General features: G+C 53.5%; 5 protein-coding genes across 9 annotated transcripts; all 5 read right to left on the bottom strand.

The window, feature by feature from the left end:
* Positions 1-7,142: 7,142 nt before the first annotated feature.
* Positions 7,143-11,368, bottom strand: EXOSC2 (exosome component 2). Its single transcript, XM_021551311.2, has 9 exons — positions 11,163-11,368; positions 10,983-11,084; positions 10,778-10,823; positions 10,454-10,543; positions 10,277-10,342; positions 10,074-10,142; positions 9,051-9,227; positions 8,747-8,875; positions 7,143-7,943 (listed from the first exon to the last, which is right to left on the bottom strand). The coding sequence occupies exons 1-9, from the start codon at positions 11,285-11,287 to the stop codon at positions 7,863-7,865; spliced, it is 885 nt and encodes a 294-aa protein (XP_021406986.1). The 5' UTR covers positions 11,288-11,368; the 3' UTR covers positions 7,143-7,862.
* Positions 11,369-13,319: 1,951 nt separating this feature from the next.
* On the bottom strand, positions 13,320-20,326 carry PRDM12 (PR/SET domain 12). Its single transcript, XM_021551414.1, has 5 exons — positions 20,113-20,326; positions 19,107-19,297; positions 17,983-18,138; positions 14,605-14,716; positions 13,320-13,702 (listed from the first exon to the last, which is right to left on the bottom strand). Exons 1-5 carry the CDS (start codon positions 20,324-20,326, stop codon positions 13,320-13,322), a joined length of 1,056 nt encoding a protein of 351 aa, XP_021407089.1.
* Positions 20,327-30,196: 9,870 nt separating this feature from the next.
* Positions 30,197-68,743, bottom strand: FUBP3 (far upstream element binding protein 3). Of its 4 annotated transcripts, none has more exons than XM_021551296.2 (19): positions 68,613-68,743; positions 61,721-61,826; positions 55,576-55,626; positions 55,066-55,099; positions 53,462-53,511; positions 51,892-51,963; positions 51,142-51,199; positions 48,403-48,565; positions 47,450-47,548; positions 45,420-45,524; positions 44,932-45,034; positions 44,190-44,290; positions 43,257-43,398; positions 38,597-38,757; positions 37,835-37,908; positions 37,279-37,355; positions 33,527-33,598; positions 32,706-32,833; positions 30,197-31,563 (listed from the first exon to the last, which is right to left on the bottom strand). In XM_021551296.2, exons 1-19 carry the CDS (start codon positions 68,703-68,705, stop codon positions 31,555-31,557), a joined length of 1,698 nt encoding a protein of 565 aa, XP_021406971.1. In that variant the 5' UTR covers positions 68,706-68,743; the 3' UTR covers positions 30,197-31,554. The 4 variants fall into 4 exon arrangements, with proteins under 4 accessions (XP_021406971.1, XP_021406972.1, XP_021406974.1 ...); XM_021551297.2 differs by having other exon boundaries at positions 55,066-55,096; XM_021551299.2 differs by lacking the exon at positions 33,527-33,598.
* A 13,633-nt stretch (positions 68,744-82,376) lies between these two features.
* Positions 82,377-109,375, bottom strand: ASS1 (argininosuccinate synthase 1). 2 transcript variants are annotated; one of them, XM_021551442.3, is made up of 15 exons: positions 109,337-109,375; positions 106,866-106,977; positions 106,345-106,413; positions 105,920-106,108; positions 104,121-104,177; positions 103,608-103,682; positions 100,649-100,719; positions 100,242-100,272; positions 96,288-96,378; positions 94,373-94,457; positions 93,346-93,410; positions 88,375-88,506; positions 84,711-84,867; positions 83,178-83,243; positions 82,377-82,670 (listed from the first exon to the last, which is right to left on the bottom strand). In XM_021551442.3, the coding sequence occupies exons 2-15, from the start codon at positions 106,971-106,973 to the stop codon at positions 82,616-82,618; spliced, it is 1,251 nt and encodes a 416-aa protein (XP_021407117.1). In that variant the 5' UTR covers positions 106,974-106,977; positions 109,337-109,375; the 3' UTR covers positions 82,377-82,615. The 2 variants fall into 2 exon arrangements, with proteins under 2 accessions (XP_021407117.1, XP_021407118.1); XM_021551443.3 differs by having other exon boundaries at positions 109,341-109,363.
* A 1,410-nt stretch (positions 109,376-110,785) lies between these two features.
* Positions 110,786-125,916, bottom strand: HMCN2 (hemicentin 2; the record flags this gene model as incomplete). Its single annotated transcript, XM_077790693.1, has 45 exons — positions 110,786-111,132; positions 111,253-111,379; positions 111,598-111,717; positions 111,936-112,256; positions 112,358-112,486; positions 112,577-112,639; positions 112,755-112,992; positions 113,088-113,209; positions 113,343-113,480; positions 113,605-113,754; positions 114,440-114,709; positions 114,836-114,917; positions 115,005-115,195; positions 115,275-115,409; positions 115,543-115,756; positions 116,035-116,219; positions 116,331-116,465; positions 116,752-116,886; positions 116,964-117,071; positions 117,158-117,322; positions 117,557-117,678; positions 117,775-117,931; positions 118,059-118,186; positions 118,429-118,570; positions 118,768-118,909; positions 119,003-119,139; positions 119,371-119,452; positions 119,528-119,718; positions 119,816-120,088; positions 120,366-120,463; positions 120,631-120,814; positions 120,898-121,022; positions 121,318-121,477; positions 121,578-121,721; positions 122,206-122,325; positions 122,432-122,545; positions 123,020-123,181; positions 123,441-123,537; positions 123,717-123,904; positions 123,970-124,083; positions 124,293-124,511; positions 124,732-124,882; positions 125,028-125,170; positions 125,270-125,383; positions 125,749-125,916. Coding segments are annotated over 45 exons (7,046 nt in total), but the record flags the coding sequence as incomplete, so codon positions are not given.
* Between the last annotated feature and the right edge of the window lie 112 nt (positions 125,917-126,028).

Here is a 126,028-nt window from a genome sequence, read left to right as displayed (position 1 = left end):
GTGGGGTCCATCCTTCGATATTAGGATTTTTTGCAGTCAGGGCTAGGGGCCCCTGGGCACATCCTTTTTCCATTTTCCCTGGGAAAGAAAACTCAGCAGTCCAGGTTCCTGATGTCAGTTTGTAGGGCTCCCTTGGGTCTATCAGGGCAGCACAAGTTTGAGGTGGGGACAACTTCGGTGTGGGGTCCATCCTTCGATATAAGGATTTTTCGCAGTGAGGTCCCAGCCCAGGGCCAGCGGCCCCTGGGCACATCCTTTTTCCATTTTCCCTGGGAAAGAAAACTCAGCAGTCCAGGTTCCTGATGTCAGTTTGTAGGGCTCCCTTGGGTCTATCAGGGCAGCACAAGTTTGAGGTGGGGACAACTTCGGTGTGGCGTCCATCCTTCTATATATGGATTTTTGTAGTGAGGCCCCAGCCCAGGGCCAGGGGCCCCTGGGCACATCCTTTTTCCATTTTCCCTGGGAAAGAAAACTCAGCAGTCCAGGTTCCTGATGTCAGTTTGTAGGGCTCCCTTGGGTCTATCAGGGCAGCACAAGTTTGAGGTGGGGACAACTTCGGTGTGGGGTCCATCCTTCGATATAAGGATTTTTTGCAGTCAGGGCTAGGGGCCCCTGGGCACATCCTTTGGCCATTTTCCCTGGGAAAGAAAACTCAGCTGTCCAGGTTCCTGATGTCAGTTTGTAGGGCTCCCTTGGGTCTATCAGGGCAGCACAAGTTTGAGGTGGGGACAACTTCGGTGTGGGGCCCATCCTTCGATATAAGGATTTTTCGCAGTGAGGTCCCAGCCCAGGGCCAGCGGCCCCTGGGCACATCCTTTTTCCATTTTCCCTGGGAAAGAAAACTCAGCAGTCCAGGTTCCTGATGTCAGTTTGTAGGGCTCCCTTGGGTCTATCAGGGCAGCACAAGTTTGAGGTGGGGACAACTTCGGTGTGGGGTCCATCCTTCTATATCTGGATTTTTGTAGTGAGGCCCCAGCCCAGGGCCAGGGGCCCCTGGGCACATCCTTTTTCCATTTTCCCTGGGAAAGAAAACTCAGCAGTCCAGGTTCCTGATGTCAATTTGTAGGGCTCCCTTGGGTCTATCAGGGCAGCACAAGTTTGAGGCGGGGACAACTTCGGTGTGGAATCCATCCTTCGATATAAGGATTGTTTGCAACCAGGGCTAGGGGCCCCTGGGCACATCCTTTTTCCATTTTCCCTGGGAAAGAAAACTCAGCAGTCCAGGTTCCTGATGTCAGTTTGTAGGGCTCCCTTGGGTCTATCAGGGCAGCACAAGTTTGAGGTGGGGACAACTTCGGTGTGGGGTCCATCCTTCGATATTAGGATTTTTTGCAGTCAGGGCTAGGGGCCCCTGGGCACATCCTTTTTCCATTTTCCCTGGGAAAGAAAACTCAGCAGTCCAGGTTCCTGATGTCAGTTTGTAGGGCTCCCTTGGGTCTATCAGGGCAGCACAAGTTTGAGGTGGGGACAACTTCGGTGTGGGGTCCATCCTTCGATATAAGGATTTTTCGCAGTGAGGTCCCAGCCCAGGGCCAGCGGCCCCTGGGCACATCCTTTTTCCATTTTCCCTGGGAAAGAAAACTCAGCAGTCCAGGTTCCTGATGTCAGTTTGTAGGGCTCCCTTGGGTCTATCAGGGCAGCACAAGTTTGAGATGGGGACAACTTCGGTGTGGGGTCCATCCTTCGATATAAGGATTCTTTGTAATGAGATCCCAGCCCAGGGCTAGGGGCCCCTGGACACACTCTTTTACCATTTTCCCTGGGAAAGAAAACTCAGCAGTCCAGGTTCCTGATGTCAGTTTGTAGGGCTCCCTTGGGTCTATCAGGGCAGCACAAGTTTGAGGAGGGGACAAATTCGGTGTGGGGTCCATCCTTCGATATATGGATATTTTGCAGTCAGGTCTAGGGGCCCCTGGGCACATCCTTTTTCCATTTTCCCTGGGAAAGAAAACTCAGCAGTCCAGGTTCCTGATGTCAGTTTGTAGGGCTCCCTTGGGTCTATCAGGGCAGCACAAGTTTGAGGTGGGGACAACTTCGGTGTGGGGTCCATCCTTCGATATAAGGATTCTTTGCAGTGAGGTGCCAGCCCAGGGCCAGGGGCCCCTGGGCACATCCTTTGGCCATTTTCCCTGGCAAAATAAAACTCAGCAGTCCAGGTTCCTGATGTCAGTTTGTAGGGCTCCCTTGGGTCTATCAGGGCAGCACAAGTTTGAGGTGGGGACAACTTCGGTGTGCAGTCCATCCTTCGATATAAGGATTTTTTGTATTCAGGGCAAAGGGCCCCTGGACACATCTTTTGGCCATTTTCCCTGGGAAAGAAAACTCAGCAGTCCAGGTTCCTGATGTCAGTTTGTAGGGCTCCCTTGGGTCTATCAGGGCAGCACAAGTTTGAGGTGGGGACAACTTCGGTGTGGGGTCCATCCTTCGATATAAGGATTTTTGTAGTGAGGCCCCAGCCCAGGGCCAGGGGCCCCTGGGCACATCCTTTGGCCATTTTCCCTGGGAAAGAAAACTCAGCAGTCCAGGTTCCTGATGTCAGTTTGTAGGGCTGCCTTGGGTCTATCAGGGCAGCACAAGTTTGAGGTGGAGACAACTTCGGTGTGGGGTCCATCCTTCGATATAAGGATTTTTTGCAATCAGGGCTAGGGGCCCCTGGACACATCTTTTGGCCATTTTCCCTGGGAAAGAAAACTCAGCAGTCCAGGTTCCTGATGTCAGTTTGTAGGGCTCCCTTGGGTCTATCTGGGCAGCACAAGTTTGAGGTGGGGACAACTTCGGTGTGGGGTCCATCCTTCGATATTAGGATTTTTTGCAGTCAGGGCTAGGGGCCCCTGGGCACATCCTTTTTCCATTTTCCCTGGGAAAGAAAACTCAGCAGTCCAGGTTCCTGATGTCAGTTTGTAGGGCTCCCTTGGGTCTATCAGGGCAGCACAAGTTTGAGGTGGGGACAACTTCGGTGTGGGGTCCATCCTTCGATATAAGGATTTTTCGCAGTGAGGTCCCAGCCCAGGGCCAGCGGCCCCTGGGCACATCCTTTTTCCATTTTCCCTGGGAAAGAAAACTCAGCAGTCCAGGTTCCTGATGTCAGTTTGTAGGGCTCCCTTGGGTCTATCAGGGCAGCACAAGTTTGAGGTGGGGACAACTTCGGTGTGGGGTCCATCCTTCTATATATGGATTTTTGTAGTGAGGCCCCAGCCCAGGGCCAGGGGCCCCTGGGCACATCCTTTTTCCATTTTCCCTGGGAAAGAAAACTCAGCAGTCCAGGTTCCTGATGTCAGTTTGTAGGGCTCCCTTGGGTCTATCAGGGCAGCACAAGTTTGAGGTGGGGACAACTTCGGTGTGGGGTCCATCCTTCGATATAAGGAATCTTTGTAGTGAGGTCCCAGCCCAGGGCCAGGGGCCCCTGGGCACATCCTTTTTCCATTTTCTCTGGGAAAGAAAACTCAGCAGTCCAGGTTCCTGATGTCAGTTTGTAGGGCTCCCTTGGGTCTATCAGGGCAGCACAAGTTTGAGATGGGGACAACTTCGGTGTGGGGTCCATCCTTCGATATAAGGATTCTTTGTAATGAGGTCCCAGCCCAGGGCTAGGGGCCCCTGGACACACTCTTTTACCATTTTCCCTGGGAAAGAAAACTCAGCAGTCCAGGTTCCTGATGTCAGTTTGTAGGGCTCCCTTGGGTCTATCAGGGCAGCACAAGTTTGAGGAGGGGACAAATTCGGTGTGGGGTCCATCCTTCGATATATGGATATTTTGCAGTCAGGTCTAGGGGCCCCTGGGCACATCCTTTTTCCATTTTCCCTGGGAAAGAAAACTCAGCAGTCCAGGTTCCTGATGTCAGTTTGTAGGGCTCCCTTGGGTCTATCAGGGCAGCACAAGTTTGAGGTGGGGACAACTTCGGTGTGGGGTCCATCCTTCGATATAAGGATTCTTTGCAGTGAGGTGCCAGCCCAGGGCCAGGGGCCCCTGGGCACATCCTTTGGCCATTTTCCCTGGGAAAGAAAACTCAGCAGTCCAGGTTCCTGATGTCAGTTTGTAGGGCTCATATGGGTCTATCAGGGCAGCACAAGTTTGAGGTGGGGACAACTTCGATGTGGGGTCCATCCTTCGATATAAGGATTTTTTGTATTCAGGGCAAAGGGCCCCTGGACACATCCTTTGGCCATTTTCCCTGGGAAAGAAAACTCAGCAGTCCAGGTTCCTGATGTCAGTTTGTAGGGCTCCCTTGGGTCTATCAGGGCAGCACAAGTTTGAGGTGGGGACAACTTCGGTGTGGGGTCCATCCTTCGATATAAGGATTTTTGTAGTGAGGCCCCAGCCCAGGGCCAGGGGCCCCTGGGCACATCCTTTTTCCATTTTCCCTGGGAAAGAAAACTCAGCAGTCCAGGTTCCTGATGTCAGTTTGTAGGGCTCCCTTGGGTCTATCAGGGCAGCACAAGTTTGAGGTGGGGACAACTTCGGTGTGGGGTCCATCCTTCGATATAAGGATTTTTTGCAGTGAGGCCCCTGCCCAGGGCCAGGGGCCCCTGGGCACATCCTTTTTCCATTTTCCCTGGGAAAGAAAACTCAGCAGTCCAGGTTCCTGATGTCAGTTTGTAGGGCTCCCTTGGGTCTATCAGGGCAGCACAAGTTTGAACATGACTCTCATGTTAAATTTGGAAGCTTCTCAGTAGATTCAGAAATTGTTAGAAAAGACAGAGACAGAAAGTGGTGTGAATACAGAATAAGTTAAAAAAAAAAAAGCTACAGAGTGTTTTTTTTTTTTTTTTTTTTTAATCAAGCCTGTGTACATCTTACCATTTATTTTTTCCAAAGAGATACTTCAGTACTTTTTCTGTTTACCTCCCATTACGTGTGGGTTCTCACCCAGCAGCTGCAGTGACATTTTCTTTATAACATTATCTTTAAAACTCAACTTCTTCACCAAATAATAAAACTTAGCATGTTAATTAACAGTCCTCAGGAACCTGAGAGAACCATTTCAAGATGTCTCTAATCTCAGTGGGATTTCAGTCTCTTCTCAGGTCTGTGCAAAGCTTTTTATTTGTACCACTCTCAGCTGAACAGCAAAACTGCACGGATGGTACAGAAGTAATGCAATAAGCAGCAGTAATTGGATTAATAACCCATTAGCACAAATTTAAAGTCTCAGTGGTTATTCCTAGGAGAATAGGAATTCTTCCTATTAGTACATGAACACTGGCCCCAAGAAACAAGAAAATTCTTTTTGCAGATGAGTGATGTTTTGTTCTCATTCCTACAGGCAACACTCACCAGCAAGGGAACTAGTTACCAACTCCATTTCTGAGCATAACTGCACCATGTATTAACCCTGGAGGAGGCAGCACAGGAGGTGCTACAGCTGCTTTACAAACAGTGTCAGACACTGGTGAACAAAGAAATCAGGTTGGTCTGAGCTGTTTTAATGCCTGCACGGGCCTTTTAGTTCCCCATATAAAAATGAACACTTATTAGGTTTTTACCACCCTGCTTTCAACTACTTTTTTTTTTTCCTTAAACCAGAGAAGCCATAGTTTCTTCCCTTTCACCCTTCCTGCTTAGAAGTTGCCCAGCAAAATCTCACAGACTATTTCAAGAATTTAAGGGGACACTGCTGTTGCTGGCTTGTTTTTACCTGCTGCTGCAGAGCTGTGCTGGTTGGGAACTGCCAGCAATGACCTTGCTGAAGCCTTGTTACAGAATTTAGGTATTGGCACAGCACTGGCTGAATGTGGAGAGATCAGTAATTATCCCTCATGGTCACTGGGGAAAACACAGACCTTTGGTTCCCTCCAATCAGGAAAGATTCACAACCAAACCTCAGCAGCTGGTGTTCTTCTTGGGTCTAAAAACAAAAGTGCCAGGTATTCAGGAGTAAGGGAACTGGTTAAGTCACATGCCTCCCCCATTTAACACATCATAATGCCATAATATCAGGAACCCTACAGCAAGCAGGAGGAATCAGAAAGCTGAGAGCTGAAGCAGTGCAGATCTTGAGTTGTTTTTTATCAGAAATCCTTGAATCTCCCCCTGTGGTAATAAGATAAACAGCTACTAAACTACAGCATTGGGTAAGGGGAGGGGAAAAAGTACTTTTCTAAGTAAAAGATGCAGACTGCTAAAGCTTTTTCAGTAGTTTTGAACCAGTCTTGTCCATAGAGGTGTGTATGTGGCTACCAGCAGCCTCGTGGACACCATCAAGCCTTAGTTTTCAAAGTTCCTCAGTCTTCTTGAGGGTGTGATTGTTGCAACACTTACTAGGAAATCCTCTTAAAACTCAAAAATAACAATTCCCACGTCTTGTGTGGAGCATTCCAGTGATACCCCCAACAAGTTCAGTGCTATTCTCAGAGGCAGCACGGGCAGTTATGCAGCAGCAGAAGGGATTAGCCATGTCCTTGCTTGTCCTCAGCCCCATTGTGCATTAGGATTTGGGCAGCAGCGCTGGTGGCAGCCGTCCAGGCCCTGCTGTTTGGCAGGGCAGCGAGGCGGAGCTGCTGCCCAAGGGAAGTGCCACAAACGCGATCCAAAGGTGCCATCTAGTGCCTGCTCGGGACCACAGGGAAACAGCCCGAGCCGCAGGGACAGCAACAAAGGGAATTTCTTGCAACGTGCAATTGGATTCAGGGACAACTGGTTCAGTTGTTTTATCATCCTTTTTAAGAATTACAGTGCTGTAGTGCAAGGATATATTTGCAATACAAATAGAATACATATATAATAAACCAGCTGTAATGGAGCAGCTGGAGCTGAGAGGATTCTCCAGGGAAAGCATCACATTCTTCACAGAGAACGTGACTGACTGCCTGCCAACACTTGGCTTAACATGTCCACTTCTAACCACCGGCCTGAAGATCTTCACCAGTGCCATACTGGGCTCCTCATCATCCTCCAGTCACCACTTCCAGTCCCTCTCCGAGGGATCCTGCAGGGAGGCAATGCTTGGAAAACACTGTGAGCACCAGGCAATCCTTACAGAGGACCCTGTAAGGGCTGAAGAGGAACGTCAAGTCCTGCTGGCGTGAAGGGCAACAACTAAAAGAGAGATAAGACAGTGTAACCATTCCAAGTGTCCTAGCACAAGGAAACTTGAGCCAACCACAGCTATCAAGCTAGGCTAAAAAAAAGCCAATGTACACACTGCTGAAGGACTAATTTGTTTCCAAAAATTTATTGAAATGTAAAATACTTAATACAAAACCATATTTGGTACCTCCTTGGAAGTGGAGCTCACCTCTCAGGCATAAAAAAAAAGACCAGCAGGATACACACAAACCAGGACATTGCTTGTCCACAGCTCCTGGCTCATATGGACAGAGACAGCCACATTTCATCTCATACCCCTGAGACATTCAAGTCATGAACAGCCAGACCCAAATTGTGGTTAGCAAGGCTGTGGATACTCCTGTTCTCTAAACACATGTACCTGGATCTACATTCTTAAAAACATGGGCTTTCAGACAGGGAACAGACTGGCAGATCTGTATCACAAGTAAATTAAAATTCAAATCGTCTTCTGGGGAAAGAAACATCACAAAACAAATCACTTTCTCTCTGCCATTCTCACAAAGTTCTGGGGCACTAGACAGAGCAACAGGTATTAGGAGACATGTCCCAGTTGCATCTGATCTTTATAAAGGTCAGATATCAATTTTTCAGGCTGTTGCACTAAAAGGCTATTGTACTTTGCACTACTTTGTACTAAAAGGACACAGGAGATATCCTAGGAGTGAGGAATTCTGGTGGTTTCTGAAGTGTGGAATGAATGTTGAGGACTAGAACACTGAAAAAGAACATATAATACTGAGAATCAAAGCTGCCATGCTGGGATTTCAAATGACTGCTTCTGGCCATGTGCCCTATCCTATCCCTCTGAATCCAGCAACCTCTGCCGAGCTTCCAGAACGATCTCCTCTGTCACCTCTGGTTTGAGAATGTCCTTGATCTGCAGTGGAAAGAAAAGCAATATGAGCACCAGGAACCAACAACTACACTTCTGCACTCTGTGGGGAGACAAAGGTCCCTGACACATGACAGCAACCAGCAAGGGAGTTTAGAGGGTTGGTGAAAAAAGACCTAAGGCAGAGGGTCCAAGGCATAATTAATTTTACCAGTTGAGGATTCTGACAGAGACCAGAGGAAATCAAAGGAGAGGCTACTAACCCTCCTTATCTTCCCTGAAGGACACACACTGTATTTGGGAAGGGCAGAGTTATACTTCAAAAGAATACCTCACTAGAATTAAAGCAGAATTCAGATCTCATTTACTTATGGGAAGAGAATTGCCCGTGATTGTGCTGGCAGGAATCACAGTGAAAAGCTGTACAGCCAGAGGTCAAATGGAGGTAGTCTTCCAGAGTGCAGGATGTGGATACAGTCATGAGCCTGCTCTCTGTACAATACATGACATTTACTTTTTCATTGCTTCATAAAATGCACTGTGCCCTCATACAATGCCAAATTTAAAACTGTTTCCACAGGAATTAAAGGGTCCATAATCCCAGCAAGGGATACACAACATCTATCAAAAACGGAACTGATCTCTCTTTAAGAACAGTTAGTCTTTGCCAGAGGCAGAACCTTAAAATTGTGCAATCAACTTATGTTGTGCAGAAGAGGAGAGTTCATACTGTCGCTTACTACAGGGTGCTTTGGTAAGTTGAAAGGAAACTCTGACTTCAGCAGCAACTGATGCAGCCTTTCTGTTCCCTCCCCTCAGTGTGGAATAAACACTACTGGTTCCTGTACCTGATGAGGAAGGGATGCTTCATAGCAATATAGGATGCTGGTGTCAAAGAGCATAATCTTGTGAGTAACCAGAGCCATGATGCAGTTTCGGAGCCGTGAGATCACCTCCCGGTCAGACAAGGGAACTGGCTGAGGAAGGACAGAGGAAAAGGGATGAATGCACAGGGAAATAATGCAAGTAAAAAAGCCTTGCTGTGAACCTAACACAAGATCCTGAAAGTCTCGGGTTCCTCACGTGCCTCTGACTATGTCAGACTAAAAACCATCACTGGCAGAAGAAGGCTCACGTTCCCTGGACGCTCACCTCCAAGTTGGCCGTGTAGCCTCCGGCCTCGTCATCCTTCTGCTCCGGGGTTGGGTAGATCCAGATGAAGCCATTGTTGCCGAGGATCACGGATGCCCCACAGGGCAGGTCATGGAAATGAGTCTTCTGGCGTTTCACAAGGGAGGGAGAGACCTGAACCAGCACACCCTGGGCAAGCTGGAGAGCAGACCACGAGGCTCAGTGTGAGAGATATCATGAACCACCACAGATAACACCAAGTCACTGATACACACTCACTCCATTCCTGGCCTAGGAATAACACTGTTTTAACATCTTTTCCTGTGAAACAGTGAATATAAAACCTGCCTGCCTCTGGCAGCGCTGGGAGGATTAGCTAATTGCCTGCACAGCCCTTTGAAGATGAAGAATACTCTAAGTGCTTAGCACAAATGTTAATAATATCTTGATTGTAACTACACATCAACCATCCCTGCAGAAAAATGAGGAGTCAGAGGCCCAATTTAGCAGAACACTTTCTCTGGTAATCCAATCACTGTCCTTCACCCTTTGTGCAATAAGCACACTTCCCTTTCATCTTTTAAGTGTTAATACCTTTGGTCTGGTAATCCCAAACTGCAACCTACGCTCCAATGGCCCCTTGGCTTATTTCAATGCACAAAACCAGAGATAAATGCCAACTGTGTAAAGCCTAAAATAGAGCCCTGGGGAGAGGAACAAGTCACAGGGGCAACAGCCAGCAGAAAGGAGTGAGGAGATCTCTCCCCAGGATTGAATTCCTAAGTGGCTAGTGGGGGGAAACAGAATAGCAGGCTGAAACTGTGGATGGGGAGAGCAGTGGATCAAAGGGCAACTCAAGGACACCTCCTCTGTTTTGGGGAAACTTTTCTTGGTGGTCCCGTGGAAGAGCTGAGAGTCTTCCTGTCCTGCAGGAATGGGTTATAACAACATCCTGCTCTACTCAGAGCTCTTTTCTTTAAAAAGCCTTGTACAAGTCAGCTGGTGCAGATTTTTCCCAGGATCAAGGGCTTTGGAATAACTCACCTTCCCATACTTCAGGCTCCGGGTGTGCAGCGATACAGCCCCATCAGAAAATATAGACTGGACCTCTGCCTGTCGGTGCCACTTAAGGAAACAGAGTCCCTAAGGCTGCCCAGTGCCACCCCAGCATAGCTCTCACCCCCAGCCAAGCTCTCCCTGTTCTTCCCATGCCCTTGGCTCTTCTGTCAATGGGAGCAGCAGGATACACTGATGAGATCCCCTTCCTGCAGGTAGTCCCTCATTGCAAGCTCATCTTCTGCTGATTTCCTTCTCTGAAACATCACAAGAAAAGTTACACGTATCCCAGAACGAGGAAATATCCATCAGTAGCTCATTGTGGGGGCCCTTAAGATGCCACACAAAACACAACCAGCTACACTCACCAGCTCCCCACCAGGTAAATTTATAGACGACAGCAACAGGACTGAATCCAGCCTGGAATTTATTTCCACTTTCCATCGCTTCTGCTGAACCTAAAGGGGAAAAAGCCACCAAAACTTATGGGTACACAATCAAAAACTGCACTGAGCTGCAGGAGGGAAAGCTCTGCTGGCTTCTTCCAGCCTCATTCCAGTAAAAATCCACACGTTCCCAGCACCCTGTGCACGGACACTGATGCGTGTCAGTGTTTTAGGCTCCCGGGAAGCGCTTAGAGTCGGACTGATCCACGACCACGCTCCTCCTCCTGCACAAACACGGGGCTTTACCTCGGTGATCCTGCCGACCACGACGTCGCCGATCTCGCCGTTGTACCTGGGGCAGAGAGCGGCGGTCACACCCCACACCCCACACCTCACACCCCTCACCTCACACCCCACACCTCACACCCCACACCTCACACCCCTTACCTCACTCCCCACACCTCACACCCCACACCCCTCACCTCACAGCGGGCCTCGCCGCCGCGCTCACCTGCCCTTCAGCGCCCTCACACACACCAGCTTGTTCACCCTCTCCACCACGCCGGCCACCGAGGCGATCAGCTTGTCGTCCTCCACATAAGTACCGTGGCCCCTGCGGAGAGACGGCGGCTACCTAAGGACAGCCCGAAGCCGCGCCGCCCCGCCGCCTCCCCTCCGCCGCTGCCCGCACCTCATGTATCCCGTGTCCGTGGTGATCGTGTCCCCCGGTGCCACCAGGTGCTTCTCGCCGCTCCGGGGCGCGCTGGAATCCAGGGGCGCTCGGGCCGCCGGCAGCCTCATGGTGACCGCCGCCATCTTGGCCCCGCCGTACGCGCCTTCCGCCCGCCATGTTGGCTGCTGGCGAAAGCGCGCCTGAGGGCGCGGGCGCCGCCATCTTGAGTGAGGGCGGCAGGGGCGGTGACTGGGCAGCCATGTTTGTTTCTGGCAGCGAGGGGCCTGTTGGGCTTCGTTCCGGTGGAGCCCAAAGGGAACCGCGGCCATCTTTAGTGAGGGCACCCCGGGCAGTGACCCTCTCCCTCAGAACCCTCCTGGCGAACGCGGGGAACGCCACGGGGCTCTCCCGGGGCTCACCCCCGGTTCGGGTGCCCCTCACACAAGGTGTCCCGCTGAGGGCCATCCTCTGACGCCCTCCCCAGCTGGCCGCTGCTCACTCTGGGCTTAAACATCCCCGTGGATGAGCCCTTCCCCTCGGCCGAGCTGTGCCAGCACGAACTGATACGTCCGTGGAAAAGTTTAATCCATTCAAGCACCGTTAGAGTCTCAGGGCTGCGATGGCCATCAGCAAATAATGTCGCTTCCTTCCAGCAGGGCTTACACCTGTATGCCACACCCATATCCCGCCTGTATCACAGCCGAAATATGGGCGCTAATTCACGGGATGCATCAAACGATGTCCAGTGGCTGTGGCTTCAAAGAGGAGCTGTAAAAGTTCACAAGAATAGGGACTGGCAGGGTAGAATCATACCCACTCTGGAGTGAGCCAGCCCTTACCCCAGCTTCCAGACCTGAAAAAGGGCTTCTTTAGCCAAAACCTGGTTTTTTTCCCCTCCCAGGTGTATTCTTGGTCCAACAGATGACACCGCATCTCCTCACTCACACATTGTTGTGGCAGTTGAGACCTTCATTCATCCCAACACCCACATCCTTCCCCTGGCACATAAAATAAAGCTCTCCATGCAATCCCTCTTCTAAATGATAAATGTTCCAAGTAATTTTTATTTAGAATACAAGAGAGGTACAAATGTATTTACACTGTGTACATATACAATCAAATAATATATAATATCAAAGTCTTGTAAATAATGTTTACATAAATATTTACAAAGTTAAAGTGACAGTTGTTTGGGGGTGGGTTTTTTTTTTTTTCTTTTGTTTTTGTTTATTTTCTTCTGGAAGTGAAACACATTTGTGAGAACTTTATACATCTTAGACTTATAATTAATATTAGAATACCTTCTTTTAAGATTTATGATACACAGCCCTCCTCCGCTGTGTGGGGACTCCAGAGGGCGCTTAGAGTTGTCCTTGGGGACAGAGCTGGCCCGGGGACAGGTTTTCTCTGTCCCCAGAGGGCAGTAGCAATTCCAACCAGAATGTTCCCTCACAGCTGGGAAAGGGATGGGGAGAAGAGCCCGGCAGAGCTCAGGTTCCCCGCAGAACCTGCCTGTGGATGGGCATTCCCAGCTGGCACCGTGTCCCCTCTGCCCACAGCACGGCTTGGAGCGGTGACAGACCCCAGGGCACGGCTCTGGCTGGAGCAGGGCGGGCACGGGGGGCTCAGGTGCAGGAAAATGCGAATGTTCACTAACTCGGGGCTCCCAAAGAGGGAAAGGTGTCCCTTGGAAGGAGCCACCAGGACCAAAGTCACTCCCAGGGCAAATAGGTGTGACTGGGGGGGCCACATCAGGGCCGTGCCAACATTTCAGTGGGGCACGTGTCTGCTAAAGCAGAGGAGGACAGATAACAGGAATTTTTCTTTCTACCAAATTATCTGTAAAATCCAGGCATGGCTCCTCCAGGCCCAGCTTTTCGGCTCTCCCAGTCCTCCCGCAGTGCACTGGCAAACCCACACAGCACATCCCACTGCACCCCTTCTCCTCTGCCAACCCCAGGGAGCACCAGCCACACCTCCTTGGGGATGCTCCTCCACAACTCAGCTGCAGAGCTGGGGGTTCCCTCCTGCCGACCCCCTGCAGTCAGCGATGCCCAAAAACAACCCAACACTCCTCCGAGACAAAGCAGCTCAGCCAAGGGTCACCCCCCCAGTTCATTGCATGTCTCAGCATCAGTCTTTGATGTCCCACATCCTGCTGCCATCCCGGGGGCTTCACAGCACCATGGTGGGGATGTGATGGGCCAGGGAGGCAGGGTGGGGCACGGGCAGGGCGGGCGAGTGGGCCTGCAGGGAGGCGTTGGGGGGCCGGTGGCGGGCGCTTTTCTGGTGGGCCCGCAGCCCTGCGAGCTGGGAATAGGCACTTTGGCAAACCTGGCACTTGTAGGGCCGCTCGCCCGTGTGCAAGCGGACGTGGTTGCGGAGGGTGGAGGACTGGCTGAAGCGGCGGTTGCAGAAGCGGCACACGAAGGGCTTGTCCAGGGTGTGGATGCGCATGTGGGAGCGCAGGTTGCTGCGGGAGTTGAAGCCGCGGTGGCAGATGACGCAGCGCATACGCCCCGTCGTGCTGGCCCCCGTCTCCACTGCGTGGAAATCCTCTGGGGACGACAGGAGATAGTCAGGCGCTGCCCTCCAGCACGGCAGCTCAGCCCACCCCAATTCCCTGGGCTGCTGGGTGCTCTGGAAAACCCCCAGTGCCTTCTTGCTGGCTCCCTGCTGCTGTGGTCACCTATCCTGGGCAGAGCGGCATCTCAGGATTTTGAGATGCAGCTAGTGCTGGGAATGGGCTCAGCCAGATTTAGGTAAGGGGAATGTTCAAGCTGAGCTGAATGAATCCCTTATAAATAGACACAAAACCAATTTTCCCCTCCCTGGGCTGCAGCAGAGCTGGAGGAGGGGGGTGCAAGGACTCTCAGGAACCCCCAACCACACTGTCCAGCCCCTGCCCCAGTCCCAGTTTCTCCCCTCGCTCTGCTGGGCTCAGACATGGCTCTCTCAGAGTGGGGAGCAAAGTCAGGGAGCGCAGAAGTGGCTCCAAACACAGCCTGAGCTCCGCTGTGCCACAGAGAAGCACCTCAGGGAGCCACTGAGACGAGCGGAGAGCAGAAGCTCAAGCAGAGACAGCCCTCCTGTGCTGGTGATTAAGATCCTTTAAATGCAGAGTGCGGGTGTAGAGGCTGCATCCACTTGGTGTTTCACGGAGTGTTGGGGCTGCCTTGCACTCACACCCTGCTCTGCTCCTCCCTGCCTGGCTGGGTCAGGCAGTGACTGCCACCACCCCACCCGCAGCAGCCTTGGGCAAGCTGGCCTGGAGGCTTCGCCCTGAATAACTGAGGATCTGCTCAAGCTGTGTGGATCATTTCACAGTCCCTGTGCTTGTCCACAGAGAACTGGGATATCTGACATACCCCAGGGATGTCCCTGCCTTGTGCCCTCAGAGCTGGGCACGGGGTGAACAGGCAGGGATGCTGCACCCTTGGCTCATTCTGATGTTACCTACCATGTTTGTTCTTCTTCTGCTCCTCTTCCAGCCCTGGCACACCTGGGATGCCCAGGAAGGTGTTGTGGGAGTTCCCATACCAGACCAGCAGCTCTTGGTCTGGAGGAATCATCTAGAAAGAGAGAGAAAGAAAGGGTTGTTGGGAGGGGTGATGAACATCCATCCCTGCACTGATCTACCCTGTTTCTGCCCCATTTCTGTGAGATCCTGATGCCATCTGGGACCTGCCAGCTGACCCCAACACCCACAGGGAGGCACAGAACAGCCCAGGATGTAGCACTGGAGGTGATGGCGCAGCTCAGCACCAGCACAAACCATTCCAGGCTCTCCCCCAAGCTGGGATACAAACATATGGGACATGGAGCCCCACTCAGCACTCCAGCAGAGCATTTTATCTTTGGACAGAGCCATCAGTACCCTTCAGCTGCAGGTCACGGGCAGCACCTCCCACCCACCCTGCCAGGGCTGATTTTAGAAGGTGGAAACGCAGATCTGCCAGCAAAGGGCTCATCAGCCTGCGGGGCAGAGGAGAGCTCAGAGCTGCTCTCAGAGACCGTGGCTCAGGTGTGAAACCTGCTTCTATCCCCCACCAAAGCTGCAGTGCCTGCAACAGCCCAAGGACAGCTAGAGGAGCAGGGCAGGGGTTTTGCATCATCCATGCTCCTGTTTCCCTGCAGTGGTGGCACTTCTCCTGTCCCTGCCGTTCCTGTCATGCTCCCGCATGGCTGGGGCAAGCGGCCAGGAAACGCTGCTCAAGGCTCCCCTCATGCAGCAGCTGTGGCTGGGAAGATGGATCCTCTCAGACCAGTTCAAACAACACTAATAACAACATAATTTATAAAAAAAACCAAACATATTTTCCCTAGCAGTTCCTACTGTTAAGTATCTAATTTAGAAACAGGAATGTCCTGTATATTGGAAAATTGTTTTCTGTACACTGAGCATGTTAGATCCAAATAAAGCATCATCCATGTGAAACATAGATGCTAAGTTCAATCACCTCAACACTGAAAATACGTTGAATTTAAAGCATCTGAAATCAATAGGAATTTTACTTCATATCTTTGTCCCTCTGCATAAAGACCTCCCTGGGCTGCAGAGGAGAAATTTGGGAGGTAAAGGAAGCTGATATCCTTTTGCATCCCAAACTGATGACACTGTTTCTTGGCATTATATACCCTTAACAGAAAATTAGCCATTTTTAATACAAGCAAATAAAATATTGCCGAAAGGATAAAACAATCTGCATGGGTGTGCATACACGGGTGTGTGGGTTTTTTTGCTGAAGCTGCTGCAGCCACACCAGCAGCAGGTGAGCACCCATGTGCATACACCCCAAAGCAAATTCAAATTGCCTCCCAGGAATCTTGTGGCCTTCAGATCAAAGGCCAAAACTTTCTGCCTTCGTTTTATTTTCCAGCAGCAGCAACTTGATATTGCTGAGAAAGAGGATGGGAAAATCAAATCAGCAAATAAGGGCAGGAACGGGCAAAATGCATTAAAATATCTAAAAAATATCTAAGGTAAATAGGAAAAAAAAGCACCAAATCAATCTGGGGTTTTTTGGCACGTAGGTGAGAAAGGCACCCAAAGAGATGAATTCCCTGGCTGGGAATCCATCAGGGCAGGGAGGGGATGGAGGGTGACAATGGCTATGCATAGACATCTCTGGTGCTGAGCAGGGCAGCACCTAAGTTCAGGCTTGGGGAGCAGTGTGACAGCAGGGACCCTTCATAGCCACCTCCTTCCACGCATCACTTGGGGTTCAGCACTCTCAACATCTCAAATTCACTGCTTGTGCCAAGGGAATTAAACTCATCCTGCTCCACCACTCACTGCTTTGGCTCCAGGAGCAAGCCCACAGCTGGATCATGGCTGTACCCAAATATTCGCTCATCCACCCCCTTTTGTGTGCCTGCACAAGGTGTGAAAACCACAGCTGTGCTCCTAATTGCACCGCAGCTACCTGGAATTATTTTACTTATTTGCATAATTTAAGAACAGTAGTAAAAAGTAATTAAGAAGCCATCACAACAGGCACAGCTGCCTAGGGGAATATCAGATCTTAAAACTAGAAACACCTGAAGCCTGTTGTCCAGCATGAGAACAGCAGGGAAGTGCTTGAAGTTCTGGGAAAGGGGCAGAGCCCAAAGGACTCTCCAAAGGGCACACAGGACTCTCCAGCAGGAGCAGAGAATATCTGATCCTCTTCCTACCCACCTATTCTCTTTTGCCACCCCACGGCAGCAATCCCTAACCCAGCCCTGCTGCCTGCTCAGTGCAGGGTTGGGCTGTGCTCCTGTGCCATGGAGCATTTGAGTTTGTGCTCTTCCGTGAGCCGGTGCAGGAGCCTGGACAGACCCGGAGAGCTGCCCGTGCCCACAGAGCCAGCAGGCACTCATGGTCCTTCCCAGCTGAGAGCCTCTCCCAGCTGCAAACGTTCCTCAGGTGAGACTCTGAACCCAGTACTGGAGGGGCACAATCCCACACTGGTGGACTGGCATGGACTGGGACATGTCCCCTCTTGTGACTCTTTAAGCCAAAGCTGCTGCACCATCTCCCCAAGCCACCACATTTCTCTGCCTGCAATAGCGTTGGGTTATGGGGACACTGCCCATAAGCAGGGCTGGTCCCCACCATCACCCCGCTCCGGCACTGTGTGATTTGTATGCACATGTCACCAATAATGCCAGGGAGCCAGACACCCACCTCCATCCCAGAGTCTCCTGCAGGGAGCTGTGGGCACCCTTCAGCCGTCACCCCACTGCACAGCAGCCTGTGCCACGCCAGGACCCTGCCCCTGCTCCTGTGCCCCAGCAGCACTGGGCAGCACAGGGATGAGGGGGCAGGATGAGCCCTTCCCCACAGTGTAAAGCCCAGGGCACGGCTGCACCAGTGCCACTCCCTGTTGTCTCCGTGGCTCCCTGCACAGCCAGAGTAGTGCCCAGGCAAAGCAGTGCAGAGTCAGACAAAGCCTGTGCTCAGCACCTGGGTTTCACAGAATCCCCTCAACTTCACCCTGCTATAAAGAAGCAGGTTCTGCACAAAATCCCACTTTTTCAATACAGCATCCAAGCCCTGTCCATGCCCAAAGCCCCATATGGGCCAGAATTGCAGCTCTTTTCATGCTTTACACCCCAAACAAGGACCTACTCTCACCCTGTATAACACACATCATTCCATGAGCCCACAGAAAGGGGACAGGGAGGAGAAGGGACCTTTACTACTCCCTGAAGCCCATGCAATGGTCCTTCCCTATGATTTCTACCTCTGCTGGTGGATCTGAGTGCCAAGCATGGAAAAGCTGCCGTGTCCTTCCACAGACACCCCACCAACAACCCAAAGAACAAGGTGGGGAGAGTCTTCAGCCCCACTTACCTCAATGGCCTTGTAGAAGATGCTGTTCCCGATCTGGACCACCTCGAGGTTCTGCTCCTGCTCGTTCCGTGCACATTTAATGTAGGTCATCCAGCTGCGGTGATCCTCCTGGCTGGCGTCGATGAAGTACCGCACTGTGCCGTCCTCGTTGAAGACCTGCGAGGGCAGAGAGAGCCTGGTAGCGATGCTGCCCGCGGTGGGCTGAGCCCCTGCACCTCCTGCCCCTGGACAGGGACAAACCCAAAGCCAGCACAGCCTCAGGGCTGAGATCCTGACAGCAGCCGGGAGATGCTGGACCCTTCCTGCTCGTGGTGCTGGACTGCGGCAGGGCTGAGAAACGTGCCCTGCTCTCACTGGCGTGGCTGGTCCTGCCAGCCCCTGTGTCCCTGGATAACCCAACTCCCTTCCTCAATCTCCCTTCTCGTCAGAGCCCCACCAGCAGCTCAGCCCTAGAGGAAGGGGCAGTTCAGCATCCTGCAGGTGCTGTGGGAGCCAGAGAATCCCTGGGTGGAAGGGGAAGGTGCATGCCAGGTCTGGAAAAATGTTTAGCAGGGTGCCAGAAAAGATTAGGCAAGTTTCTGTTAGGCATAAAATTATAATAATAATTAACAGTAGTTAAGAAGTGCAAATCTGAATCAAACAAATCAAAAAATAGGAAAAGCCTCCCTTTTGGCAGTGCATTGGTGCACAATGTCCTGGCATCTCAGGTCCCCCCAGTCTCCAGAGTTTCATTCGGGATTAACCTCAGCAGGGCTGGGGCACAGCCGGGAGCAAGGGACAGGGCAGAGCTGGTTTTGTCCACGGTGGCCAGTGCAGGCAGCAACCAGTCGGGTGTTCCACCAGAACATGATGGGCAGGGCAGGGCAGGGTGTGATCTGCCTGCACAGGACACGAGCAACAGCATTTCAGGTCTCTGTGGGCTGACTGCACCCCGAGGGCTGAGGAAACCTCATCCTTCTCCTGCAAGGGGTTCCTAAACACACCTGCCCAGATATTTGCATGAATGGGGAAACTGAGGCACAAGGATGGTGCTCGATGGTGCCCAAGCACGGCACAGAGCCCCAGCACCCCGTCCCTTCTTCTCCCCAGACCGGTCCGGGCTCGGGGTTCGGGGCATTCTTTACCTCCCACATGAGGTTGTTGTTCTTGCACAGGTCCACATGTTCGGGGGAGATGACCCTGCCCGTGAACGGCCCCATCTCGGTGCCAGCCTTGATCCAAGTCTTGGAGAAGATGCCGAGCCCTTCCCCGGGGATGGAGCTCTGGGCGATGATCACTTCCGACGGCAGCACCAGGCTGGAGAGCTTCTGCACCTCTGCGAGGGGGGACACCAGCTCAGAAAGGGACAGGGGTGGGGGAAAGGGGGAGACCTGGGGCGGCGGGGACCCCGCCCAACCCCGGCCCCAGCCCAGAGCCCGGGGCTGAGCCTTTTAAACGCCCAACCGAGCTCCCACAAAGCGCTACAAGGTTCCCCCGGGGCATTGAGGAGGTACCTGGGAAAAGCATCCCGGGCTGGGCGAGGGAGCGGGGCTGGGAAAGGAGGTTAAATGGTGTCTATTTCGGCCCATCCAGCAATTTGTCATGCTGTTAAAGTGATCTGCATTCATTAAACTCAACTAGAAAGAAATTGCTAATTCTAAATTCATTAGTCCTTTAGGAATGCTGTAGCGGTACATTGTGCCTGAATGGCGCGAGGGCTTGTTTAAAAGGGCCCAGGAATTCCTCTTACAAAATGGGGAGATGAGATGGTTGACATATCGTGAATGGAAATGGAATTAGCCTTCATGGTAAATTAAGAGAGGAACAGAAATCCGAGAGGGGGAAAAGGGAGCTGGGACGCCCCGGCGATGCCGGGGCGAGAGAAAAGATATTGTCCCGGGCGGCTGAATGCGGGACGGCCCCGGCCCCCCCAGCCCGCGGTTTAAGTGGGAACTTTCTCAGGTCAAGCCCAAGTTAACCAAATGAATTTAAAGCCCTTTTTCCCAAGTCCCACGCCTGGGGAGAGCGGGGCGCCGGGACCTCATCCCGCCGCCGGACTCCGGGAGCCGGCCCGGGGCCGGTGGGGGAAACCGAGGGTTGAAGAATGGGGGAAACCGAGGGGATCGGGGAGGGTCCGGGGGGGTCACTCACCTCCGGAGAAGGACTGAGCCAGCACTTCGGCCGTGAAGGCTGTCTTGGGGCTGCTCTTCTCCTCGAAGAGCTGCTCGCCCAGGACGTTTCTCCAGCGGCCGTAGAGGAAGCTGTGCAGGATGTCGGAGGTGATCACCTCGGCCAGCGAGAGCCCCTGCGGCTTCAGCCCGGGCTTGAGGACCAGGGCCTCGGCGGGCAGCACCGAGCCCATCATGGGGGCGAGGCGGCGGGGCCGGGCGCGACGGGGCCGGGCGCGGCGGGCGGCGGGCGGCGGGCTGGGCTCCGTTCGGCTCGGCGGCTCCCGCCCGGCTATATATGAGCTTCATTGACCCTCCTAATTGGTTATTAATGACCTCCCTGACGTTGGCGGAGAGACTGCCGGAGCGAGGCGAGCCGTCGGAGCCCCCCCCTCCCATCTCCTCCTTCCCTCCCCTCCCGGGGGTGGGGTGGCTGGAGGGAGGGAGGGAGGGACACGGCGAGCGCACACACACACACACACACACACACACACAAACACACAAACACGGAGGATACACACATACACATATACACACACCGATACATGCACACACGCACCGGCTCGGCCCCTCGCACCTCCCGGCCCGGGCAAACCCAAACCCGGGCACCTGTCCCCGGGCACTGCAGAACAGCGGCGAAATGGGCAGAAATGTCCCCGCCAGTGCCCCACGGACGGGTTGCACCCTCGGGCACGGTCCCACTCCCCACCTGGGCCCCGCGCTCGTTTTGGGACTGAAACGCCGTGCTTTGGGGCCATTGAACACCACAACGAAATCGGCGGCCCCGAGCCCGACAGCTCCCGGTGCTCTGCGGCGTTTGGCCCTCACAGCTCCGGGGGAACGGGCTGAGGCTCCCGCAGTCGGCCCCGACCGTGCTCGGCTCCCCGCTGCCCCTCGCATCCCCGGCTTTCCCAGCCGGGACCGGCAGCACCGGGAGGCTGCGGCGCTGCTCCCCCAAATGCCGGGAGAGGGTCCCCAAAGCACGGGGAGGGTCCACGGCGCTCACGGGGCTGATCCCCGCTTGACCCTAAGGCAGGGCTCACCCGGCTGCCGCCACCAGCCCGGCCGGTCCCCACTGCCACATCCCCGCGGGAATTGTGCCCAGGTGTGGACTGGGGACCGCTCGTGGATCCCCCGTCTCCCTGCAATAGCAACCACGTCCTGCCGTGTCCCCCCAGGGCCGGACCCGCACGCCGGGGAGGCTGCAGCATCTCCGGGGCTCTGCCGCCGCATCGCCCCTGTCCCCGCACCCGAAGGCAGCCCCGGCCAGCCACGGCGCCCATCCCCGCCCTGCCGAGCCCTGGGGCACCCGCAGCCACCTCTGCTCCCCAGCAAGGTGGCATCAGAGCGGTGCCCCCAAACCCAGCGCTCCCCTCGGGGCCCGAGCTTTGCCGGCTCAGGAAAGGGTTAATCTTTCCCGGATTTAAACCTAGTCCTGCTGTGTCGGAGCTTAGAGCCCTCTCCTTAGCCTTGTTCTTTTGATTTTCCTGGGGACGAGGGGCTGTAAAGGGCTGCGGGAAGAAGGCTGGGCCCCCGAGGTCCTCGGGCGCTCCAAGGCCGGTTCCCGCAGCCCGGAGTCCCGGCAAGCCCCGCCGGGGCTCACCCGGCGCCCGGAGCAGCGGCCGAGCACAGCCCAAACCCCCAGCCCATCCCCTGGGTGGGTGTCTTATAGGCTGGAGCCGTGGAGTGTCTTCTGGCCTGGGTGAAATGATGCTACAAGCCATGTGCAATTATTTCTATTAATCCAATCAAGAAGCAACGCAGATGTCAGGAACCCACCCAGACCTGCGCTTATTTTCGGGTCTTCGCCCGGCGAGAGGCAGCGCGCTCCTGGAAAGGGGAGGTTAACAACGTTTCAGGGATTGGTTTGGGGTTTAATAAGCGTAAAAAAAAGAAAAAAAAGTTTATTTTGTTTTTCTGGACTTTGACTAGAGGAGCCGTCAGAATATTTCAGCCTTGCTAAACATAACGCATCAGGTGGAAAGGTTCCCAACACCGGCTCCCTCCAGCCGCCGAGGCAAGCCAGTCATCGGATTGCTTTATTGCTTTTTTTTTTTTTTTTTTCCGTTTCCCCAGGAAAACCCTTCAACCTTCAAGTTATCCCGGGACAAAATAAATAAATAAATAAATAATAGATGCTCTTGAACCCCCTGCTCTCCGGTGCGGACTGCGCTGAACCCCGCTCCCGGCTGCGGGGGCTCGGCGGCGCGGGGGGGTAGCGGTAGAAAAAGGTGAAAAAATTTTTTTCTTTCATTTTCTGCGTGGTTTTAAATATCCCCAGCTGTTTCCCAAAGCTTCTTCCCGGTCCTAGGAAGGTACTTTGCTGTGTGTTCCCCCCTCCTACCCCCTACTCATTTCTCTTTTTTAATATCGCAGCTATCCCTCCTTTTTAACATTTAAGAGGAAGCAAGTTTAATATTCATGGCTGTTAATAGAGAAGGGCCATTATCGCCGCCCCATTGTTCTGAGCCCCGCACAATACTGCTTGTATTTTCATGTGTATATTCCCAAAGTTCCTTCTGAGCGTTTAGTGAGCACTTTAATATTCATGGGTGTTAATAGAGAAGCCCTCAGTATATTGGCATATTGTTGGGAGGTGTACATATTGGTCTGACTCTGAATAGCCACAGTCCTCTTTTCTTTTGCTCTGTTTTGCAGGGTTGATGGGCCAGGAGTAAATGGGCATTTTTCCCCCCCGTCTCCCCCTTACAGAGAGAACATCTTTATTCCAGTCCCAGACTTTCTGGTTTCCCATTCAGGACCCTCAGAAATAATGTCAGGCAGAAGAAAAGTGGAGCAAATCAATCTTTCATGGTCTTTTTGAGACCAATTTGACATCCATGGACTCTTCTTTTCTTTCACAGCCTACAAGGGGATGGTCAGGATCTGGACAAGGTTGGGGTCTGATGAGGGGAGACATGGGATCATAATGCAGCAAAGAGAGAAAAGAAAAGCAAAACAAGAAAAGATTGCAGGGATGGGGTGATGGAGGAAAAATGAGGGTGAATGACAGTGCAAGAAAGGAGATTAGAGCCCAGCAGCTGCTTTTTGGGGGGCGGGGGGGAGGGGGGAGCTCTCTCCCCTCTTCCAGCCCTTCGCATGAATAGGATTTGAACAGAGCGGAGATTGATTTATAGTTATTGCAGTTGAACATTTATTGCTCTTAAAGAGTGGCGGGGAGAAAAGAGAGAAAAGGGGTTTGAAAAGCTCCTTTCTGTATTAAAGAGGTATCAAATGAAGACTGCTGAGATAATATACAGTGGCCAATGGGAATTTGATTTGCTTTAAAATTTAACTCTTGTGGGGCCGCTGGGCGACGGAGCCGGGATGCGGGGATGGAGCCGCCGCTGCCCCGGGCCGGTGCAGCCGCGATTCTTTCCTCAAACCCCGCATTCACTGCCCGGCTTCGCTGCAAAGATCTGCGGCGGCTCCCGTGCGGAGGGGAAGGAGGATTAGTGCTTCGTTAGTACAATTTTGTATTTTTTTTTTTTTTTTTTTTCCCGTGGAAGGTAGAACGCAGGAGGGATGCAGAGCTACGAAAAGAACCGGCGCAGGGGAGAGCCCTTTTCGAAGCTGAGTTTTTCTTGCCCTAAGACCGGAGGTTTCTCCTCTCCGGCAGCAGAAACGCGATCGCAGCCGAGTCCCCTCGGGCGCAGAAAGGAGCCCATTGTTCAATGGGGAGAAATACATTTTTAGCGGTGATTGAAAGCTCCCCTCTCGTTTGAACTTTAGAAAAAAGTCCCTGGCAGGGAAGAGCATCCCCCTCCCTCTGCCCCAACATCTGTTTGGAGCAATCCAGGCTCTAGGGCAGAGCCGGGCTCTGCCCCCTCCCAAAGTCATTAAAAAGATATTAGTTGAGCTGAGAAAAGTCCAGCGCAGCCCCCGATCCGGGGTGGGGTGGGCTGGTATGTGTCATTAAAAACGATTTTGGATTTGCCAGCGCTAATACGAGGCGAAGGGACCCTGGGGTCTGAGTTCAAAAGCCCCCTGGCCCCGGCCGCCCTGCCGCGCCCTGCCCTCTGCCCGGTGTCCCGGTGTCCCGGTGTCCCGGTGTCCCGGTGTCCCGGTGTCCCGGTGCCCGGTGTTCCCCTGCCCGGTGCCCGGTGTCCCCCTGCCCGGTGCCCGCTGCCCAATGTCCCGGTGCCCGGTGTCCCGGTGTCCCGGTGTCCCGGTGCCCGGTGTCCCGGTGTCCCGATGTCCCGGTGTCCCGATGTCCCGGTGTCCCTGTGTCCCGGTGCCCGTGCCCGGTGCCCGGTGCCGGCGCAGGTTGGCCCGGCCGGCTCCATCACCTGCTCCGTGCGGCCCCGAGCACCGGGGAGGGCGGCGGCGGAGAGCCGGGCTGCGAGCTCAGCTGCTCCGGCCGCAACCTCCGCGCCTCCGCGGGCTGCAAATGCCCCGGGAGCCGGGGGAGCCGGGGCAGGAGGGATCATCGCACCCCTGCGGGAGCCGGGGGAGCCGGGGCAGGAGGGATCATCGCACCCCTGCGGGAGCCGGGGGAGCCGGGGCAGGAGGGATCATCGCACCCCTGCGGGAGCCGGGGGAGCCGGGGCAGGAGGGATCATCGCACCCCTGCGGCTGCCGCAGGAGCCAGGCGCCTCCGAAGTTGCTAAATGTGTCATTTATTAAAGCATTCAGGGGGCTTTTCTTTGGCGTTTGCTTGCAAACTCACAAAGGCCGAGCTGCTGTTTGGGGGTCTTTTCTGATGGAAAAAGGGCTCGGAGACCCCCGGCACAAAAGAAATCCTGGCAGTGCTTTCAATGGCCGGGACTCAATGAGGGGGACCCTGCGCGGAGCGGGCGGGGGCGAGGGGCCGCCCGGTGCTGCCTGAAAGGCAGGCCTGAATGTAATGGGGAGATCTGCGTTTATTTGTTGGGATCACATTTAATTAGCTTAGTACAACCCTTGAAAGACAAAGGGACCTCAATCTGGATCCAATCTGAAGCTCGTTTGGAGAGCGAGGGCTCCTGGAAAAGTCAAAAGAGAGAAAAGAGAAAGAAAAGGGAGGCTGGGAGAGAAAGGGGCTGGGGGCCCAGCCAGGTGACTGGCACGCGTGAAACAAGGGGGCCTTTTGGGCACAAGGCAGGGCTCAAAAGGGAGGGAGGAAAATAGCCTCTTCCTCAGGTTTTACCTACTTAAACCCCCTGAAGGGGCTGGAGCTGAAAAGCCTCAATGGGGGCTAAGGAGGCTGCAAAGCAAACAGCGGCACTGGAGAGGGGCTCCGGCCCTGCCGCCGCAGCAGTTGGTGACACTCGGTTATGGGAATGTGCCCAAATGTTACCTGCGCCCGGGAACGCTCCCACCGGCGGAGCAGGGAGTGCAGGAGGACAAGGCGAGGACAAGGACATGCCCAGGGTGAGCCTGGGCTGAGGGGGGCCGGCGGATCCTTCGCATGTTCCCTCTATAGGGTGGGACTGCCCACCTGGGCCTTCACCCGCCCCGCGCAGCACCCCTGCACCATCACTTGGGGAGCTTCATCGCGGGCCAGAGAGGCCGAGGAGGGGTCCCCATGGGTGCACCCCTTGCTTCAGAGCATCCCCGGCATCCCCCCTCCCAAAGCCAACACAGGGCACACGCAGGTGCGCGGTGAGGAGGATGCGCTGCCACCTGCCCAGGGGCAAAAAGAGAGCGACCGTCCCCAAGGTGCCACATCCGTGGATGGAGCTGAATGGCCCCTTGTTTCCTTCCAAACCGCGCCCTGCTAACCTGTCCCCGCTGCCCTCCGAGGGGCTGGGAGCAGCGGGGACGGGTCCCGAGCAGTGCCGGCCCCTCGGCGGTGCCCAGGGTTTGGTGCGGGGATGCCGCGACCCTCCCGGCAAAGGCTCCGGCGCAGGGCACGGCAGCCCCCGAGCCGCGGGCTGATTGCGCTGCTCGGGGAAGGAGCTTTAGGGCATTATTTGCCTCCATTTCACTCTGCGGGAGGCCGCGGAGCCGAGCAGAGATGCTGAGTGCTCTCCCCTGCGCTCTCGCTCGCTTCCTTGCCTTTCTTTCCCCCCTTCCTTTTTTCAAGTATTATTTCTAGGATCGTTTCGGCGAGGGTGTCACGGCACGCAAGAGGAAGAAAATCACCTTCCCAGCTGCGTCCGAGCTCAAGCTGCCTCGAAAGGGAGCGCGGTTGCGGCGAATCGCGGTGGCGACTCCTCGGCCGCCACCGCGGCTCGGCAGCAGGGGCCGGTGGCACGGAGCGGCCGGAGGGACAGAGCGGGGTGTGGACTGCAAAGACAGGAAAAAATCCCCGAGCGTTTTCTCCCCTCCTGGCAGTGATCCGGGGACGGGACAGTCGCATCCCGCCGATGTCTCCCGCATCCCAGCAGCGTCTGTGCCACATCCCATCCCTCCTGCAGCACCAGCCCCAATCCAGCTGCGGGCTGGGGACCGCGCTGCGACATCAGCCGGGAGAGGTGCCCGAGGGGACAGTGTGTGGGGCTGTGCTCCCCCTGCCCTGCTCTGCTGCCCACAGCCAGGACCGAGCCTCTGCAGCAGCTGCCAAAGCCACGGGCCGGCTGCACCGGGGGAATCGCAGCAGCCGGCTGCGGGAGGTGGCAGCTGAGGCTGGCAGGACCAGGATCGCAGCGCCCAGCCACAGCTTCCCTGCTCCTGGCAGCGCCCCAGGGCCGGGACCGCGGGGCCGGAGGAGCCCTGGCACAGGCGAGGTGGAGAACAGGGGTGGGGGACGGGGACGGGGCTGCCCGGCAGGCGGGTGACCCCGGCGTGGGGCTGAGGATCCTCCGGCAGCTCCTGCCCTTCACCAGCCCTTTCCCCCCCAAAACAAGCAGAGCAGCAGCTCCGGCCTCCCCGTGTAACGACTCCACGGCTGCAAAGTTCAATATTCCCTGGCGAATGGTCCGAACAAGGAGGCCGCGCTGAGTGACGGCTCCCACAAAGGGCAGGGAGCGTCTAATCCCCGGGACCGCGGCACCTGCACCCCGGCCCGGCCGGGATTAAAGGGGAGCAAGCCGGGCTCTGCAAAGATCAGAGGCTTCATTAGAGCGGCCTTGAAATAGGATTTCCTCAAGTGATAAGGGGCAGGGTAGGAAGATAATCTGGGGGGCTGCTGGTACCTGCCCCCACATCACCCCCAGAGATGCTCTTTTGGGTCACCTGCCTTGTAGGTGGTGCCCTAGACCTGGAGGGAAGTGGCAGGGCAGATCTGGCACCCACTGTCCCAAATCCTTCATCCCAGGAGTGGCTGTTTCTCCTCTGCCATCCTCCTCCCTCCCCAGCTCATTTCCACCATTAAAATTCTGGAAAGTTTCTTTAGTGTCTTTTCCAGCCTTACGAGAGCAGAGGAATGCTGCCTGTCATGGGCACCCTGCACTGCTGCTACCCACAGTGAATCCAGTGAAAAAACCTCCAAACCAGCCAAATGAAGGAAAAACTGCTCCCTGCATGGAATAAACACCCACATGCTGCGAGATAGGATACACTGACACTGCAAGATTCCAATTCCTCACCCTGCACCACAATCCTGCAAACACCAACAGCCCTGAAAATCCCCCTGGGAGTGGGAGGAACCAGGTGGGTTTAGGGGAGAAGCGGCAGTGCAGGTGGGACCTTGTGAACATCCACATCCTGTTTGAAAGCTCCGTGTTAAACACCAGGAGCGAGAGCCCTGACCACGCTGCCCATTACTGTAAATACAGCATTCCTTTAATGCAATTAAATATTAAATACTTAGAGAAGGGGGAAAAAAAAGGTCTCACATCTCGTATCTTTCAGCAGTAATTTCAATCTAACTCACAAGGGCCATAATGTAGTTTGTTCTCAAATCATGCAAAATTAAATAAAGTATTTCAGACTATCTCAAAGTCTCCCACTCCTAAAAGAGCCGTTCCTGTTCAGGTTCACCAAATACAGAGCAGGGGAGAGCATCAGGGTCATCCTGGACTCAGTGAGATGCTTTAGTGACAGGCTTTTAGGGCTGCTGCTCAGAAAGGGTTTGCAAAAGGACCACAGTTAATGTCTGCTCAGGATTCAGGCTCTGCCTGCAGAGTGGGGTGGGTGCTGCCAGCTTGGGGGGTCCTGTGGGACACGGTCCTGACACCCACACCCACCCAGCAAAGCTGGGCTGCTGGGCAGAAGTGGGATGGATTCGTTCTGGGGGGAGCAGAGCCATCGTGTGCCTGAGCCCAGGACTCTGGAAAGGGATTGAGGATTTTTGTCAAAGGTAGGAAAGAACAGGGGCTGGGCTCCTCCTGCCAGGGCCATTGACTCCAGTCCCCACAATGCCGTACTCTGGAGGCTGAGCCTTCCCCACACTGGAGTCTTCTCATGGGATCACCTCTCTGCCCCTCAGGATTCTGTCCTGGCATGGCCCCGTGCTGGGCTCTGGCTCCCTGTGAGGAGGAAAAGGCTGCACCATCCCCATCACCATTCATGGACCCCAAAGTCCCAAATGTGTCCCACTTGCCAGCTCCTGCCCAGCCCCCAGGGACTGCTCCAGTTCCATGCAGCATCCAGCTCCTGCCACAGGGATGGACAAACCCTCCCTGCCTCAAAACCCAGGGCAGCCAGGGCTTTATCCACATTAAATTTACCCAGAGCTGAGCAGATTTGGTTCCTCTCCTGGACACCAAGACTTGGCTTTGAAGGCACCACAGCAACTTCTGGGCTTCACCACACACCTGAGGCAGGACATGAGGAGCTGCAGACCCCAGGGTGAAAAGTGAGTGCAATGTCCAGCCCTGGGCTGGGAGTGACCATCAGACCAGTCCCAGAACACCCTGGATGGACAGAGATCAGGAAAGCAGCAGGGCTGGAGGAGCCCAGAGGCCACCAGCTCCTCATGAAGTGCTGAGGCATCTCTGCCTCAAACCCTGCCCCTCTCCAGCCCATCATGGGCTCACAACAGTTCAACATCCGCGGCCTCTCTGCCCAGAGCAGGCAGCAGTAATGGAAAACAAATCGGTGAACTTGGGAACGTTTCAAGCACTTCATCCTTCCAGGACACCAGACTGCTGATGAACCCCCAGCTTTGCAGGCACCATGTTAATGACAGGCCAAATTTCAAAGGCTTGCAAACTATTTCTTGTGCTGCTGCCCCACCCCCTCAATAAAAGGTTGCATCAGAAAGAGATATTTCCATAATTTATAGTACGGGCATTTCACTGGGGAGACTCACTCATCTGTACTTACAGATACATTTAAGAAAATGCATCCTCCCACAATCCTGCGCCATTTACGACTATTGGCACAATCTGTAATCCTCAGTCTTCAATTAAGGGACACCTTAGGGTTCATTATCACACAATTGCTCCCTGTGAACCATGCCAAATGCTGTTTTGGCACAGAGCTTGGAAGATGAATTAGAAGGAAGTCTTCTCGGTAATGCCCACTCCCAATTCCCATCAGCAGCCTTTATGCCCTCCTCTAGCCATTTTTTCCCCCCTCTCCCCTCTTTCCAAGTGGCTTTTACTATCCCATCTTTCAATGTCTCTCTTGATTCTCTGGAGGTATATTTAGAGATGCTACATCTCCTTTTCTTCCGGCTCTCAATGTGCCTCCCGCTCCCGGCTCTGCAGATGGGATCTTCTTTCCTCCCTTCCCCCGTCACAAAGCCCCACGGCTGCGGGGGAGCAGGGGATGGAGCTGCCTTGGGCTGGAGCAGCTTAAAACTCACATTTTGCAAGAAAGGGATCCCTGAAGGAGCTATAGTTATTGCCAAACTTGGCCTGGGCACAACTAATGCCCTTAACATCTGAAAACGAATGGCTGGAGCCACGTCCCTCCCATCCCTCTACTGCTCCAGCAACCCCCTTGCAGGGATGGATCCTGATGGATTCGGCCATGAAGTCGGGGAAGAGCAACAAGTCCAGAGCATTAAAAAAACAAGGGGCTGCCAACTCCTCAGCAGTAAAACCCTTACAGGAGAGGAGAGGAAACCTCCTGGTGTTAACCCAGACCCTTCTGGCCCAAACAGCAGCGATCACAAACTTCCATGGACTCCTCGGGGTCACAGCAGCGGGGATGCGACGGTGGCAGAGTTTCTCCGGAATGAACGCTGCTGCTGCCCTCAGTGCCCACCCCAAACTCCCCGGGACAGGGAACAACAGAGCCCAACAGACGGCAAATACTTGGCCCACAAGACACCTTGTGGAAATTTTATTATATAGAGTGTAAAATGCAACTGTCAGTCAAATAAAAAGAACACTTTGTTGTTTTGTTTTTTTTTAACACCATGCTCAACATTATCCAATCTTTATAGTTAGACATTTCAAGCATAAGGAAAAATAAGGAAAGAACCCAAGGACAGTAAATTCAGTACATTTAAAAACGGAATGTCCCGCAGGGCAATTAAAAATGCAAGAAAAAATAGCTTCAATTCCGTTTTTCCTTTAAAAATACACTGTTATCTGTACAAGAAACACTACAGTAAACATCAGAAATCATATTATCCCTTTTATTAAATCAAAATTATTTAGAGCATACTGTGGTTAATACTAAATTCATTTATTTCTCTAGGTAATTTGACAAATATTAGATAAGAAAATATTTAAGGAAACAAAAAAGCAGAAAACACCTTGGAATTAAAAAATAGTTACTACCTTTTATACGGTTTTATGTTCCACAGTGTTTGTTAAAGGTACTAATAGCAGATTCATTTTAATATTAAAAATAACAGTATTTATATTTCTGAGAGCATAGAAGAAGTTTTTTTTTCTTTTCTTTTTTTTTTGTTTTTCTTTTTTTTAACAAGCTTGGAGGTCTTAGATACATAAATGCAACTAGCAATGGAGACATGAGAACATGTATTGCTAAAAAATTAACACGTTTTTATATTACCCCTTTAGACTCTAGAAATTATACAAACCCTACAAAATGCCCCCCCGAACTTGCAAACAGTAACTGTTTCAAATACAGAAATCATATAATTAATTACAATACATATCATAGTTCAGTTTTTTAAAAATGCAATAAAATCAAAGACAGCCAAGATACAAGAAATTAGAAGTAAAACATTTAATGAATTTACATATTTAAGAATATTTAAATACTGTTTAAATTTTTTTTCTTTTTAAGATTTGTTACATACCACCTAAGACTTCCAAGCCACTCTTTCTGTTCCAACAGAAAAGATCAAAAAATTAAAAGGAAAAAAAAAAACACACAAAAAAACCCACATGTTGAAATGTCAGAGATCTGGGGTACGTTTTGGCGCCTGCAAATTCTCTGGCTTCTCTCCAAAAAGAATCCCGGAGGTTTTTTTTTAATATAAATTTGGAAACAAAATTACCAGCATGTCCATACGTTTAGTACATTACTAATTGTTCCTGATTCTTAGAAAAGTTCAGTATAGATTATCCTACAGCTAGTGTTTCACAAACAGAAAAGTCTTCATCAAAATGTTGCAAATCTAGAAACCTCTGTTACAAAAAGGTTTTCTTCCACAACGATTCCAAGGGAAAAAAATTGCCACGAGGACCTTGTTCTACTGCTCCTGGAGAGAATGAGAGAGGAGAGAAAGGGAAAAGTTACTGAGCAGCAGGAAATTATCCAAGCTGCCGAGCCCTCCTCCCCCAGCACAGGTCTGTCCCCGCTGCAGCGGAGCGGGAAGCGGAGCTCAAAGGATGCTCGGAGCTGCCAGCAGAGCCCTCTGCCCTAGCGCTGTCCCAGAGCTCTCCTGCCCCTCACCAAACAAAATCTCTCTCTCCAGCAGGGCAGGCTCGGGGAGGGATGAAGAGAAGCCCTTTCATCACCGCGTCCAGGTCACCCTTGGCCAGTGCCTGCGGCGAGCGCCGGCACCCGGCTCCACCTCGCTGGGGAGAAGCAGGGGAGAAGCAGGGGAGAAGCAGGGGAGAAGCAGGGGAGAAGCAGGGGAGAAGCAGGGGAGAAGCAGGGGAGAAGCAGGGGAGAAGCAGGGGAGAAGCAGGGGAGAAGCAGGGGAGAAGCAGGGGAGAAGCAGGGGAGAAGCAGGGGAGAAGCAGCTGCTGGGGGCTGGCACCCACAGCAGCCTCTGCTCCCGGGAGCCAGAGCTCAGTGTGCAGCTGTGGGGACAAGTGTCAGACCCCAGCAAGGTGCCCCTGAGCTTTGCACAAACTTTTTGCGGCTTTGTTTACGCCATGAAGCACCGAGTGTGATCAGGATAGATCTCACACAACTCTCTGGTGCACTGAGTGACAGCTGAGGGGAGATTTTACTCAAAAACAGGTTATTATTTTTCAATGGTTTTGGTCTCTTTTGAGGCAGGGAGCTGGTGAGCACACAGCTCCTGTCCCAGCATGAGAAAAGGCAGTGCCTGCACTCAGTTCTGGGATGCATCAGTGCTGTGCTGCCTCACCAGCCTGGTTTCATCATTCCTTTTACTTTAATCCCCCAAAGTCAAACAACTGCCTGGGGACTATACGGAAAGGCTCCCAGGAGAAACAAATAACCTCCCAGTCCTCTCCCAAAAAAACCCTCACCCACCCCTGTGCAGGAAAATAAGACTTCGATGTTGAGGCAACACTTCTGTGATCATTTCCTCAGCCACAAAACATCACTGTTTCACTGTGTGAGCCTGAAGGAGAGTCCCTACACTAGGGCAAGGCAAATACACCCAATTGCCCAAGAGAAGGAGCAGAGGGGTTTGGGGATACAGACCTGGCTGTGGGCCTGAGCCTGCCCTAGTGTCTGCCCGTAGTAGGCAGCCTGCTGTCGGTAATACTCTGCCCAAGCCATCGTGTAGTCCGGCTGGGAACTTGCCTGAGAAGCAGCACTGGCAGCATGACCTGAAGGGAAAGAAGAAAAAAAAGAGAGATAAGCAATTCTTGAAGTCCAAGCCCAGGCTTAGGATCTCCTTTTGCCAAGCTTAAAGAAGAGCCAGCCCCCTTCCAGCTGCTGCAGACACCTGACAGAGCGACACCGGTTCCGCTGCGTGGGATGGCAGGATGGGCTCCAAGCTGGACTGTGAGGGACAAGCCAAGAGCAGGCAGAAAGCACCCAGGCATTCCTGCAGGGACAGGCTGACAGCCTGCACACCCCTCATCCTCAAAGGCAAAGCCTCCAGCAGCTCCATGTCAAAGCAAGTCCAGAGGTCGGGATCATGCACTCTGTAACGTGGTGGAGAGAGCCAGGCCTGTGACTTTCCACGAGCTCTCCTACCCCCTCACAACCCAGCTCCAGCTTTCTGGATTTTGCCAGCAGCAGTTCCTGCGTGCTCTGTGTTTCCCCAGGCAGGCTGGCTGCAAGCAGGGGCACAAGGGGACTGGGGCTCAGTGGGAGCTGCTCTCCTGAGACGTGACAGCACAACCGAGAGCTTTCCGTGGGAGCACTACATGCACCATCACCAACAGGGCAGGAGCAGAGGGATCTGGAAAGGACTGGAAGCTAAAAATGGCAGAGATGGAGATGCAAGTCATTGGATTAGAGTTAACTCCTTGTGATGAGAGCTGATTCATCTCCAGGAAGCCTGTTTCACTCACTCTGTTTTTTGAAATACTCCTCCCATGCTTTGCTGTAATCGGGATGGCTGTTCTGCTGCTGGCTCTGTTGGCCTGTGCAAAGATGACAACAAGGGGCACGTCAGTATGGAACAGGTGACAGTTTCCAGACAGTGACATCCACCTCTCCACTAGACAGGCCCTGGGTCTACCCCAGCTGCCCAGACTTGACACCTCAGCTTCCACTTTTCTACAGTGTTGAGCATCTTCAGTTCAGGGGAAGCTGAGGAAAAACTTAAATTCCTGATCTCACCTCATCTGCTGAAGGGGATGAAGCCAAATGTCACCCTGCTGGGACCTGCTCAAGCCAAACCACGTGGCTGGGAGTGCCCAGTCTGCAATCAGCCACCCTGGGCACCCAGTCTGCTTGCACTCAGTGCAGGAGAGCTGAGACACCTCACACAGCCGAGATCTGTCACCTCCACAGAGCTGCCAAGGGAACAGCCGTGTTTTGAGTCACCTCATTTGTTTCTCAAGGGCTGAATCCTTCACCCCAGCTCTTCTCAGTGGAGCAGGGCTGAGGGACCGCTGTGAGCAGTGCCCCTCCATACACCCTGCACACACATGAGCCTCCACAGCATGACCTGCGCAACGCCGGGGGCAGCCACTCGGCTCCTGACTCCTCAAGGTGCCACAAGCCCTGCCCAGGGGGCACAGCCAGCCCCACTGCCCAGGGGACATGGCCCAGGGGGCACAGCCAGCCCCGCCAGCCAGCCCCACTGCCCAGGGGACATGGCCCAGACATCACTGAAGAGGCAGCCACGACATCCCAAACAGCCACAGCTGGCTCATGGTGTCATCTCCAAGTTCCTACACTGCTCCAAGGGAAGTGGCTGGTGCCAGTGTCTCCTCACAGATCCCAAAACTTGAACTCCTTCCAGCACAGACTCCCCATCTCTGAAGCACTAAGACACCTTCAGCCCTGCACATCCAAGTGCTGCAGCTCAGCCAGCAGGGACAGAGGAAGGATACCTGCCCTTCCCACGCTTCCCTGGATGCCAGCAGGAGCACAGAGCCCTCAATGACACACAGGACAAACAAGCAGCAAACACAGCAACCGGGAGCTGCAGAGAGGCACAGCAGGAGCAGGGAGCACGAGCCACTGGGGACAAAGAGAGGCAGGGACAGGACACGCGTGGAGCAGAGCCCTTCCCATCCCATCCCAGCCCCAAGCGCAGCCCAGCCCCAACGCCAGCCCAAGGGGGGCTTTGAAGTGGGGGGAAGGGGGAAAATAATACACTGCAAGTGTGAAGTGGGTGGAGGGAACAGGGCAGCAGTGTCCTGTCCAGGGGCATAAAAGCGGGTTAAAAGACTTGACCAACGCTACAAGTCAGGACCTTTTCTGGCAGAGGTCAAGGCTGCCTCAACTGTCCACCTGCTAATGCCAACAAAGGACCTCCTTCAATGCCTTTTCTTCTCGGAGAATTACAGTCCACAGCAGGCTGAAAGGACACACAGCTAAATGCATTTCACAGCAAAATGTTTCCCCAGCCAGTTAATTTATTTAAGATGGGGGAAGTAATTAAAATCTAAATACATGTGTAGGGGGTGGGGGTCTGCCCCTCCTCCCACAAGGAGGGCACTCGAGGCTGTCCCCAGGACGCCGGCGCTGTGACAGGGCTGACAGAGCTGTGACACACAGGCTGCAGCACTCGGGCGAGGGACCCTGCACAAGGCTGTTTCAAATTAAAAAGTGCAAAAGCAGGTATCTACCCATTTCCTACAACAATCCTCCTACGCCTTGGTGAGCTCCACCTGGGCACCACTGCAGCAGAGAAGAGTGGTGAAGGTTCTTAAAGCATTACGTGTGTGTCCTCTCTCCTCACCCAGCCTGCCTTCAGTGTGCCTGGCTATGAACAGGAACAGGGAGCATCCTCAGCACACATGGAACTAGGGAGGCAACGTTTTCCATCAGGTTCAACTGCAGAAATAAAACACCTGCCTCCAAACAGCAGCAGCATGGGATTAAACCCACATGGGCAAGGACAATGGCAAGGCACGAAGCTCCAGGGGTTTTGGGAGCCACCTGAAACCTGACAGTGCAAAACTGCAGTGGAGTATGAGCTGCATTATTGGTCATCAGGGGGCTCAAAGGGGGCTGTGCTTCCCACACCAGGCTCCAAAGCCAGGAGGGTGAGCCTGAGACACGATTATCTGCTGCAGGAAGGGAGATTCTTCTTTCCCCAGCAACTGGTGGGCAGCATGAGGGGATGTTTCAGGAAGGTGAGGAAGAAGTTAAGTTACCAGGGAGAGTTTCTAAAGGCGTCTTGCAAGGCAAAGATCAATGCAATTTTGTAAGCATTTATTCCAAGGCTCTATGGAAGATAAAAGTGAAATATTTTTGTGGAGCTTTCCCTGCTGCACTGACTGCTCTGCTTCCCAAAGCTCAGGGAAGTTCAGAATCCTTGGGGGTGCAGAGCAAAGGAGCAGAGTAACAATATTTCCTGTAAAATAAATTAGTGAGAAAATACTCTTCTTCACTACCATACTATTCCACTCCTGTACAGAAGTCCACTGAAGCCCACCACTGCATTTTAATGTGCTGAAACCAGAACAACTGCTGACCTTCTCCAAGACCCTAGAACTCAAAGGGAAAGTCATCATTTCTGGGCTGTAACTGCTAAGAGGGAGGACTCATCCAGAGTTTAACACACACTTTAACGCTAGGGTTCCCATGTGCCACCACAGCACACATTTCAGAAGTGCAGCAAGGTAACAAAGCAGCACTGAGGTTTCCAAATTTCGCATATTCATAATGCTACTGATCACTCAAAGGTGATCAGTGCTACAGGGAATCAGGCACTGCAAAGGGTGGGAATTTATACCAAAGTTCAAAATCTGCTTTGCTGCTAAATCACCTTAGCAGTGAAAAGCATCTGCCATTAAACCCCTTTAAAGTTACCCCCCACACACACCTTTTGGTGCTTAGCTTTAGTTTAATGAGACCAGACCATTAAAAACTCGTATTTCTTAAAAAAATGTGACTGCAAGGGTCCTTTGGCATTACCACCATCACATGAGCTTTGAGATTACCAAGCAGACATGAATCTGCTCTGTTCAGGGCAGACCATTCCTCAGCTCTTGGAGACACAGGATGATGCAGCATCACCACCAGCATTTACTACTTGAATTATTCTGAAAAGGTGACTACCCATTCCAAATTTCTCAATTTTGACTCAGCAGACTTTCAGGAAAAAATGACCAGTACAGGAGCCCTGCCTAACCTTCCTTCCATTGCCTGCATCCCTCTCCTGTCATTCCATCAGTCTGGAATTTGAACAGTGAGAAAAACTTGTAAGGAATAATTAAATAAGAAAATATGCAAGAAATTATAAGGTCAAGAACAAAGAGATGGGAGGGATCAGCACCAGCAGTGTTCCTGTTAGGGGGGAAGTGTGGTTAGCAAGTGCTTGCCTGGAGAATCCTGGCAGAAGAGAGCCACAGGCAGGAATGTTTTTGTTAAGAGAGGAACAGACAGCAAGGACCAAGTTTCTACCCAAAGAGCAGAAAGAGGCAATAAGCAGTTAAGCACATGAAAAGCAAAAGTTTTCCATGGTCTTCAGCTTGTTCTGAGCTCAACCACCACTGTGTGCCTCCACACACCTCTTCTGCTCAGGAAATCCTTCTGCTGTTTTCACACACGTGGTCTCATGGGTGAACCTGCCTTTTGCAGGCACGAAGCAGAGACTGCAAAGGGAACACCAACCCTTCTCCACCCAGGTCCTGGCACTTACTTGGGACTTGCTGTCCAGGCTGCTGCCACGTCTGGTAGGTACTGCCCCAGCCCTGCGTCATGAACGCCTGAGGACCACTGCAGAGGACAAAAAGCCATGCTCAAGTAAACAATAAAATACTTACCAGGCCACAGACATGAAGCTGCCCAGAGAAGAGAAGCTGTCAATTATAGACAGCAGCTGCTGATCAAACAGGCAACATGGGAGCAAAAGGAAAGCTGTGCAGGTATGAACTCCTATGCCCTGCCTTGGTATCAATCTGCTCATGAAGCCAAGGTGAAGATACATCACACTGAACAGCACTCCTTGTGCTCTATGCAGTTCAGGCTCCTTCCCATGCTCTCACTGCACTAGAGATGCCAATACCTACCTGTGTATGATTTAATAGATGAAATCTTTTCTGTAGTCAAGCTTAAAGGACTGAGCTCACTTGCAGCTCAATCTTTAAAAGGCTCCACTCATACCCCATGCCTTCAGGGCCCTCCACCCTTCTCCCAGCACTTTCTAGCTCCCAGCCATTCCCCCAGCCCATGGGTGAGGAGATGCAGCAGCTTACTTTTGATGAGGTGTAGCAGGTGCTTGGCTGAACGGACTTTGACCAAATCCTCCAGGTCCACCCATGCTGGTACCCTGTCACAGAATCCACAAATATTTAATGCCAGCTCCAAGTATGGGGTGGAGGCAGCTACTATGAGTAGTAAGAAAGGAGAGAAGACACTGGGACACATGGATCCTGAGGTTGGTGTCAAGCCTTCTCCTCTCAAACAATTCAGCATGAAGGCAGCTTTTCAGCTTTGCCATGCCCCAGTTCAGTATTTTCCATACTTTTTTACCAAAGTCTCCCCTTTCAGTAGTACTGCAGCCTGACTATATTAAGCTTCAATACACAGCACTGCATTAAGTGTAAGATAAGTCATCCTGAACTTACTGAGCACGAAGTTGAGTGTTTTACTTTCAGGACGATACTGCCAGGACTGTGTCATTCTCACACAGTGACACTATTGTCTTCCTTTCAAAAATCTCCTTTGACAGCTTTTTCATACCTTATTATTGCTGTTCTTCCCTCTCATATAGCTGCATACACTACCCAGGATTATGTCAACAGTCAAATCCTTCTGGGACCACAGCAAAAATTAACGAAATGGATGCTGGAGGGCCATCAAGTTCAAGCCAGCTGCTAAGAGGCAAATGGTTTTGAAGCTGAATAAGGCAAGCACGTGCATTCTGTGCCATCCTGGGAGTCCAGGCCTACACGTACCCTAAGAGTGACAACAGCATGTCTGAAAGGGACAGAGAAGAGAGCAGAGATGGAACTTACACCAACTTTCTCATCTATGAGATGTCTAGCGAGCTCGATTTGCTGGGGGACCCCTCTGATTGTGAATATTCTTACGCCGGGGTCTGTGTTTGGGGGTGGGTTTCTCTGCAGCTCCACGTGTGCTCCTGACTGCTGATTTATGCTCTTGATGTTCTCACCACCTGAAGAGAAAAAAGCCAAGACAAAAGGAGGGATGTCCAGCATCTCTTTCTATAAAATCGTATCAAAGTCAGGTCCTGGGAATGGATTACAGTTTCAGCCACCTTCTGTGTGCCTCAGGAGAGGTGGGCTGAGGATGGCAACAGCAAAAGAAACTGCAGTACCCTGAGCTCATGCTGCTCCTTTAATCTGCTTCACAAGCATAACCTGAAACCTACTGTAACAGTTTTTGGGGTCATGGATGATGCTGCTTAAAGAACACACAAGCCCCACTAAGTGCCCACTGCCAGGCTCCCAGCAAGATGCAGCGTGACTGGGATACACTTTGACAAAACAGATGCAAAACCTTCACTGACTGAATTCCATTGTTTTTGCACAGCTGTTCAAATCCTCTGGGAAATGAAGGTCACCTGCAAACTAAAAATGCTGGTTTTTCTTCTTTTTTCCCATCACTAAAGCAAAAAGCCACCAGCCACATAACAAAGCTTAAGCCTTCTCCCAAACATGAGCTTACAAGGTTTGCTATTCACCCTGCAGCCACACATCCCTCCACAGCCATGGCAGCCCATGATTTCAGGCTGTCTCCTGCTATTTCAGAGCTAGCTGTGCATGCAGGAAACACGTCTGGCTCGTTTGCCATCTGGATGCACAAGAGCACGGGAGTGCTTCCAGCAGGATGCAGCAGGGCCAGTCACAGTGGATCTGATTTCCTCAAGACCTGCTAGGTCCTGGTCTCTTCATGAAATTTGCTTAACAAAAGCCTCAGCCAATGTTACAATGGTTCAATTCTTCTTTTGGAAGCTCACACAACTTACAGACCAGCTCCACTCAACTGGAGAAATTAAAGGGTGTGGGGAAGGAAGGGGTTTTACAACTTTTAAATCACAAACCAAAAAAATCACCAGCTCAAAGGATAGACAGCAAGCAGCACAGAGAGCAAAGGAAACTAACCAGAGATTTTTGTTTGGTTTTCATTAAAAAGAACCTCCAAAAAATTAAACGCCTCAATTTTGCTCACATTTCCATCTCTATACATCCAGCACAATTTCAAAACAAACTGTGGATGTTGCAGACACTTGTTCATTTCATTGTAATGGACTCGTGACCTTTTTAACATTTTAAAGCCTTCTTGGGGAAGGGAGGAGGAAAAGTTGCCAAAGGGCAATTAACTCTTTCTAAATGAATTTTTGAAGATGCATTTAACAAAAGATAATCATGTCACATCCCCGAGCAGACAACAGGGATTGTACTGTGCAGCCAAAAGCCAACCCACTTACTTTCAGTCAAGCATGGGAAAGGAGTAAGATGAAGTTTCAAAACCAAGAGGGTTTTTTTTTTTTTGTGTCATGCTTTTGTCTGATGCAGATTTGTTTGAAGCTCTGTTTTTTATATATCGAGGTGAGATCTGAATCAACAGCCATCTCATCTGCTCAGTGAAAACAGAGGACCCTTTCAGGCAACACAATCTGAAGGAGTGGCACAACTTCTTTACTGGGTGACAGAGGCACAAACCGAGGTTGCTACTTGCACTGCAGACTAGTTTCTCCTTCCAAAAGGGGATTAAAAATTGAAGCATTCTCAAACTGGAAGCAAGGAGAATACAGATTTCAAATCATTGCTCCATTTAGCATTCAGCACCAAGCCTGTGGTCGCTAGGCCTGTTTCTACAGCAGCTCCCTCCTACACCACAAAGCAGAATTAAGTTAGCTGCCTCTCCAGGTTTGGTGGGAGACTCCAAGCTCCTACTCCCACACCAGAGGGACTCGGTGCCCTTGTCCTCTTCACCCTGCAGCCTGGTCCATGTGGAAGTGCTCCCTCCCAGCCAAGCTACCCCAAGCCAGCCCCCAGCGCGCACCGCGGTGACGCAGCCGCCGGTGCCGGAAGATCTCCTCCCCACGGCGAGGTGACCCTCGGCACATGGTGGCTGTCTATAGAGCATTCATCCCCTCCATTCTTCCACCTGATGGGGGGCAGGAGCAATCCAGGAGCGGCCTCCCGGCTGGATGTGAAATCCTAAAGCAATTAATCAAACCTGCTCAAAGGCCGAGCTGACAAGAGCCGGGCCGGCCGCGGTATCTGTCAGGATGGCTGTATTTATCATGGAAATCCAGGGGGGCCCAGGGAGTCAGCGGCTGTTTCCAAGCACCACCAAACACAGACAGACTTTGACATGTGTATGGTGCTTGCCTCCACCCTTCCTCAGGGCCTTTGGGAAAGAAAAGCTGCACCTACCCACCCTCCGGGGGAAAAAAGGCATGAGCAGGATCTGCAGGGAGCCCCGCCAGCTCCTAAAAGCTCACGCTCCCAAGCTGAGATGTCCACAAGAAAAAGGCACCAGATCTGCCATGTATGCTGCAGAAACTGAGAAACTCCCCAGCCTCCCTCTTTTCCCTGCTTCCTGAGTGGTCACACGGAGCTGGGAGCACAGGGGCAGTTACCAGGTCAGATCACACACACCACACCTGGGTGCCCAGGGCACTTGGGTCAGCGCTCTTTGCTCGGGCGCTGATCTTGAGACCAAGCCCAGAGTCCTCATCCAGATTTCACAGAGAAGGCCAACAGCCCCATCCTGTACCATAGCAAGGAAAAACATCCAACAGCTGGAAACTGCTCAGAAACTGTCGGGGAGCACAAAGGTTTTGTATTTGGTCACTGTTAAGAAAACCCCACTAAGATCCTCTCTGCCCTGCGCTGCCCCACAGGCAGCGGGGGTGGAAATAACAAGAATTGCCTGTCTTGCATCAATGTGTGGAGAGTGTAGCACATGCATGCTGGTCCAGCCCCAAAAGGCAATGCTACAGCCATCACTCACTTGACAAAAGTGAAGGCTGCAGCAGCCTAAGAGCACAGGCACTGTGAGAACACCGATTACAAGGTGGTATTACAATGCTTCCAGCACTCAAATCACCATACAACTAGTAATTAGTCACTCCAGAAAGCTTCTGATCTGGCCAAGTAAGAATCCCTATTTTGCTGTTGTGGAAACAAAGGTAAAAAGCCACCCTTCACCCCCCAGTGAGGCTGTGCCAGGCCCTGCACTTGAATGCTGGGACATTCACTCCACTACCTGCATTTATCTTTTCAGCACACAGTGCTCTCTGTAGTTACAAATGCTCCACTTCAGTGCACTGCTGAACAACAAGTGACCTTTTCTGATCCTTTATTAAAGATGACTAATGGATACAGCAATAAAGTTTCATTATAATTTGATTTTTCTGTACATGTAAGTCTCACTCATGGGCTTAAAATTTACTTTGTTTGATCTTTTGGCCAACTGGACTGTTCAGTGAGGACAAGCATAATCACTGCAATTTCTGCATAATGGGGAAAGCAGCTGGTTTTTCATACTGAAAAAAGTTTTCAGGTTTGTGAACGGGCTTGTGGCAAAAAACAACATCTGAAAACAATTGCAGCTACAGGGCTGACCTGCCCTGCTCATCCAACAGGGCAGAAGCTCAGGGTGCTGTGGGGACAGGCCCATGGCAGGGAACAGCAGGAGGGAAAGAGGCCACAAGTCTCACCACAAGCTCCCTGCTGCCAGGAGCACTCTAAGCCACTGAAACCTGGCCCAATGCCCTCAAGTCTCTGCCTCCTTTTCTGCTGTAGCTTATCTACTCCTATTTTCTGCTGAGGCTGAAAGCCAGCTGTGATTATTTAAATACTAGTTCAGGCATATGTCATTCTTTCTGAAATAAGCAGATAGAAAAATGAAACACTGCCTTAGGTAGATCAGCGCATTAGCTCAGACACATCACAGCAGTTCAGAACTCGTTTGTCTGCTCCTGGCTTTACCCTAAGTCCTGCCACTGCCCCACGTGCAGATCCTGCTCTGTGACAAACTGAGTCTGCTGCTGATGCTCAGTTTCATAACCATCACAGGGCTGTCCTGTTTTGAGAGGATGACTCTTCATCCATCTCCTTAGCATGGAGAGACCCACTGCCTAAGCAGCCAAGGGTCCTCCATGGCAGTGAACACGCTCAGCCAAGTGGCACAAGGTGCACCAGGTGCCAGTAGAGGCAGAGAAATCCTCCCATTTAATTCGTCACACACTTCAGGGGCTGGAAGCAGCTCCTGTTATCACCACACTCAGAGACCTTCCATTTCCTCACACAGCAGTCAAAGAAATCCAGCATGATGAAATCACTGCTCTGCTTGTCCCTGATAAACTGTCCTTCAAACGAATTCTCTGTCAAAAGAATCCACAAATGAACCTGCCTTTTCTCAGCCAGCTGCTTGTTATAAAACAAGCTTATTTGACAGCTCTGCATTAAGAGCTTCTTTTATAGCTTGTGAACAAGGGCCTGGAGAACACAATTATAAGTGAGAACACCACAAAGAAAACAACCACAAGCACTTACAGCTTATTCTTATGCTGCATTCACTGGGCACTAAACATTACAATCACAGAAAACCCCAAAGCTTCACTGTCAGGCAGCAAGAACACAACCATCTTGAGAGAGAAGGATTGCAAGCTGTGGTATTTGGAGTCACCAAACTCACCTTTGCCTATAACTAGGCCACACTTGTCAGCTGGAACAGTGTAGGTGATTTCCTGTACGCCCCCAGGTGTTCCAACACTCCAGTCCCCACGGCCACGACCTCTTCCTCGGGCAATAGCCAAGTTTCCAAAGCCATCTCGTTCCTTAGAAGGCAAAACATATGCATCAGTGTTTTTTATGCTGGCACCAATACACATCAAACCCAAAATAAAGCCAGGTCAGTTAAACTGTCTCATAATCAATGGCATTGAATTGAGATATTCCTGGACCCCAGCTTCACATTCAAGGTTTTGAAGCACTTTAGAAAGATGGGGCTTAGAAGAGATATCAAGATGGACAAATTATGGACCTTGCTGAACAAATTGTGTTCAGGTTTCTGAAATGGCCTGAAGTTTTAATTCCTCATAACACAAAGAGAATATTACAGCCTCTTTCAAGAGTTTGCCCTAGTACTTCACCCTTCTTGCTCTTGTGTAATGCAGTATGTTGGTGTGTCTTAGAGCACAGTGACACAATACCTGAGCCCTCAGCACCTTCCTGTGCCTCCACCAGACCAAAGGGCTGGAGTCTGAAGATGAGGCACCACTGAGCAGTGGCATTGCTCTGCTGTCTCAGCAGAGCAATGCCACTGCCTGATGCTGATGGACTCCATTCCACCAGGTCACTGTTCCCAAATTTAACAACTAAACAGGAGATAGATGTAGAGCTATAATGATGCCTCATAGGCCTGGGAATAAAAGACCTTCCCACAGCTCAGTTAGCTCACATTACATTAAAAGAAATTCCATTATAAACAAACAAACTTCAAATCCAGCAGCTCTGGGCAGCAGCATGTGTGCCCTACCAGGGGAAAACTGAACACTGCTGCTTTTCAGAAGATGGCCTCCATCCCTCCATGCAGCCTACCTTCCCAAAAAGCACTTGCAGAACCCACCTGTGCCGTGAGGATGAGCTCACTGATGATGTGTGCTGCGTGCTGACACCGATCGGGGAGCCCCATGACCTGTGCGACTCTCTCAGCGCTAATCCCATCATCTGTGGAGAGAGGTGGCAAAGACTCAATTAAAAGCAGAAAATATCCACTCGCCAACAAAAGCTTCCTTCCAGCACCAACACTGCTGGCAGCATTTTCACACCACAGAACTATCCCAGGAGCTACTGCTTCCCTCCACCTTCAGCCCCTCTTCCCTGGACTGCAAGAAGACAAAACCCAGCCCACACTGCAGAGGGAACAACACTCAAAAGAAAACACTTTCAAATGTCAAAAAGCTATGAAAGAGACTGATATAATTTTAAGAGGAAAAAGGCAGCTTTGATAGGTGATCAGACAGCCAAGGACCCAGAGAAAGTTACTCAGAATTAATCAACTCCTGATCCCCAAAGGCTTTAATGTCCTGAAGGAGAATTCTTTAACAGGAAATAAAAGATTTTTGTTATTTTATTTATCTGTATAATTACCACTCAAGACATGACTGTTGTGACATCTAATGTTTGCAAATGAGCTGAATATAATCTTACTCTCTGAAAACCAGGAAGTGCATGAGGAGGCAGCACATCATATTTAAATGGGTTTCAGAAAGAGACACAATGCACCTGTAAATGAGGAAAGCCTGGCTGCTGGAACCCAAAAGTGGAACACTGGTCAGAAAGCAACGGCTCTCCATCCTCACACAAACCTGGTTTAAATTGAATCCTAACTCCAGCATCATTCTGAATCTTTTTGATCATTTCTCCATTTCTTCCTATTACAATTCCAACAGCATACCTGGGCACAGAGACCTGATGGGAAAGGCAAAGGAGTATGAAAGTGCAGAGAACTAGACTGAATGACTCTGATTTTACAAGGAGATGCTCTTAACTTTGAGGATGGGCCATGTTAGGCAGCTCCAGGCTACAGAACCGCATCGCTTGAGAAAAACACGTGGCCACAAATTCCTTCCCCACTAAATGAACTCTGCACTACAAGAATGCAGCTTAAATTATAAAGTGCCATCTGGGAGTCCACGAGAACTCCTCCTCTTTGCAGAGCCAGACTCAATTCTTCTGACAAAAAAAGAACACAACACATTTAAAAAAAAGCTTACAGGTTACAAATGCAGTTGGATGACTCCCCCCAGTACCCATCCCACGGGGAGGTTAGCAGAGCACTGTGAAGGACACGTACCTCTATGCTGCCTCCTCCCATTCTAGCACTGAAATCACTGCGTACGCCTCGGAAGTCTGCCTGATCTTTCTCTCGGATGATCTCCAGTACCATTTCCCTCGCTTGCTACATGGGGAAAGAAGTTACAGTTAGCTTCAAATTATTTCTGCTTGCCCTCCTGGTGTTAGGGCCTCAACAGTGGATAAGTGGTCAGGCTTTGGGCAGGGGGATCTCCATCTGCTGAACAGGAACCGCAGTCTGATTTAGGTTTTCTTTTACCACAGTCTGTTCTCGATGGCATCTTCTATGTCTAACAACCTGCCAGGAGCACAAGGTGGCAATTTCTTGGGTGCAATTGCTTCCTCCAGTCTTTCAAAAAAAGTCCTTTTACTTTTAAAATAGCTTTGATTTTTTGTTGTTTTTAAATTAAAGGAAGTGGATGCCCTTTCCTACTGATAGAACTGAAACCAATGCAGTAGGGTAGAAGCTGTTGGCAGCATGGCAGAGATCACGTCCACTAAGAGCTACAGAGCACATACCAAGGGGGCTGCTGGGCAGCACTGAGCTTACTGACTCTGAGAAGTTAAACCCCAGTCTGCAGCAATCCAGAAAGACATTTTCTGAGACAACTGGATATTTTTCCTACCTACTGACAGCACTCAAGGCCATTCACAAGCCTGCACGTAGCCCAGCTAGTGAAAGTCTACCCTGGAAATCAGCCAACAGTATTCACCAACAAAATCAAAAAGCCTGTATGTCAAACCCCAGTATTTCTTTCTCTCTACTAACAGTCAAGCTTTTGACATCTTGGTTCTATTTCCAAGCTTGAGGACAGTGGTGACTCTCTCCTTTCAGTTTTACACATTTCCCATGTCCTCAAAGTATTTTTAAGAGAAAGAAACAACTCAAAGATACTTCAGAGATGCCAAGACAGAAATATGGGTGATGGGGAGATTTCAGAAGGATTTGAGGGAGTTAAAACACTGTTCCAGCATCCATAAAATCCCACCAAACCCAAGGATTCATCACACTTCTTAAAACTTCCTAAGTGTGCTCAGCTTTAAGTGCCTCAAAGATCTTCCAGCCTGTGCAGTCTCCATGTTTCCTTGAATGGAAGATGTGACAACAGCACATCTTGCACAGCAGAAGCCACCTGGGAAGTGGCAGCATTGAAGAGCATTATTTGGTTAAAAGTAACCAGACTGTCTATAAACTCCTTTTGCACACCTATACCTCCACAGTAAGAATTTTGGGGGAAAAAAAAATTAACTCTAAAATTTGCTATAAGAACTTTGAAAAATACTACCCCAACACTATGCCTGAGCAACATCAACTGTTGCAGCAATTTATGATTAGGGAGATCCTATGAAACAGAACTACTTCTATTTGAGACAGGAATGCTAGGCTAGATTTAAGTACTTAGCAAGGTATGAAAGGCACTTGCTGAGAAGTGGGACATGCTGTGGCTAAACTTTAATGCTCTAATTCAGGCGCTCCCATCATGCTGCAGTCCCCCAGTTTCCAGCTGATGGGGCTTTTTTTCCAAACCACAGGTACATCCACATCTGCAGAACTCTGACACAAGGAGACTGAGGCAGCAATATTAAGCAAACCCCTTGGTTTCAGGAGTTGTTGTGGGATTGGTTTTTAATCACCTGTGTCAATTGGCTGTCTGAGGTAGTTTTGTGAAAGGTTCGCTGTCTCAAACGTGTGATTCAGTCACTAAGAACCCATTTGCTTGAGTGACACAGAGCTCTCATTTTTTGTCACACAGACTGGAAAGCATTTCAAAAACTACTTTCTCCAAACCCTCCCCCTCATCTCTACTCCTACCCATGTGCAGTATTTATATGGAGTGACAGCTCCTAAGTTATGCTGTAAAACAAACTGCTCTGGTGTTTTAACTTGCTCTACTCAACCTTACAGAACAAACAGAACCAGGAAAGATTACGTTTACAGTTGGATTTGACTCCATTAGGTGTTCACAAATACACTGAGATTTGAGTTTCTCCTCAGTTCTCTTGGGCAATCAGTTTGCTTTTATTACATACCTGTACTTTAAATGCATCTCCAGTAATACGGAGAGGTTTATCTGCTCCAGTAGGCAAAGGACCATCTTGGATCATAATCATTTTCACACCTGTTCGCTCCTGAAGAAAAAGCACAGAGCAATTTTCTGAGCAGAGTCCCTAGAACAAGGGACTAGATTTTGGTTACTAAACATTATGAAGGTCAAACCAGCACCGTTACAGAATGCACAAATTCAGGAACAGTCCTAGAGTGTAAAGGACTGCCAGAAACTGCACTGCTCCTGAGGGTCTCAAATAGTTGAAATGATTGCAAGAACAACCCCCTCCACCTCAACTACTGACTTTCCAGCCCTTTCCAAAATCTGTAGTTGTCTGCATGTAACAGTTAAGTGACCAGCCTCCAAACTATATGACAGAGGTCTAGTAAGGGCACTCAAAACCCTTCCATTTTTGACCCTAGGTGTTTTGCTAGAACCCTCTATTCTTTAAAAACTTGTACCAGATGGAGGAATAAAGACCGTCCAGGAACACAGTTTATACATAACACAACACTTGATTAGAAAGGGGTGGGATGAGGAAAAAAAGATGACATATGGCAGCTTTACCACAGATCAGCAACAAAAGAGAAGCAGAGCACTCTACAAGAGCATGGCTGGCATTAAAAATACTGCAGAGCAGAGCAGACATGGCCCTTCCTTGGCTACAGGGATCCTCTCCTAAACAGCACACACCAAGTGTTATCTACAGCACAGGGGTTTCTGTCGCAGTTCTGGCAAAACTCCACTACTTGTGTAGCTGGGGCCACACTGATTTTGTAACACAAGATTGGATTGGAGTCCAATCTCCGAAGGCAGAAGAGTAGTCCCTGCTGGAGAAGGTTAGAGCATTCAAGGCTCTCCATTTCAGCCTGTTCCAGTGGATCTAGAGAAGCTGCAGTAGGGAAGAGAGCCCTAAAGGAAATGCATCTTGCGCACCTGCAACTGTTTTATTGTTTCACCTCCTTTGCCGATGACTAGACCCACTTTGGATGCCGGGATCAAAATCTCCTGAATGGTACTGTTGCCATCAACATCGTTGTGAAAACCAGGTCCGTTGCGACAGCGATCTACAATCTGCCCCAGAAGCCGTTTTGCTTGTCTTGGGAAAAGAATCGAGGGAAACAACCATTAGACAACATTGCTCCACGTGACCAAGAGACCAGGAACCATCGGAATGGAGAGCGATCGGGGAGAGGAGAAGTGGAAAGATGGAGGAAACCATAGTCAGCACAATGTTTGCCCTTTTTTTTTTTTTTAAACTCTTTGATGTCTATTTTCCCTTACCATGATTACTTATAAGCAGTTTGATTTTTGAAGGGGAAGAGAAAAGGAAGAGCAGCAGCATGCTCTGACCTCTTAGGAAGTTAAGGACAATAGCTGAACTACAGCATTTGGGATGCTAACTTTGAATGAAGATGCTCTAGGTTTTAACTTTTCTAACACATATACAGTAATAAAACTCAAGCTCTGGTCTCCTTCTCAGTCACGACAAAAAGACACACACTGTTCTGATACTAACACAGCCCATGGATTAACCATTCTCTGATCAGTCACAGGCAACTGCTTTGCTCTTCTCTACCTGCTCTTACCAGCAGCACCAGAACACTGTCCTAACACAGCCTCTGCTCCAAGCAGTAGGTGCTGAAGCTACACCACGAAGCAAGGCAGGGATATTGCAGCAGCCACCAGTGAAAGACTGGGTTCTTCTACTCCTGGTGAGAAGAGACACACAAAGAAGCATTTGGGAGATTAAAGATCCCTTCTCTAAAATCTTTAGCATGTCAGAGGTAACTGGCAGGGTTTCCTTTCATCTTGAAGACTCCTACACCAGCACATCCCATTCCTGCCCTTGTCCCACAACCCTTCTGAAAGCAGAAGAAATTCACTGGTTCCCTGTGCAGACTAATGCAGCACCTTTCCCTCTCTCCACTTCACAGCAAGCCATATCAGGCACCCTAAGGATGACTGACTTCTCTCCAGAGATTTGAAGAACCAGTACAAACTCATCCCTTCAAGCAGACATTCCCCCCAAGGCAGCTCAGGGGGTGGTGCTCTGAGGCTGCACTCAGAGCAGAGCACTGCTTGCCCTTGACTTTCTCACAATGAAAGGGAAAAGGTAGAATTTCTGGAAGCCTGCTTCAGATGTTTTGGAAAAGTCTTAGGAGGTTTTATTCATCTGCCTTCATATTTTGTGCAAAGCTCTTTTAGTGACAATATAGAGACCACAACAGTTAATACACAACATATTTCAGATGAGAAGGGGTCACTTGGGGTCACCCTATTAGTTTGTCACTGGATGTAACTAATGAAAACGCCCCTCACAAAACCTTTCTCAATGAAGTCTGACACTTAGAATGGTTTCCTTACTTCATTTTCTTTTCCTACAAGTAGCCTTAAAAAACAAGTTCAAACAACCAATTTGTCAAGAATTTTACCACAAAAGTAAATTAAATTTCACTTAATTCCATGTCCATGTCCTGTTTCACGAATTTAATAGTCTCAGTTTTAAAATTTACTCATTTTATTTAAAGACAGCCTTGGACATGAGTACATGTAACTGCATATTTCAGAACCACAAAATCTTAACTACACCTCTTCCCCATTTTCCCACAACTGCTACTCATGAAGCATCCCAGCTTTTTACTATTTTGCTCTTGTTCTTAAATATCCTTTGCTAAAGGGGGAAAACCACTACAATATCAGCAAGAATACACTGCCTGCCATATGAGTTTGCCAATTATATTTATTTGGGCTCACTGCTTGCAGTATTATGGTAGAATAAGGAGATTTAAGTACCCTTAGATCTCTTTAGGAATGGAAGAATGATGAGTGTCTTCTCTTTAGAGAGACAGTCTGCACCAATGTATTTTCAAACGCAACTCAAAGATTTCCAGATGGATTTTAAAAAACCCACCTACCCAAAGGCTGGGGAGAGAAAGAGCAGCTCCATATGTTAAGTGTGTTCCTGTAAGCCTGAGGATCCTGGATCCAGTTCCAGCAGGAGGTCCTCAACTGGTTTGTGAGAGTCTCAAACTCAGCTCCTGGGAAGGGGGAGGGAGGAAACACTGTCCCTAAAGTTTCTATAGGTCTAAAGATAGAAATCCCTGCTGGCTGGCCACGTGTCTCTACCATGCAAGGAGCAGAATCAAGATTTGGGTTCAGTCCTTTGCTTCTTGTTGGCAGCAATGCAGAGACAAGCACCCAGTGGGCCTCATGCTGCTCTGCAACAACACCAACACCTCCAGGGAATGCTGGAGTGGCACCCACAGGCTTTGGAGGCCTCATGCAGCCCTTCTTCAGCTGGAAGGATGCTCATCTCAATAGGAGCAGGGAAGTGAAGGGGAGAAGAGAAATGCCCTTCAACAGCTTAGCTCAGTATCCTGGAAAGCTGCAGTTACTAAACTGCATCCTAGGTGCCCTAAGAGCAACCTCACCCTGAAGAGGGGAATTCCAAGGAAATTTCTGCAGAGGAGTCAAACTGCAAGTGGAAAAAAAAGCCTCTGAGGTGCACAGTTTAAAGCATCAGACCAAGAGGTTCTATGCTCCAGAGACCCTCAAGTTTCTCTAGGCCAACATTTGCTGGTGTGGCTAATAACCAAGTAGCACCACTGACAGAGCACAGCATTAGGGAGAAGAGAAAGAAGGAAAAAGGAGAGAAATTAAACCAGGACTCACTCAATGCTCTCTGGTGTCCCAGTGAGTACACAGGGCCTCTCAGGCATCCCACCACTGTCTGCAAAGGAAACAAGGAGAAAACTTGTGATACATGGAATTAAAAATGTGGCAGCTATTTCAGTGACCATGAAGCACCAAGGGAAGCACCACCCACCTGCATACATAGCAAGCTAAAGAATTCAAAGACATCCAGGATCAACATATTTTAAATTATTTACTGGATGTCTGCATTCTTTTAAAGTCTTCCCCACCAATCAAAGGGAGGGGTAAAAACTCAGATAACATTGATCAACAGTTCCCTGCAGAGCACTGCAGCACAGCCTTCCTCAAAGCAAACTGGCACCAAATGATCCCATTTGGACAAATGGTCTCATTTTTATGATGCAAAGCAAGCTGTATGGAGAGCTGCTGCCAAGCCTCCTGAAATGTCTTCTGCCAGGAGCTGGAGCTGACCAGATCAGCTAGAGGCAAACCACAGAGCTGAGCAAAATGAGAAAATTCAACAGCTTCAGGTCATGAATTGTTCATTTGCTCTGCAAACATCTACTGGTTAAAGTCAGCTCCCTAACTGTTCCGTTCCTCAAACCACCTGACCAACCTTCTACCCTGGTTGGGAGGTGGGTCCCACAACAGCTCTCTCATGGCTGTCTGTATCCACATTAATGGTGATAACACATCCTGAGCATGGAAAGTGCCTGTCAACCCTTTGACATTAAAACCTGTTCACCCATCAAACAAAAAGGGGCTTACCTGGAGCAATTTGAATTTTGCAGCCAGACTCTATCTGAATCCGTGAGATCTGTTCTCCTCCCCTGCCGATTACTGAAATGAGTTCAACAAGCATCAGAACAAACTGTTTTTCCTGGAAACTGCAGAGCACCTTCCCCCTTTTACTCCGCTGCAGCTTTCTATAAAGGAACAGTTTGACTCCAGGATTGCAGAAGAGGCATCCACAGCATGACCAAACTTATCATAGCAGAAAAACATTAAAATACTGCTGAATGTTATTCTATTTGCTTGGGAAAATGAAACAAAAAAGCCTGTCTTGCACAGGAATGGAAAGAAATAAGCATGAAAGAAATAAGGCACTAGTCTGGGTGATGCTAGGAGAGTATTTTAAGTACATCTTGTTCAGCCTGAACCAATAAGCTTGTTATTTGGGGTACTAAACAAGGCAAAGACTTGTTTCTTTGCAATTCCTGTTTCACTGCCATTTTTGAATGGACATGCTATTTGGCTGTCTGCACTCAGACAGAACCACATCCTGAAATGCTCTATCAACCTCCAGGAACACCAATACCCCTCTCCCTTAACGCTCAGAGTTGATACATTGCTGTTTCACAAGACACCCAGGGCACAGACTCTGCCAATCACCATTCCTACCCTTCCCAGACTGCAAAACCAGCAAAGCTGTCAAGTCACCCAGGCATTCCTGGCTCAGGATGCTCCCAAAGCAGCATCTCAGCTGTGGGGCTGCATCCCCCGTACCCTGAACCAGGGTGAGACACAGAGATGATGCCTGTGAGCTCTCCTCTCCCAGGGCAAACATCCTCCACGTGTAGCATGGGAATGAAGAGGTCTGGCAGGAGAGGAGGGAGCCTTTCCTCTGCAGGAATTTGAGTTACAGTCTTACAGAGTCTTTAGAGTCGGGACAAAACTTGGCGCGCTATGGGGTAATTACCATGGCCTGTTATTTTCCTCTTTACTCTCCATATATCAAATTGGAAGGGATACACAGAGACCCAGCAGTGGAAGAGTCTATGCAATCACTGCAGTAACACATCAGCAGGAGGTGCCATTGAAAGCCAGAGTAATGATCATTAAGAGGAAGAGAGAAATTAGGATCAAGCTTGAAAGAGAACAGCATCAGAAATGCAAATCTAGGAAAAACTCTGGTCTGGTTGTTTCCCTGCAGCAAATGTGTGAGGAATTTAAAATTCTGTTTAACTTGCCTTTAGTCAACTCGTATTTTAACATTTAAATGTTGTTTTCCTTCCTCAACTCTCACAGTTTTGCATACTCAAAGTAGAATGTTGCAATGAAGGGAAATAAATTCACTTTTGACTTGTTTATGTACTGTGCTAATGGGAATTTAAACGAGAAAAATCATTAAAGTGCCCAGTAACTTGTACCAAACATTCTTGTTCTTATTACTGGTACACCAAGCTTTTCCATGAAGTTTGCATCTGGATTTTAAACACTGATCCTCTGTTCCCCATGAAGACAGCATTAAACAAGACTTATCCAAGGCTAATAAGCACAAAAACTTGTGTCAGAATCAATAGCATTCTTGCACAGGAAACACATCCAAGGTACTTACTAAATCCAACCATTTTATCAGGCACTTTGAACTCTTCTGTTATTACAGCCCTAAAAAAGAAGAAAACTCCATCAAAGTCATTACAAAGAACAATTTGGAAGAAACTACAGCCCTGCCATGGAGCCTGGGCTCAGCAAACGGGTTCTGCACACACAGGTAAAAGCACATCACTGTCAAAATTATTTGTTTTGGAAGGGACCTTTCATGGTCACACAATTCCTCCTACACTGGATCCATTTCCAGTCGGTCTTGAATGGAACTGATGGAAGAAGCTCTTTCTGTCATTCTTGCTCCAGACAGATTTAACAAAAAAAGCACTAAGTCTCCTTATCACTGAGCCTGGACTTTCCAAACAGCAGTGTCTGCCCAGTGCTTCTGGATAGTCTGTTCTGAGGAGACACCAACCAAAGCCAGTCCTGACATGAAATCCCCCTTCTGATATTCACAGGTTTGGTGTTTTGGGACTCTTTTTTCACCTGCTTGTCCTTACAATTCTTTTACTTGGAATTAATAAACATTGTCTTCAATTATCCTCTGAATTCTCATTATCTCAAGACTTCCATACCTATTGTTGTTTGGACATTTTTAATATGTCTGCTTCAAAACAAATCACTCAAAGCAGTTTCCTAAGACCTGACCATAGTTAAGTAAAAAGGAATTAACTTGGACTGTTCTTTATTTAGCTTTTTCTGTCTTGTAGAAAACACAACACCATGAACATGGAATTTGCAATTATGCATTATATACAATTTGCTCAGCAATCTCAAGAGCAATGAAACACGTGTACAGTAAGTTCAATGCATGCTTTGTAGGGAGGTATATAAAAATATTCCCTTTTTTTTTGCTTTAGATCAGTTAGGAAAGGTGTAAAATACACACTAGACTTGATTAGCTAAGTTGCAGATAAAGTACTAACACTGCCTACCCCTTTCTAGGATTCTCTAGAAGGACATTAGCTTTAACTTAACCATTAAAAATTTAAGGTTCTACAGCCTTCATGCACATGGTTGTCCCTTCTGCTGAGGCCCCAAACAGCTGGTTAGGATGGAAATGCACTACTATTCACCTTCAGGCTAATCCAGCTTTAGAAATGTTCTTCCCTTCAAAGCAACACAGAAAAATCCTCAAGAACAGGATTTGAGAAAAAACTGAGAATTTTACATTTTTATTGGATGCTGAGACATGTTGGATGACAACTCATATTTGTTTAGTCTTCCCAAACCATCTTTGACAAAGGAGTCATCCCAGGTCATATTACACCAACAAAACTATATAATAACAGTAATATGTGTCTGTTTGATACTTCCAACTTTTGCCAAAATGCCAGACCTTTTTTCATTTTTTATGTCTTGCCCCTGCCAGGGCAGGGAAAGGGAAAGGAGAGAGAATTAATTTTTTTTGGTCACGCAGATTTGCAGAGACCAAATCCAAGTTTCACATCAACTCTTCTTTTTTCATCAGAACAAACAACCCAGGCTGTAGAAAACCCAAGCTGACAGTTTTTCCACATTCTCAACCTCTGACTTCCTAACACTACTACAGATGGTGGATCAATAAACAATTAGAATTGATCAATAAATAATAAAACATAACCCACTGCTTACCTTTGATGTACCAGGGCCCCTAACTGGTTACCTACTGTGGCAGAGAGAGAAAAAAGGGAAAAAAATCAAAGCATTAGCACGGATAAACTAACTTCATCCCTATAGAAAAAGAGTTCTTACCGTTTCATCAAAAAAGAAAGAAAAGCAAAACAGTAATTTAGGTTCAGTGGCTGAAATGAATGCGTTATGTGCTACAAAACAGGAGGGGATTTCTTGATCAACACACACCACAGCCCAGTGTCCAGCTGAACACAGGATAGGGAATTGATCCGTGTCTCCCCATGCTGAGAGTCATGGGAGAAAATCCTGCCTGCCCAAATCCAAATCCCTGCAACTCACCTCCCCCCCTTCCCAAATTAAGCCCAAAGTAGTAAAAAAAGGGTAAAGGGAGAGAGGGAGGAGGAGGGAGAGAAATCTGAAGGAGACCAGTGTGTATTAATAAACAAGAATAAAAGCCAAGCAGCCTCAGAGATTCCCTCAGTCCAAGCATTAGGCACCGCTGGCACATACTTCTCTCTGTGTCTCTGATCTGTGCTCCATGGAGCCCACTTACACGGAGACCTGTTAAAGGAATAGGGCTGTTAAGTAACCTCGTGGCACCCAAAGTGTTTCAACCCAACAAAACACATGCTCTTGAACACATTCCAGGCATTTCTGCCATGCTAGCTGGTGGCTCATCTATGATTAGCAATTATCTCCCTACTGACAACTCTGAGACAGACTTCTCCCCCCAGCCCCAACAGATTAGATCTTCCAAATGTTAATGGGGAAAATATCATTAGACCAACTCATGCAAAGTAGGAACACGAGCCCTGCTGGGCTTCCTACTGGACTTTGCCTGCAGCAAACCAGCTAAAAACCAGACCATTTGGTGCTAACAACCAGTTGAAAGATTATATTGCATGCCTGGAGGGCACGGAACAAAACAAATGACACTGGCCAACATGTGAGCTGTGATAATAAAGATGCTGTTTCAAACTACCTTGCAGCAAGCTGCACATTCTTTGACCTGAAATAAATTGGCAATCAGCTGGCAAGGATAGAAAGTGGATGCATCCCACACACTCTAAATCTGGAAGAAAAATGCATCAAGTTTGTGGCCAAACATTTACTCAAAGAATATAGACAAAGAGAGTCAATAGTGTATTTCTGCTGTGTGTCAATACCTCCACGATAGTTCAGGACCAAAATATTGACAATGTATCTATTTTATTACTCTCTCCAGCTCGGTGATAAGACAACTGCTGTGTTAATTGACTCACTTAGATTTGTCTTTGCATATTCTCACCCTGAATATGAAAAGCTCTAATTTGATAATTGTGAATATTGCAGTTGAAAAAAGGTGGGTGATGTAATGGGGAATATTTGCTCTGGCTGATAAGCTTCTACCACAGAGCTGAGCCAATACAACCAAACTCCGAATATTTCAACTCCACGCAGTAGGTCTGGTGGTATTGGTGTAGTGTGGGGTTGCCACAGCCAAGGCCACTCATTATCAAGATGCCAGAAAGAGTGGTTTTAACTCTGCAAAGGCTGTATTTAAATCTCCACTATGCATTTCAATTCACCAGAACAGCTCTCTTAGCAATCTGCTCCGCTGCGGCCGCTGCCCACAAATTATGAGACAGATACACATCCTATAATCAACTCCCCAAGTTCACACAAGGAAGGGAAGAGCCTTCGTTTTGTAACCCAATCCTACACTTGAAAAGGACAACTTCTGAGGGGAAACCTGCACCAGCACAGGAAGTTAAAATCAGGGAATTATTGCTTTATAATGCAGGCAGCAATGTCTCTCCAACCCATTCTGAGTTGCAAATTCCAAACAGAGTAAGCCATTCACCCCCCACAGGGAGGTATCAGCCTTAATGCATGTTTATTGTACAAATTAGTATGGAAAAATTATGCCACAATAACTTATGTGAAAGACCATTCCTTCTGCAGTTCACAGATAACTTCTCAAAAACCTGAGATTGATGGCAAATGGAGAGAAATAGAAATAATTTATTTCAAGTCAGTTATGATTTCTCTCTGTTTTTGGTGGGGGGGGGAAATAATGTAGCTCCCAGTTCCAACAACCTCAAGGTCCATTCCTTCTCCAACATGTCCATTTTTCTCTGAAAAACAGGGACTAATAGAGAGGCAGGGCTGGGGCAGCCACAATCCTGAAAGCTGATGCACCATTCCACTGTCTCCCTTCACACCAAGGAGGGGGCTGAACTCTGACAAGCCACATACATATTTCCCCCTTTTACATCTATTCACTACAATTTAACTGTAACTGCAGTCATTTTACTGCAAATAAGGAAAAATGCTGAATAAAATCAGCACAATTTCCTATTAATGGCACCTGCTGGTTGATAACTCTTCATTCTGCTTTACGCTTCACCCTATAACTGAATTCTACCTAACAGACACTCAAAACAAATGTGGATTTTTCTTCCACCCCATAAAACAGAGCAGTGCCTCCCACTAAATTAATGTGCATGATAGGAATATACAATCTTTTCAGGAATATCTTCATGGCTAGAATAAAATCAGAGCAACACATCTCCTTGAGAGCAGTGGAAGGGGTTGCTTTTCATACTTAAGAGTCAAAATGGGATCATCATAAATTTTAGAAAGCTACAAAGATTGTTATCCTAATTCTCCATCATTAAATACTGAGATTTTTCTTGAATTAAATAGTCAAACCCTAATAATTTTTGTGTATGATTTCATTGCAAATCTTTGGAGGTTTTCCTCCCCTCCCTTAAACCACCTTATTTAAAAAAGTGGCCATCTGTAAAGTTACAATTTTGAAGAATAGTGACATTTTGTGTATTAAACAAAATCTTTTGCCAAGAGATCTGGACTTTTGCCTTGGTCTTACTGCTGCAGATGTGTCAGAGCATCAGTACTGACTTTCATCAGCAGTAAGACAGAGATATAATTCTCTTCTGCCTATCACTATTTTCATTTAAAACACATTGGAGGAAAAGAATAAAGTACTCTGTACAGCAGGATCATGTTGTGTTTGAGCCCTTGGTTCTACCACAACCAAATTTTATTAACAGAACAGGTCATCTTCAGATCTGGATGTACCATAGGAGCTTCGTGAGGAGAGGAGTGGAGAGAGGGGGGTGTGAGGCTTCTCCACGGTCTCTCACCTTTGTTTTCCCAGACCCAAAGGGTGCCCCAGCCTTCAGCTGTAATGCTGCTGCTTAATCCTATGGATCTCACAGGACACTCCTTTAAAGGAGCCCAAAGCAGGGCAAACAAAGAGGAATGTACTGCCCATCAGTCTCTTTGCAGCAGCTAGATCCCTCCTTCCTTTGAACAAAAGGAGGCTGCTTCTTTAATGCTTATTTAGCATTAAACAAACTTATTAATCTGTGCTGATAATTAGAGGGACCTTTTAATAAGAATAGAGGCCAGGGGCAGCAGTTGGCCCTTAACAGGTGGGCTGGGGTCTGTCCTCAGCAGCAGCCACAGGCAAGATGCCACCAGGTCTCTGTGCAGTTCAGACTCACCTGTCCCTAGTGCTCCCCTTCACTGAGAGACATTAACTCCTGCAAGTGGCCACAGAAATGCCAGCTGTCACTTCCCAGGAGCAGTACAAATAAACCTAATCTCTTCCCTGCACTACAGCTGTTTGCAGGATTACTTTCAAGTTGTTTCCAGAAAGGGGAAAAAAAAAAAAAAAAGCCAGGGAAAAGAGAAATAATCAGTCTCAAGCTCCATCTAACACCAGTGAGCCAGGTTTGCAGGGTTGATCCTGCTGCTCCTCAGTTCAGATGAGGGTTATATTAAGGGAAGTGCTAAAAAGCACTTGCACATCCTGGCTTCCGACACTATGATAAATCTGTTTTTCCTGGAAATGCTCGAAAAGCAGCTGAATTTGTTTTGATCAACACACTGACACCTGTCTTAAGACCACTTCCTCAGCTGGCATCAGGCAGCCACAGCAGCAGCTGTTCATAAAAACAGATGGGAAGAATGAGATTGTCCTGAAGGACAGACAGTTCTCTTGACACCTTAAATACTTCCTCTGGAGACTATTTTTTTTCAGCAGTATTAGGAACAGTGATAATTTCCCAAGAGCTGCATGGGGATAAGGAAGCAGTGAGACCTGCACCCAGCTGTGAGCATGCAGTGTACAGGGAAATCTCCCACCAGATTTGTTTCCAACCCATCCATAGCAGTAGAATGTATCCAAATCCACTATAAAATGCATTATAACATTTCTAGAGCATGTGTAACAACATAATCACTTCTTGACAACATCTCCAAACTGTGCTTCACAGACAAGCAGAGAACAGAGAGAAGTGTGGGCATAAAAATTCCAACACCCTTTGTTTGCAGCTAACAGAGAACTAAAAAATCATCCAAATAGGAAGTGCTTTCCTAATTTAAGTGTCCTATTAAAAGCAACTTTCATCTTCCAGAAGTTTAAAGCTAAAGCTGCATTACAGACATTTAATTACATGGCAGCAAGAGCAGGTAGCCCAAGACTAAGATAGGGATCACACCACAGATACAGAGCAAGAAGCACACACAGCTCCAGGAAAAGAACTGCAGGTAAAGAACAGCTCAGGAGGATCCCACATGTAGGGGGAAACTCATCACACAGCTGCATCTCAGTACAGGACTTACTAATACCATGAGAAATAAAATCCAACATGAAAGAAAATCCAAACTGAAAGAAGTGCTACAACTCTTATCCCTACCCTGACAATTTCTGCTTCTTTGTCAAATTCCAGCCCTTTAAAATATTACTTCCGTCATTTCTCTTCTCCTCAAAGACCTCACAGACAAGATTTTTGGGAGGGGAGTTGGACAAAGTTACATACAGATGTGTATGAACAACCCAAGGCAAACACAGCATTGGAGCTACTTTAAAAACAATTACAAACAAGGTCCAGTGCTGAGGACAGGGCGAGCAGAACAACTGCTGATCCAGGAGTCAGGAACAGCCACTCTGGGAGGCTCTCCCAGGAACAACACCCACTCCATGGAGTTATCTACACAAGATACCAGCAGTAATGCACTTTTCCAGCCCAGACTGCTACTGTATTGACACGGTCTGTGTCAACACAAACAAGGCTCACCAAGTTCTAGGGCTCATCAGTACAAGTTTAAGTACAAAGTCCAATCTGTCACTAAAGCACTACGACAAATTCACGTGTTACGAGCTCCGAAAACCCATTTTGTCAAGAGGTCAGATCTCCAGTTCAGACTGATGAATCAATGAAAAACACAGGCAGGGCAAATGCTGTGAATGACTGGTTCCCAGAAGGCTATTTTTATTCCTTTTCACACACAGCCACATCCCTAAGCTCAGAGCTGTTCAGCATTCCCCAACACTGCCCAGCACCTTCCCCTGCAGACCCAGCACACACCAGCAATGCCAGACCTCTGGCTTCTCAACAAAAGGATGCTCCAGTCCAAGATACAAAGTGTGGGGGCTCATCCAGATAAATCCATTCTCTCCTGAAACCCCAAACCAAAGGAGCAGCAGCAACCTGTTGCTCGAATAGAGCCAAGAGCAGAGAACAGAAGTGGGTGGTGGCATGTGTTCAGAAAACAGTAACATTAGCTAGCCAGAGGCTCCACATGAAAGGAACTTCTCCCCATGCACCAGCTTGTTTTTTCAGACTGAGGAGCAGACGTGCAGTTATTTTCAGCCTTTGTATCAGACAGAACAAAATTCTTTTCAAAATGAAGTGCTAGGCAGCAGCTTGGCTTATCTCCTCTGTACTCCTGAACATATTCATGGGGGACAGAATCACCCTGCAGGGCTACGAGTGTCAGGAAAAATACCAGAGGAAATAGCAAAAAGGAAGACATAGCCATACTTTTTATTTCTTCACAAGAAAAGGTGAGCTCTTTGCATCTATACAGCAGCAGATAATACACTTTAAACATTTGTAACATTTCATATCCTTTATAAAACCTAAAAAACTCTTGTTCTAACATTTTTGTTGTTCCCACCAAACATAAGAAACTACTGGCTTATTTTAAAATTGTAACAATTCATACAATATTGACTTATGACAGTTACCAGTTATGATCCATGCAATAAACTATCCTTTAGCTACGGCCAATTTTAAATTCTTCAGAGATTTTAGAATTCTCAAATAATAACAGAGAAAGTGAAGCTAAATACTGGAAATTTCCTTCCAACTTGCGTCATCTTATATAAAGACCTTTTCTCGTTAAAATTCAAGTAAAAAGCAACCAGAACCTGACAGCAACTCAGCTCCTGGGCTGTGTTGGAAACAGATGGAAAGGAACACCTGTAATACTGCCCCTACACATTACATACTCCTAGAAAATAAGTGCCATCAGGGAAGAACATGTAGTGTGTACACCTGGTGCTCTATATGTGGGCCCAATGAACAAATCCTCCTCCCTCAACTACCACAGACCAAGATTTAAATGGCATTTTGTTTGCTGATTCCCAAAGGTCATGATCTAACAAAGAATTGCTTCACATTAATACTAATGCCTAAGAACACTGTGCAATGTAGCTAAGAGTAAATAGCACAGGGCATCTTGTATAAGATATCTATAGACAGAAATCTGCATTTTCCATCCTTAAAACAGACAACTACCTCCATAGATGAATTTCAGGAGCTGCCTCCACAAGACTGACTAATCACAGCCAGCTTACCTCCATCATCCAGGGGCCGTTTCTGCACTCCATAACCGTAGACTGACGGGTCCACAAGTGTTGTAGAATTATTCAAGTGAGGGATATCTCCAATTTTAGCAGCAATCTATAAAAAGGGGATAAAAAGCATTATCAGCCACCACCATAACTAAACACTGTTTCTCCCAATAGAGCATTGACCTCAGGCCAACCTTCTCACAGGTATTTATTACATAGGTGGATTTGTAACAAGGTGCTTCATTTATAAAGCAAACTATTTTCTGCTTGCTTTTAATATTTCCTTAATTAAGACCATATTCACCCAGTTCCTCTTCCTGATCATAAGTAGCCCTGGAACATTATATTCAGGACTATTTGCTCGATGGACAGCTGACAAACTAAACCTTGCTAAGTGGAGGGTTCAAACTAACCCACCAACTTTGTCCTGGAGAAGCTGCCACCCCCAGAGCTGTGTGGGAGCTTCCTGCTGCATCCACGCAGACCCAGACACACAGAAATGCACACTCACACATCCCTGGGGGAGCAGAGTGGAAACACACAGCACAAGGACAGGTTTGGGAACTCTCTGTCAAAGAGACTGGATCACTCTTGTTTACTGAGTGAGGAATAAGCCAGTGGGCAAACTATCAGTCCAGAACTAGTTTCCATTTCCTGCAGTGGTCAGTACAGCACAAACACAACTAATGCTGTCTGTGCTTCTGCTTCCAAGCCTTCCAGAGGGGAAACTGCCATTCCCTGCTGAGCCAGGAAACAAGGAGTTTATTCACAGGAAAGGGGACACAGGTATCACAGTAAGGGGACTAAGGTAAGCAAATAAACTGAGACACACACCTAAACATCACTTAATACAAGTGAAAAGTTAAGCTCATCTCTAGTGACATTTGGGAGACAGCTGTACAGGTGGGTGCTGACAACACAAGCTCTTCTAGCTGCTCTCTGAGCTGACTGACAAGTCCACCCTAGAAACACCCAGGTGCATTCCCTGGGTGCTGCACCCCAGTTACACTCTCCCAGGACAGGCAAACTGAAGTCTCACAGCTCCCTTTACCTACATAAAGTATTTTGCTGTAATAAACAAGCACAGAACACAGCAGTTACAGAACAATTATAAAGTACACTGCACGCTACAACACTTGCTGCCTTTTCCAGTAAAAATAAAATAATTTAATCAAATCTTTACCAAGAGACTGACCAGGAACAGGAGCAGATGAAAGATCATTTTACACAGATATGATTTAATGACCAATATATCTAAAGACTTCTAAAATTTGCATTCCACTGCAACAGAAAGACATCTACAGCAGCTCTGGTTGTTGACACTATCTTCTGCTGCAGCAAAACAAACAACTGCCCAAGATGCAGAACCACAGGGTACTGGGAAAAAGCTATTTGAAATAATCTTGAAAGACTGAGGGCACTGCTTTTAGAAAGAAAACAGGAAACATTCTGTTCAATGCCTTCCATGAAAAGGGCCCCAAATTTGGACCATTTTCTCCTTATAGTCCATTTTGTCTTGTCTCCTTTTGGAAAGTCAGAAAGTTTGTAGTGTCAGAAATGTCAGAGCTAGAGAATAAAATCTTCCACTGGTACCAGCTGCAGTCCTATAGTGAAGCTTCCATGACAAGCATTTTGTACATCAGCATTTCCAATAAGTCCCCAGACAGCTGGTTCTGAAAGCATTGACACACACCTTGTCCTCTCCAGGAGGGAGAGCCAGGTGATGCTTTACTCTTTTGTTAAATGTTGTACTGCATCCATGGATCCAGCCCTCTGCCCTTTCCCCTCATGTCTGGGATGAAGAGAACTTGAATGAAATACTAAGAGCAGAAATGTTTTCTGACAACTTCAACACTGAAATATGTATTTGAAAATATATTGTACAGCAATCTATTGACAGCTTTCCTACAGTAACTTACAACACAGACCAAAAGGAACAGTGTCAAGTCTAACACCCCCTGACATATTTTGGGACATTTCATTTCAACACCACCTTCAAGAACTGTATTTCTATCAGTAGTTATTTACCATGACTTACAAGTTATGGATGATCCTTTAAAGGTGAAATCACTCAGCACATACTCCAGGAAAATAAAAAGCAGTCTGTGGATAGCAGAAGCTGGCTTAGGGAAGGAAGGCAGCCTGAAGGTGTTCAGGCCCAGCCTGCTGGCACCAAAGCTGTCTACTCCCACCTCAGGAGAGCTTTGTGAGCTCCTGCTCACACTGAGCACACAACAATCACCCTGGCCCAGAATCCTCCAAGTAAAGGGCAAAGCAAGAGTGTTAAAGCAGTTTTTACATTATTACCTTCTAGGATATTTTCCTTCCCCCCTCCTCCTTTATTTAAACTTGTATCCTTATCTCCAAAGCTTCCCAGCTGCCACTGGATTACAGGCAGACAACGGTGCCACCTCACCACAGCAGGAAAATACACCCTGCAAAATGAAGAGCTGAGCTTTTGAAGTACATGTAGCAGCTAAAATACATTTTAACATCTCATGTTCAAATGGGAAGCTCAGTTTTTATAACAGGTTCAGCAGGGAGGTAAGTACAAAAATTAGGACATGGCAAAAGCAAGCAGACCTAGCCCTTATCTGCCCCAATGACCTTGAGTAATGTACTGCTGTTAGCCACTGCTTTTGTCCTGCTCTATGTCAGCCTTAGATTTTTTCCTCCCCCTTAAACCCAATTGCATCCATTTTATAGCCCTGAAATACACTGGGGAAAAAGCATCACTGTTTCTGCACCTAAATTCCCCAAATAAAGCTCTCCAACAAAGACTTTAAAGGACAACACAAGCTCCAGCTGCAAATTGCACTGATAAAGCCAAGAAAAATTAATCCATGAAGTTGTCTGGGAGATACTACTTTTCCTATACCTTGCACTTCATTTAACAGCCAGAAAAATGACAATACAAAATACAGAGTAATACAAAACCACTTCTAAATATGAAGCTTCTTTGCTAGGCACACTCAAACACCAATATCTGCAGAATTCAGCTTTCAAGAGAACAGGCCCAGCTTCTAGGAAAAACCTCTCCATGGTGCCCTGCAAAGAACAACAGCAGATAAAATCACAAATTCTAGGTATTAACAGGATAAAAAAAACCAAAAAAAAAACCCAACAAGGTACTGTTGTCTGACCCTTCAGACTATTCTGGTGCTTGTGCTGCTCCTCCCATTCACTCAGCAGAACACTTGAGTTGGGGTGACAGATATTTTTCCAGAGTTCTGCAGAAAGCAATAAAACCATCCACAACCATTTAAACCTCATGGAACAGGTGGTTTTCCTAAATGCCAGAGTAATTGGCAAAGCCTATATCGATTTGAGGATGACCTGAAAAAGGACTCTGCAAGGGGGTAAAGAAAAGTTTGTCCAAGACCCCTCCATTACCACAGAAATTAAAGTTAGAGCCTGATAGAGAGAGGGATTTCAAACACAGCCTGTTGACTCTCAGTCAGTCTCAGGATATTCCCCATTTTTGAGGCAGCCAGGATGGCACATCACAGGCTCACCAAGCCTCAGCCTGTCCTCTCCAGAGTACTTCCAGAACACCCAGCAAGACACTGTTTGGTCAATAAGAACAAAACTTAAGGACAGTCTGAGAGAAATTCATTTTAGTCCGAAGTACAAGCAGCTCTGCTTATTTTCTGATCCCACTATTCAAAAGGGGAGGAGCAAACATCCTCTCTCTCCCTCAAAATGCCACAGAAAAGCCAGCCTGCCTGGGAGCAGCTGCAAAGATCTGTCCCCACCCAAGAGCCACCAATCCACTTGAGAATGGTGCAGAAGATGCAGGACAGAGCAATTCAAAGTCCCAGCACTGTCTTGAAAAAATAATTATTCACACATCCCAAATATTTCAGAGTCCACAAAAAATCCAGGCAAGTCCAGCACAAATACTGAAAGCAATGCAAGGTAATTTCTTTCAATATTCCAGATTTCTATTTTATATTCCCATCATGATCTCACATCCCAGTGGCTCTGAGGAATGCAGCTACTTTCCTTTACTCAGGGAAGTCTTCCTTGTCCTGGAGTTATGTCTTTGTTTAGATATTCAGAAGCAAGCACTGTATTCCACAGCCTGATTGTAACGTTGTGGCTCTCATGAGAACCACATTTAGTAAATTTGATTACTGGTCTTACATGCGACACAAAACCTTGAAAGATTCAAACATCAAGCTGGGGATGACCAACCCATAAATAAGAACTATGGCTGAATTTCTTTCCTCTGCTCCCTCATTCCCTTAGAGCAAAAGGAATACTCCAGAAGGGCCAAAACAAGAAAAAAAGCTGTACCAGATCACAGACAATGAGCTGTTCCAGCTCAGACAAATGCAACACCAAACACCCTTGGTGAAAGCTCTTCCATCACCTCCAGAGAAATATAAGTGTAGCTGCCTTTTCATTTTCCCCTGATTCTCAGCCAGGAAGTTCCATCACCGATTGCTTGGGTGGTGAGGCAAACATCCATCACCTGAGCAACGAAGAGCATTTTCAGTAACATTTGGCAATGAGTCACTAGTGACAATCTAGTTTTGTGCAAAAGACCACCTGCTCTCCTACCCAGCCTCTACAGAACTCAAATCAAATACTTTCACAGGGGAAGGAAACATTTTAGCCCTCCAACAGCTCTTTTCATCCCACAAACACTAACAGAAAAAAATCATATTCAACAGGCAGCAAACAACTCACTGCACAAAAATGTTGGGCACTGCTCTCCCACAAACACGTGCAGAGCACACATTTCCCAGTGCACTTGTTTCCAGGGTGAGAGACAGACAGAAGGTTCCTGCTGGAATCTTCCAGTTTCAGGCTCATGGAAACCCAGCACGTACAGAATAATTGCAGCAAGTATAATGAACTTAAGAACAACAAAATCAAGTAAGTGACCAACCTGGCCTTGGACACTTCCAGGGATGGGGCAGCCACAGTTTCTCTGGGCAACCTGAGCCAGGGCCCCACCACCCTTACAGGGAAGAATTTTTTCCTAATATCTAACCTAAACATCTCCTCAGTCAGTTTGAACCCATTCTCCCTTGTCCTGTCACCACAGTTCTGATGGAAGAGTCCAGTCCCTCTCCAGCTTCCCTGCAGCCCCTTCAGATCCCAGAAGATGCTGTGGTGTCCCCATTCAACCTTCTCTTCCCCAGGCTGAACAGCCCCAGCTCTCCCAGTCTGGCTCCACAGGGCAGGTGCTCCAGACCCTTGATCAACTTCATGGCCTCCTCTGGACTTGAAACACTCACAAAATAATTTCAAAAACTTGCACTTCAACAGTAAATAATTATATTCTTCAACATAAATGGGTTATCCAACTGCTAACAGGTAATAGCATTATCAGATATTTAAATAAAATGTTTCTGCAATGAGAGGCCTTCAGCAAGACAGAATCAGGTGAAGACAAACACAGCTGCAGCATCTCTCAATTGAACTGCATCAAGCACAAAATCCTGTCTGGGTGCTCAGACATCACATTTCAAGGGCAGGGCACTTTCCCAGTGACTGAAAGAAGCAATACCTGGCTAGCCCCGGAGCAGCTCACACCCCACCAGCCTGTGCTGAGAAGGAAGTCAATGGCCCCAGAACAGCTCCTGGTGTGCTGGGAGGTGCATGGTGTGGATCTACAGCACCAGGTGCCTCTGTGCAGGTCACTGCAGGCAGCACAGAGCAGGGACTGGCTGCCACACCGACTGCCAGGTGAGCTGAGAGCAAGAGGACAGCACCTCAGCTCCATTACAGAGAGCACTTGAGAGGCCCTAGGGTCCAGCTTGGCTTCCTCAGAAGCTTGTCAATGAAAGGACAAAGTCTGGGCAACAGAGGGGGATTCTCCCACCTGGCCTGTAAAACTGGAGAATGAAGTCAGGGCCTTTGAGCACCAGGTGGGCTCTGGTCCTGGCACTGTGTCACAGCTCCTTAAGTGCAGTCACTAAGCACCATGCACCCTGCTCAGAGAGAAACACCTGAGACAGACCTGCAGCAGCAGATGTGAAGAACAGCCACAGCATCCGTGCTGTGAGCAGCAGCTTCTTGTTGTGCAGCCACTTTCCACAAACCAAGGAGCACACAAACAGCTGGAATATCCTGTACTGAAGGCAGTCCTGCAGGGCTGGGCACTTTCACTGAAACCTCCCATTTTAGCACTGTGTGAGCTCATGGATTCCTCTGGGGAGCAGCTCGCTCCCTCCTCCCTCTCTCCCTGGAGGGAATGCCGAGCTCCTGCTCTGCCAAGGTTTGTATTCACAGAATCAATTAGCTTGGAAAAGATCTCTGAGGCCATGGAGTCCAACCTGTGACTGATCACCACCTTGTCAGTCAGAGAACGGCACTGAGCACCACATCCAGCGTTCCCTCAAACACCCCCAGGGATGGGGACTCCACCACCTCCCTGGGCAGCCCATTCCCATGTCCAATTACCCTTTCTGTGAAGGAATTCCACCCAGTGTCCAACCAAACCTTCCTGGGCATAGTTTAGACTGAGAATTCTCGTCCTGTCGCCTGGGAGATGACTCCGACCCGCACCTGGGGCCAGCCGCCTTTCATGGAGCTGCACACTGTGACAGTCCCCCCTGAGCCTCCTCTCCTCCAGCCCCAGCTCCCTCCGCCGCTCTTCATGGGACGCACACCCAGACCCTTCCCCAGCGTCGCTGCCGATCTCCGGCCGAGCCGTGGCTCAGCCCGTGTGAAACCCGCACCAGCACCGCCTCAGCCTACCGGTGCTCCTGCCCTGCCACCAACCACGGCCGCACCTGCCAGAGCCCCGCCGCCCCCTCAGGGCACAGCCCCGGGCTCCGCTCTCCTAGCAGCGGGGTCGCGGCCGTGCCCCGCCTCCGCTCCGCGGCCTAGCGGCGCCCCGCCGCCTCCTCCTCCCGCCCGCTCTCGGCCCTCGCCTCACCTGCCGGGCGCGGTGCAGAGCGTCCACGAACCCCTCGGACTTGATGGCCACGGGCGCCGCGCTCTGGCTCTGCCCCTGCGGCAGCTCCGCCATGGCCCCGCCGTCCGCCCGGGCCCGCGCCCGGAAAGGGAAGGAGCCCCCCGCTTCCGCCGGAAGTGCCCCGGGGGGGCGGGGCCGGGGCTCGCGCCGCGGGGCGGGGATGGGGAAGGGGCGGGGCCAGACGGGACACGCCCCGGCCACGCCCACACACGCCACGCCCCCGAGCCCCGCCCCAGGACGGGCCCGGGGACACGGCGGGGACGGAGCCTGCCCTGCCCCGGACATCCCCTGCCCGCCTCCGACAGCCCGGCCCGGCTGTGCCAGCCCGCTCCTGCCCGTACCACCCACTGTGCCATCCCATCCATGGCTGTGCCAGCCCGCTCCTGACCGTGCCATCCCATCCATGGCTGTGCCAGCCCGCTCCTGACCGTGCCACCCACCGTGTCATCCATCCATGGCTGTGTCATCCCGCTCCTGCCCGTGCCACCCATCCATGGCTGTGCCAGCCTGCTCCTGACCGTGCCACCCACTGTGCCATCCCATCCATGGCTGTGTCATCCCGCTCCTGACTGTGCCATCCCATCCATGGCTGTGCCAGCCCGCTCCTGCCCGTGCCACCCATCCATGGCTGTGCCAGCCCGCTCCTGCCCGTGCCACCCATCCATGGCTGTGCCAACCTGCTCCTGACTGTGCCATCCCATCCATGGCTGTGTCATCCCGCTCCTGCCCGTGCCAGCCATCCCCGCCTGTGCCAGCCTGCTCCTGACCGTGCCATCCCATCCATGCCTGTGTCATCCCGCTCCTGACCGTGCCATCCCATCCATGCCTGTGTCATCCCGCTCCTGACTGTGCCATCCCATCCATGGCTGTGTCATCCCGCTCCTGCCCGTGCCACCCACTGTGTCACCCATCCATGGCTGTGTCATCCCGCTCCTGCCTGTGCCATCCCATCCCTGCCTGTGCCAGCCCGCTCCTGCCCGTGCCACCCCATCCCCGCCTGTGACATCCCGCTCCTGCCCGTGCCACCCCATCCCCGCCTGTGCCAGCCTGCTCCTGACCGTGCCATCCCATCCCCGCCTGTGCCAGCCTGCTCCTGACTGTGCCATCCCATCCATGGCTGTGTCATCCCACTCCTGCCCGTGCCACCCATCCCATCTCCTCTTCCTGACCGTGCCACCCCATCCCCGCCTGTGCCAGCCCGCTCCTGCCCGTGCCACCCCATCCCTGCCTGTGACATCCCACTCCTGACCATGCCACCCATCCCCCTTCCTGACCGTGCCATCCCATCCCCATCTATTCCATCCCATCCCTGCCCGTCCCATGCCAGGCTGTGCCAACCCCACCAGAACCCTCCCTTAACCCCTCCCTGGACCACCCCTCCCACGGTGCCCATTCCCAGCCAGGTTTGGTCCCTGTTTGAGGGCTGTGTTCCTGGCTCACGTGGCCATGGCTGGACACTGCCATGGTATTGGTGGCAGTTTTCACAAAGATTCTGGGCATGGAGTGCTCTGGAGAGCTCTAGCAAGAGCTGGAGCTCTGGAGGTGCCCCCAGGTCTGGTCCAGCCCCCAATCACATTGCTCTTGCCACTGTGGAGCTGCAGGAGACTCTGGGATGATGCAAGGACCAGATAGTCAAGGATTTATGCAAAGAACATGCAAAGCTTGTTCCTTGAGCAGGGCCCTACACAGCCCTTCCTGCTGCTTTCTGTGAGTGCCGTTTTTGGGTGACACCTCCCAAAACACAGCCTGCACCCAGCTCCTGGCCTGGCTGGGTTTGCACACTGAGCCTGGAGTAGTCCAAGATCCCCACAGCCTGTTTCCCAAATCCCTGAGTATGAAATTCAAAACCTGAGGGATGTTCCTCAGAGCTCTGTGCTCCTCCTTTGCTGGTTCTTGCTCTTTCCAGTTCTGTGCATCCCATTTTTGCCTACATGAGCGGGCAGGAATTGCTGAGCTGATGGAATTACCTGGTGGGAACACCTTCTTCACTGGGGTGCAGAGTCTGCTCTGGTCCCCTCCTCACATCAGTGGGCTGGCTGGCCCCCAGCCTTTCCTTCTCTCAGAAGCTTGGTTCATTTTTTTAGAGCAAAAAGTCCATTTGTTTTAGGAAAAGGGACACAGCCATGAGGAAAGGATTTTAACCACAGAATGGTTTGGGGACTTTAAAGCTCTGCTGGTTCCACCTGCTTTGGGCAGGGACACCCCCCGTTAGACCAGGTTGTTCAGAGCTCCATCCAGCCTGGCCTGGAGCACCTCATCACCTGGGATGGTCACCACAGCCATCCCATCATATTCTGAACATGATGGAGGCAACATCTCCAGCAACGCCCTGGGCTTTGCTTCTTCCCCTCCTGGAAACAGCCCACAGATTTGGATTTGAGGAATTTTCCCCTCCTGCCTCTGGCTGGGAAGACCCAATGTGCTCAGCACCAGCCTCTCCCCAGCTGCCCCTTTCCCCAGGCATATCCTGGGTGGGGATCACCCCAACAGCCCCACTTGGCTCTCAGGGGTGCCCTGTTCTGAGTGGGATCCACCCTGAGACCCTCCAGCTAATGCCAATCTCAAAGTGGCTGCAAAGGTGGCCAAACCTAAGCATAAAGCCACCAGCACTGGGACAGCAGCAGGGAGAAGATGGAACCTTCCCCACCAGACCCAGAGCGATGCTCAGGGCTGAATTTTGGGAGCCTCAAGCCCTGGTAATAAATGGAAAATCCTCCTTGGCACTGGGCAGGACCAGCTGAAGGACCAGGCTGCTGGGAGGATGACAGCCAGCCTCAGCGCTGGAGCTGGCAAGAAGAAGACATCAGGCAGTGATTGAAAAGAGGGAAATTGCAGGCCTTAAACACTTCCAGAAACAAATTTCTGATGTAAATCTTTCTTTTGAGGAATAAAAAAAAGAAGGAAAAAAAAAAAGGCAAGGGAGTGATTCTACGCCTCCATCCCCCGGCTCCCCCCGCCCGAGGCACATGCACACCTTTGCACACACACGCGCTGAAATTAGTTGTGACAGCTGAAATTCTCCTCTCATCGGATGCTGTTTGACAGGGTACTTAAAAAAGGAGGAGGGAAGGGGAAAAAAAAAAGGAGAAGAAGAAGAAGAAAAGGGAAAGTGGTTTGGTGTCGCACGGGGGAGGCAGGAGGGGGGTGATGTGGTGGGGGGTTTCAAGTGATACAAGATGCATAATTCAGGCTTCTTGGATTGCAAAAGCTCCTCTTACCTAAAGGGCCTGCTGCCTTTATTTTTATCCAAATGGCTCAATTACTGCAAAGCCCCACAGAGAAAATTATGGATGTTTGCCTCTATTTTTCTCCCCTTGTCTCGACAACTGTAGATATTTTGTTTTCCTTCTTTCCATCTCTTTTATTTCTCTTTTTTTTTTCCCTCCCTTGTGGTGGTGGTGGTGGTGGTTGTAGGGGGTAGAAGGTGGCTGGGAATGAGGATGGGGAGGTGTGGGGGACCTGGGGTGAGGGTGCTGGCATGTGGTGGCCCTGCCACCATCACACACCTTGGTCCTCTCTCCATCTCCCCTGTGTCACCTCACACCTCTGGCTCCTCTCATCCCCATCTTCCCCACAGCCCCCACTCTTCTCCCTTCCTCCAGCCCTCTCTCCCTCTCTTCTCCCCCACCTCCCTCCTCTCCTTCCCCCTGCTCTCCTCCCCACCACCCCCTCCCTGTGCCTCTCAAAGCCACCATAATAGCAGCTTGTTTGGCACTTCACTTGGTCTCAATGAGAAAATTCCCCTCTCTCCCTCTCTTTGCCTTCGTTATTTCCAAACCCTGCAATAGCTCCTTTGCTCAGGGCTGCGGGAAGTGCCCATTTCTCAACATTTTTCTTTGGCTTATGTTTGTCATCCTCTGAATTACCGCACCGGGGAGTCCAGTCAGCCCGACACCGGGCCCTGCTATTCACACCTCTCCTGCTCCTTGAGATCATGTAGGGAGAAATTAGTTATTTATTTCGAGCATCACTGCAATGCACTTCCCCACACAAGTGTTTGTTTTGATCCCCCGCTGGAAAAGGAGACTCCACAGGGAGCGACGGCGCCGCGGCAGTGCCGGGTCCGGTTGGAGATTTGGTGAGGGCAGGGCAGGGTGTGGGAAGACACAAGAATTCCCAGGAAAGCTGTGAGCACAGAGACCCCCAGCATGGTCCCCCACCATGCTGAGCTGCCTTTCTGCAGGTGCTGAGAGTTTCCAGGTGATTTTGTCCCATCAGGAAATGTGCCTGTCCATGGTTTTATCTCTGGGTCAGACACAGGCCTGGCACCTGGGGATCATCCCAACCCGAAATGGCTGTGACTGCATCAGGCAGTGTGACCCAGAAGCCTCTGCCAAACACTGAAAGATTGGACTGATTTTGTGGCTGGAAGAAGAAACTCTGTTGTGACACAGCTCACGTTGCTGGTCGTGGTCCCCAACCCTGTTCACCACCCACTGATCTGCCCAGAGCAAGGCCAGCCCTGCATCAGCAGCCAGCCTGTTGTACAAGGGCAGCACAGAGTGGGAAACATTCTCCAGCTCAGAGATAGCCCCAGAGAATGGGAGAAGGGAAGGACCCTGCCATCCTTGGAGATTGGGATCCACCTCCTCTCCTCCCTGTGCCAAGGTCAGGAGCCAGTGAGCTCCCATTGCAGACCAAGCTGGCATCACTGTGGCTCCACAGTGAGGATGCTGCCAGTGCTCCTGAGCCCTTCTCCCTGTGCAGATGCCATGGCCAGGCACAGGCAGCTCTGGCACTGGCACTGGCACTGGCACTGGTACCAGCAGGCTGCAGGGAAGGGGCCCAGGGAGCTGCAGCTTTAAAGAAAGAAGAGGAGCAGCGGGAGGACGAAAATGCAAAATTGGCCCAGTGGGTAGACCTGCTATTTAAGTGCAGTTGAGAAAGGAGCAGGAGGAATTACAGGAGAAATGATAGTGTCCTGACAGCTGCCATTTCCCAGCACCAGTCTCCCCTAATGGAGTCCTAATGTAGTGGTGGGCTCTTCGCTGACAGCCCAGCCCGAGACAGGGCTCGTCTTTGTGCTGGTGACAGATGGGACAGTCCGGCTACAAACCTGTAATCCTCTGATTCCTGCTGCTGGCGCCGCTTAACCCCTTCCTTCCCCGGCGCCCGCGCTCCGCAGGTGTGCGCCTGGTGTGGGGTCCAACCAGCCCACAGGGTCCCCCATGGGAAAGCAAGGGAATGGGAATGGGAATGGGAATGGGATGGGGATGGGAATGGGAATGGGATGGGGATGGGATGGGAATGGGAATGGGAATGGGAGTGGGAGTGGGAGTGGGAGTGGGAGTGGGAGTGGGAATGGGAGTGGGAGTGGGATGGGAATGGGAATGAGAGTGGGAATGGGAGTGGGAATGGGAATGGGAGTGGGAATGGGAGTGGGAATGGGAACGGGAATAGGAATGGGAGTGGGAATGGGAGTGGGAATGGGAATGGCAATGGCAATGGGAATGGGAATAGGAATAGGAATAGGAATAGGAATAGGAATAGGAATAGGAATAGGAATGGGAATAGGAATGGGAATGGGAATGGGAATGGGAATGGGAATAGGAATGGGAGTGGGAATGGGAATGGGAGTGGGAATGGGAACGGGAATGGGAATGGGAGTGGGAATGGGAGTGGGAATAGGAATGGGAATGGGAATGGGAATGGGAATAGGAATAGGAATAGGAATAGGAATAGAATAGGAATAGGAATAGGAACGGGAATAGGAATGGGAATGGGAATGGGAATGGGAATAGGAATGGGAATGGGAATGGGAATGGGAATGGGAGTGGGAATGGGAATGGGAATGGGAATGGGAGTGGGAGTGGGAATGGGAGTGGGAATGGGAACGGGAATAGGAATGGGAGTGGGAATGGGAGTGGGAATGGGAACGGGAATGGGAATGGGAGTGGGAATGGGAGTGGGAATAGGAATAGGAATAGGAATAGGAATAGGAATAGGAATAGGAATAGGAATAGGAATGGGTGTGGGAATGGGAATGGGAATGGGAATGGGAATGGGAATGGGAATGGGAATGGGAACGGGAACGGGAGGCAGCTGCCTGCATCTCCCGCCTCATCCCTTGGCTGCCGCAGCGTGGCAGAGGCTCAGCCTGGTCACGGAGCCGGAGCAGGCGGCAGCACGAGTCCCTGTGGGTCACTCGGACTCTGCTCTGTGCTGTCCCCTGTGCCACTCTGCCCTGTGCCAGTTCCCTGCGCAGGTGAATGCGGGCAGGTGAGCATGGGCAGGTGTGCTCAGCGCTCCCAGGGAGGGCTTTGGGCTGTCTGCCCAGCACAGCGCCCACAGGGAGCCTTCCCACTACCTGGCACTGTTCCTGAATCTCCTTGCCTGCCTCAAATTAGCCCCAAACGCGGGTGTGAATGGGCGGCTGTAAGATAAAAGGTGTGACAGCGCTCCCGCCCCCAGAGCAGGCAGTGAATGCCCGCTGCTCCTGTCCTGCTCCCCAGGATGCTGCGGGTGGCAGCAGGAGAAGCTGTCCAAGTTTTCCTGCAGAAAAATAAATGCAGCTACTGCACATACTTGTCTCTCTCTGGGCGGGGGAAAGGCTGGATTGCAGAGGGGGAGATTAACCACCCTCTGGTCTCTTTCCTATATCCCAAAGAGCCCAAAGGTTTCCTTGGGAGGGTTTTTTGGATACTTCTCCATTAGGCAAAGGTCCAAACCTCTCTACCTCCCTTCCTGCATTGAAGCATCTCTCACTTGCACCCTCTCTGCCCTCCATCAGGCACCTGGATCTCCACCCCCTCCAGTGAAACCCACTGGCATCTCTCTAAGCTGCAACAAAGCTCTCACCCATCAGCATGGGACAGCCAGCTCTTCTGGCCTTCAGCTGCAGAGCCATCAGCCCAGAATCACAGCCACGGAGCTAAAAGCCACCGGTCTGGCAGGGTGACACCCATCTCATCCCTCCAGAGCTCCCATTCCATTGCAGCTGCCTGCTGCCTTCCTGCCTTCTTTCCTTCTCAGGAAGGAATTAGAAGGTAGAACAGAGTCCAGGGAGCTGCTCATCCATCTGCCCATCCAGGCTGCTGCAGAGTGAGGGCTGAGCCGAGCCCCACTCCTGGCTCTGTGACCATCCTCTCCAGGCTGTGGGGAATAGAAACATCCTGATCCCATATCCCTGCCCCACCACACCCTGAAGAGCAGCTGAGCCCCACAGGGCCAATCCTGGTGGATGCTGAGGGTTCCCATCACCCTGGGGCTGTTGGGGTTGCTGGGTCCCTGGCAGCATTAGACCCTCCTTGGCAGGAAAGCGCAGTGCGGCACGTGGGTCCTGGGCACAATTAGCCAACAAGTGGCTGTTTTGTGAGGGATTGTTGCTGATGTGTTTTAAGTGGCTTTCTGAGTGGAAAATGTGAGGCGCTGGAGAGGCCGGCAGACAAAGAGGGGGATGCATTAGGTTTTATTGGTCTGCTATGCACACATCTGACATCACTCCACAGAGCAAGTTCTGCCTGGCTTTAGGGAAAATGAAAAATAAAGCAAGAAAAAGCGGCTGAGGGTACAGGGGCGGGGGAGCGCCAGTGATTCAAGCAGGCAAGTGGGGGCTTAATAGCAGGAGACACTGGAGCAAACTGTGTCAACCAGATGGGACCCGGGTGCCGCGGGAGGAGAGGGGAATTAGCCAACCCGCGCTTTGTTCCCGCAGAAAGCGCGGCCCTCTCCCCCCAGGAGCTGCCTACATGTGATATAATACAGCCCCTTTCAGCCGCTAAGCTGGCCAAGGACAAAAGTCACCAATAAATAGCGAGAGGGCGAGGCTGAAAGCAAAAGGCAGAGTTGCCAAGAGCTCCCTTCTTTTCTCCCCAGGCTGCCCGAGCTGCTGGGCATCGGCCCCGGCTGCAGGCACAGGAACCGTGGGCATGGAGGTGCTGGGGGTGATTCTGTGGGACAGGAAGGGTTCTGGAGATATGGTGCCTTCAGCAAGGGTGATGGAGCCTGTGGGATGGTGTTGGAGTGTTGCTCATGTGTTCTTTGCCTTGATTCCCCGAGCCAAGCCATAAAAGGAAGAGCCCTCATGCCTTGGGCATCCTGCAGCGTGTAGCAAGAAGGGCTGGAGGCTGGTGTCCCAGCCAGTCTCTCACTGCCTGGACTTATTAAGTCGATAATCATCTTTTACTGTCACTTCCAGGCTTCTGTAAAAAACAGCATCAAGTAGAACAGTTCCAAAATCCCTCATCCAGGGCCCAAACACCACGAGCAAGAAGCAAATCCTCCAAAGCAGCCCCACAGCTGCTGAGGGGCTTGAAGGCTGAAGCCATCCTAGCTCCTCGGGTTTTGAATGCAAAGATATCCCAACCACTGTGCCCCCGTGCAGAGCGTGAGACCCATAAACTGGAAGGAGGAGACCCCAAACATCTCTGGTCTCAGCTCCACCCCTGATTTAGGGTCTTCCTCCCTTCCCAATGCCCAGAAACGCCCCAGCCCAGCTAAGCATTAAACCAGCCATGGCGCTGTGCAAACAAGCGGGATCCCCTCATGCCCTCCTTCCCCTGGAGGGATCTTCCTTGCCCTTGCAGAAATATTGATCCAGATAAACCAGGGAGACACATTAGGTGCCCCGGGGAGGGTCAGGAGATCAGCAGCTCAGCTGGGCCCCTGTTGCCCACGGGGTCCAGCCAAGCAGGACCAGGATGGGCAAGGGGAGGACTGAGGGCCTTGGGAAGCCATGGAAGGGGCCAGGGCCAAAGTGCTTTAGCCAAGGGGAGGTAAAACAAATCGATGAGGGGCTGCCGTGACATGCTGACCCTGGTGCTGAGCCGTGGCTTTAACGTGTGACAGTAAATCTGGGGGGGGGCTCAGAGGCAGATGGCAGGAGGGGGGAGGTGAGACAGGGCTCTTACTGGTGGGACAAGGCAAGGGCAGGAGCTCCCAAACTGAGCAGAGGCCAGCAAAGCCCCCAGGGAAGGAAGAGGAGGTGGGAGAGGGGAGTTGGGTCGCTTGCACGGGGTTGGGTGATGCCTCTGCCATGACCAGGGTGCTGCTCATAGCCGAGGATCACTCCCGGTGGTCCCTCCCTGCTGCTGCACCTCTGGTCCAGACCAGAGTGCTGTGGGGTGCCTGAGCCGAGACACCTCGAGGCTTGCTCCCAACCCATTTCCAGATGAGAAGAAGCATCCCTGCTGAATGGAGCTCTCCATTTCCAGCCCTCATCTCCTCACTCCCACCCCCCCTGCCCGAGCCAGAGCAGAGGGCAGAAAGGCACCAACGGCTGCAGATCCTGTTACCTGCGGCCAACAAAACCTACCTGTCCCTTCCCAGCCACACCCCCTGCCCCTCTCTGTGGGGACAGAGCAGAAGGACTCCCTGGCCCTCCCTGAGCGTCGCCGGGTCGTTGCCCGCCACGATCGAGTGACCAGATGGACGCTGGGCTCAGAGCACAGCCTCCTCTGTGGGTCCCTTGTCCCTCGCCCAGCCGGCCGGGCTTTGACGCTCTGTCCCCCCGGGGCAGCCTTTGTCAGGGCCGTGCAGAAGGGCCCCCGTGTCCCTCTGATCCGGCCCCACAGCAGCGCGTCCCCGGCCGGAGCATAAAGCTGGCTTTCAGGGAGCCAGCATTGGGAAACTCCCGGGGAAGGAGCAAGGGAGCTTCTTGTCAAACGGGGAGACAAAGCCACCTTGTTAAGGGGTTTACAAAGGCAACCATCTCCCCCTTGCCTGGGAAGCTCAGGACCGGCGACTCCCAACCTCACCGGGGGGATGGCTTTGCCTTGGAAGGGTGGGAACGCTTAACAGCCGTGCTGTGCCACAGCCCCGTGACCTGTGTGCAGAGCCCAGGGCACCTTCTGTGCTCCCATGAGCCGCTCGAAGCCACATCTCCAAAGGAAAATGGGAACCAGCCACTCATTGTGGGGAATCCTGTGGTTTTCCCAAGAGTGCACCGTTGCTACCGGTGTCCCTGCTGAGGGGACGTCATCCAGGGCTAGGGAACGCCATCTGCACAGAATGATGTGATGCTGGGTAGCACGAGAGGATTTTCTGTCCCTCCTTTGGGAGAAGTGGTCTGGGGTTCCCTCCTACACACCCCACAGATGGGAGATGGAGCCCTAGGAAAGGATGTGATACGGACACAGTCCCACAGGGCACAACCACACAAGACCTCCTGGCTTCCCTCCTGCTAAATATAATGTTTTTTCCTTGCATGGACCCACTGATACATTTTTTTGCCCAACAAAATAAAAATTAAGCAAAAACCCAGCAGCCCCACAGCTGCTTTAACTCTCCAGGAATTCTCTTAAAATTCATCTACCCTCACTGTTTTTTGCAGGAAAAATCCCTGCCCCAACAAGGTTAGCACAACCTTTGGCATGAATTTTGTGGACTCTGATGGTCACTCAGCCTCTTATGGACCCCCACCAAGCCCTTGGGCTCCCCATTTTGCAGCCCACATCTGGGGGCTCTGCACACCATGACCGTGTCTGAGCCACCAGGATGTGCTGCCCGCACCCGTGCATTGTTCTGAGCCGTTCTTGGCAATTCCTGCTAAAATCCACATTCATATTAAACCTCACACTTGGTAATTGCCTCTGCCTTCAGAGAAACGGGAAAATGGATTATGCCATTGGCATGCAGTGGGATGTGGTAGCCAGGGATGGCTGGTCAGCTTAAAAAACCAGAACCCCTGGGCCCAGAACCCATCTGGGTGTGATGCACAAGGGGAAGGGGAAGGGAAGACCTAGCTCTGCTGCAATCCTGAGGGATGGGCAAAACAGGACAAGTTTCAGGTGGGGAGTCCCACCTAGAGGCAAGTGCGACGGCAAAGAGGCCAAATTAACAGCAAGAAACTGCCACACTTGCTCTTCCCTGTCTCCCTCCCACACGTGCAGGTGGCACTTTGGTAGTCCACATCTCTCCTGGCATCATCCTCACATCCTTCTCCTCTTCTCCTTGGGGAACTGCCACCTCTGGAGAACACATCACCTTCTCTTCTTTGACCCAGCATCTGTGAACTGCTGTGTGCTGACACCAGGGGTGCCAGCTCCTCACTGGGAAGCCCCAGCCACAGCTCTGTGCCCCATGAAGGCAGGCTGGAGGCAGCTCTCCCTCCCCAGGACAGCAGTAAATTGGAGTGCTGCAGCTTTAAAGAAGTGTGTCTGCTCCTTGGCAGGGCTGGTGGCAGCGGCGAGAGCCAGAGGACACCTGCGGAGATCCTGTACAGCTGGGGAAGATTAGCCTTTTCCACTAGACAAGACCCATTACCATGTTCCAATATACCATCACTTCCGCTAGGAGAGCCTGCAGATGAGATATCGATTGCACTGACCCCGGCCAAAGCCTGCACCAGAGCCTGGGAGGGTGGCAGAGCAGCCCCATGGCAGAACCCATGGTGCAAAGAGGGGCTGCACTTTCCCAAAGGCATCCCCAGGGACCCAAGGGTGGCAAGGGGCTGCCTCAGAGCTGCAGTGATGGGTGATGCTGTGGGGAGATGTACAGAAGAGCTTCAAAGCCCAGAAGTGACCCAGGTCCTTTCCCAAGGTCACTCTGGGCTCTTTCCAGTGCAGCTCTGCCCTGGGGATGGGGAGCCCCCAGCCCATCTTCACTGCCCTCAGAGCCAGGTGGGTGTTACAGAAATAAGCTTTTCACCTTGAAAGGCCAAAATATTCCCCCAAAAACATCTCTGCTGGGGAGTTCCAGCTGGTTCAAGAGGTGCTCACAGAGGGCTCCTCATCCACTGCTTTTCCTTCCTGGCACTCCCACTCCCTGAAATACCTCCTTGAGACACAGCAAGGGTGGAAGGACACTGTTAAACCACCAGATCTTGGGAACTGGAAGGGCTGATGGCAATTAAGGTAGCAAGGTAATTAAGTGATGCCTGTCTCGCAGCATCCTATCACTGCAGCCCCAACAGGAAGCACAGGCACTTTGGAGGGTGTCTTCTATCCTTTGAACCCATGATTTCTGAGAGTTTTTCCACTTCTCCAAGATTCACACTGGGCTTGACTTGGCTTTTTGAATGCACTGAGCTCTGCCTTACCAGCACAATCCACTTGCAGCCCAGTTGGAAGCAGCAGCTGGAAGCTGACATGTGATACTCCTCCAGGGCTGATGTGTCATGTCCATGTGCCTCTGAGAGCATCCCTGTGCTTCCCCAGGAGCTGGAGCTGCCATGGTAGAGCATTCCCCTGAGCCAAAAACCTCACTGGACACTCCAGTGGGTGCAGAGAGACAGGATCCCCTCAGATCTGGGCTCTGGTGTGAGTGCTGGAGGATATTCCAGGACTGGGAGTAAAATGGCTTTTTCCAGGTGATGATTTAAGCACCCAGCTGGCTCCATGAGCCCTCACGGAGCTTTTCCAACATTTCTCAAGCTTTGGAGCACAAGAAGCTTCTGCTGAGGTGCTTGGTTTTGTTGCTGTTTTGTTTGGGTTTCCTTCCCCAAATAAAAGACATCAGCTCCCCATTGCACCGAGTCATTCCAAACTCCACTTTTCCAATGAGATGCTCTACCATAGTCAAGGATGGGCATGGAAGGGAACTCACACAGTTTCCAGGGCTACTCCCTGTCCCGTGGGCCAGCACAGCATCCATCCCTGGAAGCAGCTCTGTTCCCGTGGTTTTGTGGATGATTCCTGGGGTGAGGTTCCAAACCCTTCCCCCACCTGAGAACGGGCTGCTGTGGGATGAAAAGGGCAGGCTCAACACTGGGCACCCAGCCAGGGTGGCTGGTCAACACAGCCTGCTGGCCACCAGCCCCACTGGGGCTTAAGCAGGACCCCTGCTCTTGCAGCATGGACTTGCTGCTGAAAGCAGAGGGATTAAGGGAATGGGGCGGCCCTGCAGAGCATCCCCACCTCCCCAGAGCCCACAGGGGTTGGACAGGCTCCACCAGCCCAAAAAACCATTTCTCTCCCCTCGCCTCACAGCCCTCTGCTGCTTTCTCCTCCCAAGATGGTCGCTGCCAGTAATAGCAGGGAAATTCACATCCAAGCTGGGAAAATAACATGTTATTTTCCCAGCTGTGATGTCAGAGCTTGTCACACTTGCTGGCTTGGCAGCAGGGTGGGCAGGGCACGCTTGGACGTCCCCAAATGGCCACTTGGCCTGACTGTCCTGTAGGGGCTACTAAAATGTGCCCTTTTTGGTGGCAGCTCTGCTTTTGCTCCCCAAACTCATTGGGAAGCAGCACATTCCTGCTGCTGGGATGGGGCTGCCCGGCTCCCTGCTGGGTACCACAGCAAGCGCCGTGGTTGGTGCACCCCATTCCAGGGACCATCTCTGGGGACCCCCAGGGTGGGGACATCCCAACCCATGTCCTTCCCCGGCCTCGGAGGGTTTGCACAGGAAATCCAGTGCTTTCCTCTTTCCTTTCCCTCTGCTTCCAGCACAGCTCCAGGCTTCCCTCGCCGAGCCATCCCTGCCTCGCAGCCAGGCGTGCAGCCTGAGCACAGGGAGCACAGGGAGCTCCAGGCACTCCTCCAGGCTCCCTGGGAGAGGGATGCACTGCCCAGCCCGGGCCGAGCACTCCTTTCCTCCTCACCCCCATCAGAGGCTATTCCCTGCATTTTTGGCTTTCCCGAGCCTGCTCTTTAAAACTCACCAAACCCAGCAGAAAGGATGGAGCCCCGTGGACCCTGAACCACCCAGCTCACCCCTGCTCCCCACCGGGTACCACAGCCCCCCACGTCCTTCGCAGCCATTGATCCATCACCAACTTCCCAAAGCCGGGCTGGGGGATGCGCTGGGCCAGAGGAGCAAACAAACGAGGCAGGAATAAATCCCGGCTCTCGGTGCCGGACCCACGCATGGCTGGGGGTTTATTTCTTTCCCCACTTCTCCTCCGATGGATAAACCTCTTTTTTCCCCCCCCACCCCGCGATTGCATTTCACTTGCAGCCCCGTAACAAAGCCGTCACCTCCGCCGCTCCAGGGAGACGAGTTACAATTACAAATTGCCACCACAATTAGCGCTACTTCTTAGAGGAATTAGAAAGGGGAGCGGGAGGCTCGCGTGCGATTGATTGCTATTCATCCTGCTTTACGGTGACCTTGCTCTGGAGACGATGATATTCCTTCAGCCTGGAAACCGGGAGTTGGAAAAAAAAAAATTAATTGCAAATTAACAGTAAGAACACACATTTCCTTTCAATTAATTTAAGCAGAATGAGGGGGCGTGAAGAGCAGGCGTTTGTTAAGGCCTGTACAGTTTAATTATTTTTTTTTCCCCCCCCACGAGATAATGTAATTAATCTTAGAGGAGTCGGGGGGACACGGAGGATCGGGGGGAACAAAGCAGTTAACAGGCAACAGGAAAAATTAAGAGCCCATTATGTAAATGCGGCATGTTTTACAGCCCTGGAGTTGGGAGGGGTCTGAGAAATAAGTAAAATTACGAGGCTGGCTGTGCTGGGGAAGGCTGCAATTAAGCAGGGTTGGTACTGGCAGGGCTGGTGGCACCCCACTGCTCATGGGGAGCTTGCAAAGGGGGCTTGGTTCACCCCCAGAGCCTGAGTGAGGACAGGGGAGAGCCCCGGGGTGCCGGGGGCTTTTCCCCCATGGGGGAGGGTCCCACTGCACCCCAGTGACCTGAGGGAGTTGATGTTGATGAAGCCGGTGGCGTCGGCGGGCTCGTAGTCCCCTTGCACGTTCATGCTGTGGAGAGAAAGGCACTGTCACTGCCATGGGATTCCCGGGGGGATCGGGGCTGCCCTTTGGGAAGGAACCCCACACCTGGCTGCTCTCCCCTGCTGCCGCCCCCTCATCCACTGGAGGCTGCGGGGGGCTCGGGTCAGCTCCCTGCCAGCCCCTGGGGAAGGGGCTCAGCCATGCCCAGGCTCCACAGGCCCTGCCAGAGACGCAGCCCCAAAATTCCCTCCTTGGTCTCTCACGTGCATCATCACCCTTCCTCTGCTCTGGCACCGCCCAGGGATGCTCACCCTGTCCCAGAGCAATCCTACAGGTATGGCTCTAGAAAAGGGATGGGATGCTGGGCAGGAAACACTGCCCCAGGCACAAACAGGACTCCAGGCAGGGACAGCCCCACACTGGTGTGGGGGTTTATGGACCTGGCAGCCAATTCCTCAGTGCAACACTGAGTACATCCCCTTTCCCAAGGCAGCAGCCACCCACTGAATCCCAGCTCCAACAGTTTCCTACATCTCCAAAACACACGGCTCATTTCCCAAAAACCACAAACCTTAAAGGAGGAAGTGGAGGGAAATAAAGAAGAAAAAAATAAAAAAGAGTTTACAACGATTTTACCTCCCCTGACGGGCTACAGAAAAACCTCTGTGCTTTTATTTTTGCTCATTCGAGTGGTTCTGACCTGCTCTATAATTACGTTACTTTCTACCTACTGTGCAGAGGCATTTCCACACAGCTCTGCCTCTCACAGCTTTCTCTCGGGTTCCTGTGACGCCGTCACTCAAAGGCTTTCAAACCAGCGATGTAGAAATCAAAAAGAAAAGGAAAATGGTTGGAGACGCAGGGAGAATAAGTGCCCCTGCTTTTCTCTCCTTCTCTCTTTTTCCTCTGTCCCACCCCCCTCCATCCTCCTTTTTTTTCTTCCCTCTTTTTTTTTTCTTTTTTTTTTTTTTTTTAATACTTTATTCATTTAATCTCTCCAAGTGAGAGTGCAAAGCATAATGAAGGGTTGGGACGGATTATTAGGAGCTGTTGATTTTGAGGGGGAGGGAAGGGGGGAAAAAAAGCCAGAGAAGAGAAAGAGAGAAGATAATTTGACTCCGACTGATCTAAACTCATTCGGGTGTATTTATGGCTTATAAAGTGTTTAGAGAGATTGAAAGGAGTTGAGGGAGGGCTGAGGGGGGAAGCGAGCAAGCGAGAAAACAACACGAAGAAAAAGGGAAAAGCCAGAGGGGGGAAAAGCCAATATTGACTTGAAAACATGGCTCATGCTTCGGCCGGATGCTGGGCTGGGCCCTTGGTGTCACCTGTGCCACTGGGGATGGGATGGGATGGGATGGGATGGGATGGGATGGGATGGGATGGGATGGGATGGGATGGGATGGGATGGGATGGGATGGGATGGGATGGGATGGGATGGGATGCTCACTGTCACCACTCCTGCCCACCCTTGCCCTCCCCAGCCCCACTCACCTCACCAGCTCCTCGTTGTAGAGCGACCGTGGGGACTCCCTGCCCAGGATGTAGACCTGGCCCTTGAAGACCGACAGGCGCACGGTGCCCACCACGGGCTCCTGCGAGCGCCCGATGCACTCCCGCAGGAACTCGCACTCAGGGCTGTGCCAGAAGCCTGAGGACAGGAGATGGATCAGCAAAGGGCTTGGGGAAACCCAATGGGGCCTGGGACCCCAGGTTGCACCCCAGGCTAAGTCTTACAAGGCAGATCCTGGGTAATTCCCACGGGAAGGGATGAAATCGCAGGACTGGGTGAGGAAATGAGATGCCGGGACACACAGGTTGAGCCACGAGGGATGGAGACCTCAGGTGTTTCCCTTCTCCCCGGTGGCCCTCAGGATGGGAGAAGAGGATGGAACAAACTAGAACTAGGCCACGGGGCCATCCTTATTCCAGCTCTGCTGGGCAGGGGTCATCATGCAAATGAAGAGATTTTTTAAGTAGGTATGAAATGGCCACTCAAAACTCACCATGTGGGAAGGCCAGGTGGAGACAGACAGATGGACACAGAAATGGGGGGGAACAGCTCCCAGTCCTCCAAGAAAGGGATGAGCCATTCTCCCCTGGGATGGGCAAAGTAGGAGTCTGCCCCAGAGGGCCAACCCCAGCCTGTGGATTGTGCCCAGGGGGATGCAGCCCCACAGGAATACTTCAGCCCTCAGCAATGGGGGTCCCAGTGGGGCAGTCACCCCAGCAGTTCCCATTCCCCATCCCAGAGGGGTGCAGAGCAGTGCTCCCCCCAGCTCACACAGCCTGGGCTGTGCTTTGGGGCACAGGTGTTTCGGCAGCCCCAGGTGGGCTCTCCACCTTCCCATCCCCCCCAAAGCCAGCGAGGCTCAGTTGTCCCTGCTGCCACTCGTGGGAAAGTTTGACTTGTCCCCACTGTGGTCCCAGCACAAGGAGCTGGGGGGACACAGGGAAGCAGTGCTGGCACCCCAGAGAACTCTAACCCCAGCCAGCATGGCCCTGCCCTGGCTCCAATGGGGACAGCAACCTCTGGCAAGCCAAATGCCCTGAGCCAAAGCCCAGGCTGGGTGCTGGGGTGATGTGCAGTCACACCCCGACCCCCCAAAACACATCCTGGGGGAGTGACTGGGGCACTGCAGGTGCATGGAGGGGCCATGCCCTGCCTGCCACCCCCACGCCCCTCCTGTCCCTAAGCGGGGTTATCAGCCAGGGAGTCCTCGGAGACCCAGAATAAAGCCTGGGAGATGCAGAAGGAGATAGAGGTGGGGAAAGAAAGAGCCCATTCACCGCCCCCCAGTCATGCCCCAGTTTTATCTCTCCCATCTCACACCGGTGCCCTCTCACCTTTCCCTTCCCAGCTGGGCTCTGGGGCCGAAGCCATTAAAGAAACAAATAATTTCTTTTGTTGTTTGGCCTCACCAGCCCCCGAGCAGGGCCGTATCCTGCAGCCTTGTCCCCGGGGTCTGTGTGGTCCTGCTCCAAGGCACAGCACCATGGTCCCACAGCCCCTCACCACCAAACCCACCTCCCTGAACTGACCCCCTCAGCTGCTCCACCCTGGCATGGCCAGGGGAGTTTGGGGACCCCTTTCCCAAAATCAGCACCTCCATGCCAGTAGCAACCCTGGCTCCAGGCAAATACACTCCTTTTTTTGGTACCCACCCTCCAAGTACAACTCTTCAAATAGCAGGATTGATATAAAAATCCCTGTAAAAATAAACCCCAGATGCACTAAAATAATAACCAGCTGCTTAAATCCTGCCTCTGACAGCTCCAGGTGGGAGGAAGCATCCCCCCCTCCCGACCCCCCACTGCAGACACTGGAAGCGATCCCCCTTAATGACCTCCCCACCATCCTGCCCTAATCACGGCGCAGGCAGGGGGACAATGGCATTTCCGCACCTGGAAAGGACGGGAACTGGCTTCAAAGCCACCCCTCCACAATGGGATCAATAGGAACAGGGGGAAGATAAACACTAATTCTCCTAAAAACAGGACTAGCTGCAATAATGAGGTGTTAAAGGAAGGTGAGCTTGAAAGCCTGGCCTCTGGGGACCCACGGGTGCTTATTGCACCCTGCTGGGCTTGGATTTGGCTGGCAGGGAAGTCTAGGACCAAGCTGGGAATCCCTGGGGATTGGACATGTGGAGCCAGGGAAACATCAGCCTCTGCCTGGCAGATGTGGAGAGGGAGAATTTAAACTATGATTCCCTCCGAGTGGCTTTTTAACCTGGTGGCTGCACAACAAGTGAGTGGTTAGGAATAAACAAACAAACAGGTTTATGCCTGAACCACCGAAAAATAATAGTCAAAAGAAAGGCAGGCCAGGTCAAAACCTAATAAAAATGGCCAGAGGCAAGAGTGGCACTGGAGAATGAATGAGGGCAGGGGCTGTGATCCAAGAGGAAGGTGAAAAAGGTTTCCCAGCCCTAAAATGTGATTTAAACAGCAAAGGGGCTCAGGCATTAAATGCCAGTTCCTGAGAAAGATTGAAGAGCAAATGTCCTTGGAGGGGAAGGTGACAAGCACCGGCACCAGAAACCGCAGGGGACAAAAGCCTGGCCCAGTCCTGGTCTGCTGCTGCCCATGGCCTGAGCTCCCAGGATCAGGTTCTTTCCAGGCTATCATCCCATGGAAGACCCCACAGGAATCACCCCGGCCCTTGTGCTTAGAGACACCTGAAGTGATGGGAGGAGGAGGAGAAATCAGGGCCTGTAAATGACAAATGTTTGGCCATGGAGAATCTCCTGGGCCTGCAGGGGTGACAGCTCTGAGCCGAGCACCCAGCTGTGGGCAGTGGGGTTTTTGAGCCTGCTTAGGGTATTTTGGGCTAATCCTTCTTCCTCCAGCTTAGCACCAGACACTGGGTCGGGGTGGGTCCATGGAGCAGCCCCCAGGGCAGTGCTGGTTCTCCTGCTCCTGAGGCACAGGGGAAACGCTGAGCTGCGACCCCTCAAACTCATCCCAGGTCTGGGGCTGCGGCTGCTCCACAGCAGGAAGGACACAGGGCTTCACTGCTATCCTCCACTGCTGGGGTGAGCCACCATCCCCTCATTCCTCATGGCTCCCAGCCCTCTCCAGGCAGCGCTGTCCTGTCCCAGGAGCCCCAACCCGCAGTGCCCCTGTGTGGGCTGTGCACCACATAGCACAGCCAGGACCCTGCATCCCTCCAGAGTCCCCTGTGCCACGCTGCCAGGGCCCAGGGACAGCTCTCCGGCTTCAAATGCCATGGCAGGGGTTGAAGTTTAAAGTTTTGGGTGCCCCACATCCCAGTGTGCATGAGGCAAAGGCAGGGTGGAAGGGGTTGGAGGTGAGGGTTGGGGAAAGGTGACACGAGAAGGGGCAAAAGGATGAATTACATCCAAATGTGCTGGTTGGGATGGAGTGGTGGCACTGGGCTGGGAGAGATGCCATGAGCAAACCCTAATGGAATATGGCATTGCCTCCCAAAGGCAGGCACGGAGCTCCCTGGGCAGGAAAGCAGGCACAATGTGGGGTTTTGCTCAGCCCAAACCCACCTTTCTCCCCAGGAGCAGCCTCAAAACCCACACTTCTATTTTACAACCAATGGGACCTGCAATTTCCAGCAGCAAGCAGGGAGGATGAGGAGGAAGGCTGGGAGGATGCTGCTGTGGCAGGACTGGACTGCACCTACCGTTGTACACCAGCTCTGAGAATTTCAAGGAGAGTCCCTGCTTGATTTTCCTCACTTCCCGGTCCATGGTGAAGGCCTCGATATCTAAATGTGCATGGTATAGGATCGTTCCTGCTGGGGTCTCATAGATACCTAGCCATTTTTCCAGGCAGGGGGAAAAGCAGAAAAAGAGAGAGAAACGAATGAGACCAAAACTGTCAGCAAATGACAAAAAATAATGACTTGGCTGACAGAAGGAGCTGTGGTCGAGCACATTCAGTCTCAGCTCGCTGTAAAATGCATCTGTCATTATATTCATGCTGGGGCCGAGACAGTCCACTCCGCACCTTGCGGAGAAAATTTCTAGATTCCCCTCTTTGAAGAGGCACTCTGACGAGGCTAAATGACAGGGTTTGGGAACCGATCCCCCCACCCATCCGTGCCCAACGGTCTGCAGCTGAAAACCTGTAATTAGCAGAACGAGCGGGGCACAGGCATGGGGAGCGCAGGGCCTGCAGAGCCCTCCTCTCCTCCGCTGGGAGGCAATGAGGCTACCCAGGGGCTGGGAGGGCAACTCCTTCGGGGTTGGCAGGGCCCCCCCAGTCCCTTCCTGCTGCCCCTCCATTGCACAAGGCCCGGGGATGGAGGATGCTTAATTATTTTGGCAAGCTGCTCCTTTGTTCTAGCTGTTCAAGGCTTGTTTTGTGCATGGTGTGGTTACTTGGTGTTTAAATACGAGTATGGCTGTGTGGTTCTCCCATCCACGGTGGATGCAGGTGGAAATATTGTGGGGAAATGCTGAGCTGGTCTGGCAGTGAATAGGTGATGGGAAAGGCTGTGAGCTGCCCACGGCCAGGGCTGCTCCACCAGCTTGTCTCTATCCCCTGCCTGCCTGCAGGGATGGTCCCTTTCCAATGCTGGCATCTGCTGTGCTGCAGTCGTGGGAATGGCAAAGGGCACAAAGCAACCCTGTAGGAAATTGTCTCCACTGAAGGGGATGTGTCCCCAGCCAGCCCAAGAGAGGCTGAGGGGAGCCCACAGGGCTCAGAACTTCCCCAGGCTCTGCTCTCAGTGCCCTGGGGAGTGGCACAGGCTCAGCATGTCCTGTGCCAGTGTGGCCACAGTACCACAGACACAACAGGAGCCACAGGCACAGCAGCCCAAGGCTCTTCCATCAGACCTCATCCCAAGCACTGCCCACGATTTCAGCATCCTAGAGGCACAGACCACAGTCCGACTGTCCCAAAGGAGAGCCAACCCCTCCTCTCCAGCCACCCCAGTCCCTGGGGCAGCTCAGGTGTTCATCAAACACCCATTCCCTCGGGGTGTGGGAGCAGACAGCCAAGTTAACACCAAACCCCAGTTGTCCCCATGGGCACAGCAGTGACACAGGGCACAGGGAGCTGCTCTGCATCCCCTCCGGCCCCTGACTGTGGAGCTGAGCCCACAACTAACACAATTATTATAATTACAATTAATATAATGAATGTTCCCTCTCCTTCCCCTTAGGAGATGTTAAAGCCAGTTTGGGATGAAGGTTTGGGTACATGCCTTGACCCCCACCTCCTGCTCATTTTGGGGGTGCTGGGAGACAGGACCAGAGCGTGTCAGCTGGGGCAGAGGGGAGGGCAGCTGACAGCCACTCTCCAGCCTCGCCACTGCCGAGGAGACAAGAGACACCTTCAAAGTGACACTTGCACAATCTCCAAGTGTCTATTTTCCTCTCCCCATGTTTACAGGAAAAAGACAGAGGTGTCAGCACTGCAGCCCAACGATGCTTCAATCACCCCGTAATTACTGCTAAGGAAGGGGGGACCGGAGCAGGGGGGACATGGAGGGAGGCAGTGAAGGAGACAGCTGCTGCTACTTAAAATTTTCTAATTTGTAACCTCGGCTGTCACTTCACCTCCATCCGAGCAATTCTGCTGCGATGAGTGCCGGCTGTCACTCCACGGGACAGGGAGGGATGTGGTGCCTTCCCGAGAGGAAGGGCAGGGTGATGCTGTGCCCACGGGAAAATGCTGCCCAAATTTCTTCCCCTGGTCAGGGGCTGAGGCTGGGCTATGAGGTCGAGTTTGGCCTGGTATGCAGGGAAGGCGTTTTCCACTTTCCTCCTCCATCAGCTCAGCGCATCCAGAGGAGGAAAGGGAAAAAGGAGGAGAGAGCCAAGGGGAGGAAAAGCGCTCGGCTTTTGGCAGCGGCTATCCCCCTCCTTCCCTCTTCCTCCCCACTGATTTCATTTACTTCACTTGATTAGCCCCCCTTCGGAGTTAAAAAGATAATTTGATAATGAGGATGTGAAGGGGAGGGGGAGGTAGGGCCGTGCCCCTGCTGCAGCCGCAGCCCCCGGCCCAGCCGTGCCCCCCGAGCGGTGCCAGCGGCGCTCCCTGGCACCCTGTCATTAGCCACCCTCCTCCCACTAAAACAAAAACCGAGTTAATTGGGCTTAAAAGGCTGGTGCGAGTGCGTTCCCTGCGCCCCTCGCCCATTAGGCCTTAACGAAGGCCAATTAGGAGCTTAGTAAAAATCAATGCAAATGAATTTTTCCTCTTCTCTGACTTCCTGGGACTGGGAGATGAGGAAGAGGAGGCGCCTTCGCTGCCACCACCACCACCACAGGGAAGGCTCTGGCCATGCTGCTGCCTGTGCCTCAGTTTCCCCTGCAGAACCCCAAATCTGCAGGGCAACCACGTACTGCTGGGGTTTAAAGGATTGTCTCTTCCAAGATCCTGTGGGTCTCAGATTCAGTCAAAGAAAGAAATGGAGAGTTTCTAGCCAGGCAAAAAGCCTGGGAAAGAATGTAAATAATTCTTTATCTCTTTGTTTTTCACATTGTTTATAGTTAAGTTCTATCACTGTGCGTCAAGCACTCTGCACCAATGCTGTGGGTTGTTTTCACTTCAGAACCAATGGATTTGATCCTTGCGAAGCTCTGTATAAAAGAGCAGTGCATTTTGAATAAATCGGAGTTTTACTCTCACAGCCTTCCGAGTCAGTCTCTTCATTCCTGTCCTGCCTCAACAGCGACAAGCTCACATCTCCAGCACCACTGATCCTAAATTTGGGGTCCAAAATGCTCCAGGCAGTGGGGGGGTCACCCTGAGTTCCAAAGGCCTGGGAGGGAGCAGGTAACCACAGCACCCTCCTGTCCTGGCCTGCTCCCATCCCAGCTCTCCCTCTCTCCTGCAGCACATCCCATAGAGCAGATTTCTGGGGGGTTTCTCTTAATCCCAAAAAGCCAACCAGGGGCAGGATCCTGCTCAAAGCAAGGGGAGAGGCCACCCCAAGGTCTCATCCCCGCGGGGAGCCACCCCAAGGTCTCATCCCCGCAGTGCTGCCCCAGACCCCCCGGGCCTGCGGCATGGGAGCACGGCAGCAATCGCTCGGCGATGTCACGCAGGAGACAGATGTGACAGTTAAATGGGGTTTAGAGAAATTATTAAATGCTGGAAGGGTCACCAGAGCGCGTCAGCAGCTCTTAAAAAAATAAAATAGATTTTGACAAATTACTCAGCATCCTGCATGCAAATGCACAGGCTGGCGTGTGCAGGTTGGGGTTTGGTTTTTTCCTTCCTTTTTTCAGCTTTAATATGATTATTCAAACTCAGATCAAATGATTTGGGGTTTTGTTTCTTGCCCTGTGGTGGGAAGGAACACTGCAGGCTTAGTCTTACCAAAATATTTACTGTTGTCGTGCACAGAGGGCAAGTTTATAGAAAGGAAGCATCTAATAAAGTATTAACGAGATTCAAAACAAAAGAGCTGGAGTTGGGATATGATGCTGAGCCACCTCCTACTTAGTTTTGCACAGGGCAGCTTGCTGCCTCCAGAGGTTTCCAATGAAATTGATCACAATGGAATATCAATACTAGGAGACATGGACTCAAAAATACGTGGATAAATCAAACATTTGCTTTAAAAAAAAACCAAGCAACAAAACAAAACAGTAATTTGCATCAGCTTCCTATGGTTCGTACAGGTATTGGAGAGTCTGGCACTGTCCAGGACTTTCCATGAGCATATCCCCACACAAGCCCAGAGGCTGGTGTGTTTGCTGTGGGGACAGGTCTCACCTGGAGGCACTGGGACCCCCGGGCTGGTGCCTGTTGCTATCATGCTGGCATGGTAGTGTGGAGGAAGTGTTTTAGAAAGGCCTTGGGAATGGGAAACTGAGGAAAAGATACATTTCTGTATGCCCCATTGTTTTGGGAAAGTTTAGCTTCAGCATTTCTCTGTGAACCTCCTTCTCCCCACCCCTGAGCAGTTCCCATTGGACCTGACCCCTGGGGTGGTTCTGATGTGCCCAGGCTGGACACTGTCTCTATTGTTTAGACCTTATCTCTTAATTTTGCTGTATAAAACTGTATCTGGGCAGTAGCCCAGCATCTTTGGTCCCTGCAACCATTCAGGCAATACAATCTCTCTGGACTGCACACAATTGACCTCTCTTCGTCTCTTTATCTCGATCCCTTGCGGCGACCGAGGCACGTTGCCACCTCTCGGACTGTGCCAACCCAGACGCTGCCTGGTAAGGCCAGGGCAGCAGAACCGTGGCAAAACCCCAGTCCCCAGAGGGGACAGCTAGCCAGAGGGGTCCTGGGGGGCCAGGGAGGGACGGGGGACAGCCACAAGTGACCCCTGAGAGCCACAAGTGGCGCCCAATGTGGGGCTCGAACCCACGACCCCGAGATTGAGCCTGGCACTGTCCAGGACTTTCCATGAGCGTATCCCCACACAAGCCCAGAGGCTGCTGTGTTTGCCGTGGGGACAGGTCTCACCTGGAGGCACTGGGACCCCCGGGCTGGCGCCAGCAGTGGCAGCTGCTGTATTAGAGAGTGACAAGGAGTCCCTGTCACGGGGACATCTCTGCCAAAAGCTGATGGGGATTTAAAGGCTGAGGGCTGCTGGTGTGACCTGAACCAAAGCACCCCAGGATTACTGAGCACCCACCATGGTTTTCCCATTTTTTCTGTCTTTTCAGGGCAGGCTCACCTCTGGACTTCATCCCAATGAAGCGGTTCTCCACGATGTCGATGCGCCCAACCCCGTGCTTGCCCCTGTGAGGAGAAGGGAGGTTGCAGCAGTCCCAGCCCCACAGTGGGACACAGGTGGGTCAGAGGGGTGGACAATGGGGAAAAACCCCAAATGACAGCAAGCCAGCCTCTGGGCAGCACTGCTGACCATCAGCAGAGACCCTAGATAAGGCAGGTGACAAGGAAATGAATTTTTCTCCCCACCAGTCTCTCACTTGTCACTGGGGCCACCAGTACTGCAGGCAGCCGTGGCACTTAGGCCACTGGAAAAGAAACTGGGCAAGGAGATGGGACATGGCATAGCTGTATTCCCAAAAGCACTTTTAAAACCACTTATTAACCATTTAAAAAGTGAACAAAGTGGAAAAGTTCATTCCCATCACTACCAGGAGAATAAAGGCACAGAGACTGGGTGGCACTTAGGAGGAGTGGGTGTCCTCATGGGTGCTGCTGTATTTTTAGGAAGACTCCTGAGGATGGTTCTCAGCCAGCAGCAGCAGAAATCAGGCATGGGGTGGCAAATGGAAAGAAAACACCAAAGGAGCTGCTGCTGTGGAGACAGGAATAGAAAAGGGCAATGAACCTGGCCAGCAGGTCTCCATGCCCCAAAAAAGTCAACTCTCCACACAAAAATGACACTGAGCCCTCTCAGGGAGACAGGGCAAGGCAAGAAGTGGGAGCAGAGGGTCCAGGATTGAGCTGGGACAAGAAGTAAAGGGTGCTCTGCAGTGGGTAGAGCAGCTGGGCACAGAGAGAGCCCAGTGAACGTTCAGAGAACTTTTTAATCCTCCTCACACCCAGTGAGGAAAGCCCTGAGGCATTTCTACACTTGTGCTCCTGGCCTTGGTGCCCAGCTCTGCTTGCTGGCATTTATGGCACAACTGGCACCATCCCAGGACGTGTCTGCTGTGAGCATCCTGGGGACGCTGGGTACCCTGGGGACGCTGCCCTTGTCCCCGCTGCCAGCCGGACAGGGTGGCACTCACGCGATGTCGTTTAGGTACACAAAGAGCTCCAGGGCTGAGGAACGAGTGGCTCCATCCCCAGTGTTGGTGACTTTCACTGGGACACCTGCAGAGGCGGGGAGAGAGGATGGGCAGGATCAGCCAGTGTCAGGATCCCCCCGGAACATCATCCCGTGGGCGTTAAATAGATGTGACAGATATGAACTCTAAATAACTTCTTAAAAAGGCATATCCAAGCTGGTGCGAGGGGGAGGCGAGGGGAGGGGGACCCACCTCGGGAGAGGAGCGAAATAAATAAATAAAAAAGGCCATAAAAACGTCACCCCCCCTTTTCCTCTCTCTCCTCCCTCTCTTTTTTTTTAGGGCCTGTGAAATTGCAACCAGGCCCTTAACTAATTGAATTTCACGCTCCGCAATTGTCTTACAGCGCAGCACCTTCTGTCCCACCAGCCCTTGCTGGGGAGGGGGGGACAGAGTGACAAATGCGTGTCCCCCCTCGCCAGCATGGGGGGTGTCTGTGGGGGACCCCCACACCGGGGCACGGCTGCTCGCACACGCACACACACGCACCCCGCGGCGGGGTGCTCCCCGCCATGAATTAATTATTGCACCTTTTCTTTTTTTTCCCACCCCCTTAATTTTTTTTTTTTTTTTTTTTTTTTTTTTTTAAGGGCAGCGGGCAGGAGCAAAGCAGAGCGGGGTGGTGGTGGTGGTGGTGGAGGGTGAAGGGGGGGGGATGCTGAATAGAAAGAGGCATTTTTCTTTAGCGGTGTGAAATGAGCAATAAATGTATTAGGAAGCTGACAAGGGGGCTGCGGAGCCCACAAAGAAAAGCGGTGCGGAGTTGGAGGCTAATCCCCCCTCCATCTGCCCTCCTCATTACCATTTAACGCACTATCAGTTGCCAATCAGCCTCAAAGCCTCCCTTTCTAGTCTTTATTATATAGGCGCCCGCGAGAGCCCTGTCTAGTGACGGGGGCTGTCAGCTCCCCCCCACTGCCCCCCCCTTAAACCCTCTCTTTTCCAGGGGTTTATAAACTCAGTTGTAAATTGCTATTAAATGTAAACTCGCGGCAATAATGAACCTTAAGCTGCTTCTCGGCGTGGGCCCCCCCACCCCGCGCCCTCCCCTCGCCCCGGCTCTTTCTCTCCGCATCCTCCGCCGGGATATTGGCCGGGGTCCGCTCAGCGAAGAGCCGACGTTGTCGGGGCTGTTGTTGCCGAAAGCTGCTTAGCCTTTGAAATAGTTAATAATTAGATTAAAACTTCAAATAAATTAACTAGGGGCTGAATGGGCTGCCGGGAGGGGGGCTGCTCCTGCCAGGGGGATCATTATAATGGAGCAGGGAGGCTGGCGGTGGGGAGGGGGTGTCCCCTCCCAGCAGGGTCTCCCCCCAGCCTGTGCTGGGCTCAACACTGCTGCCAGGACGGATGGTGGCACGGGGATGGCTGTGGCTGGCACAGGTGGAGATGCTGCCCAGTGTCCCCTGCTCAGTGCTGGCTCTGGGGCTGGGCCTTGCTGTGTGTCCCCAGGGATGCCACGGAGCATCCCTGTGTCCTTCATGAGAGCATCCCCAGCCAAACCCTGCTGAGCGGCTCCCCAGCTGCTACCTTGGCCAGCATCTCCTGCATCCCCCAGAGCCACCTGCAGGAGGGGGAACTCTGTGCCCACTGCACCTTGATGGCAGGTGAGGGAGCTCAGGCAACTTTCCACTCCCTGAAAGCCCCCGAGATCTAAGCAGAGCCTCTGCACACCTCAGAGAGCCATGGTGTGCTCTGAGCACCATCCTCAGCCCCAGTGGCACAAGTCAGGGCCCACCCTTCTGCCCCCGCCCTGGGGGTGCTCCCAGCTGCCAGAAAAGTCCAGTCCTGGCTGGGAAGTGGTGCTCGTGTGGGGGGCCCAGGGCCACTGGCCTGGCAGCAAGGAGGCTCTTACCCCGCTCAAACTGGATCTCCAGCACATCGGGGGTGTCGGGAGAGTTGGCTGGGTCACAGGTCTTGGTGTAGAGCCCGGGAGGAGCCTGGTTCTGCAGGGAGAGGGAGAGAAGAGGGGCACTCAGTGGCATTGCCATGGCCAACACTGCTGGCAGCCACACCCCTGGAGTGCATCCCCCATCCCAAAGCACATCCCCCTCCCAGGGGTGCATCCCAAAAGCACATCCCCCTCTCTGGGGTGCATCCCAAAAGCACATCCCCCTCTCTGGGGTGCATCCCCCATCCCAAATCACATTCCCCTCCCAGGGATGCATTCCTCATCCCAAAGCACATCCCCTTCCCAGGGGTGCATCCCCCATCCCAAAGCACATCCCCCTCCCAGGGGTGCATCCCAAATCACATCTCCCTCCCAGAGGTGCATCCCCCATCCCAAATCACATCCCCCTCCCAGGGGTGCATCCCAAATCACATCTCCCTCCCAGGGGTCCATCCCCCATCCCAAAAGCACATCCCCCTCCCAGGGGTGCATCCCCCATCCCAAAGCGCAGGACCAACACGGCACAAACACCGGCGCTTACCGGGGGCCCCGGGAACAAAGGGGTTGGCAGAATCAGCCAATTTTTCCCCTCAACTTGATCTCATCTTTCCCTCCAACGCCCCCCCAGCTGGAGGCGGGATGGCTGAGGAGCAGCAAGTCAGGCAGGGAAAAGCGGGACGCTGGCAGCGAGCGGCGGGGCGGGCGGGCGCCCGCACGTCCCCGCACCGCGGCCGGGCTTATTCGGCGCTGACCGAAAAAACTAATGAGGAAACCTGACCCCAGCAGGTGCTCCCGGCACACCGGCTCTTTCATGGTGTCCCCGGGGTTAATACACACGGGGGAAAATAGAGCAGCAAAGCAAAAACCCATTTCAGAGCACATCAACCTTTATGTATATTTTTTTTTTTCCCTGAGATTTATAGGGAAGAGGCATCTTATCTCCATCAGAGCCGGGCCAGCAGAGGCTCGGGTGCCGATGGTGAATTGCTGCAATTGAAGTGCGTGCCAGAAGAAGCGGGAGGGGCGGGAAATGTAATATAAAAAAGCTTTCCGTCCCGGAGAACAAATGCTTTGCAATTTCACATGGCCCCTCAGCACTCACCCATGATGCGACTGCACAGGCTGACCCCAAAATACTTTCAGGTCTGTGTTTGTAAACTCCTGCCTCCAGAGGGACTCCCCACCCAGCCACAGCTCCGGGAGCTGGAGGGGGAATGGAGGCACGGAGCACCCAGGGCACTGCAGCACCATGGAGAGTCAGGCAGCTTTTTCAGAGGTGGCAAACTGGTATTTCCCCACCAAACCCAGCTGGAGCTCCGGGCATCCCTGGCTAGGGGGCTCTGCCTGCACCCAACCACCCAATGCCTGGCCCACGCTCTCCCCGTTGCTCTTTTCCTTTTGTAAGCACAGTTCTTCTGTTCACTTAATCAAATCATGGAATAGTCTGGGATGACCTTTAAATGTCTCTTTTCCTCCCTTCTTTTGCATTCCAGCAAGGAAAAAAAAAAAAGATAAGGTATAAAGCAAGTTAGGAAAAAAAAGCCCCATAATAATCCAACCAAAAGTGACCGCTTTAAAAAAATTTAAGCTTTTTAAATGGAAAAGTAATTCCTCTACAGAAGAAGTTTTCATCTAATTTTTTTCCAGACAGGCAACAAGAATTTTAGTGAAAACTTCCATTTATTTTTGTCCAAATATATTTATATTTGCTGAACCACTGCCAGCACCTGAGGGAACCCCACACAGCTGCAAGCACCCCATCCCACCCTCCACACTGGGGAGGGACCCCTGCCTCACCCCAAACCTCGGGGTGCACATCCTAACACCAGCCACAGCCAAATCCTGGGAATACAGACACAGCTACCCAAACACTCACTGCAGCAAACCCCTCCTCAGTTCCCACTTAATGTCATTTTTGTCCCTTTCCCTCGTTTTAAGGGACAGGCATTGGCAGGCAGGCGCATCTCCCCCGTGCCCCCACGCACAGATTACACGGGCTGTGGATTTCAATTTTACATCGTCTGGCCTTTCCTAGCCCTGATCACACTTATTAACTAGATGAACCTGTGAGAGATGATGAAAAACTTGGAGTTCAAAAGGAAAAGGTGCAGGGGGGTGGGAGAAAAAATACCGGAAAGTATTAAAAACTCTTTACTAAACATTGGAAGTCAAAGTCAGGTAGTTTCCAATTTTCCGAGCCAACTATGAAAACCCCTATTAAATAAAATAACTAAATAGAAATAAAAAGTGGCATTTGGCTTGCATTCCATCATTACGGTGTGAGTCTGTCCTCTTTTTATTCTCTCTCCTAAAAGCACAGTTCAAATGACAAATAGTTTGTTGCAGTGTATCAATGCCTTCTATTTATCCCTCCCCGCAGGGGGGCTAGTCCTGCAATGTCATCTTTAAAGGGAAGAGAGGGAAAAAAAAGGAGAGGGGGGAGAAGGGGAAAAAAGGGAAGAGTGTGTGGAAAGTGAGAGAGGGAGGGGGGAAGAAAGAAGCAAGAAAAACGGGGCAAGAAGAGAAGAAATTGGAAGCAAATGGTCCATGAAGTAAACCATGATGCAGAGCTATCGATGCCGCAAATGGTTTATTCATCCGGCTGATATTGTTGTGCCCGGGACTGAATGAACTCTTTCAGAGTGCCATATGAAGTTAAAGCAAGTAAATTTCTATCTTTCTCCACATTAGCTGCCTCATTGCCCTTCAATCGGGCCTCACAGAGGCAGAAAATAGCTCAACCATCTGCTTTCAAATCCCTGCGTTTGGCAGGTCCCGGGGCTTTGGGGAGGGGAGCCCGCCGTGCCTGGCACCCCGGATCTTGCCACGGCCACCTTGTGCCCGGCACGGCTTCCTGGGCAGGGACGGGGACAGCGTGGACGGGGACAGCGGGGACGGGGACAGCGGGGACGGGGACAGCGGGGACGCCGCGCTCCGGGAAGCCACCTCCCAGCGCTGTCACAGGGTGAGGTGCCCGAGCAGAGGATGCTCGGGGATGGGGTCAGGGCACTGCCCAGCCCCGTTTGGGAAGGGAACGGCCTTGGCAGAGCCAGGGGAGTGCGGGAGGAGAGGAGAGGCGCCGGCTGGGTCAGTCCCGGGCCACCTTCAGCTAAAGCCGTGAACAGCCATCCCAGTGCCACCCGCTCTCCGTGAGGACACCCCACGGGAACCTGGCGAAGCCTGACCCCCAGACACCCCTCTGGAGGGCACCAGAGGAGGAGCGGGACCCCCTCTCCACCTTCCCCTTCCTCCCTCCGGGCCGCAGGCACGCGTCAGCCCCGCTGCGGGAGCCGGCTGCGGGCACGGAGCTGCGGCGGCCCCGCTCCCTCTGCGCCTGCCTTCCCCTCCTCTCGCCGGGCTGTCTAATTAGCGCTGATGGATAGTTTAAATAGATAGTTTAAATAGCTAGTTTAAATAGCGGCCGGGCGCGGTGACCCGCTGGAGCGTGAACGGCGCCGGCAGGACCGCGGGCTCGGCTCGGAGTGGCCGGAGATGTGGCGCTGTCACCAAGCCCCTGTTGGTAGCCAGAGCTGGTGGCCCCATGGGTGCCCAACACCACCCATCCAAAGGGAGGTTCTACCCCACACCCCCATGGGGAGCGGGCTGGCACAGCGAGCTGCGGGTGCAGGCAGGGGACGCCGAAACTTTGCCATCCGCCACCAGCTCTGACTCTCACCGGCACCGCGTGTGTCTAATTGCTCCTTTAGCGCTGCCCCGCGACACTGTCCCCTCCGCTGTCACCCTGAACTGTCCCTTCCCCTGCTCAGGCTGGCGGCAATGTGCCGGGGCGGCGGCGGAGCCTCCCCCCACACACACGGACGGCCCCGCCGTGAAATTTCCAATTAGGCTGCAAACACACGAGACGCCCCCGGCCCCGTGGCCGCCGTGCTGGCTGGCAGGGCGGCCGTGATCGATTACCTTGGGGTTCTCCAGGATCCCGGCTTCGTAGCTGCAACAGGCAGGGGAGGAGAGAGAAGTCGCTGCAGCACCTGTAACTTGTAACCCCAAAACCCACCCTATGGGATGAGACCCCCTCTGCTCCCACCCACCCCATGAGGATGGGCATTATGAACACGTCAGGGATTTCCAGAGCATTTTAGCAGCAGCTCTGAAAGGAGAGCCGGGCTCAGGAGAGTCCGGGAGACGAATGTGGACAACCAGATAGAAAGGGAGGGTGGAGGATTTGGGGTCACCCGTGGTTAGCATGTGGTGGGGCAGCCTGGGATGTGCAAAGGGCTGTTCTGGACATGAAGGTTGGAGGGGATTGGGGCTCCAGATCGCAGGTCTTCACCTCATAGGAGCTCCCCACCTGCCCAGCTCCTCACCTGATGTGCATTAGGTTCTCATCCATGCTCCAGGGTGTCTGGGGTGTCACAGGCACTGGGATCCCATGTTTCTGCCACAAAAGGGAGAGTGGGGGTAAGACAGCCTGTTGGGGAAGCCAAGCCTCATCCATGCTGGTTCCCAGCAGGATCAGCCCCAAAAGCACAAAGGCACAACCCATGGCCACCGGCAGGGCAGCACAGCGAGGTGGACTCCCATGTCTCTGAGCAACATCAGCTCCCACCACAAAGGCCACCTCAGCAGGGACATCAGGGACACAGTGTGGCTGGGCTGGAGGAGAATGGCCATCCCAGCCCTGCCACAGGCTGGGAAGGAGTTCCAGAGCAGCCTGTGAACCCCAGAGGTGGGGACACCAGCACAGATGTTGTCTGCCTTTCCTAGCTCTGGGGCCAGGGTGGTGCAATGCTCTCAGGTGGGATTGTTGGGATGTTCTTTGCAGGACCAGGAGCTGAACTCAATGACCCTGTGGGTCCCTTCCAATTAAAAATGTTCCATGATTCTATGATTCCCCCCATCCAGGCTTCTCAGCAAGGGGAGGTGACACAGGGATCTGAGTCCCCAGACCCACAGGATGCTCCAGACCCTAAAGAGAACAAATGCTCCATCATGAGGGGACAGCAGCACATCCTCACAGCCTCGTGCAAACACATGGTGAAGCAGACACACCCCAAGCAGGCTCAGTGTCCCTCTGAGCCCGGGCACCTCGAGCACACCGTGCCCAGGGACGTGTGGCCCCACAGCAGCTGCCAGCCCAGCACGACTGCAGCACCGAGCCTGGCTCCCTAACGAGGTCACCAGCGTGCCATTTATCCCCTGACATTTCAATGGGGGAAATTGCCTGTGAAAACGAGGTGAATACATGGGGGAATTAGCAGGAGAGGTGACAGCAGCAGGCTGACAACTGGAGCCAGTGGGGACGTCACCCACGCTGCTGGGACACCGAGCCACAGTGTGGCTGTGGGATGGCCATGGCAAGAAAAGGATGGGGACAGTGGCTCCCACTGAGCCTTGATGTGTCTGTACAGCCTGTGCACTGCTGGGCAGCTCTGGCATTTCAGTGTCACCACAGCAGGGACATCAGTCAGGGCTCAGCTGGGGACAGAGGAGCAAAGGCTGAGTGGACACTTCTCGTTTGCCAGGAACAGGGGAGGGAAATGCTTGTGGTTGTTGCACCACAGCCCTCAAACCATCACCTGAGGTGGGAACAAGGTTCTGAGATCTCCTAATGCTGCAGAGGGACTGACTCACAGCCCTGCTCCTGGGGGGACACGGCCTCAGGCTCGTGGGTTCTGATTTCCTGGTTCCCCACAATAATTCCAGCATAGGGCCTGCTGAGACCCCCCATTATCCAATCTAGACCTCCTCTGGCATAACTTTAGGCCATTTCCTCTTGCCCTATCTTGTATTTGTGAGAAGAGACCCACCACTGGCACACCCATCTCACCTGGAGTGTACAAATCCATCTTTCAGACCTGAATGACCAGTGACCTCGCTTGTGCCCTCAGCCAGCCCTCTCCTGCCTCTGCCTCCTCCTGGCAGCTGGGCAAGCCAGTCCTCCCCAGCCCATCCTCACCCCATTCCAAAGAGGATCCTCCAAGTCCAGACCAAATATCTACAGAGCCTGGGCAGCCTTTGCAGGAGCCCAAGAGGGATTTTGTTCCCAGCCTCACCTGGCTCTGCCTGTGGCAGCATCCAGGAGGGTTTGGCCATTCTCATTCAGGTGTGTGGAATGAAGCAGCCCCTGGCACAGATGTGCTGCCAGAGCAAGGCTGAACTCAGCCCCTGGGCAGCAAATCCATGGAAAGAGCTGTGCCACAGTGAAACAGAGCCTCACTTTCCCTGGCACCAATGGAGCCCCAAACATCATCATTTTCCAATTCCCCCAGCACCAAGGTGAGCACACATGTGTGCTCAAAGGACCTGGCCATGCATCTCCCTCTCCTCAGGATGAAAAAGAAGGGAAACCACCTTTTTTTTTTTGTAACAGATAACCAAAGACTGAAAAGTACTTAAACCCTCACCCCACAACCTTTTGCTCTTGGAATGGGGCCCCAAACCATTTCATTCCCCTTTTCCCCCTCCACTTCCAACCAAACAAAACAATCCCCACAACCAAACAAAACCCCCAAACCCAAAACACATGTTCCATTTTCCATATAATAAAACCGTGGTGCTCTTAATAACTCCCCTATTTGACAATTTGTTTGGCAACATATGGAAAGCTCTTGTAAACTCTCCCCTTCATAATACAACGGCAGATGGCAAACACAATCCTCAACACGCCGCTCTCTCCTGGCGGCCCTAATGGGCTCGGAGGGCTCCTCACCCCACGCCACATCCCTCCAGCTCCACACCTCGCCTTCCCACAGATTGCCCAGGCAGCTTCGGTGGCAGCTATTTAAAAACTGAAGCAATTTTCTGGTTTATGCACAGAGCTGCACTTTTCCCTTTTGATTGATTGAGCCGAGTTGTCAAGCATTTCCATGAAGTCGCTGAGAAAGAAAGGTACCCTGGTGGGCACATAAAAACCTGATGCAAAACTTCTAATATGTTTTATTGTAACTTGTACTTCAAAAAGGAAGGGACAACAAAGGTGAATGTATTTGCTTTGTCTGTTACACAAGTCAGTGAGCTGGGACCTGTTTCTTTGGAAAGCAGGTTACAACTAATAGCCAGGTAATTATGGGGCTTTTAGAAAGGAAGGAGGAAGAAAAAAATAGAGGAAAGGGGGGTGGGGGGACTCTGACCAGGAAGCTCCTAAGTGGTGCTGCAGGGATGTTGTGCAGGGTGTGCTGCTGGCACCTGCCAGGTCATGGTAAGCATCCTCTGGAGCATCCCATGGTCACTCCAAGAATCCCACGGCTACCCTGAGCTTTCATAACCACTCTGAGCACATCTGCTGCCCTGGGCATCTTGTGGCTACCTCACAGCATCTCCTACCTTGGCATAATCCATCAGCTCAGGGCGTCCAGGAAAGCGCTGGTAAAACTCGGGCAGCCTCCACGGCGCGACAACCTGGCAGGAGAGCAGGAGCATGAGATGAGCAGCCCCCTGCCCTCTCGTAGCCCCCGACCCCCCTCTGCCCCTGGGAGCCAAGACCCACAGGGTGCTGGTCCCCCAGCTGAAATTTAATCTCCCAGCACAAGGTGGGAGTAAACCAAAGCCTGACCCTAACCAGGCACTGGATGCAAAGGGAAACAGGCAGCATCGATTATCCAGCAGCTGCCTTGATACTGTTTCCTCTGTGGCCTCGTGGTGTTTGGGGTAAAAATAGGTCAATTAAGGATCATTACAGCCCCCTGAAATGCCAAAACGTCGCTGCGTGCAGCTGGTGGCTTGTTAAAGTGAGGCAGGGCCGTTTGCATGGGTGTTAAAACAGAATTCCCACCAGCTGCAGAGGGGCTGGGAGCCCGGCAGTGGGGAGGCAGGGTATTTGGGTTTTGGGTGCCTTACCTTGATCTTGGGACACAGGGCATAGCAGCTGAGCTCAAACCGAACCTGGTCATTGCCCTGGAACAGGAAAAGGGAGGTGCTGAGGGGTCACCCCAGCCAAACCAGGAGTGACAACACACTCTCAGCTTCTGAAGAGCTGCTTGGCTCCACTCCCAGCTCCCCTGGTGGTGTTGGAACCTTGGGCACAGAGGGCAAGGATCCTCTGCCCCATGGGATCATTCCTGGTCCATCTCCACGGCTGGTTTGAACCCCAAGCCACCTTTCCTGTAGCTCCTGATAGCTGTGTGTTCAAACCAGATTCGGGCATTTTTTCTCCCAAAGATCTCAAAGGACAAAGAAGGAAGAGGGCAAGGTGGGGGTAAGACCACAGTGAGCAGCGGGATGCAGCAGCTCATAACTAAATAGCTCAGAACCTCACTTTACCTTAATTGGCCCTTGCTGATTAGATCCCACTAATGAGTCCAGGTAACTGGGAAGGGCAAGGAGCAGTAGGAAGGCTGGGAATTACGAGCACTTCCGAGGGAATAGCACTCACTGAAACCTATTTTCCACCCTCAGCAAGGGGTGTAAGGACCCCCAGCTCCCTGCCATGGGCCTGGAGGATACATTTACCCCGGGCTGGGCATTCCCAGAGGACTATTACACACAGGCAAGTCCATCCAGCCGAGCTCCCCTTTCCCTCACGGCCCAGAGCTCTGTCCATCTGCTCGGCAGCGGGGACACCCCAGATGGTCCCATTTAAAGCTCCGCAGCCGGGTCGAGTTACCGGCAGTCAGTCCCTGCCTGTGCCCGCGGCTTAATGGCTTGGGGAGTGCAGTCACCGAGGGTGCTGCTGCCAGCAGGGATGGCTGATGGCACCTGGGAGCAGAGGGGACAGCATGGCACTGAGGGTGTGTCACTCCAGGGCGCCTTTGAGCAGGAGCTTTCAAGGAAACCTTGCTGGGGATGGATAAGATGGGACAGAAAGGGGTGCAGGGACCCAGCAGGAGAGAGAGTAATTCTGGTTATTTAACCCCCCAGTTTCCCCTCTGCCCCATCTCCTGGGTGCTGGCAAGTTCCTCGGCAGTCTCCTGGCTGCGTTTAACATCCCCTTTCTAGCAGAGTCTAGGGACCCCCAAACCCACTGCGATCCCCCCAGGGAGTCACCTCACCTTAGCCCAAGGCACGGGAAGAGGAGAAGGAGGCACCCGGCAGGTCCTGGTTCACCCACTGAGCCCTCACCTGCCCCAGGTGTCCCCGCCCCGGGCGGGGCAGCGGCCGGAGGGGGCCCACGGTCACATCTCGCAGGTCCCACGCTCCCCGAGGGGGATTCCCCCTGTCCGGGAAGGGGCTGGCTCCGAGCATCCCTTTTCCACGGTCTCTGGCTGCCTCTAGCGGCAAAGTGTCCTCCCTGCGGCCAGCGGGGACGGGGACAGCCGGGATAGGGACAGGAATGGGGACAGCGGCCGGGAGAGCCGGGAATGGGGACAGGAACAGGGATAGATTCTGGGACAGTCGCACCTATTCCAGGACGCCCCTAACCTCGCCGGGTTGTGCTGGTTCAGTCTCAGCCGGCTCCTGGCCCGGGAAGCCTCAGCATTTTGAAATTGCTGCCAGACACGGAGTGCTCAGCTGTGACTCCAGCCTTCCCGACAGCCAGACGGAACCGAAATTGGGCACAGAAATCCCAGAAGCGAGGAAGGAAGTGTCGAAACACGGCTGAGTTTTGCACAGTCCCCACAAAACACCCACGCAGACTGACCAGCTCCCCCACGCCAGCACCTCGAGCCGTCCCTGCCCGGTGGCCGTGTCCCCCTCACCTTGCCCGTGGCCCCGTGGGCGACATGCTGGGCTCCCTCTTGCTGGGCGATGGCCACGAGCCCGCGGGCGATGCAGGGCCGTGCCAGGGCTGTGCCCAGCAGGTAGCGATCCTCGTAGAGCGCGTTGGCCTGGACTGCCGGCCAGATGAACTTCTCCACGAACTCCCGGCTGACGTCCTCGATGTAAACCTGCCAGCAGAGGGACTCTGATGGAAGGGCTGCTGCGGGGGAAACCCGCTCCTCTGGAGCTTTAGGAGCAGCGCAGCAAAAAGTCTCTTCGCCTCTCTTTTCCTTTATGTCACTAAAAGGATTTGGGGTAAAACCGCTGGAGGAGGGATTGCTCATTGGCACAATCCCCTCTCTGGGGTGTGTGAGACCCCAGGGTTCACCCCCGTGGTGGGGAACAAGGGGAGGGACGCTGTTACCTTCTTGGCCCCCAGTGCCAGAGCTTTCTTTCGTGCTGCCTCAAAATCTTCCTTCTGCCCAATGTTGGCCTGGAAAGCGGTGGAAAAAAGACTCGCTATGAAACTAGGCCACAAAACCCAGAGCAAGCCCAGTTTGGCACAGGGCATTGTGCATGGCTTGACAGAGTCCGTGGTGGCCGGGCTTGAGGACAGCCAGGATGGGCAGGAGGAGAGTTCCACCCCTTGCGGTGGATGTCTCAGGGCCATGCCCTGCTCTGCCAAGCCCCTTGGCTCTGCCCTGATTCCCTGCCTTCATTAGCAGAGGGTCATTAGCTGGCAGGGACAAGCTGTGCCACACAGGGCTGGCACTCAGCAGAACAGAAGTGAGCTGAGCCATGGTTAACCCGTGTGAGCAGGGTCACCACCACAGCACACACACAACAGGACCCCCACTGCTCACTCAAGCCCCCCCAGACCAATGGCCCAGCACCCCCAGTCCCCAGGGACAGGGTTCCTGTGACAGGGCTCAGTGCAGGGCTCACCAGGTAGGCGACGACGTCGTAGCCCTGCTCCTTCAGCCACACCAGGATGCAGGAGGTGTCGAGCCCCCCGCTGTAAGCCAGGACCACTGTGCCCTTGGAATGAGCCATGGTGCTGCCAAAGAAAAGGAAAAGGGGGTCATGAAGCCCCTGCCCTTACTGCAGTCAGCAGCCACAGCACCAGGAAACTGAAGCAAGAGCCCTCCCAGGCTGCAGGGAGCCAGGGCAGGGCTGGGGGCGAGAGGAAAAGCCACAGCCCTGTGACCACGGCCAGGTTGTGGCTCTCAGCCAGGGAGGACACCCTGCCTGTGCACCAACCTGTGCACCCTGAGGTGGCTGGACAACAGAGGAGCCCAGGGCAGCCACGAGGGTGGTTTTGCTCTTACCGTTTCTGCACGCTGGCAGCCCCAGCACAGCCTGCCCCACGCTCTGCACGTGCTCTGCAATGCTGGGGAGCCGGGCTCAGGCGCAGGCGCCCGGCCGTGGCAGAGGCACAGCTCAATCCTTGCTCTGGCACAACCCAGCACGTCCCAGCCCTCTGCAGAGCTGCCACAGGCTCAGCTCCCAGTGCCCATCAGGACAGCAACGGCTGGGGGGCTTGGCAGCATCCCCTAGAGCCCAGCCCAGCCCCGAGTCTAATTAATGCTTACGGGGCATTTGTTCTAATTGTGCTGCACAACTGTGTTTTCTGCCAGCACCAAACACCTGAGTGGGGATTCAGAACCCTTCACCCTCCAGCCAAGGATATCCAGGACTTCAGCCAAAACGGGAGGTGGTGAAGGACTCAGCAGCCTGGATCTCAGGTGTGGGCTGGGTGTCCCAGGCAGGAAGGGGCTCCAGACTGTCCCTGCAGTCCCCGGGCCAGGCTGTGAATCCCAGAGCCCCACGAAGAGTCGATGCCAGCTGACCCTTGGCCGGGGGAGGCGGGCACGGAGGCGGCCAAGCCCTGTCCTGAACAACTTTCACACTGCTGCTGCCAAGCCAGCACAATCCTGCTCCTGCAGGCCGGGAAGGCGCCGTGCCTGCCGCTCCGGGCTGCTCTCCCGCCGGGATGCGGTTATCCCGGGGTGTGCCCCAGCACCAGCGCGCTGCCAGCGCCGTGCGGAGCCAGCGTCCCGCGGGGCGAGGCTCGGAGCCAGCTCTGCCCTGCTTCTGCCGGCTTCTTGCTGAGCAACAAAGGGGTCTGGCAGCTCCGTACCCTTCCCTCGGCTCCCCGAGCCTGCCCGTGCCCGTCGGGCTGTCACGCAGGCAGCACCGGTGCCCAGGCTTGTGCAAGCTGCATTTCCCTGCTCGTGGCTGTGCCCAGCTGGGTCCCTGCCCAGCGAGCTCCAGCCATCCCTTCCTCACCGGGGCATTTACAGGAAAGCACTCGCAGTTCCCCAAACGGCCCAGCCCAGCCCTGACGCTGCGCCGGCGGCTCCTTTGGAGACAGCTTCCCTCCTTTAGTGCCAAACTCATTCTCGCCGTGGCCACCAGCATCGCAGCTGCGGCTGCCAGCCTGAGTAAGCACCTCCGAGACCAGGCACACTCGCTCTGCAAGCGGCCCAGGGAAATGCCTCCAACTTTTGCCTGCTCAGACGCGTCCCATGTCGCAATGCCCGAGGGGCCTGGGGGCACTTTGTCCTGGAGTCGCATCCTGCATCCCAGATTGGGGGTGGCTCCAGCGGCGTTCCCGGCTCTGGAAGCAAGGCTCGTGCCAAACCCGCCTGCCCAGGAAGGGAGAGCCCCGAAGTTCCAACATTCTGTGGCAATAACTCAGAGCAAACAAAGCTCGCTGGAGGGGAACGCGGCGGGACTTTCTCAGCCCTTATTATTATTCTGTAGCAATTTCCGTGTGAGCTGGGGCAGGGATTTTACTGGAGAGAACTGGGGCTGCCCCGAGCCAAAGGAACGCCGCGCTTTCTGTTTTAAAACCAAGAAACAAATAGAAAGAGGGAGGAGAATAAAAAGCCTGAAATTTTGGTGAAGAGAAGAACTGTCTGTGCCAGGTGGGCTGCTGCCTGTGGGCTGGGATGGAGCAGGCAGGAAAGGCAGGGACAGGCAGGAGGGGCAAGGACAGGGGCAAAGGCAGGCAGGAGGGACAGGAACAGCCTTTCCAACAGCACAGGCATGTGCTCAGTGCTGCTGGGGTTTTTTTTCGGCATCACTCCTCCACCTCGTGGAGGTCCCATCCTGCCCCCCAAAATCCCCAGAGCAGAGAGGGCACGAGGTGGTACCGGCTGAGGTCTCAGTTCCCCTCCCTGAGTTGGCCAAGGGGATCCTCAGGGGAACGGGATTCACTTGGGAACTCCTCACCCATCCCAAACTGAGCTAGGAAGGGCTTGACTGCAGTCTGCACCCCACTGCCCTGCTCCAGCACCCAGGGGTGAGGGACACCCGTGGGTGGGTGGAAATGGGACAGACAAGACGAGGGGACATCCCCCAAGGCAAAGGCCCCCCTTTCCCCTCTCTCCCCACGCCGTGCCCACACTCACGCACTCCCGGTGTCCGGCTGCCCTCGGTGCTCTGGTCCGGTGCCTGGAGCATCCTCCCCCTGCTCCTGCTCCTTTATCCCGGGCGCAGGCGGGCGGAGCCGCCGCAGGACAGTCCCCCCGGGCACGGCCCCGGGAGAGGCCCTGCGCTCCTCCTGCCCCGCAGAACAGGGGGAGAGGCTGTCCCCGGGCGGGGATGGAACCAGTGCCCGGCTCCAACCCCTGCATGGCTGCTCTGGGTGCTGCCGCAGCTCTCCCCCCACTCCAGACCTCCTCAGCAACCTCCACAGAGCACCCACGGGTGTCATCGCCCCTGGGGAGCTCCACCGAGTCACCCACCCCTGAGGAGTGGGAAAATGGGGGCAGAGGAGGGATGGTGCTGACTTTCCATCCAGAGTAGCAAGGAGGGGGAAAGTTGGATTTATTTGAACCTCCATCAGGAGGTAATGCAGGAGCCAAGGTAGGCAGGAGGGGACAGGGCTGTCCATGAGGCCAAACTCACCGTTTCCCCCTCACACACCCTCAGAGCACCCCAGACCCGGCTTTGGAGGACAGGAAAGCTCCATCCCAAAGGACAGAGATTTTTAGGGCAGTCTCAGAGAGGTGCAGCAGGAGCCAGCTCCAGTGACAGGATCTGGCCATGGAAGGTGCACAGCCACCATCATGGCCCAGCCCTGGTGGCTGTGGGCTCGTGTCTCCTGGGGCCAGCAGCCCACATCCCACAGCATCAGCTAGGACCGAAACAGTGTTTTGGGAGCGGCCTCCATCTTCACCATGTGCAGAGAGGTCATGTCCTGCTCTTGCTGCTTGAGGGGCTTGACACCGAAGCAGGATTGGACCTTCAGGGGCTGGACATTGTCCTTCTGGCATTGCTACATCCAGACAACCTCCCTTTTATGGTCCAAGGTCAGGCAGGGAGGTGTCCAAAGCCCTGGGAATTCTCCCACACACTGAAGGAAGCTGCCTTCTTCAGGCACAGCTAATATTTAGCCACAAAACATAAATAAATAAGAGTGCACAGAGACCAAGTGGATTAAAAAAAAAAAAAAAACTACTTCAATTTAATAATGGTTAATTCTGGGGTGCCCCACACCCTCCCCAGCCCAGGGAATCCCTCCCTGCACCCTGGTGGGTGCCACTGTCACCCAGTTCATCTTCCCACCCCCCGCATTTGGGGACTGATAGCAGCCAAGGCCATCCAGAGCTGTGTTTGTTCTGGGATCTGGGACCTGATTGCAGCAGGTTGGTGGGACATGTCATCCCCCACAGATCCTGACTCTCCTGCTGAGTCAGGGCCCGGCCTGGCTGAAAGGAGCACAGCTGGGAGGAGAGGGGGTGTCTGGGAGGGACAGAAGAGGTACAAGCTCAGCGTTCCCTGAGCCTCGTGCCCCACCGATGGGGTGGGGAGGGACAGGAGGAGAAGTGACCCTGCGTCCCCTCCTGTCCCTGGGCTGTGTCAGTAAGGGTAGGGCGAGACAGAGATGAGGAGGAGGAAGATGCTGGGTGCTCGCTGCCCGCCTGGCACCAGCGCCTGCACCTTGAGCCGGTGGGTGCTGGGCTCCCGCAGCGGCCGCAGGGTGGAGATGATGCCCTGGCCCTGCTCGCTGCGGAGGGCGAAGGGGCTCTCAGGGTCTTGCTCCAGCAGCCTGAAGACGGCGCGGTGGCGCAGGGCGGAGGCCGGGGCGAGGTGCACCACGTCCCGGCGGGCAGCGATGCCGAGGGGCAGGGCGAGCAGCTGGTACTGCAGCGTGGGGGGACCGGCCGGGCCGCAGAACGGGGGGCAGCGACCCACGCACAGCCTGCATGAGAGATGGGCAGTGTGGGATGTGGTGGGTGCCGGGGAGGGGACGGGACACCCGGGGTCGTGGTGAGATGGGCAGAGCGGGACGGGCACTCCCAGCCCCACAGCACGAACTCACCCTGGGCTGGAGCCTCTCCGGTACCCAGCTGGGCACGGCACATCTGTGCACCGGGCACCTCCACGGGTATTGAAGCACATCTGGCTCATGCCACACTGGATTGTGCCCTCCGTGCACTCATCCACATCTGCAGGGAGAGAGGGGACAGGTCTGAGGGTGCTGGGGTGGCTGAGACGGGGGTTCAATCCCCCATCCTCCCACATCTGCCTGGACACTAAGGCAGTGAGACAGGAACTCAGACTGTGGAGAGCTGAGGCTGGGAGCACCCATCCCGAGATAGGAGAAAGACTTGCAGCACCCAGGGCACCGTGGGGACGGGGCATGCCCTGGCACCCCTGCACTGACCATGGCAGCTCTTCCTGTTGGACAGCAGGCGGTAGCCAGTGGGGCAGAGGCAGCGGTAGCTGCCCGGGCTGTTCCTGCACTCGTGCTGGCACTGCTTCAGTGTCTGACACTCGTCGAGATCTGTGGGATGAGAGGGGTGAAGGCAAGAGGGGAGGATCAGTCCCCTCTGGTGCCACTGCCTTGGGCCAGCCTGGCTCTCACCTCCCCTTCCCAGCAGAGCAAAGACCACAGGGCGCAAACAAAGTGGTGGACAGGGCAGCAAGAAGGACACGAGGTACATTTTGGGGACAAAGTACTCTCTGAACTCCCTTCAACACCCTTCCCCAGAGCATGCTCACCGGTGCAGGTGCCATTCCTCCTGATGTAGCCCGTGGGGCAGGGCGGGCCCCGGGCACCCATCCCTGCATCCTTGGCCACGCGGCGCAGGGCGAGCTGGGTGTAGAAGGATCGTCCCCGTCCCCGTGGGTGGCCGCTCGGCCCCTGCCGGTGCAGGGGAGCGTCCCGGGGCACCGCTGTGTCCCCTCCCTCCATCCCGGCTGTGCCACACCGCCCGCCCGGCAGCACGGCCTTGCCAGCGGGGCACAGGCACTCGTAGGAGCCCCGCAGGTTGTGGCACTCGAAGGCGCACGGTGGGGGGAAATTCAGGCACTCGTTGACGTCTAGGGGAGGAAAGAGGTGGGGAGCTGCAGCTGGGTGGGAGAACCTGAGGCTGGAACAGGGCAGGGGGGGTGACCAGGGACCCTGAGAGCCCAGCTCGTACCCAGGCATGGCCAGCCAGTGCCCAGCGTGCGGTAGCCGGGAGGGCAGGAGCAGCTGTAGGACCCGGCAGAGTTCTGGCAGATCTGGTTGTAGCGGCAGGCATGGGACCCCTCGGTGCATTCATCAACATCTGGGGAGCAGAGAGAGGACAGGGTTGGGGGGGTGGCAAGTGGCACCAGGTGCCTCTTGCTGCCCCCATGCCCCTCAGGAAGGTCCGTACCCATGCAGTACAGCTGCCCAGGGTCTGGGATGAACCCCAGTGGGCACTGGTCTCTATCAGCACCTGTGAATTGAGCAGAGAAAATGTCACATGTCGCTGCAGGGACATGGCCTTTGCACCCTCACAGACACCCAGAACAACAGATCTGCATCCCCAAGCTGGGGACTCCCCTGGTTACCCGCATCAAGCGAGGCTCGGAGCTGGAAACGGAGCTCCTGTTTGGCGGGGTCATAGGAGGCTGAGATGGCTCTGGCCCGGAGGTGCTGCACCCGGGGGGGCTGTGTGCCCACGGGGGGGTCGAACACGATGGTGTGATTGCAGTGGGCACGGACGAGGCGCCCGTCCTGCAGGAAGCTCTGCACTGAACCCCCGGAGAGCTGCCCCGCGCCCGTCCGCACGTAGCGCTCGCTGAAATCCTGGGGAGAGGCAGGGCCGGGGTCAGGCCACGGACCTCCCGTGCTCCCAGCATGGGAGCCGTGGCCCCCATGGGAATAAGGAGCAGTGGCAGCACCCGCAGCAGCAGCACGGCGTGGCCGAAGCTCTCCGGCACGGAGCCGCTGATGACGCTGTCCAGCCGCAGAGCGCCGGCGCTGCCCGCGCCCCGGGCCTGGTGGGTGACCCGCAGGAGCTCCCCTGCAAGGGGGGGACAGTGGTCAGCACCCCACAGCACCCCCACACACAGCTCCGCTGCTGGATCAGCGATGGTGCCTAGGGGAGAGGGAGGCTGAGCTTCCCCAGGAGCTGAGCAGGCTCACACACCCCTCACCTGTGGCAAAGTGCAGCAGTGACTCGTGCTGGAAGGTGCCCTGCGTGAGCAGGAGGCCGTTCTGGGCTGCCCCACCGGCGTGTGCCAAGGACCAGTAAACGGGGGCGATGATGGTCACCAACACCCGCATCAGCGGCCCTGGGAATGGGGAAGGAAGGTTTGCTTTTAGGGGGAAAAAAAGACATAAAGACCTTTTCCTTAAGATTTACATCTGACAGAGGTCAAAACTCTCACAAGGGTGAGGGTAGAAATGTCCACCCACCTATGGCAGGTGGAATGCTCCCAATGCTGCTCCGGAGGGCGGCGGTGCTGGATTGAGAGTCACCCAGCACGCTGGCATCAAGGGTGGAGACACCGAGCTTGTGGCCATTGATGGCACCGACCAGGCTGCCCCGCACCTGGTGCAGCTCCCCTGGGCAAATGGGATGGGGTCAGGAAGCAACACTGGGACTGCACTCCCTTTCCTTACTCCCCTCTTACTAATTTGTATGTCAAAAAAGTCTTGTTTTCTGGAGGTGAAAGCAGCCAGAGCAAGGCAGGCAGTGTCCCTGCCTGGCTGCAGCACAGTCCCCAGAGACCCCATGGCTCCAGGCACGGTGCCATTTTGACAGGGGATGTTGAGAGTGTGGCCCTGTGCCTCATCACACCAACAGGCACTGACACCCCCAAACCCTGCTCTGTATCAACCTCAAGGTCCTGGCATAGCCCCAGGCTTTTATTTGCTTCTCCAGCGTGCCTGGCAGCAAAATGCCACCAGCCACACAAGGGCACTTGGCACTTCCTCCAGCCTGGGTCTCTGCTCCCGAGGGGCAGCAGGAGAGGATGTGTCTGTGCATTCAGCAGGGCCCCTGGGAGAGAGGAATTTAATCATGGGCAACTCAGGCAGGAAGGCCGAGGAGAGGCAAGTGAGGGCTGGCACGCGGTGGCTGCTGGGGACAGGACCTGCCTGGGCTCAGGCTCAGCTGAGCAGGGCACGGGAGGGGAGCACAAAGCAGAGTATGAACCACGGCGGGTAGAACAAGCAAGGCAATGTCCCTCCACACCACCAGGCTGGTAACAGCACTGCAGGCAGCCCCCCGGCCAGGGCAGACACCCACCTCGGACATCCAGGGAGGCGTGGGCCACAGCAGAGCCCAGGGCATTGCGGGCGAGGCAGGTGTAGCTGCCGGCGTCACGGTGGGCAACAGAGGGCAGGAACAGGGTGGCATTGGGCATGACACGAGCGTGGGGACCCTCGGGCAGTGGCTGCCCGTCCCGCTGCCACTCCACGGACGGGGTGGGCTCCCCTGACACAGCACAGTGCAGCAGCACCTGCTGCCCAGCGTGGACCCTCACCTCTGCTGGTGTCACTGTCACCACAGGAGCACCTGGGCAGGGAAGAAGATGCAGGTAGTGATGCAACATTCCCCAGGGAGCAGGGGGAGTTGAGGGGCTGAGAGGTGACATGGTTTGCAGTTGCTTAAAAGAAGGGTGCAGAGGGGACCAGCACTCACTCTGCAGAACGAGGGTGACAACTTTTGCTGCTGTGCCCGCATCATTCTCTGCCACACACCGGTACTGCCCCACATCGGTGCTCTAGCAGGACCAACAGCATTAGCACAGCGTTTTGCTTTGCCGGGAAAGCACCCTAAAATGTGCCAGCACCCCCCAGGCCCTGCTCACCCCCACAGCACGGATGGCCAGGGAGCCATTCTGCAGCTGGTGCAGGCGCCCACGGGCCACCACCGGCACCCCGTCCTTGCTCCAGCGGATGAGGGGCTCCGGGTGACCCTGGGCGTGGCAGTCGAGGAGGGCATCACCTCCGGAGTGCTCCACCTGGTAGGTGCTGGCGTCCCCCTGTATGACCGGTGCCTCTGGGAAAGGGAAAGGGGTGGCAGAGGAGGTGGGCTGGCCTGGCACTAGAAACGCGGGTGTTTCGCTGCCAGCACCTACCTCTGACAGAGACGAAGACGGTGGCCCTGGCGGCCCCGGCGCTGTTCTCGGCGTGGCACACGTAGGTGCCGCTGTCCGCGGCCGTGGCTGCCTCCCGCCGCAGGATGCTCCGCCCGCCGTGCCCCGACGCGCCACCTGCGGGGTGCGAACCCCCAAAAAGGGTGGTTGGCCATCAGCTGGTTGCAACCCCGCACGACCAGACGTGCTGGCACCCCGGGGATCCTGAAAGGTGGCACCAGGATGGCATCCTCTGCCCCTGCCCAGGTACCAGTGACGAGCTGCCCGTTGGCCATCCAGGAGACGCGGGGCTGGGGGCTGCCCGCTGCGGCACACACCAGCTCCAGCCTCTCGCCCCGGCTCAGGGTGATGTCTGTGGGCAGGTGGGTGAAGGTGGGCAGGGTGTGGATGGAGAGGGAGAGCCGGCGAACGGCCCTCCCAGCAGAGTTCACCGCGGTGCAGGAGTAGCTCCCAGCATCCCCTTCCTGTATGAGGATGAGAGGGAATCATCTTGACTCTGGGCTCCAGCTGCAGCCCTGAGCTACAGCTCTGCTGGTTCTTGTGCACGGTTTGGACAGAGCCACTTTTTCAAACCCACATTAGCAACCTCACACTGCCCCAACCCTCCAGCCTGTGGCACAGGACTGCACTGGGCTCTCCCTCTGCCAGATGTATCCCCAATCAGCCAAAAGCTCTTCAGCAGCAGAAAACACTTGCTCCTCATCACTCCAGCCTCCCAGCGGCCCTAGGGGACAGTGCTCACCCGGACATCCCGCAGCAGCAGCTCCCCGGAGGGCAGGACCGTGGCCCTCCCGCCCCGCAGCAGCGCTCCGTCCCGGCTCCAGGACACGCGTGGCTCGGGCACGCCGCGGGCGGCGCAGGGCAGCCGCGCCTCCAGCCCCGCCAGCGCCGCCAGCTCCGGCGGGCCGGCGGCGATGACGGGCGGCACTGGAGGGGGCAGAAGGATTTGCTCACAGCTTGGCAGCCACGCTTTGCTGAGAGGTGCTGGGGAGGGGTTGAGCCGAGCGGGGAGCACCGGGGCTCTGATCGCTGCCGTACCTTGCACAATGAGCCTGGTCCGCCCCGCAGCGGTGCCCGAGGGGTTGCGAGCCAGGCACAGGTAGGTGCCTGCGTCCTCTGGGGCTGCTCGGAGGAGGCGGAGCTGCCCGCTGGGGAGCACCTTCAGCCCAGACCCTGGCAGAAATGAAGGACAGGATGGGGCAGCACAGCTGAGCCAAGGCACAGAGGGATGATGTGCAAGGACTGCTTCCCCCACAGAGGTGCCTCTTCCCAAGGAGTCTCCATGGAACAGATCCAGCGGCCACCACACCCACCAAGGACAGCAGCCAGCAGGACCCATGCACAGTGACACCCCACACCCTGCTGGGGTGCCTACAAACCCCTGGCACCTATATCTCCCCCTAGGTAAAAGCTGGCAGGTAATGTGAGCTCTGCCAGCCCTCACCTCACTCCTGCTCACCTCCAGTGATGCCAACACCATCCTTTTGCCAGGTGACCTCCGGCCGGGGGACGCCTGTGGCCTCGCAGGACAGCACCACGCTGGTGTTGACCATCACCATCACCATGCCAGGCAGGGGCTTCAAGGCAGGGGGCTCTGCGAAGGGCAGGGAAGTGCCACCCTGGGAAGAGGGCGCAGGACCCGCGGCAGCAGGACCCTGGAGCTGCTTTTACCCTGCACTGTGAGCCACAGGTGCTTCCACGCCGTGCCCGCGGCGCTGCGAGCCGTGCAGGTGTAGCGGCCGGAGTGTGCAGGCAGCGCCTGCCGGATCTCCAGGGCTCCTGGAAAGCAGCAGGCAGAGGGGAGGCGGCGGCAGGGCTGGCAGGGACCCCCGTCCCCGCCCGGGCCGGGCTGCCCCGTGCTGTACCTCGGGGCAGGACGCGGTAGCCCCCTCCTCTGCTGCCCAGCCGAGCCCCCTCCTTGCTCCATGACACCGTCGGGGGGGGCACGCCCGAGGCGTAGCAGGTGAGGACTGCAGGGGACAGCCGGGTGACAACCACATCCGTAAGGTCATCAGCGATGCTGGGGGGCACTGGAGAAAGGAGGGAGGGAGGTGAGCAGGGCTCTATGGCAAACGTTGAAGGGGATTCTGTCCCTGTTCATATGGGCACGAGTATTTCTCTTCCCCTCTTGTCCACCCCCAAGCCCAGCTCTTGAGTGGACACCCAACCCGGTGCAGGGTTGGAGCACACCCATGTCACAGCCGAGGTGGTGACAGATCCTGGGAAAGCCACTCTCAGCAAGACCCCCAGCCCCAGGAGCTCACCATGGACAGACACGAGGAAGGCCTTTCGAGCCTCTCCAGCAGCGTTGGTGGCGATGCACTCAAACCTGCCCTCGTCCCGGGGAGCAGGGCTGGAGATGACCAGTGACCCTAAGGAGTGCAAACTGTGGGCAGAGCACGCATCAGGATCACCTCTGTCCCCCGGAGCAGCAGCAGGGGCAAACCCCACCCTACAGGGGAACCCTTTGGTGTACAGGTACCTGTAGGTGCCAGGTGGGAGGTGCAGGTTCAGGGGACGGCCATCCTTCTCCCACCTGATGTGGGGCTCGGGGGACCCCCAGGCGTCGCAGCCCAGCGTGGCCGGTTGCTGAGCCAGCAGGGTGAGGTTGGAGGGCCCAGGTGTGATGGCAGGAGGGACTGTGGGAGGGCATGGCAGCCATGAGCAGAGGACAGCAGCACATCATTGCACTGATGAGGGCAGCCCAGCAGGGCTGGGTTACAGGAGGGTGAGGCCAGGAGGGATCCATCCGACTCTCCTGCTCACCCAGGATGTGGAGGTCCAGGCCACGCCGGTCAGAGCCAGCAGGGCTGGATGCCATGCAGAGGTAATGGCCCAAATCCTGGACCTGGACAGGGTCAATTTGCAGAGAGCCACCTGGCAGGAGCTGCAATCTGAGGAGGGAGAGCAGGTGAACGCTGTGGGAGCTCTGCATGGCCAGGCTGGATCGCACAGGGAGCAGGGATTGGGAAGGTGACAAGTGCCATTGCAGCCACATGCAGCTCTTGCCCCCTGTGCTGGCCTGAGGACAGAGCACAGCTCTTCACAGGGTGACTGGCACTCTAATCACCTGTTGCTGTGGGGGGTGGCATGACCTGAGTGCCAGCTCTTTGTGCCACCAACCAGAGCCTCGTACCTGTCGCTCCCAGGCAGGGGCTGGCCGTCCTTGAGCCACATCACCCGGGGCACAGGCCACCCCTCTGCCCGGCACGGCAGCACGGCCGAGGCATTCAGCAGCACCTTCACCTCCTTGGGGCCCGCCTGGATCTCCGGGGCCACTGCAGCAGCACCCAGAGACAGCACCGAGAGCGTGGGGTAAGGCTCAGGGATGGAGGATGCCAGCCCAGAGCAGCACTGGGGGCTGGGTGCTGTCCAGCCCTGCCATCCCATCACCCGACCCTAAGACGCCCTATAACATCCCACAGGCTGGATTTAACCGGGAAGGAGCCGGCACTCGGGGCAGGGCAGCGCTCACCGTGAACCTGCACCCGGACGCGCGGCTCGGTGTCCCCGGGGGCGCTGGTGGCCCTGCAGCTGTACTCGCCACCGTCCGCCGCAGCCACGGCCAGGACCTGCAGGAAACGCCCCTGGGCCAGCACCTGCCTGCGGGCATCGTCCTAAAACCACCAGGACCCGTCAGCAGCCACCCCGCACCACCCCCAGCACCAGCCCATGCTGCTGGTGACCGTCCCTGCTCCTGTCACAGGTACCTGCAGCAGGGAGCCCTCCCGGTGCCACTCGATGCTGGGGTGGGGCTCAGCACCCTCTGGGCACTCCAGGAGGAGCTGCCCCCCTGGCACAGCTGTGATGATGGGGATCTCCCCGGTGCTTGCCATGTTGGGGGGTGCTGTGGGACATGGAGCAGGGGGGGTCAGGGTGTGCCACATGGGCTGGACACTCCATCCGCGTCCCCATAAGTCATGCATAGGCCCCCACTCTGCAGGCCATCACTGTGCTCCAGATCCCTCTTTTGGAGCCCACACCAATCCCATAAAAGGAGGTTCTGGCTCTCTGGTCCCCCCCATGGGTTGAACCACCCTGTAGCCTTCTCCTCGCTGCACTGCTGGGATCACACTACCTTGGATGCTGACATGGAAGCTCCTGCTGTCCTCCCCTGCAGGGCTAGTGGCCAGGCAGGTGTACAAGCCAGCATCAGCCTCCTGCACAGCCAGGAGAGGGAAAAATTGAGGCACAAAAAGAAAACCCAGGTAGGGAGAAAAAAGTAAAACTCCTACCTCAATGCTGTCAATGTGGAGGGTGCTCTCATTCCCTGACACAAGCGAGGGCCCTGCCAGCAGCCGTCCATCCTTCTCCCAGGTGACAGTGGGCATGGGGACACCTGTCACCACACAGGTGAGCCCTAGAGGGGTGCCCACAGCGATGGAAATCTCCGTGGGATGGGACCCAGCCTCGACACGGGGTGGCTCTGCAAGGCACACAGCAAGGCAGGAGGGCTCATCCCCTCATTGCTCCCAAAAAGTTGGCTAAGCTGCCCTTCTGAAACCCAGAGGGATGACACACACCCATCACCACGAGGTGGAAGGCTTTGCTGACCTCTCCCACTTCATTCGCCACCAGGCACGAGTAAATGCCTGCATCAGCCAGTGCCACGGCCACCAGGCTCAGCTGTGGGCCACCGGGCACCTGGGCATTCTGCTGCCCCAGGGGCTCTCCATTCTTCAGCCAGGTCACTGATGGTGCTGGGGACCCGGTGGCTTTGCAGGTGAAGGTGACATCGGAGCCCTCGGCCACCATCTGCTCCTCATTGCTCTCGGAGCTCTCCAGGACAGGGGGCACTGGGGAGAAAAATCAGGTCCCCAGACACCGGGGGTGGCTTCGGCCACTCCCTGATGTCCTTCGAGCAACCAGAGGTGGCTCAGCCCTCCTGCAGGACGCTCTGGGACTGCTCTCAGGCTGGTCCTGCTTTGTTCCATCGTGTCCAAGCCCATCCCAGCAGTGGAGGAATGGCTCAGGACCCTGCTTGGGGATGGGTGCAATGCACAGCGTGTGCTCTGCCAACAAAAGCGGTGTCCAGGTGCCCCTGCTGTGCCCGCCCCAGTCCCTGCCCTGTACCCTGTATCTGCAGGAGGAAGCTGCGGTCGGCCACTCCTGCCCGGCTGGAGACAATGCAGGTGTAGAGCCCAGCGTCGGAGAGCTGCGCCTGGGAGATCCTGACCCGTGCGAAGGGACACGGGGATGGGGAGGACACATCAGCTCCGGGTGACCCCCTGCTCCCCAAGGTGACACTCGGCCACTTCAGGGCGCAGCAGTGCCCTCATGCAGACCGCCACCAGCCCCAAATCCCGCGGCTGCCCATTGCCCCAGGGTCGCTTCTCACCGGAGGATGTGCCCGGCCGAGAGCAGGGTGACGCGAGGGGACAGGCGGAGGGGCAGCCCATCCTTCAGCCAGCTGACGTGCAGCGGAGGGGACCCCCGAGCCCAGCACTGCAGTGTCACCAGGGCGGACGGGAGCCCACGGAGCACCTCCGAGTCACCGGCAGCTCTCTCGATGGCGGGAGGGACTGGGCGAGGGGACACAGGGGCTGCTGGCGCTGCCGGGGTGGGGTGGCCCCGGCGCTGCCCGGCAGGTCCCGGCGCTGCTCACCCAGCACGTTCAGCGTGTGCAGCCGCGTGTCCTCGCCCAGGCTGTTCCGGGCCAGGCACGTGTAAGCCCCGGAGTCGGCAGCTCGCAGCTCCTCGAGGAGCAGGGCGCTGCCATCCGGGGACACCCTGCGCGGGGAGGGTGGGACAGTGACCTGCGCGCTCATCCCACGGGGCAGGAGCGCTCTGTGCTCAGTTTGAGGCCGAGGATGAGGATTCTGGGGCACATCACAAGGGCAGGGCAGCACCTGGGAGCCTGCCAGGGTGGCAGTGACCATCCCAGACCCCGAGGTTTACCCCGGGGTGACGTTCTCTCAGCAAAGAGCCGGGATTAACGCATCCCAGGCCAAGCAAGAAGCAGCACAGCTCACCCTGCCTTGCCAAGCGATTTTGCACTGGGGCCGCTGAGCCCCCCCAGACTCACCGGGCGTGTGAGGGGGGCTGCAGCCCCAGGGGCTGCCCGTCCTTCAGCCAGGAGATGTGGGGGGTGGGCTGCCCCTCTGCCCGGCACTCCAGCCTCACCCTGCTGCCCTCCAGCACGCTGTGCTCGCTGGGGTCCCCTGCGCTGCTGATCTGAGGGGGCACTGCACCGAGGAGAGAGGGAGGCTGAGGAAGAGGAGGGGGAGGAAGGCTCACCTCTGAGGCAGAGCCCACAGGGAGCAGGCTGCCTCGGGGAAGCCCTACCTCGCACCAGCACCATGAAGTCCTGGCGTGTCTCGGCCCCCGGGCCCTGTGCCAGGCAGGTGTATCGGCCCTGGTGGGAGGGCTGGAGGGGGCTGAGCAGGAGCTGGGCCCCCCCAGACACCACACCCTGCTCGGGGCTCATCTCTGCAAGGAGACAGGGGAAGGGGGCTGAGCAGTGCTCCTCCACTGAGCCCTCCCCAGACTCATTGTCATGCTTTCCCCTTCCCCCCTGGACCCAGGTTTGGGGACACTGTTAAAGCAAAGCAGGGTTTTCGCAGAGTTCACTGCTGGACCTTTACAGGAGAAAAGAGACTCTGGTTTGGGGGCAAACTCCTGCCCCAGCAAGCACGCCAAGGGCTGGTACCCAGAGAGCTCACCCCCTGCATATCCCTCCATCACGTCTTGTGCCCACATCCCATTGCTTTGAGCCTCAGGAATAAACATAAGATCTCTTGAAAGCATGCAGGGAAAAGGCCAGACCCTTCATGCTCGGTGTACCCTCCCTGTGCAGCCCTGAGGGTCTCTTGCAGCAGGGTTAGAAGCTGGGAAGCTGAGGCAGGACTGCTCGGAGGGGAGCAGAGCGAGGCTGGGGGTGGCAGCCTGGCCCAGCGCTGCCCTGCGCACACACCCAGCGGGCGCCCGTCCTTCAGCCAGGTGACAGCGGGCACGGCCACACCAGAGACATGGCAGGTCAGCACGAGGGGTGTCCCCATGTCAGCTTCCAGCATCTCCGGGGTGCCTGGGGGCTCTGAGGGGGATGAGCAGGACAGGGGGTGTGAGGCAGAGCAGGGCTCACTGCCAGCTCCTCGGTGTGAGCTCAGGGGACAGCTCCCAGCTGAGCCCTCCCCACGTACCACGGATGGTGAGGATGAAGCTTTTCTGATCCTGGCTGGCCACGTTCAGTGCCATGCACGTGTATGTGCCCGAGCTGGAGAGCTGCAGGCGAGGGAGCTGCAGCACCCTAGAGCCTGGAAGAAGTGGAGAGCAGGGAATCAGGACAGCCTGGAGCAGAACCAGGTCTGGGCTGTTATAGCAGCAAGATGACTGATCCCCCAGCACCTGGCCAAGCTCCATGCAAAAGGAGTTTGGCCATGGAATTCCCATCTTTGAGGTCCAAAGCCTCGCTGTACCCCATGAAAAGGGCACTGAGCTTTCCAGGAAGCAGCAGCGTGGAGTTCTGCAGGATGCAGCCCTTGGTCCTCTCCAGAGGGGATCACTCAGCAGTGTGTCATTAGTGTGTCATACAGCCTGAGCTCGGGTCCCACACATGGCATCCAAAAAAAGGGGGATTAGGGGACCTAGAGCTCACTGTCAGGGGCACAGGCCATGATTCTGGCTCATCCCAACATACCTCGGGTGACAGTCACCTCCTCTCCGGGATTAGGGGACCTAGAGCTCGCTGTCAGGGGCACAGGCCATGATTCTGGCTCATCCCAACATACCTCGGGTGACAGTCACCTCCTCTCCGAGCCGCAGGACGTGGCCATCCTTGTACCAGGTGATCTCTGCAGCCGGGTGGGGCTGGATGTCACACACGAGTGAGACGCTGCCATTGACAACGCCACTGACGTTTTCGGGGTCTGTACCCACACTCCAGGGCGCTTCTGCTCCGGTGCACCCAAAAGACAGTGCCAAAGGGGAGCCATCACTGCGGAGGGCGATGCCTCCCCAGGAGGAAACACGCACTGAGCCCCTCGCTGCTCGGAGCCTGTGGCACCTCAGCCTCCTCTCACAGGGCGAGCGTGACCAGCACAGGGGGCAGAGCAGCCATGCAGTGCCAGAGCCAAAGGAAACTCCAGTTGGTGGAGAAAGAGGAGGAGGAGGGCAGTAAATCAGTGACCCAGGGAAGGGGAGATGCCTTACCCTGCACAGCGAGGGCAAAGTGCTTCTCGGCTGACCCGGCCGGGTTCTCAGCCATGCATGTGTAACTCCCGGCGTCACCCTCCTCCACCATTGCCACCTGCAGAGGGGGAGCAGAGCACCACTGGGGGCTGCCCCTCAGGGGGATGCTGGGGCTTCCTCGGGGACCTTGGTGAGACCAGGGCAGCCTCCTTTGGGAGGAAAGAACGCCCCATCCCCTCCATCTGCTGTCTCCTGTGCCTCTCCCCAGCACAGCCGCCTGCTTAGGGGAACACCAACCTGCAGGACTGTTCCACCCTCCAGGAGCTGGTGCCGTGGGCCAGCCTCTATGGGGAGATCATTCCAGAGCCAGGACACGGTGGGCTCCGGGTGCCCAGTAGCTTCACACTCAAAGCGGACAGTGCCATTGATGGTGGCCGTCACCTCCTCCACCAGGTCCTCTGTGCCACCACGGATGGCCGGGGCAGCTGGAAGCAGGCGGTCATGGGGCTGCCATGTGCCCCAGTCCCACGTCCCCTGTCCCTGTACTCACTCAGCACCTCCAGCTCGTAGTGCAGGCGGTCCCGCCCCGCAGCGTTGGCCGCCTCGCAGGTGTACCTGCCCCCATCCTCCTCCTGCACTGCCTGCAGCTGCAGCACCCGGCCCCCTGTGACACGGCACAGGGTCTGTGGGACATCCCCCAGCCCTGCCCTGCACAGCCCCAGTGACTCAGAGGTCCCCTGGGTGCTGTGTGTGGTGGCAGGAGGAAGGGGACAGGATCCATCCTCCTCCATGCTATGGATGCTCTCGACCCGCAAGGTTGCTGCAGGAGCACCCCCAGGCCCACAGTGGGGGTTCACACCCACTACCCATTACCTTGCAGCATCAGCACCCCCAGGCCAGGGGAGAGGGGCTCCCCATCCTTGTACCAGGTGAGCAGGGGCGGGGGGACAGCGCTGGTGTCGCAGTAGAGGGCGGCGGGCTGGCCGAGGACAGCCTGTCGGTGCTCTGTCACCTCCCCATCCTGGTCTTCCTCCCGATAGAAGATCTCAAGGGCTTCTTTGGGGCCCGTTTGCTGCTGGAAGATGGGGGGCACTGCGGGGACAGGCTGTGGTCAGCTGTGGGAGCAGGGACATTGACCCCCAGGTGCACCGACAGCATCTGCCCTCACTGGAGCTGAGGAGATGTTTGTTGTTTTCCAGCAGGCTCAAACTTTTTTTCCTGCTGTTCTCTGTGCGCACAAGTGACCCTGAGCACCCCTGCTCTTGCTGAGACACCCCCTGCTCTGGGTGCTGGCTCTCTGCCCAGGGCTCACCTTGGACATGCACGATGAAGTCCCTGTCATCTTCACCCACAGCATTGGTGGCCACGCAGGTGTAGTGCCCCGAATCCGAGACACCAGCTGCTGGGATCTGGAGGACCTGCCCCTCACTGAGGATCTGGAGGTGTTCGGAGCTTTCCAGGAGCTGAAAGAAAAGAGCAGGAGGAGGATCACACACCCAGGAGCGGGGCAGAGCCCAGCCAGCTGTACAAAGGGTATCTTCCCACTCCATCCAGCTGGGACAGTCCCCAAAACCAGCAGCTCCTCCCTGGTCACAGCTGGGACCTCACCTGCTTGTCCTTGTACCAGCGGATGGTGGGCTCGGGCACAGCCCAGGTCTCACACTCCAGCACCACTGTGCTGTTCACCCTGGTTTTCACCTCCTTCACTGCCAATTCCCCCAAGGGATCCTCTCTGGCAATCCAAGGAGGAACTAGTGGGGAAGACAAAGGGAAGCAAAAGGAAGCAGCACTGGCCTGGTTACAGTGGTGGGGTCAGTGCAGGGTTTAGGAAGGATGGGGATCTCCCTCACCCAGAACCTTCACAGCGTAGTTCTTCACAGCCTCCCCGTCTTCGCTGGCCACGATGCAGCTGTAGGTGCCCGTGTCCTCCTCCTGGGCATTCAGGATCTGCAGCCCTTGGCCACCTGGGCAAAGGGGGTCTCCTGAGAGGGTCGCTGCTCACAGCCACAGCTCTCTCTCCCCAGGCATCTCTAGGGACCTGCTGAGTGCCTGCAAGCCTGGCTGGAGGGGGTCTGATGCTCTTCTAGAGCATGCCAGGCTTATAAAAACCAGCACCGAGGAGGCTTGTTACAATCAGAGGATGCAGCACGTGGAAGAGCAGCATCCAGCAGATCCCTGAGCCCTCAGGTCCTGCAGGGTGATTATTTCTCACCATCCCACAGTGCTGGACCCCAGCCAGATCAAGAAAAGGCCCTGCTCCCACTCCCCAGGGCACACACAGCAAGGGGCCACCACAGTCATGCAGAGCCAGTGGACAGCAGCACGGTACCAGGGAGCAGGAGGACATTTCCAGATGCTTTGAGAGGAACCTCGTCCTTGAGCCAGGTGATGTTGGGAGATGGGTAGGGCAGGGCCTCGCAGACCAGGGAGATGGGGTTGTTGATGATCACTGTCACTTCCTCTGCGGCAGCATCATCTCGAGCCAAGGTGGGACTGGCTGCAGAGACGTGGTTGTGTGTTAGATCAGCACTAGCACACACTTAGGCTTCCCAGTGCTTCACCCCCCCACCAGAGAGCATGACCCAGGCTCAGGGACTTGGATTTGACAC

The sequence above is a fragment of the Lonchura striata genome, unplaced genomic scaffold (assembly GCF_046129695.1).
Source record: "Lonchura striata isolate bLonStr1 unplaced genomic scaffold, bLonStr1.mat Scaffold_228, whole genome shotgun sequence".
In the NCBI taxonomy this organism is placed as follows: Eukaryota; Metazoa; Chordata; class Aves; order Passeriformes; family Estrildidae; genus Lonchura; species Lonchura striata.
Note: the sequence above shows the minus strand (reverse complement) of the source record. Positions and strands in the feature narration are given on the sequence as shown.

What these genes read in the sequence shown, in the direction of transcription:
- EXOSC2 (XM_021551311.2), bottom strand. Translation starts at nt 11,287, where the DNA reads ATGGCGGCGGTCACCATGAGGCTGCCGGCGGCCCGAGCGCCCCTGGAT. An exon ending in GTGAGGGCGCTGAAGGGCAG is followed by an intron (nt 10,824 to 10,982) that starts GTGAGCGCGGCG and finishes TCTCTGCCCCAG; the next exon opens with GTACAACGGCGAGATCGGCG. An exon ending in AAGCATCCCTTCCTCATCAG is followed by an intron (nt 7,944 to 8,746) that starts GTACAGGAACCA and finishes TTTCCACTGCAG; the next exon opens with ATCAAGGACATTCTCAAACC.
- FUBP3 (XM_021551296.2), bottom strand. Translation starts at nt 68,705, where the DNA reads ATGGCGGAGCTGCCGCAGGGGCAGAGCCAGAGCGCGGCGCCCGTGGCC. An exon ending in TGATAAAATGGTTGGATTTA is followed by an intron (nt 51,964 to 53,461) that starts GTAAGTACCTTG and finishes AACTCATTTCAG; the next exon opens with TAATCGGCAGGGGAGGAGAA. An exon ending in TCATAGATGAGAAAGTTGGT is followed by an intron (nt 37,909 to 38,596) that starts GTAAGTTCCATC and finishes ATTCTGTGACAG; the next exon opens with GGTACCAGCATGGGTGGACC.
- PRDM12 (XM_021551414.1), bottom strand. Translation starts at nt 20,326, where the DNA reads ATGATGGGCTCGGTGCTGCCCGCCGAGGCCCTGGTCCTCAAGCCCGGG. An exon ending in ACAACAACCTCATGTGGGAG is followed by an intron (nt 18,139 to 19,106) that starts GTAAAGAATGCC and finishes CTGCCCTCGCAG; the next exon opens with GTCTTCAACGAGGACGGCAC. An exon ending in GCAGAAGAAGAACAAACATG is followed by an intron (nt 13,703 to 14,604) that starts GTAGGTAACATC and finishes TGTCGTCCCCAG; the next exon opens with AGGATTTCCACGCAGTGGAG.
- ASS1 (XM_021551442.3), bottom strand. Translation starts at nt 106,973, where the DNA reads ATGGCTCATTCCAAGGGCACAGTGGTCCTGGCTTACAGCGGGGGGCTC. An exon ending in ACGACGTCGTCGCCTACCTG is followed by an intron (nt 106,414 to 106,865) that starts GTGAGCCCTGCA and finishes ACCGCTTTCCAG; the next exon opens with GCCAACATTGGGCAGAAGGA. An exon ending in CTCAGAGCTGGTGTACAACG is followed by an intron (nt 84,868 to 88,374) that starts GTAGGTGCAGTC and finishes TCCTGTCCTCAG; the next exon opens with GCTTCTGGCACAGCCCTGAG.